This window comes from Populus trichocarpa, chromosome 3 (assembly GCF_000002775.5).
Source record: "Populus trichocarpa isolate Nisqually-1 chromosome 3, P.trichocarpa_v4.1, whole genome shotgun sequence".
Lineage (NCBI taxonomy): Eukaryota > Viridiplantae > Streptophyta > Magnoliopsida > Malpighiales > Salicaceae > Populus > Populus trichocarpa.
This window is the reverse complement of record NC_037287.2, coordinates 3,499,562-3,615,213: the sequence shown is the minus strand read 5'-3', so window position 1 is coordinate 3,615,213 and position 115,652 is coordinate 3,499,562. Positions and strand designations below refer to the sequence as shown.

The window sequence follows — 115,652 nt, the reverse complement described above, 5'->3', positions numbered from 1 at the left end:
AATACCGGTCATTGACTCGAATGGGTTCGATAAGCTTAGGTAATTTAATAATATGATTATAAAAAAAGCAAAAGAAAAAAAATTGACAATGAATAAATAAAAAAAATGAACGCTTGCTCATATTATGAAAAGATATGCTCTAAATATTCATAAAAGATCTCAACGATCTTGATAACAAAGAAAAATTAAATGAGAACGATATCACCTCATAAAAAGAAAAATCAATGAAATTTGAAGCTCAATTATCAGCAAAGAAAATGTTGAAAGATAAACTGTAGAAAATCAATTTTAAAAAGGATAAAAAAAAACTTGACTTGAGTGAGCATGCCAAATTCACGGCTTGGTCATGAGACCGGGAAAGCTTGCACATAAAACAATGGAGGTCAACTCTCAAGCAAACTAAATAATGAAATATGAAACTGAAAACAAAATCAATTTAAAAAAATATCAAGAAAAAAAACTCAAGTCAGCCCGAAATAATTTTTTCATAACCCAATTTCAGGTTCCTTTGAAATTATCCTTTTCTTTTAAACAATAATAATAAAAAAAGGACAAGTGATATAGTTAGCAAGAACAAGCCGAAGAGAGATTTAAATGTATAAACGAAAGATGAAAGAACCAAACTAGAATCTTAGACAAAATTGGAAATTTAATTGTAACCTCAAAGGACCTAAAAATAAAGAACAATGCAAATTCAAGGTTAACTTGAGTGAATATCGGATGAATTTGCATAAAAATTAAGCCTGGAGACTTAATTATATTTTTAATAGGCTGATTTGATTTAATCATGGACATAATTAAAGATTTAATTAAGTTTAAGAATTAATTTGGGTCAAAATTAAAATAATTAATTAAGCGCAATGACTTAATTAGATTTTTAATCGATCAAACTAATTTTATTAAGGACATAATTGGTGAAAAAATAAATTTGAAAGCCTAATTTGAGTTTAATTAATAAGATTGAAATTTTGGATGACCAAATTTAATTTTTACAAACCCAATCGAATGAAATCAATTGTGATGTTGCAAAAAAATCAAAGTTTGAGGGTTAATTAAATACCTAATTGAAGGAATTCAGGACTAAGGATCAAGATGCGAAAGGAGCAAGAAATATAGGGATCGAAATTGAATAAAACAGGGGCTGAATTGAAAGAATTAGGAGTTGTAAGGGTCAATTAAGGATGAAATCGAAAATATCCAAGACTAGGGATCATGTTGAAAAACATGCTAAAATTAAATGGGCCTTTTGAAATTTCACATAGGTAAAATTGAATTGATTCATAAAATCAGGATCAATCGAGGGTTTAATTGAACAAATTTAAAAGATTGAGAGCTCAAATCAAAAAGGAAAATTAAAACCCTAATTAACATCGAGTTATCAAAACGATGTCATTTCATTTAAATAAAATGGTGCGTCTTGATCAAAGTGGTTTGTTTTGTTTCAAAATGATGATGTTTTGTTTAATCCTGGACAAAAAAATATAAAAAGGGGTCAGACGACTTGATGTCTGGCCACTGTTGATCTTCTTCCTCAAAAAGTCCTGAAAAAAGCTTGGTTCTGTTGCGACCTTGCAGTGCCTATTTCTTCCTCATTTCTTCCCCCAAACAAGACAAGAAACATACTCCCTCACACCCTGCTTTTTATACTTTTACCCAGACAAAACAAAGGCTTTTTCATAGCCTTGGAGGCGCTGCTACAAGAGGCTAAAATTCACACCCCAACAGCCATGTCTGCTAGAAAATAACAAAAACTAGCCAATGTACTCTCATTGTCAGCTTTCAAACGCTGCAAAGGCTAATCCTAAGCCTCAATGGATGGTTGAGATTTGTTCTTAAACATTAAAGGGTGAGGATTGTCCAGCTCATGGCCTCTGGATGATCCTCATTACCCTTTTAAAACCTATGTCACAAGCCATGACAGAAGAAACGTGGAAAACACATACCCTTACACTGCCACACCTGAAAATCCTTAGCCAAACCATTAACCAACCAAGACAAACAACAGAAAACCTTTAGTAAGCCACCATTACAAGTCCAAAGTCTTTTTAGAAATCCCTAATTAAAAGGCATTGTTGTTAGACAAGGTATGTTTCCAACTTTAATGGGGGGTAAAGCTAAATGAGCACACCTCCTCCCCTTTCATTCTGTTTATTAAATGTTTGCATTTGATGCTTATTATGCATTCCCTTTTAAGCTATTTGTTACTTTCGATGCAATAAGTTCTTTATTTGATCTTTTTTAGTTGCTTAGTTATGATTTGATTTATTATGTATATGCATGTTTAAGTTTTGTTTGGGGCTTAGTTTGATGTTTAGGATTGTTATTGAAGTGATAAATGGCAATTTGAGAAACATTTTAGCATGTCTTAATGTTCCAAGATGTTTAATAAAGGCATAATGTGTTAAAAAGGTGGGTTTTTTTTTGTTAGGTCATTATTAGTGGTTGACTGAGTTTGTTTAAGCTAAATACATGTGGTTTATTGTTAAGAATATAAAATATAGCCAATGGAACAATGTTGAAATGTGTTTTTGGTTTGTTGTGGATAATATAGACTTTGCTTACTATTTTGCTTTTGCTATTTTGTTTCTTATTATCTTGATAGTTCAAACAAGTTATGGTTGTTAGGTTTAGGCTATTTTCTGGGTTCTTAATGCTTGTTTCTAGGTTGAACACTTGATGGGCATTTCTGAGTTTAGTGTTCATACATTGAAAATTGCCTAAGGTCCTTTTATTGGTTCTTGCATGTGTGCATGCTTGTTGATCATTAATTGAGGGCCTTAATGGCTTAAAAACACCAAAATCATGACATTTAATCTTTGGCTCTTTTGTTTTATTCTTTGTATAAAATCAATTAATTGTGATAATTAGGTGTTCATTGTGATGATCCAACCTCATATACTTGTTTAAATAATGTTTTTACATGTCTATGTGCCTTCAATTTGATGTAATCTAGTCTAAATTAAAATTCACATTTCTAGGTTTTTTATGTTGTTCTTTACTGTTCTTGATGAGATTCAAGCAAAAAAACCTTATTTGATTTTCAATTTTTCATTTCTAATTCTAGATGGTGTTTTTGGGTTTGGGATCTGGGCCAAAAAGCCTAGTCCACATGGTTGGGCTAAGTTCATTAGCTTAAAATTGTGTTTGACATGTTCAATTTTTATCAAAGAAAAAAAAAATATTTTGTCCTTAAGGTGTGTTTTTCAAACATGGCCTTAAAGTATTTTTTAAGCCTCTGATTTTTAGTTAAGGGTGTGTTTGATAAATACACCCTACTGATTTTCCAGCAATATTTTTTTTTATGTGCTTTTGCAAAACAGACCTCAAATAATTTCTGAAAAATTTAAAAAAATTCAAAGACCATTTTAAATTTATTTATGAATACCTCATGCGTTTTCCAACCTTTTCATTTAATATTTGGCTGTAAACTTATATTATATGATACTGGCCTGATATTAAATATATCTTTTTTTCTTCAAGATTTCAGAAAATTTTAAAACAAAAAATTATCTAAAAAATACAAAAATATATTTTTATTTGTGTGCATACGATCAAATTCTAAAAAAATCTCATGCATTTTTTTTATAAAACAAAAAAAATGTATTTTTATCATATTTTAAAAAATTCAAAAGTCAATTAATTTGTATCATAACAAATTTGTAATTATCCATTAGGATTTGAAAAAAAATCTTAAAAACACCACAAAAATCAATATGTTTATTTATTTATTTTAGGATATGAATTTTACTTTTTTTTGGGATCTAGAACGGTTAGATTTTAGCTTAATAAGAAAAGGATCTCCTTCCTAAAAAAAACCTTTCTTGAACTTTAGACAGAACAACAAATAAAAACATGACCTTAGAAAAAAAATAAAAAAAAATCAATAATGTGGTTTACCTTAGGTAGGGTGTACTGGGTGTGATGCATATTTCTTATACACAACTAGTCTCCTTAGCCAGATTTTCGCAGACCATTAGGTTTTTTTATAGTGACCATAATACTAGGTAGCGACTCCAGAACCCTTCAAAACATAATTTTTTTATGATTTATTCCAACACATCCAAAACCCCTCTCAATTCAAGAGCCAGATATGTCATTTAACGTCGTGCATGCCACGACAAACTCGACTAACATGTGACTCATGATATAAGATTAGAATAACCACGTAATAAAGAAAGCAAAAGAAAAAATCATGAAAATCAAGTCTCAATAACATAATATTGAAGTATACCTAAAATACAAGATCAAAGTTAAACTAGGTTAATTTTCAAAACTTATGACCTAGATCATGAAATCGGGATTACCTCGTAAAAGACAAATATAAAAAAATCATAAAGCGGAATTTCTAATCATCTAAAATTAAAAAACAAAACAGAATTTTTAGAGTTTGAGCTTGAAATCCCGAGCTAAAAATTTAAAGCTCACCGTCAAATTATATTGTTGAGATATTATAGATATTTACAGCAAAACATTGATTTGTAGCATTATTGCAACAACCAACACCATAATTACTCTTTTTTATACATCTTTCAATGTATTTCTAGTATTTATATTTGTGCAGTGTTGCTATTCCATGTGACTCTGTATATCCTATTTGTCTTTTTTTGCCTAAAGAAGAAAGCAAACAAAAAATCTAACCGATTGAGTCAATCTCCTCTACATAATCAATCCGATTGAAAAGACAGAGGCTTTCATGCCAACCTGGATTGATTGGTTGCCGAGAAAGAAAAATGGATCTGGAATTGAAATTGAAATGATCTGATTTTGGAAAATAGAAATCATGATTGATTTTATAGATACAGTGATCGTCAGGATTTTTATTGTTGCTGGGTTAAGGGATTGATGGGTATGTTTTGTTTTTTTTATTTATTTATTAATGTAGATGTTCGGATCAGCTTGCGTGTATCTTAATTAATCCCACGGGTAATGAAATTAATAACCATGTAAGGAAGGGTGGAGGCATGTTAAAGGCTTGGGTGGGCTATAACCAAGTTCAAGATTTTATCAATATTCTTTTACTAGCGTTATGTAAAAAAAATTCATAATTCTCGATTGAGTTTTCAAAAACTTCTAAACATTTGCATGAGTCTTCTGATATGATGTTTTAGCTTGGGTTAAAATTTTAGAATTTTTGGAGAAATTTAGAAATTTGATGAAAAATTTCAATTTGACCAGTTTTACGTTATTGGGCGTAATTTTCAATCCGACCATCAGATTGAGCTGAAATTTTACGAGAGATCTTAAAATATATTGAATAAAATCTGGTTAAAATTTTAGGATGAACGGAGCTTGGTAGTGCTAAGAAAAAAAAGAAGAATAGTCAAATAAAAGCAAAACAACTCATTAAGGGTAAAATGGTTATTTGACATTAAAAAATAAAACAAATCAGCTCTTCCTTCCTTTTATATGTTGCCGACTGGCCAGAAGCAGAATAGAAAAAGAAAGAAAAGAAAAGGCGAGAGAGAAATAGAGAAAAGTAAGGGAAAAACATAAAAAATATCTAAGAAAAAAAATAAGAAAAGTGAGAGAATAACCTTGTAAACTTAAAAAGTCCAACTTATAAAACTAATCTAAGGAAGAATCAAGTGAAGGAAGGAGAAATTGAGAGAGGGAAAAATTTAATTACTTTGTTTTACGGTCGACATGAGATTGTTATTTGATCCCGGTTGAGAGGTTGTTACAATATCGAATGATGTAACTTCAATAACGGGTTTATTTTTACTTTCACTTCAATTTTATGTACTTTCAAATTTATTTTTTAATATTTTATGTAGTGTATTTGAATTAAAACTTTACTGTTAACTTTAAAAATTCATATACATGAGTTAATAATTGATCTTAAAAAATATTTATACATTTATTTAATAGCCCAGAGCAGGAAAAATTCCTGGCTCTGCCCTTGCATGTAAGCCTTCAGTGACTCTGAGGGGATTTGAACTCGTGATTATTAGAAAACAAATCCAAAACCTGACCAGTTTAGTTATCATTCAGGGTTCGCTATGTTTTGTTTTATTCAACTATAAAGTTGTAATATTTAATGTAAGGCTTTATAAACATTAAATGAAATATAATGATAATTTTGTTATTTATTATTGATTTATTTTGAAATATCAACTCGAGGATGTAAACTATGACTAATGAATTAAATTTCAAGATATAAATTGTAAATTTTCAAAGTATAACGTTTACACATCATCAAACTATATTAGGATTTTTATAATTATTCCGGTTTCCTAACTCTTTTTTAAGTGCTGTGTGGTTTTTCATGGCCACATAGACTAAAATCTAGCTTGATAAATAATAGTTTTAGAATGAATTGCTTGATATACTTTTATTCTTCGTTTTATATTTTCAAAAAAGAAAATGGAACGTTTATAAATAAATTAATAGTATTATTGAAAGAAAATGGAACGTTTATAAATAAATTAATAGTATTATTATTTTTACGGGACACACAACTTTTCAATTATAACCTTAAAAAAGTGGGGCTCTTCTACAAGAAGAGTTTGGAAACACGGTTATAATCGTGTTTCTAAAAACATTTTAAAAAAATTATTAAAAATTATTTTTTTATATATATTTTAAATTGTTTTGATATGCTGATCTTAAAAATAATTTTTAAAAATAAAAAAATATATATTATTTTAATGTATTTTAATACAAAAAACACTTTAATTTAAAAAATAACCATAACTATAATTCCAAACAGTAATAACATCGACGACCATACAATAAGTTACGAACTGAATTGTCATGGTAAGCTTGTCTGTAATTTGCAATTAACGGCTTTAATACCTACTTTGTCAACTACCCCAATCACCGTCTTTACAGGTCACAACAAGCTAACGAACGCGTAACATGTTTTTTAATTAAAATATCAGCATATTAAAATTATTAATTTAAATTTTTATTAAAAAATAAGCAAATAAACTATCCATCACTCTCTCTAAAACCTTATAAGGGATGCATTTATCGTGTTATAAATAATATTAATTATTTTTAATATTAGTATATCAAAATGATATAAAAATATTAAAAAAATTAATTTAAAATTAAAAAATATAATTTCTTTAAAAAATGTTTTTGAAATAAAAAACAAACAAGTTATTAAGCACACATTTGGCTTTTTTTTTGTTTTTTTTTTTGTTTTTTGAAGGAATGTTGCCAGCCAGCACGGATGAAATGTACAGAATATATTTCTGCAGAAAAATTGAGAGAAATAATGACATGTATTTATGTGTAAGTCTCAACCTCCATGTCAATACTATAATATGCTTCGGGTATGTATCTTTTTTTATTTAGTGATTCTCGAGTCATTTTATACGTTAAATGAGACTACGTTTCTGTTCTTAATGATTTTTTTTTTAAAAAAAGGGATTTTTTACGTTAATTTAATGTTCTTGAAACAATTAATAAATTTTCTTAAATATCAATTTCAATATATAAATCTAAAAAGTGAAATAAATAATCGTATCTCTTTTCGAATTGACATGCGGCGTCGTCGTCGTCGTATTCATATAAAAAATTTTATTATAGTCCTTGAACAGCGAATTGTCATGGAAGAGGTCCCACAAGTGAGTGATTTGAATATTGAAAACAGCCCATAAGAAAGAAAGACAAAGACCCTTCCTTAGCTCGCACTCTTTCTCTGCTAACCAAAACCCGTAACTCCATAAGAAATTTGAAGAAGAAATAATATTCTGCGCTGAGTGTTGCATCATCACGTTAGAGGGGGTGTGGAGAGAGAAGATAGAGTGAAATAAATAGAAAGAAGAGGTGGGTTTTTGTTGGTGAAGGTGGATATGGCCTTTGCTTCTATGTTTTGTTGTGTAAAGAATTCCGATCGGTAGGTTTTTCGTCAACTGTTCATAAATAAAATTTTACTTTTTTTTATTTCTTGATTGCTATTTTCTTTCCATTTTAGTTCATTTGAGTTTTTTTTGTTATTGCTATACTTCTGCTTGTTTTGATAAAACAAAAAAAAAAAAAAGGGAAATTACATGGGTTTTGAATCTTGGATATTGGAGTTGGTCATAATGGTATATATAATTTGTTTGTCTTTATTTTTAATGTTGAGAATGGTGTTTTGTTTGCTTCATGGTTTTGAAATACAGGACTAGAAATTAAAAGTCGAGGGAATTGGGTGGCAAATGAGAATTCATTGACTTAGATTTAAGGGTTTAGATGCTGTAATCAATTTCTAGTGTTTTCTTGGGATACTACTATTTCATTGGGTTTTAAATAGGGAGGTGTGTTGTAGATGTTTTGTTGTTCACAGAAATCTCTGTTGGGATTTTTGTCCACTTGCTGAAATGAGGTGAATAATAATAAAAATGATTTATTAATGTGAGTTTGTGATCGGTTTTATAGGAAAGAGCGAGGAAAGAAGCAACCAACATGGCGGATTTTCTCCTTGAAGGAATTACACTCAGCAACTAACAACTTCAATTATGATAACAAGCTGGGAGAAGGGGGATTTGGCAGTGTTTATTGGGGTCAGCTTTGGGATGGATCACAGGTGACGGTTTGATTTTCAGCTTCCATGTTCTGGCCCTCCATTTTTGTTTAGGCATTTTGTTCTCATGTTAATGGTTGGAGGGTATATAGTAGTTTTTCACATGCAATAAGTCTTTGTAGCAATTTCATTGAGCTCGTTTGTTAATTTTTATTGATGTCCATTTAGAGCAAAAGAAAAAAAAAGGATGCAAACTAAAGATGCTGTCATTTTTTTATTTGCTCAAGATTGTTTAGTTTCAGTTCTTTGGACTATATGCGATTGTTTGATTCTATATATTTTAGCTTTATTCTCTTGTCTTATTTTGATATTGGATCCAAATCAAATCTTTTTATGAAGACTGCATGAGCAGGTCTGATTGTTGAGCCTCTGTGAGTGGACCTTCGTGCTAGTGTAGACAGTATCCAGATTCATGACATTAGAGGACAAGACTACAAAATCATAACTGATTGAAATAACAAAATCTCAGATATTTAAGCTTTGGATGCTAGCAATTAAGAACTTTTTTTCCATTAAATTTTTTTGGGAACTAATTCCTTTTTAGGAATTGTGCTAATAAAGAGCAATATCAGATGGGTTGGGATAGAGGGGGGGCAGAGTGAGTGTTCAAAATTGTCTTCTGTGTATCACGACAAGTAGGATTTTCATTTGATTATTGAACTGTTACTGAACTAGTGTTGCTAATACTATTCCTGCTAGGAGAAAAGGGGTCTTGTATCAAGTTTGTTTCTTACTCTGTCATTAGCAAGTAGGTCATATTAGCATGTGGTTGAAGTTATCTGATGGTTTTTTTCCCCCACTTCATGGCAATATGTTGTCCTTCAATTACTTTGCTTGGCACATTATACTGAGAAAGTGTTCCTTGAATCATTTTACTAAGTGCATTTCTTTTAGTACAACAATAGTGGTGATGAAGCTAAAACGATGTGGACAGGATGATTCTTTTGAGCCGAGGCATGTCGTGTACAAATAAAAATTGAGTATCTTAATGAGGGCAACACACATCACAGTTTTTTATCAGAATGTGGATATCCTTTGTTAGGTGAATGTGATGGTAGGACTTCCTTAAAAGGGAATGAAAGAGGAGAATAGAAAGAGAAACTGTGAAGCTGGGAAGTATGCGCTTGAGAAATGAGGGAATAGTTGCAGGATAAGTGTGAGGGTTGTATATAGTGAGAGGGGGGAGTGGGCATAGTTGGCCAATGAAATGTGTGCCATTTGTCCATTATTATATGGTTAAGGGCTACAGATCGCATTTATACCTGTTAAGTGTTATTAAGAGAGATTAAGGTGGGTCAAGCCCTCTCTGGTGAGCCCTGCTTCATGCCCACTAAGCCAAATCTCTCAATTTCATCTATTATTTAGGATTTATTTATGGATCTTGCTGAAAACTGAGGCACCAGAGTGAGTTTTAGATGTGTTTTCTGCATGATGCATAGTGTGGAATCAGTCTTTATGTCTGATTTCCAGTCATATTCCAATCTTCCATTAAACCATGCAGAACTCACTTGATGACTAAGGAAATGGAATTGTCAATGAGATGTTTAGTGCTCTTTTAATTCTTTCCCCACTCGTTTATTGTGCGGTAGTAGATAAACAATGACTTTCACCTGATAGAATTGATGCTTCTGGACAGATGGGAAAATTTATGTAGCGGTCAGTAATGCAGAAGTGCAACAAAAAGTACTTGCGCTTTTCTTGCTATTTAGTAATCGGAAGTGAGTGTTTGTACATGTAATAGATGACGCTTAAAGAATGCAAGCTTAGGCAATTCTTTTGTTAAAGATGCAGGGGTGAATTTTTAGTGGTGGTAACATGTAGTCTCTGGCTCTCAGCTCACCATTGGGTTTATTTTGGGGGCAATGACAAATTCATCTCGATTGTTTTTGGTCAATGACAATTATATAACTGATTTAAATCCAGCTACATCCTCAGGGTAAACCAACAGATGTATTTGGGTAATTTGTTTGGCTGTTTGTTTGTTTGATTGTTTTCTTGAACTTATCCAAAGCACATAAAAAGCAACTCAGAATTTGGAACCTTGAGTAATTTATAGTAATTCCAACAAGTTTCCAAAGAATTGATGTTCTATTACAGAAATGTGAGCTTTATGGTTAAATTTCTTCATTTCTTTTAATTAGACAACGAAGAATAGTTTTTGTTCTTGTAGCAAGAATGCTAACAGGTGCCATTACTTGCGGCAACACTAAGTCTTCAACTTGCCACTGCTATGACGCATATTTAACCATTGAGAGTAGTCACTTCATGCCAAACATCAAAAGATAGGACTATCTCTAAATTTTCCCTCCCAAGACCCCATTTAACAATTTTAGAATATATCTTTAAGTTGTTGAAACTTCCTTGGATTAAAGTGGTTATACATGCTCTTTCAAAGGACTACTTATCAAGGAAATTTTTGTGAAGTGGATTGGTGTTATGTTTAAATGCAATATAATCTGCTTTTCTGATATATTTCTTAGGTTTGGTGTTGCATTTCGTAAATAGATTGAGTTTGATTATCAAGCTATGATCTTGTTGAGCTTCTTATTGTAACTGTCCATTAACTAGTAATTCACATGCGTTTTGGAAAAGCAATTGACTTGTGCTCATGGAATCACTTAAAAAGTGAGAAAATTGAAATTTGCAGTCTTCATTAGTTTTATTGTGCCAAAGTGTCTGGCATAAGCTGTCATTAAAAGAGTTGGAGGCTCATATGTTTCTTGCTTGATCTTTATGTTATCCTATGCAAAGCAATGGATTATTGTAATGCTTTATTTTCTATACAATGACAGGAATGTTTTTAGACCCACTAGCTTTGGGGGTGTAGCAGAGACTAGGTGTTCCCCATCCCCTATTTAGGCCTTTTCCATAAATTAGATCCAAATTCTGAAAAAGATATTTATGCAGATTGCAGTTAAAAGGTTAAAGGTCTGGAGCGACAAGGCAGATATGGAATTTGCTGTTGAGGTGGAGATATTAGCACGTGTTAGGCACAAGAATCTGCTGAGTTTACGTGGATATTGCGCTGAAGGGCAAGAGCGTCTGATTGTATATGACTACATGCCAAATTTGAGCCTGCTCTCTCACCTTCATGGGCAGCACTCTTCAGAATGTCTTCTCGACTGGAAGAGGCGGATGAATATTGCGATAGGTTCTGCTGAGGGAATTGCGTAAGTATATCATACTCAACTACTTCCTATCTCATCCTGCTGCCACATAGCTTATTTCATCGTTTGATTATTCCAGTTATCTTCACCACCATGCGACCCCTCATATCATCCACAGAGACGTCAAAGCTAGCAATGTGTTACTAGATTCAGATTTCCAGGCTCAGGTTGCTGATTTTGGATTTGCAAAGTTAATCCCTGATGGTGCAACACATGTAACCACTAGAGTTAAAGGTACCCTTGGCTACCTTGCCCCCGAATATGCTATGCTTGGGAAAGCATCAGAGAGCTGTGATGTGTACAGCTTTGGCATTCTTTTGCTAGAGCTTGCAACTGGCAAGAAACCACTTGAGAAGCTGAGTGCCACAGTTAAAAGAATAATTACAGAGTGGGCTCAGCCGTTGGCTTGTGAGAGGAAATTCAGTGAACTGGCAGATCCCAAGCTGAATGGGAAGTACGACGAGGAAGAGCTGAAAAGGGTTGTCCTTGTCTCTCTCGTATGTACTCAGAATCAACCAGAGAGAAGACCCACAATGCTTGATGTGGTAGAGCTACTGAAGGGAGAGTCAAAGGAGAGATTATCTGAACTGGAAAATGATGAATTGTTCAAGCCCCCCCAGGCAGTTGATTATAATGATGGAATATCAGTTGCCGAGGACAGCTCGGACTTCATCTCGGAGGAGAAGGATGCGAACCGGGAAGTGAAAGAGATTGTACAAGAAAATACTCACGATAGCTGAAAGTGTTTGCGCATGTAAAAATCAGGTTTGGATTGAGTTTCTAGTTGAACACGGTAGCACTGGCAAATCCATTTATCAGAGTTGTCAGGAATGATGCTGCTGCTAACAGCATCGTTTTGTGGCTGCAAAAGTGTTTGTGCTTGTAATTATTGAGTATACCAGGTGGCCTTGGTATCTGTCTAGTATTAAGTGTGTCCAGATTTTTGGTTTGAAAGAAAATTAGAAATGGTGAAGATGAATGCTTTCCTTTCGTTTTGTATTTTATTCAAATGTTAATTTAAATTGAGATTCTTGAACTGGGATGAATCAATGAAAGGGTATGTTGTTCAAGCCAATCTGATTTTTATTACATTTATTCTAGATACAGTATGACTCAAATGATCATTTATCCCTTCCTTTAAACATTAAAGTAGAATATTTTTTTCCTAAAGGAGGCACTTGGCATCGAGCAGGCAAATAGATTTGCAGAATACTAAAAAACCATAAATTAATATGGCTTCAGAGCAAACCACTTCATAATCCGGCACCGGTCAACCGATTTGGGCAGCACAAAATGCAGAAAATAGAGCCAAAGCTCATTCACCAATTCCAACTTCTAGCAAATATTTACAGCTTATAAAGAGCGCTGTCGCAGACTTAACAGAGATCTGGGTAAGGTAACCTCATCAGGAAAATACAATACTGATACAACAAAAAAACAACAACAAAGGTTTGACATGATTTTATCCTCAGCCATGCCGTTGGCAAACTACTTCAGTTTCAAAAGGCACCATCATCCAACGACAACGGAAATAGTATTATTATACTTCAAGTGAATGTATCCTCTCTATCGCCTTCAGCGGTCTCACCCTCCTCCAGGTTGCTGAACTCCAGGAAATGTGTTGGCCTATGGTCCTCATGGTAATACTCTCGAGGTGTCCCCAGCTTGATTCCATATTTCATGCTCACTGTATGCTTCACTCCCATAAAATTGTAATTCCATGGCCCGTTATCAGGAATCTATGTAAACAAAAGAGAAATACCAAGCCAGTTAGTCCCCAAAATCAAACAAAGAGTTGCTCGTTCCAAATCATAAACAACCGTCCATTTTTTAGACATGGGATTAAATAAGTCTTAACCATTCTGGACTTGTAACTCACCATGTAGAAACCAAGGAAGCGGTCGCTCAGGAGCATCTGAACCTTCTCGTAATGAGTTGGCAGGTAGCCATGAGGATTGCTTCCCGTGTCCTTGTTGACACGTCCCCACTCATAACCACTAGGAGTAAGCTTATATGCAGTTAACGAGCATGATCCTGGAGTGAAACTACATGTCAGGATGATGCACTTTTCTCCATCCCATTGCTTGTTGTTCTCCAAAACCCGAGCATGAGCCGTGAGATCCTACACAAAACAAATAGTTCAGGTAAGAAAGCAGATCAGAGACATGCTATTGTACTCCCTTCATTAGAGAGTGGGAAAAAGAGTGGTAGCACTCGATTATGGATTAAAAGAAAATAGTCAGACCTGTGGTGATAACTGAGGAAGCTCATTTGGTTGTGTGTGCATCCATCCCAAAGGCTCCAGATCATTGAGGAAATCATGCTCAGGAAGAGCTGATGGAAGATGAACCTGTTGATGAGTCCCCCACTGTGGGGGCATAGCAATACAACGGATTTCCTTGACCTGAGGATTGTCCGGGGGGCTTATACCATACAAATACCCAGAAATTTGAGTTCGCAGATCAGCTATACAGATAAACTTCTTCAAGATATTCTTCGGCATGATATATGTGTATCCAGTTTCCTGCAACATCATGTGTAGAGCATCAAAAAACAGTGGAAATATTTTCATGTAATCGATCAGGAAAATAAAAAAAATATAGCACAAATTTGTACCTTGATATCCTCAGAATTCACATAGATATGATTGACTCGAAGATAGAGATTTGTAGCAGATATAGCTCTGACACGCCAATCTGTTTTAGAACCAAACGCAGCTTGCTCATATGGACTAGTGGTTGTGACAATGAGTTCATCACCATGCACATTTGTGGTCCTTGTGGTGACCGCTGTCAGTTGACTCGCTTCTTTGGCCTGAAAAGTCCAACAGAACAGAATTTTTATGACAAGCAAGGAGTAAAGAGCAAAAAAAACATAAATGAAGTTGGAGGGCGCATTACCTGTTTCTCAATCTCTGCTATCTGCTGCCTTTGTTGAGAAGGAGGAGTGATCTCAGCTCCAAGAATAATATCACGTATCTCAGATTGTGTCAGTGCTGAGGTGTTCACATTGTTCTTCTTGGCATAGTCAGAGAGTATGAGATCCCTTAAAGCAACCTCAACTTTCATCCACTGATCATCAGTAAGTGAAGGCCAGATGTGGTGTGGCTCAGTAACGATAGTCTTGTCAGGCTTGAGTAGCATCTTTGCCTTCTCATTATTAACATGAAGTGCACGGAGAATCAGAATGAGCCGAGAGAACGCAGTGTAAGATGATATACTCTTCAGCCAATCATCATAAATATTGAACAAAACCATTTGTGGTTCCGTTGCCTTCAAAATCAAATCACCAAATTTCTCTATCTTTAAGCATGACTGGAATGGGAGCTGCAACTCACTTCCCTTGATAACTATGTTGGGGAAATCAAGCAAGTGAACCTCCAATGGATCAAGCATCCCTTTGCGAGTCACAATAATTTGTTTTGGTTGTTCTTCCACAGGCAGAGACCGCACAAGAGCTGCAACTTCTTCAGCAGTTTTCCACTTGGCAAGCTGGCCCAGACGTTTCTGTCCTGCCCATACACTAGTGTGGATAACCTGCAGAGATCATGTTTAAAACTTCAGAACATCTAACAGAGGAAACAAGATAGTTTCAAAAACAACATTCAAAGCAAACCTTCAAAAATAGCTGCCCAGTTCTCGGATTGAATATGAAGATTGCACCATTTATGGGTTTTGTTGTGAGATTCCCTTCAAATGTCTTGTGGATTGTGACACGGTAGACATTAGTATCATCAACAAACCATATTATCTGATTGCTAAAGATCTCCCCATAATTCTGTGATGATAAATATGGTTCTGTAGGCTCTGAAGAATACAACTGCAAACCTTTTCTTATGCGCTCCCTCAAGACATACAAAGCTGGGTTTGACTGCACCAAAATAAACCGTTAGAACAAGCGATTGACAGCTATATCATAAATCAATCAACTCAATACCAAAGAACTATTGTATCAAGCATGAAAAGTGCACCTTCATTATTTTGTTCATAGCTTGAGCTAGCAGTGGTTTAGACCCCGGAAACCAGTTGCCAAATGCAGAGTGCAAATTGTACGCTAGATCAAGCCCAATCATAACCCCTGAACAAAAACAAATAAAAGCATGATTTAACTTATAACAGAATAACATATGAAAGCTAGAAACGGGAACCCAGCAGGAAAACATACCAGTTGGAGATGGATATATAGACATGTTGTCTGTTGTGTAATCCATAAATTTGGCCCTAGTATAGCGCTCAATATCATGAGAATCATAGTCTCCCCATCTCAGCTGTACATCTATCCAGTATTTATTGCTTGCTTTCTGGTCAAACACATCTTTTGACTCAGCCACAAGACTAGGCTTTGACATGGGCCATCTATGGGCAGCAAAAAGGAGAACGTCTGCACAGGAGCTGTTCATTTTATAACTTTTCCTTGGATGGATTGTTTCTTTCTGCACAGTCTCAATTTCCAAAGCATCCAGTTCCTGATCCAAGACCTGACAGAGGTCCATAACAACACTCTCATGAATCTTCTGCCACAAGTGAGCACGGAATATCTGAATCAGCGAAATCTTCAAGGTCGGGATCTTCCCGTGCATGAAGATGCCGGTTAGATCTAACTGCACTTGAAAACCCACATAAACATTTGCCCTGTTTATTGTGGGGGACCACCAAAGTGTAAATCTACGGTTAGGAATTTGGTTCAGACCAGATCTCTGTGCATTAGTAAGCTTCTTATACTTCATGGACTCCTCAAAGCCAGATGCCTTTTCCCAAAAGAGACCTTCCCAAGTTGGGAAACTGAAATATCAAGGCAGGGAAAGTAGTTACAGAAGTGTTGATGACAAAAAAACAGCTTCTCCCCCAAGTCAAAAACATGTAACGTAATCATTAGGTGTGAAATTAACCCCACCAATTCCAGTATATTGAAAGAAAAAGAATGTGTCATAAACCGAAATAATCTGCTAGAGTTGAGGAAAATTATGTGCCAGAACAGAATGTGTCACAAAGGCAATGCAATTTAATGAATTTCTAGCTATGCTAATGCTAAAAATATGGCGACAAAAATTGCAGTACTTATGTGCCAGAACAGAAGTACTTACTATGTTCCTTTGAACAAGGTATGCTCAAGAATTCCTTCAACACCACCAAGAGCTTGAATGACATCAGTTCGATAATTGTTCAAGTTCCACAATTTTCCATCATGTCTCTGGTGCGTCCACCAGAAAGGATTTTGTTTTAAAACTTGGTATTGCTTGAAGTCTGTGCGCACTCTCCACCCTTTGTCATATGCTAAAGTGTGACGATCTTTCTGAAAAAGAGTATTAATGCGTGGAATTCCCCTGTCCCATGAATCCTGTCAATGCAATTAGACAGCATTTAGAAAAAACAATCTTCAGTAAGAACTTCACAAAGACCACATAAAATAAGTCCAAATTCAAGGCAACACATGAGGAGGCTCCAAATTGGACTTAAGGAAAAACTTACTTCCAAATCTTCAAGTGTTAGACGCCTATTTTGCGCCTGCGCTTCCTGCCTCTTCAATGCATACTCTGCCCAAACCCGCTGCGAGTCAATGAACTCACTCTCCCATGGCTGTCAACAAAACAGTATGAAGCTCAGAACAGTCAAGCAAATACTCCAAAATCATGGTACCCAACACCCATGATTTATTTCAGCTTACCTGAATGTACCGATAAAGATTTGGAATCAGCTGGTCCTCCTCATGACTCATTCCGCTCCTGAAATGGGTTACACCAACATCTGTTTGCTGACTATATCGAAGATCACTTTGAGGGATCAATATGTGACCCATGGATAACATGCCAAGTCCTCCAATTTCTTTTGGTGTATAGAAGATAACAGGAGGAAATCTGAAACAGAAGTTAAATTCAGAACAAAATTTCAAGCTAAACACCAGCAGCTAAAACATGGAGTTAACTCTCATGAGTACAATTACATACCTGCTTGGCATTTTTGAGTTTAGCCCAATCTTGATACGGGTTTGAATTTTATTTTCACATTTTACAAGCAAATCTAACAGCTCTTGAGTATGCACAGTTGCTTCACGGAAATATGTCATCAATCCTACAAATAGAAACGGAAAAAATCAAAACAAAATTTCAGCGAATAAAATATAAGCACAAAGGAGAAAGTGATTAGCAAAAGGCGGTAATTACCAATCAAGGCTGTATTCCATTTGTTAACAATCTTTGTGAAAGTAGTTGACCCTGAGGACATCAGAATCTGCCTCACACGATTCTCAAACACTTTCATGTGCTCATCATCAACCCGTAGAAAAGCAACTGCGGTCCGTTCCTTGGTCTGCTCATTCTGCAAATTCCAAACACCATCTCTTGTATTGCTGAATGCTTCTTGAGTCATTCTTATTTTAGGAAGTATCCGAACTTCAAACCCACACCTGCAAATTGGCAGTACCGGTTATTTTAGCAAGGAAATCAATGCCTCACAATTTTTGTTTTCCAAAGATACAAGCTCTTGCAACAATAATATAAAGAAAAACCATCCACTTAGAAATTTTGTTTGGAACCCTTAGAAACATGTTAAGGTTCAAGCCCTGTGCACTTAATGTTGGGGAAAAAAGTAACTAATAAAGGCATATGTTACTAAAAAATACCTGGCCAAATTAAAGTGTCACTTCCCCACCCTCCCCAAAACAAGGAATATACCCAGATGCTATTTCAAGATTAGAAAGACATCTTTGCACATTAAAAAGGTGAGGCATAACTAAATCGACATAAGCAAACAAAAAGGCACACCAAGAACAAATTACCAGAATTTTAAAGGATGGTATGTTATCGTGTTAGAACCAAATTGTTAAGGTAATATATGCAGGAGTAACTAGGTTTTGGATACATAAATACACCGACATCAAAGTTCCAACCAATATCACTAATAGAAACTTAAAAATTAAATAATCGGAATGACTTCAAGCATGTGCATACACGAGTAAAATTTCAGTGCAAGAGTGAGAATACTTACATGCTGAAAAGCAGGTTTGGGTTGTCCTTGCTGTAAACAGAAACAAAGCTGTTCTCCCACTCTAAAGTTGTGATGCTTCGAGGGAGACGATTCTTCATGTCCCAGAAAACACTCCTCCCAAGATTGACTGGAGAGATTCACAAAAAAGCATTTACTTTTTTAAGCAAAATAAAGAATCCCAACAAAAATTAATTTAACTTGGAAGTTACAGATTACATACCATCATGTTTCATAAGCCTCATCCTTGCATCTCTAGGCCAGCATTTCTTGTTCTGATACCCAACCATATTTTCATTGTTGGGATCAGGATGCTCAGTGAGATATCGTTGTATTAGATCTCGGGCCTCTTCATGAGTAAACCGAAACAATATATGCACCCTGTCTATGTACCTGGAATAAAGACGAATTGGATGTCGTGTCTCAACCTTTGTATCCCAGTAGGTGATAAATTCATTTGGCATTTGTGGCGGACCAGCGATCTCACTGGCCCGGGTCAATCCAAGAAGCAGGAGATCCAGCACAAGTCCATAATACTGCACCACAAAAGAAGCAAACTGAAGGCCACGTATCAAACCATACGAGTTCGTGTGACTCATGTCCTTGTAGGAAAGGACAACATTGTTCTTGGCAGTCACATAATCAGCAATATTGTGGTCAAGGACCAACCGAAGAAGCCTGAAAAAAGTGGAAGACATATAAATGAATAAACATTGGAAACTTTCTCTAACATAACATAAGCAGGGGAGCTGAGGAATATTAACCTATTTAACATTGTCAAGTCGATCTTTTCAAAGAACTTCTCAAACTTGGTCTGAAGCATCACCACACACTGCCCCTCACTTGTGTCCCAGATACCTTGCAAATTGTTTATGCCTTGACACCATTTATAGACAAGCAGTGGTGGTGGCTCGGAATCTGCAGGTTTAATCCAGTTTGGAAAGAGGTGGCGCTTATCACCTTCATACCACAGATATTGGTCCAAATAAGCATCTGTTATTTTTTCAAGAGGCTCAATTTCATAAACCGGAATCAGAGAACTGTACAAATCCATGAACTCTATGCCCACCTGAAAAAGGAAAAAGAACAGCTCAATTTCAATCCAAATATCTATAATAAGACACTGCATAGAACAAAGTCAAAGCTAATACAGGCTCAATTGTCAACTCACTTCTTTGAAAGCACGCTGAGTGAGCAGGTGACGCTTGATCCGTGATAAAGCCTCATGGGGGTTGTCATAAGCTTGTTCAATAAGACCTAGTTCTTCCCTCTGCAGTTGGTTTAATCTCACAGCCACACTGTATGACTCTTTCAACCTTTCCAAAGCAAGGATAAGCAGCTTAGTGTCATGCTTGTATGACAAGGGAGGGAATGGAATTGGTGAAAACTTTCTGGACTCCAACCAATGGACAGTAGTTGTGTAAATCGCAACAGCTTCTTCTGGAGTGACATATGGGCCATCCTTCAAATAGTTGTGTTGACGTTCCTAGAAGGTAATGAAAATAGAAAGAATTACTACAGGATGCTCTGGTGAGGCCACACAGGTATAGGACAAGCGATAAGCCATGGAGTCCACTTATTTATAGCATGTAGTAGCAGAGACATCACAGGAATATATTTTAGAAAAAGAAATATCAAAACGCCTTAAATTACCTGTTCTGCCTTTAACCACAACCGAGTCAGTCTTCCAAGATTCTTTCTGCATACTGTCTTGTCAACAGTCGCACCCCTTCTGATACGCTCACGATTATAGTGAGCAACATTCGTCCACCAGTCTGCTTTTGACTTAACATACCGAAGTATCATGTTTTCAATGGGAACTGGTAAACCAGGAACCTTCCATGGAATGTTTGCTTTCCAGCAGCGCCAAGCCTCACTAAGGTGCTGCAGTATCGTTCTAGCCTTATTTTGCTTAATGCCCTCTGCAAATTGATATCGCACAATTAGACAAACATTACAAATAGATAGAATGCAGAAAGATACAAAGAAGAAATGAACATCAAAGGGAAAAACTAACAAAGATGACAACCTGGCATGGCATCAAGAACATCATGCATAACAGCGGCACGGAGTTCCAAGTCAAAGTGGCTCTCGACACGCTGCTTTGTAACAGTCTTGGCAGTTCCTTTTGAATGGCGCCCTTCAAACTGTCTTGCAAGAAGATTACCCAACCACCGTTCAAGAAGAGGCACTATGCCACGTAGGAAAAATAGCCATACCCTCCACATTGGTGCCCAAAATCCACAACCAGGTCCCTTACCCACTGGGCCAGTATTGAAGCGGTAATATATCAAATGCTTAAGATCTTTGCACATTCTTATCTGGCGCATCAGCCTATACTTGTATCTGTACATTCCCGTCAACTGACCAACATGGGAAAATGTATACTGAAGACCGTCAGCCAATTGGAAAGCATCCACATTACCTAACCTGAATTGTATATTGGCATCAACCACAAGCTTTGTCAAACGCAAGATCTCACGACAAAGATGAAAAGCATTGCCAAACCGTGACTTCTTGCGTTCCTTTGTCGTAAGGGTCTTCACAGGCTTCAAGTTAAAATTATAATCAAGGTGGAGGTAATTTAAATTTTTCCGGTGTATCAATAGATTCAGCATGTTGTACCCCTGCTTACAAACTTGGAGACCTGCTTCAGCCCAATCTAGCTCTGTGGTTTGGAAGAATTTAGTTGCTGCTAATGACCGGAACAAGTGCTTCTTCTTCTGAGCTTTTGGCGGTCTATGATGCAGTTCATTCAAAACAAAACATTTCAACAATTTCTGATAGCTAACTCGAACTTTGACAGGATATGATGGAGGACTGGAAAACACAACAACAAAAAAAAGTTTTTCATGCACAACACAAAAAGGCTATACATGTGAACAGCACAAAAGAAATTAGAATCTTACCAGTGCTCCTTATACCACTCCGACACAAGGGGTATATCTTCTGCCCGTCGCATCCGTCCAGATCTCATGTTAAAAGGTCGGTTAGCAAATAACAAGGAAATGCCAGCAGCTGTGGTGTCAGTATAAAGCTGTGTATCCTCCAAAAAAGGTTCCACCCCTTCTGGCATAACAAAATCCTCATCATCATCATCGTCATCATGAGTCTTTTTTTCACGGCGTTCCTTGTTAGAGGAGGTTATTGGGTGTATCAAAGGATCATAATAGAAAGCAGGTAAATCAGGATCCTCAGCTTTAATGTACATGATCATGGGAGTGTGATACACACAAAGTTTTACTTTCCGGGGCCTATTATTGTAAAGATGAGGAAATGCAATTCTATACTCTGTCCGCAAAGGTGACCGAATAATGAGTTTGTTGATGTCATTGAATTCGTTCCAGTCCTCATCACCTTTCTCCATGTCACGATACAAAGGTTCAAACTTAGGCCCGCCTACAAGAGAACAAAAATAGTTTGAAATCAATCGAACCGACCACATAGAAATATATTAGGCATCCAGGACAATTCATAAGGATAATTTGATCAGTAGCAGTCACAAAACCCAAAAGTGCGCAAACTACAATTGAAAAATTGATTTAGGACTGTGCAAGCTTAATTTGATTTAGGACTCAGTCAGGAGCAAACAACATCCTGTGCAAGCTTCATTTCAAACCAATATGCTGCTCTATTTAGTTAATTTGTAGAGTTATCGGCCAGTGATTTTTAAATTAAACAGCTTACAAGCATCTCTAACCCAGAAGAGTCTAGGGTATTGTTGATTGAAACACCAGCACAACAGATGAGCCAATATCTGCAACCTATGTTGAGTCTAGCATCGACAATCATATGCTAAATCAAAGTAACTATTGTAGTTACACAGCACAATTATCTCCAATATTTCACTTTTCATTACTTTAGTGATCACAACTTGTCAGACAGACAGTGATTCTACAGCCTCTACCCAGTAGGTTATCGAAAGTTAGAACAACTTCATTTTCATCCTATCAGAGAATGCACTTCTAAGAATGCAAAATAAATACAAATTTATGCAAGGTATGTACACAGATGCATACACAGCATATTAGAGCAGAATTTATACCAGGTATGCACATGTTCAATGCTTTGGCTGTAAAGAATGACTCCATGTCGAACAAGTAAAAATAGTTGCGGTCAATTAGATCAGAAAGAAGCTGTCCTGCCAGACGGTGAAGAGTCGCCATTATTGGAAGAGAGAGATGCCACTTCCTGTAACTAGGACCATTGATAAGCTTCGTTTTAACAAGAGGCTTATGGTCATAAAACCAAGTATAGACAGCAGAATCTTCTTCTTCGTCCAACTCTAATTGAATAGGCTCTAGAGGATCAACATCTAACAAATTATCAGCATAGTCTAAAGGAGGTTCCTCATCATCAAAAGGCGGAAACCTCATTCTCTTGAAATGCCGCCGATCCCTCTTTTCTCTTCGCATCATGATCCACATTGTCCCCCACTGTGAAAATATATGAGAAAGTTGGTCAGTTATCATAAACAAAATCTAAGAAGTATCAATTGCAAAACAAAATATGTCCCGCATCTACATCTTTGCCATTGAGAGCGAATCAGCATACCTGAGCTAAGTAAATAGGTTCAACAACCCATGGAATTTCATTCACAAAAGTGATCGCTCCTGTAATATGGTATAGAACCTTCACATCACGAACCTGCTCCCAGGGCATTGGCATATTCTCAAGAAGCTTGTATACTGCATGTGGAATGAATTTAAGGGCTCCAAGATACACACGTTTATCATGGCGATATTTCTTCGAGGACATATCACCATGGTCCCTGTTTAAGAATCAAATTTAACGATTCAAGATCAACCAAAATACTCAAGGCAATAACAAAAATAATGCAACCCACTCATCTATACTTCAAGACCATCTCTCCTCGCAATCAAAATAGCGATTAGGCGTAAAAAAACACAAAAACACCGAATACTACATGTCAAATTTCCTGCCATGACCAAAATTTCGATGCTAAAAGATACAAACGACGTCTTAAACTTCAATAAAATCCGAAAAATGGATTAAAACGCCAATTTTAAACATACAAAAAAAACAGGAATGCCAAAATCCAATTCAAAAACAGCTGAAAAAAGAACGAACAAACCATAAAAAAAGCAAAAAAAAAACTTTTCACAAAAGAATCAAAAAAGGAAGAAACTAGCCACTACTGTTCAAAGCTGAGAAAACAGAAAGGACACCTAAACACCACCGCACCAAAAAAAAATACACAAAGCGCTAAACCAGAGCCGCAACTCTACAAACCAAATCCCCTCAAACCCGGACAGACCCAGAAATAAAAATCGACACTCACCTTATAATCTTCCTCACGTGTTCCGGCGGCATATCCTCCTTTTGCGTCTCGACGAAACCAAACTTCCGCTTATCACTGTACCTCTTCGTGTTAAGTTGCTGCCATTTCCTGGCCTTCTCCTCCAGCTTCGCCTCCGCATCCGCTGGATTCGACACCGTTTGCGACGGCGCCAGTACGGTGTAAGAAGGCTGCGACGGTGGAGGCGGTGGGATCGACGGCCCAGCCGTCCCCGGAGGCGCTATATGCTGCTCTCCGGTGTCGTTCCACATGATTCGATTTACTTTCTAGGGTTTTGAGATTTTAGTAGTGTGCGTTTCTAAAATAGGTTTTGAAGAAAGAAAGGCAGAGTGACTAAACTGATTTTAGTGAGTGGTGTTTGATGTTATATGCTAGTCACGTGTCCGCGCTCTGCTGGCAGACGGAAAAAAGATTTTTTTTACAATACAGAAATAAAAAATGTAAACATGAGGTCGTTAGCGACGCATTTTTAACTATTAAGAAAACAATTTATTTCATGCCAAAACAAATTACAGTGTGTTTAATAAAATAAATTAAATATTATATATATTAATATATATTAAAAATGTTTTTAATGCTAGGAATGGAAAGAGTCAGTAAATTGGAATAAAAATATATGTTAAGCATATGCTCGTGCTAAGAGCTTTTAAAAAAAATTTCATTTAATAATATGATGATGATAAATTTTTTTAAGAGAAATAATAATTTTAACTCTATTAAAAAAATATTTTTTTGGGATAAATCCTATTCTTTTATCAATTTATTTTTTCAAGAAAACAAAATTTATTTTTTCCTTGATTCTAATAAGAATAGAAAGTAATGAGAATCAGAAAAAAAAATTAAATGATTTTAGATAAAAATAAAAAAAATGTATCTTCAATTAAAACCTTGTATCTTATTAATTTGTTTAATTTACTTTGCCACATTTTTTAATAAATGGTTGTGGGGATAAAAATAAAGGGTTTTTTTTTAATTTAACTCATTTGAAATAAGTAGAGAAAATGTATCCATCTAATCTAAATCTCATTCATTTATTAACACATATTGATTGTTTGAGCAAAATATGTTTTTTAAATACAAGCAATGTTTTAAACCGTTATGATATTAAAAACAAACCAAAACTATAACAAAAAAAAAATATTAAAACAAAGTTCAAGTATCATTTATGTGGAACAAAAAGATGAAATTATGTTAAAAATCTATTAAAAATTTTAAAAAAAAACCATGAATGAATATTTGTGAACTTATTTTTTCATATTAGGCACATAATAATGGAAACAAAATGCTAACTTCGTCGTGAAAACCTAGAAACTCATTAGAGAACCATGAAAAAATTAAATAATAATTGAAATATCAAGTTAATTTTTTGTAGTTTATTTAAATTTAAATCCAGTAAAAAATGTAAAAAAAAAAAAGGTCATGCCCTCATTTGATTAAATAGTCAAATAGAAAAGGGGGCTTGACATGCGTAGGCATATGAGGACTTCTATTTTATAAAAATATATATAAATAAATATAAAACAATCTGTCGTCTGATTTTTCAGATTCCATACACCTCCAAGGCAGCTGAAAAATCGAAGTTTGGTTAGTCATAAATCCATTTTTCAAGCTATTTTGATAATAAAAAAATGGTCACACGTATTTTTTATGTTATACACTTTGATCCTTGTTTTCTGGTATTTATTTCATAGAACAATTTATAATAAATTAGTTATTAATTTGGCCACAAAAGATCTAATCAAGGAGAAAAATAATTGATAACCAAAATAAAAATATATATATTATAATAGTAGAGTAGATGTTGCATCGGTACATTTTTATAATTATTTATAACAGTGGTTTGATTAGATATATTAAAACTACCCCTATAATCACAAAAAACTAACATTGTTCAACAATGGTGTTTTGGTATTTTTCTTTTTAATTATACAATGCAATTACATAGTTGTCCTTGAGGTGAAAAAAATAGTTCGTGTGTACAGGGGTATTAACATCTTTTCCTAAAGTCTTTTTTTGTAATTAAAGGGGTTCATCATGGTGTAATTTAACACTGAATTAATATTTTTCAATTTAAAAATTTATAGGTGCGTGCTTTTAACGCGCTAACACGTAGGTGGCACCCCATACTTTGAGTGACATGTGCGACGCCCCCTGATGGTGAAAAATTATTATCCACTGTCTCATTTTGTTATCTATTGTGTCCCCTTCATTTATAGTCAGTGCATGTCATATAAAAATGATCAATTTATCGTTAGTGACCATTTCTTTTCTTGCCCCCTTCATTTCTCTCTCCTGCAATGAGAAATACACCATGATCCTTATTTTTATTGCTTTTTTTTATGATTGTTTATTTTTGTCCTTTTTCCTTTTGTTACAATTTTATTATTTTTCAATTTAATCCTTCAATTATAATCTTTTTTTTATATATATATATAATATTTTTTTATTCGGCCCTTCTATTTTTGATTTCTTATTTTGTTAATTTTCCTTTTGTTCAAAGTTTTTATGCTTTCAATTTTATCCTTGAAGTCAAGTTTATGATTTTTATTTTTTTAATAATAATAAAAAAAAAATTTGGTCTTTCTTCCTTTGATTTCTTGGTTTTTTTTTCTTGATTATTTTGTCAATGTTTTTATGGTTTTTAATTTTATCATTCAAATTAAATTTAAGGCTTTTGTTTTTCCAACAACAACAATAATAATAATAGTGACAGCAGTGGTAGCAGCAACAACAATGATAATGATACTAGTAATAATAGTAACAATGCTACTAATAATAATAGTAGTAATGATAATGTTACTAATAGTGATAATAGTAGTAATGATAATAATTTAATATGATCGTAATAGTCCTAATTATAGTAACGATTGTGATGATAATATTAATAATCATAATAATAAGAATATCAATGATAAAAATTATAGTAATGATAATAGAAATAATGCTACAAATAGTAATAGTGATAATAATAAAAATAATAATAAATAGTTTTACATTTCAGAACAAGTAATGATACCAACAATAATGATAATTATAGCACTAGTTGGAGCAATAATAATGATAATAACAATAATAGTGATGGTGGTAATCGTAAAAGCAATCATATTAATAATAATAATTATTATGATTACAATGAATAGTGATTAAAATATTAATAATGAAAAGAATATGGATTAAAATTAAAAAAAAATGGTTGTTTTAAAATTTTTTACCGTTTAAGAGACGTCTCTTTCTACTCTTTGGTTTTTTTTCTTCAAAGTTTGCATTTCAGTCATTCAACTTTATTTCTTATAAGGAACAAGGATAGCAATGGTAACTAAAATTGAAAGATTAAATATTTATTTTTATGTGTTTTTACGTTTAGTATATTGAAAAATTATAACCTTGCCATGGATAATTAGCAGCTCGTTCTATGCTTTGAAAATATTTATTTTAAGACTTTCACTATTCTATTAAGAAAACTTGCTTGGCAATTGTTTTAGGGCACACATGTATTTTTTTAAGAATTTTTAATATTGTAAAACTTTTTTTGTTTGTTGTTGTTGATATTATATTCTTACATTTTTTTATAGATATTTGATTATTCAAAACCATGTTAAATTTAATTGTTTACTTAAAGACTCTGTTTGTTTTATAATTTTTATTTTATTTTATTTTATATTTTAGTGAAAAATAAATACTAAAGAATAAGTCAATTTTTTTAAAAAAGAAAAAATAATTTTAACCTCGTTAGGAAGAGGAAAATTTATTCTATACATAAGCACCATAATTATCACTAATCTATCACTGCCATGATTATTATCTTTATCTATGTAATCATCATATATCATCATCATATTATTAATATATAAATTATTTTATCATCATCTTACAATAATCCTTTAATACTATTATAATTATAATTATTGTCATAATTATGATTTTATTATTAAAATAATCATTATTTTATTATTATTATTTTTATCACCGTTACCACAACAATTAACATCCTATATAATTACCACTATTATCACCAATATTACTAGTATCACAAATAATAATATTATTGTAACTATTGTTAACGCTATCATTATAATTATTATTACCACTGCTATTTTTATCATAAATATTATAAATTTTCTCATTCTATTACCTTTTATACAAAAAAAAAATGAATGAAAATTAATTTATTTCATGGAAATATTTTCTTTGATGCATCCAAATAATGAAAGATAAGTGATTTTCTAGAAAAATATTTTTCATAAAATAAATGAACCCTCGCACTCTTTTGAAAATAAAACCAGTTATTAATTGTTATTGGTCATAACCAATTATTAGAGGTGATCATCTTCGATTCGGTTTGGTTTTTATAAAAAAAGTAATAAAATTGATTTTTTTTTAAAAAACCGAAACCGGTTCAAACCGACCGGTTTCGGTTCGTTTTTTAGGACAAAAACCGGTTTGACTCGGGTTTTTTCCGTTCTGTTTTTTCAGTTTCAGGTTTATAAAACCGAATCGGTCGGTTTTTTTTAAATTTTAATCAGTTTAATCGGTTTTTTTTACAGTTTGATTTTTTAAATTATTTTTTCCTAGTTTTCTTGGTTTAATTGATTTTTTGGTTTTTTTACTTATCCCTACCAATTATCATGATTGACGTCGTCTAAAATTCATAAATGCTGATTAATTATATTATTTCATGAGTAACTATAAAGGCAACGGGAGACAAAGTTAAAAAAATTTATTTACGAGTCTAAATAAAAATATTTACATCAATTTTGTTGAGATTTATTTTAATTCTGCCTCATCTCATGTTAGTTTCTCTTTTAAAAAATACTATGAATTAAGAGTTCGCATGATTAATGAAAAGTAAATTTTGACTACGAGCCATAATCAATTTTTTTCATAAATTATTTATAAGAAAAATTTAATTCAGAAGTTTGTTATGCAAAAAAATGACTTAAACAAATTTTTTCAAAGAGGGGAGATAATATAAATTTGAAAGTAAAAAAAATTAACTTTTCATTAAATTTAAAAAAACTTTTAATTTAAGTCAAAGGTTATTTCTAACTCAATATATTTTATACTTATGAGTTAAAAAGTTTTTTTTATTTTAAATTTAAATCAAATAATAACTTAAATTTCAATACTTACTAAGTGTTATAAAATTTAATCATAGTTTTAAATTTTAAGTAGAAAGTAATTCATTTTATGATATCATATATATATATATATATATATATATATATATATATATATAAAGTCTCTTTTTCACAATCTTAATGACGAACGCATCCCTGTTTATCTCAAAAGGAATTTGAACATTGAAAAACACCATTGGTTCAATTCATTAAATTTATAAAAGATGTTTTCAAAGTGATTTTTATATTATTTTTCATCTAAAAACTTATTAAATTTATATTTACTTTAAGTGCTTTGATGATATTGACATATTGATATAAAAAAAATCATTGCAATGCATTTTTAATTGAAAATTACTTCTGAAAATAATTGTATATCAAAATAAAAAAATCATTACAACGTATTTTTAATTAAAAAATATTTTTGAAAATAACTGTGCATCACATTATCAAACACATAAACACACAATTATGTATGGTAATTTAATATAATGTTATTTTCAAAAGTATTTTTTAATTAAAAATACATCATAATAATTTTTTGAGATTTTTTTTATTGTTAACATTGACACATCAAAACTATCCAAAAATATTTAAAAAAACATTAATTTGAAGTTTGTTAGAGATAAAAAACAATTTAAAAAAAACTTTAACGAGAACTCTTGGAATTAAATTCAATTCCAAGAGTTAAATTAATTTCTTATTTTTGAATTTTTAAGGATATTAAATCGAATTTCATTTAGAATTCAATTACTTAAAAATAAACAAAAGTAAATTACAAGAGAGACCCTCTAATTTACCAAGTAATTCATCTTTAAATTGACATTAAAAATAGTATTCCAAAAACACCTCTAACAACAACATTAGTTCTTTAGAGTTTTTAAATTTTTCATTAAAAAACTATCTCATCTAAAAGCTTAAAATAAAATTTTAAAATATGAGTAATAAGTATACTATCCTCTTAAATAAAAACTTTATAATATCTAGGCTTGCATTATTTTATTTTATTAATTAATTTAAATTAAAAAATATAAAAATTAAACTCAACAATAATTTATAATATTACGAAGCATATTTTCTCAACAAGCTGAGGAAGACAACAAAAATCCAGCGTCGTTTCCCAGCACCAAACACTACATTACACACTGTATTTCCAGTTCTATTAATGGACATAACTTGTACAAGTATGTCTCAACGTGGTAGCAAACGGTGTGATGATATTGTGGTCAGTGCCACTTAAGCTAGCTAGCACGGGAAAGCAACACAAACGGACCTCAATCCACATCTGCGATATCATTAGAATAATTATTTTAAAATGATTATTTTCAGTTCAATTTAATTTTTTTTAAAATAATAATTAAATTAATTATTTAAAAAGATTTTAAAATTAAATTGAAATTGGTTCAAACTGACCGGTTTCGGTTCGGTTCAATTTAATTATTCTAGAACAAAACTAGTTTAAATTGGTTTGACTCGATTTTTTCAGTTTTGCTCTGTTTTTTTTAGATTTAACTTTTTTTTTTTAGTTTTTTTTTTGAGTTTTGTTTAATTTTTTAATTTTAAATTTATTAAATCAAAACAAACAAGTTTGTTTTTTTAAAATTCTAATAGTTTTAATTAATTTTTTTTTTTTTTTTTTTAATTTCCTCGATTTGATCAATTTTCTCCCACCACCTCCCTCTCCACTCATCCATCCTCACCATACAATATCACAACAAAATCATGGCCATGGGGAGCAAGCCCAGAAACCTGTCCTAAACCCATCTCCTTGCTACTTCTCTTCAATGGCCATCACTGCCACTGTGACAACAGCAACCCTCTCCCTCCGCCCCTCGCTAACCTTCTCTTCACCATCACTGCCATCTTCTTCTTCTTCTTCTTTCTTTACAGGTAAGAAGTTTGCTTCTCCATCCATATTAACTGTGAGGTTCAGCAAGACCAAGACAAAGGCCTATACCAATGGTCCTGGGCCTTTCGTCTACGCTTCTGGGGATTACTATGCTACTCTCGGGGTCCCCAAATCTGCTACCAGTAAAGAAATTAAAGCTGCTTATCGAAGGTTAGCTCGTCAGGTAACCACCTAACAATCTTGGGCCTTCTTGAGAAAAATGATTTCATTTTATTCTTGGCTTTCTGGGAAATGTGAACGAATAGCAGCAACAAGTTCTTGATGGGGATTGAATTTACAAAGTTGTTAACTTTTACTGATTTGAAAAGATTATAAATTCTGGAATTGGAAGATTCTGGTTCTTTTCAAGGTTCTTCAGATACCAACATGAATAAAAAATGGGTTCTTGATTGTTATTTGGTTGTTCTTTTGGATTTGTGGGCTGAGGATTAATGTGAGTGGAAGCTTTGAATTGTTGTTGGTTATTGAGTTTTGGATAATTCGTCTTTGAATAGTACGGTAATCCTTCATGCTTTTTTCTTTGAACTGCAGCCTCGTCCTATGTACATGGTAGTGTGTTAAAGCTATGCTTTTTGGTACAATTCAAAGCATGCATTTTTAGAAATTCATGATACTCAGGCCTTTATGAAATCCGCTTTATAGGGATCTGTGATCGTCCTAATGAAGAAGCACCGTGGTTATATTTCCTTGGTCCATTTTATTTTATGGTTTTCAGAAATGCTATATCAGGATATTATGTTTTCTCTTATGAGATTTAGCAGGACTTGGAAAGACTGAGAATGTTATCCGTAACTTCACAGTCTTAAAATTTGAGTGCTCGTAGGCTCTTAAAATAATTTCTTAAAAGTTTATTGGTCAGAAGGAGAGCAATATAGATGGATCTTTCAGACCTCCACATGCAATCTTCAGTCCAAGGAGGCGGATTTACCCTCAAGGAACTTGTTTTGGTTAAAGTTGTCGATTGGCATCCTGAATGTCCCAATGCGGGAGTGCCTGTCATCTATGAGTCCTCACGTAAAAATATCTCAAGAAAATGATATCCAAGGGCATCCTCTCTTATGTTCCGAGCATTTATCAGCCACTTACGAGTGCCTGTAGATGGCCAATTGTCAGCTATAAGGCAAATGATAGAGATAATCCTACCATTGCAAATTAGAATGCACATCTTGCTTCCATTTGTTATCTTATATACAATGTGCTTTAACTTCACTAACATCTATTTTGTCAAGGATTACTTTAACTTTTACAATAATTTCAGTACCACCCTGATGTCAACAAGGAACCAGGAGCAACTGAAAAGTTTAAGGAGATTAGTTCTGCGTATGAGGTATGTATAAGAAATCAAATCCAAAATTTGCCCCTGAATTTTCAAGATAGCATATTGACTAAATTGTTGTGGTGTAGTATCCTAATTGACGAGCTTTATGTCTGGGCAGGTTTTCATTATCGATAATGCTCTTAATAAACCATGTCATGAATCTTGCTACATTTCTTGACTTGTTTGGGTGGGGTACTGGATGGGTTACTGTATTTCTACATTTCTCACTTATTTATTATTCATGGATCTGATGCCAAGCCGGGTTGATCATTCTACTAAACGCTAAAAGGAGTGGGGGATGACTCACCTCCCAGTTAAGGAGCCCCCCCCCCTTTTTTGTTAAAGTAATGAAATCTTGTGGAGTTCATGACCCAGGTCATGAGTTTGGCTGTTAAGCTGCAAAGCTCAAGTCGATCCAATATGTCCCTGTCTCAATATCAAAAGAAATATCTTCTTTTTTTTTTTTTTTAAGTCAAACCATGTTTTTTACCTGTCATCATAGTTGTTTTTGGACCTACCAAGTTGACTGAATTACATCGAGGCAATTCTAACACGATTTAATTTTAAACCTGTGCTAGACAAGGAAGCGGGTTGCTTGATTGCTTTTGGACCTGCAAAGTCGACTAGGTCATGTTAGGGCAACACGGTTTAATTTTAAACTCGAGTCGGTAGGTTTCAAGGTTGACCTGCTGGGAATGCCAAATAGTTCCCTTGGCTTGGACATTTTTTTTTTTATGTTTCAAAAGTTTTTTATCTAACACGTAGCATAGCACGGCCCAATAAACTAGTAAGTCCTAATCAATCTTTTCTTTGGTAGATATGTGCTCATTATCTGATATCTTGATTTTTTTCTGAACATATAACATCTGGTTTTTACCTTCTGATATTAAATGTTGAAAGTCTATCCAGAGTTAGTGTAATTTGTTGCATTATAGTTTTTGTTCATCATCATTCTTACCTATTACAACACCCTTTTCCATAATCTCACTAATCATATAAAAACCCTCTGGCCTATATCAATCATTTTCATTTTACTTTTGTTGGTCCAATTTTTCTTCTTCCGTTGTTGCTTGCTTGAAGTGCATTTTTCTTTTGAAGCTTTTGCATTTATCATGTTTTCTTTTGAATTCTGAAGTATAATATTGTCAGGTGCTATCAGATGATAAAAAGAGGTCTCTGTATGATCAGTACGGTGAAGCTGGAGTTAAGAGTACAGTAGGGGGACCCTCAAGTGCTTATACGGTATTACATCAATTTTTGTTCTTTAGTTCTTTCTCCATTTCTTTTTTTTTCCCATTTTTTTCCTGATAATAACCTGGAGAAAAGTTGGCATATATCAGTAATTAACTAGGTTTCCTGTCCAGCACCTTTTGGAGTGTCATGCAGCACCCATGATTACTCTTCTATTGTGGGATCAATTATAGAAGGGCTTCCTAGCTCTGATGTTCTCCACTATGCCAGCTAGTTTTGCCTCAATGACCTTACGCATGGCATGCCAATTTTTGTCCATATACATGCAAACATTTAAACCAGGAAACTTTTGCCTATATATATGCCAACATTTAAAGTAGCAAACGACAATGGATCCCACCTTACACATGTTTATGCTACTAAACTAGGTTACACCCATCTTCTACACTGCTATAAAGTTCAATGCATCTTACAAAATTACTTTTCCTTCTACAGACTAATCCTTTTGACCTATTTGAGACATTCTTTGGGGCGAGCATGGGTGGTTTTCCTGGCATGGAACAAACTGGGTTCAAGACACGTCGTCGTAGTACTGTTACTAAGGGCGAAGACATACGGTAAGTTAATATTTGTGTACATCTTTTCTTTTCCTTTCCTTTTCTTTTTTCGCTATGCTGGCTGATGGTTCTGTCATTTGTTTCATTTGATGTAGCCTGGATGTATAGTAGGATACCACTAGTGTGGTCCAGTTCGGTTACAATAAAAGACTTATCTTTTAACACATCTAAACCTGCGCTTGTTAATTGTAGCCCTGTTTCATTGATATCTCTACTCAGTTTAACACGACATGTACCTCCCAGTGATAGAAAGAAAAAAGATATCAGGGAAAAATAAACGAAGAAAATCACGGATAGAGACTCTCACACAGTGCACTTGTATAAAAGCTCTACCAGCTAATTGGCTCGATTTTTCCCCGTATTTAAGGCTATGTTTGTTTCCCGGAATTCACTTTCCGGGAAATCACTTTCCAAACTTTCCTGTGTTTGTTTGCCATTAGGAAAGTTGGTCAACGGAAAACACTTTCCAGTCAAAGGAAAATTTGGCTTGGTTTCGGCCCCGTTTGTTTGCTGGAAAGTAGTTTCCTTTTGGAAAGTGAATTCCGGGGAAAGTGAATTCCAGGAAAGTGAATTCTGGGAAAGTATTTTCCGATGTTTGGTAGTGTAATGGAAAGTAAGTTGGAAAACACTTTCCAGTGTTTGGTTATGTCATGGAAAATGAGCTGGAAAATAACTTATTAATGTTTTATTTTTCTCAAGTTTATTAAAATAATGAGGAATAAATCTTACAAATTAAAAAATTGAATGAGAATGAAATTGAAAAAAAATATAATTTCATAAATTATCTCAAATAAAATAAATAATAATCAAAATAATAGAGATCAAATCTAAAAAATTAAAAAAAAAAGGTGAAGAAATTAAAATAATAATAATTAACATTTCATAAATTATTTCAAATAAAATAAGTAACAATCAAAAGAATGAGGACCAAATTTGATAGATAAAAAATTTCAATAAAAAATGATAAGGAAAAAGCAAATAGCAATTATAAAAATAAGGACCAAAATTAATATAAAAATTAAATTTTAAGAGATGGAATTGAAAAATAAATATTCAAAACAAATTATATATAGCAATCAAAAGTTTGAGGATCAAATTTGATATAATCAGCAAATAATGACATTTCTAAATTTTTCACAACTTCTGGAAAGTGTTTTCCGCCCAAATTTTTCAGGAAAACACTTTCCTGAAAACCAAGCCAAATTTTCCTTTGACTGGAAAGTGTTTTCCGTTGACCAACTTTTCTAATGGCAAACAAACACAGGAAAGTTTGGAAAGTGGTTTCCCGGAAATCACTTTCCGGAAAACAAACACAGCCAAAAGAGAAAACACTTTCCTGAAAACCAAACCAAATTCGAAAAGTGTTTTCGTTGACTGGAAAGTGTTTTCCGTTGACCGAAAAGTGTTTCCGTTGACTGGAAAGTGTTTTCCGTTGACCGGAAAGTGTTTTCCGTTGACCAACTTTCCTAATGGCAAACAAACACAGGAAAGTTTGGAAAGTGGTTTCCCGGAAAGTGAATTCCGGGAAACAAACATGGCCTTCCAGGAAAGTGTTTTCCTGGAAAATTTGGGCGGAAAACACTTTCCGGAAGTTGTGAAAAATTTAGAAATGTCATATTATTTGCTGATTATATCAAATTTGGTCCTCAAACTTTTGATTGCTATATATATATATTGTTTTGAATATTTATTTTTCAATTTCATCTCTTAAAATTTAATTTTTATATTAACTTTGGTCCTCATTTTTATAATTGTTATTTGCTTTTCCCTTATCATTTTTTTATTGGAATTTTTTATGTATCAAATTTGGTCCTTATTCTTTTGATTGTTACTTATTTTATTTGAAATAATTTATGAAATGTTAATTATTATTATTTTAATTTCTTCATTTTTTTTTTAGATTTAATCTCTATTATTTTGATTATTATTTATTTTATTTGAGATAATTTATGAAATTATATTTTTTTTCAATTTCATTCTCATTCAACTTTTTAATTTGTAAGATTTGTTCCTCATTATTTTAATAAACTTGAGAAAAATAAAACATTAATAAATTATTTTACAACTCATTTTCCATGATATAACCAAACACTGGAAAGTGTTTTCCAACTTATTTTCCATTACACTGCCAAACATCAGAAAATAATTCACTTTCCTGAAATTCACTTTCCCGGAATTCACTTTCCAAAAGGAAACTACTTTCCAGCAAACAAATGAGGCCTAAGGCCATGTTTGTTTTCCGGAATTCACTTTCCGGGAAACCACTTTCCAAACTTTCCTGTGTTTGTTTGCCATTAGGAAAGTTGGTCAACGGAAAACACTTTCCGGTCAACGGAAAACACTTTCCAGTCAACGGAAATACTTTCCGGTCAACGGAAAACATTTTTCAGTCAAAGAAAAATTTGGTTTGGTTTCCAGGAAAATGTTTTCCCTTTTGGCTGTGTTTGTTTTCCGGAAAGTGGTTTCCGGGAAACCACTTTCCAAACTTTCCTGTGTTTGTTTGCCATTAGAAAAGTTGGTCAACGGAAAACACTTTCCAGTCAAAGGAAAATTTGACTTGGTTTTCAGGAAAGTGTTTTCCTGGAAAATTTGGGCGGAAAACACTTTCCGGAAGTTGTGAAAAATTTAGAAATGTCATTATTTGCTGATTATATCAAATTTGATCCTCAAACTTTTGATTGCTATATATAATTTGTTTTGAATATTTATTTTTCAATTTCATCTCTTAAAATTTAATTTTTATATTAATTTTGGTCTTTATTTTTATAATTGCTATTTGCTTTTTTCTTATCATTTTTTTATTGAAATTTTTTATCTATCGAATTTGGTCCTCATTTTTTTGATTGTTACTTATTTTATTTGAAATAATTTATGAAATGTTAATTATTATTATTTTAATTTATTCACCTTTCATTTTTTTTTTAATTTTTTAGACTTGATCTCTATTATTTTGATTATTATTTATTTTATTTGAGATAATTTATGAAATTATATTTTTTTTCAATTTCATTCTCATTCAACTTTTTAATTTGTAAGATTTGTTCCTCATTATTTTAATAAACTTGAGAAAAATAAAACATTAATAAGTTATTTTCCAGCTCATTTTCCATGACATAACCAAACACTGGAAAGTGTTTTCCAACTTATTTTCCATTACACTACCAAACATCAGAAAATACTTTCCCGGAATTCACTTTCCCGGAATTCACTTTCCAAAAGAAAACTACTTTCCAGCAAACAAATGAGGCCTACTAACTGGTTTTATCGCAAAACAGAACTTGGTGATTAAAGAACAAGCATCGGAGTATATTAGTGCTCAAGTTACCTCTTATTTTGGGATTAAGGTTTTTCTTCGAATAAATTTGACCTATAGAAGGTGACTTGAAGATAAATTTGCTTGATAATATCTAGCTGGATGCCATTTAAATTGATTTAGCTTGCCTTTTAATTCCCCATCCTTCTTCTCTCTATCCTTTTGTTTTGTTTTGTTTGTTTGTTTCTCTCATTGTCTGTAACTGTTTTATATTTGAGCTAATATGAAAGTGATATCCATTTCTTAAATTGTGGTTGTCTGGTTATGTGAGTTAATTCCACATTGGGTAAGTTAATTAACATCAGCATAAAGTGGGGAAGTGAGAGCCAAATACACAAGGATTTCAGCCTGTGATTTCCAACCTGTAAACTAGAGTCATTTGGGCTCTGTGCTAGTTTTACCCAAAGCCAAAGGTTATCCCCCTGTGCACAATGAATGATGTTATAGCTGAAGAGTCATGGTTGGGTGAGTGGTTGATGCAATAATGCAGCAACTCCTGCGGTTGTTTTTCTTTCCTGTGTTCCAGTGATTCAAAAGCATGTGTGACTCATATTGAGCAAGATGGAGTAATTAGTAGTCAGCTATCTCATGGTCGAGAGTTGACTCCTATGCTTGCAAGCTCTTGGATCTGCTGTGACACTTGGACCATCAAAAGTTTTCATTTGAAAGAGAATCCTGCTTTATGTGGATGGGACTTGCATGTGAATGGAGATTGTTGTGGTATCATATGTGTGTTAATTCTACTTCAGCTAGAAATAGACCAAGTGAGGGACTGACATGTTGAAAGCACCCATAAATCACACTGAATGACTCTAGCTTTTTTGGTCAATTGTGGGGTCTACTTGTTTGTTAGTCCTATTTCAGCTCAGTGCAGGTTTTTCCAAACACACTTCTCAAGCATTATTACAACAACTCTCTCCCTCTCCTTTAAATCTTCCAATCCTATTCAACTTCTAACTAGCGTTCAGAATGTTTTGGCCAGCTTTCTGGGAGCTGACATCAAAGTAACAGATTTCTAAACTCTAGCCAAATGATAGCTGAACCAAACCAACACAGTGTGCCTTTTAGAATTTCTAGCATTTTCCTTACTGGAATTTTGATTGTATAATGTCCCGTTCCATGAAAACCTTGTTGTTTTCTGATTATTTCTTGAATTGTGGAAACAAACAAAGCAGATCTGCATAAGTGGCTTTAATGATGTAGGTTCATACATTGATTTGAAATGACACGTGATTCCTGTAATAGCACCTTGTTAAGGCTACTGTTTGTAAATTAATATTTACTGGTATTTGATAGTCCTCAAGTTTATACTGGAATTGCTGTTGATTGCTAACAGCTAAATTTATTGTTTCAGCTATGACATTAGTTTAGAATTCTCTGAGGCCATATTCGGGGCAGAAAAGGAGTTTGAGCTTTCTCATTTGGAGACATGTGAAGTTTGTGCTGGTACTGGAGCAAAAATGGGTTCCAAGATGAGGATATGCTCAACCTGTGGTGGCAGGGGTCAAGTTATGAGAACTGAGCAAACTCCCTTTGGTTTGTTCTCACAGGTAACAGGGCATACTTCTTTTGAGCTTTCTGGACTGTTCATCATTGCTATTCTCACATGGTGTGAAATTTGTATATAAAAATGAAATTCCAAAAGTCTAATCAAATCTTTTCTTGAAATGGAGCTTTCTCAACATTTCCATAGCTTACTTCCACAAGGTTTGAGCATCATTATGATGCTCTGGATAGTTGTAAAAACTGCAAATAATTGCCTGCTATCAAAATGAATGGAAGGTACTTTATTGGTGCTGTGATTTTACAACCAATTCAATTGGGGGGGGGGGGGGGGGGGGGGGCGCTGCTTTTCAACAAAATAGCTGCCTAAATCCACAATTTCTCAAAATATTTTTTTTCCTCAAACAATATGATTGTGAATCCATACGAACTATCATCTTTAGTGCTAGGAAATAAACAGAGTTCATGGAAATGTGCTCTATTCCCGGCAAGCTATATTAATAGGCTCCGAGGAAAGCAGAATAAGTTCTTGCTAGTTTCTTTTTTCAGAAATCAGGAAAAAAGGAGGACATTTAATAAATGGGTGGAGGGGATGGTGCACAAATGAATTCTCGTGTGATAAAGGTAGCAGCAACAGCAGCAGTGAGCAGGTTATATGGCTTGGCAATATGCTAAAAATTAGAGGGGCACCTTGCTGAAGTGATTTTATTTGGTTCAAGAACTTTTCTGTAGCAAAACTATAGTAGAAAATATCACATGAACATAATATGGAATGAGTTATGACTTCATGCATTGCATAAGAAGAAGTCTAAGAAAAAAATTGAATTCCAGATTAGATCATAGAAACTTGACAAGTTAATAAATTTTGTGATTTGTTTTTTTTTTCTTGTATTTTGCTTACAACAATTTTTATGAAGGGTTTATCATGCGTTATTCTTTGTAAGATCCATCTTTCTTTTCCCTCCTCAGTGACTTGCAATATCCATCTTTTTGTGTATTAGGTTTCTGTCTGTCCCAATTGTGGTGGGGATGGCGAGGTCATTTCTGAATACTGTCGAAAATGCTCTGGTGAGGGGCGTATTCGTGTTAAGAAAAATATCAAAGTCAAGGTCCCTCCAGGAGTTGGTGCAGGCAGTATTCTAAGAGTAGCCGGAGAGGGTGATGCTGGACCAAGAGGGTATGTCAATTAAACCTGTCTTTTTGTATCTTCAATCTTCATCTTGTTCTTTAGCAAATCATTGCAAGGAATTTGTTTTATTTTGTCTGTGCAAGATACGTTTGCTTTTGATTAATGCTTCTCAAATATATACATGACTTGATTATAAATGGCTACAGTGAACAAATGGGTGATAACTAATTGCTAAGAGGAATCAAGAATTAAACTCGCAAGCCAAATAGCACATTATACTGTGTCCTAATGCATTATATGTCAGACGTAAAATGAAACAGCGAACTGCTTGTTGATGTGGTAGCTGATATTCTAATTGATATGAATCAACTTGAAAATGGTTCATCATTCAAATCTATGTGCTAAATTTGAAATCAATTTTTTTTGCTTTTCTTTTCTGAAATATGTGCTTAAATACTAGTAAATGCTATTCTGGTGTGTTTTTAGATTGATTTGTTGGCGTCCTGCTAATTTCATGAGTTGCAGTTGTTCTGATTGTCTGCATTGCAGTGAGTTCACTAATAGGTGCTGTTATAAAGTGGTCTTGTGAATGTGATGTAGGCTTCAAGGTTCTTTTGATTTAATTGTTCTACTTGTCACTGGAACAGAAGATTCATGTGATACTGATCAAGAGTTCCAACTCATCATCTATGTTTTCTTATGCCTTTTCCTCATGATGATGTAGAATTTATGGAGGAAATTGAGCAAAAAGATTGAAAACCTTGAATCCGAAGATTCATTCACCAAATCATCTCCAAAATACATAGAACATGTGTATTTATGCAATATACAAGCACATAAGGACGCTAAAGAGTCTTAATTAAATTAGGAAATAGACTAACGCTCCTAATCAATAATTACTGGATGAAATAAACTTTTTTCCTGAGTAACGGTAGAAAATTCCTAAATATAAAATTATGAATAAATTCATAAAATGTATTCTCCTTGCATTCATCAGCTCACTTTTTTTCTTTCCTTTATGTTTATCACTGCATTTTTTTCTTAAGCGTCACAACTGATCACCTAATGTTTACATGTATATCTTCCAAAGGTTTCACACTGAACATGATTCTAAATCAGTAATTGATTTTGATTTTTGCAGTGGCCCTCTAGGGGATCTTTATGTGTATCTTGATGTTGAAGAGATAAGAGGAATCCAAAGAGATGGCATTAATCTCACCTCAACAATATCTATCAGTTATGCTGATGCAATACTGGGGACTGTTGTTAAGGTCATATTTTTATCATCTCAGTTAGATCTATGCATGCCTTAATTTTTTACTTTTGTTCATCTAAACTAGTGATAGTAATTAAGTTTATGAAACATTAAGCACATAAAATATTCAGTTTGTGCACCACTGCAAAAAGATAACACATTAGAAAATCTCGCTTTTGCGTAGGAGTGGAACTATGATACTGAATTGCAGAGTGTGACCCTTTTCACTGTCACATTCTGGACCATTTTAAAGATACTCTTTTATTGGTCAAAATCACCTCAATTACCAGATTCCAGAGGAGTTGTAAAATTACAGAGACCAGCAGATGGGGCTTTTTTTTTTTTTATGGTTTCACAGTAAAACTTATGCTGATTGATTATTGAAGTGGTCTGTAAATGTTGAGCCCGAGTAGTTGATGGTCTCTTTCAGATAATGTTTGAGCTCAAGTCAAATTTCTTCTTGGAAAAGTTTTACATGCATAAGAAGAGAAACTTCTATTGTTCTTTTTTGATAAAAAGTTGAAACTATTCGAGGATGGTCCAATGGAGCCGGAATCCCTATTTGTGCATAAATGTATGCAAATGAGATTAAGTTGCTACAAGACCTTTCCAACTTCATCCATTTTTTTGTTTCCTGAAAATCTCTAGAGAGCAATAATCGTCCAAGCGGATTGGTGTAATAAACACATTGATCCATGCCTGGAACAATTCTAGGGTAGAGTGGAGACCTTTATGCTAGAAGACCCCAATTTTAACATGTCATCTTTTGATTCTTTCCTTTGCAATGACATTTTTTTAATTTGGTCCTTTAACTCTCTGCATATTTAGCTTGTCAGCATCCAATGTTCAGAAGGCTGAATAATACAAAATCTCTGTGCACACTGAATTGTGATTTCTGCATTTAAAACAGGTGAAAACAGTTGAAGGAATGAGTGAGCTTCAGATTCCACCTGGTACACAGCCAGGGGATGTGTTAGTGCTGGCTAAGAAAGGTGCACCTAAACTGAATAAACCATCCATCCGCGGTGATCACTTATTTACTATTAAAGTTACAATACCAAAGCGTGTAAGGTATGTACTTATTTTCTTTTTGTCACGTGGTCGATATCACAATAATAACTTTTATTGTTATGTTTTACTTCTTATTCTCTGATGCCATATTTTTTGTAGTTTTCACTTTGGCTTTTGTTTTGCTGTTTGATCTTTATTAGCCCTTTTCAGTTTCATTTTTTTAACCATTAAAATGGTGTTTTAGGTTTCTGCTTGTTTGAAGCTCACAATAATCTGTTTCTTGATAAGATAGGCTATATGATGGTTGATAGGAAACTGATAATGGCTGATTCGGTGTAGTTTAAGTTTGATATATGCAATATTCTTTTTAATGTACATTGCGAGCTTTGGGCTAAAATGGTGATTTAGGTTCTTATCTTGTTTGACAATGGTAAGATGGGCTCCATATGTTCAGTATAAAACTAATAATTTCTGTTTCATTGTAATTATTAACATAGTAATGGGTAATTTTCATTGTATTTATTTTATCTTTTATCTTTTTGTTTATTATTACTAAGCTTGACTGATGATTATTGCTTAACATAGTGCTTAATTGCAGCTCTGTTGTTATAAACTCCTCTTCTCATTTATTTTGATGCTTCTCGTGATCATATTTTGGTGTTAAGAATTTGCATCTTTACATACCATCAAACACATAATTAACATCTTTACTTGAGCTTAACTCCAAAGTGTTGCTTATGTTTATCAGTGCCAAAGAACGTGAATTGCTTGAAGAACTTGCTTCACTGAGTGATAAAAATATCTCTCGATCACGAACTCAGCCTGCCAGTAAGCAATTGTTTGCTATTTGTAGATGATATCATTCTATCCAATTCACAAAGTGCCAAGTGTTTGATATTTGTAATTTGCTTAATATATGTTTCTCTCTCTCTCTTGAAATAATGACAAAAATAACATATTCCTTGGGTAGGATTTGACTATCTGAAATATACATGAACATGACGAGTTTTTTTATTTTGTTTGTGAATGGAATAGACAAATATTCCTATATTTTATTTTAATTTTATTAATGTGTATTGTCTGGTGTAATGCAAGATGAGTATGCCATTTGTTTTGTTTCTGCAGCCAGAGATCAGGAACGCGAGGTGGAAACTGTTTCCGAGACAACTGAAGAATCAAGAGATCAAAATGACCCATGGCAGAAGTTGAAAGATTTTGCGGGGTAATATTGTTATTCATATCCTTTAACTGCATTTGTCTGTTGGTTTGCTTGCCCATCACTGCATGCTGCTTCGTATTTTTTTAGGAGCCATTCTTTCTTAAAACCTGGGCAGTTGTCACCTGCCGTTTGTGACCTATTCTTTCAATTCTTAAAGCATCAGGAGACCAAAATGACCTGTGCAAATTAAAACTCTTGACTAGATTATGCGAGCATCCATGCTCAAGAAGTTCTGCCTTATCTATAAATATTTGAATGAATTCCTATCGCAAGGCTTTATATTTTCAAAAGGAAATCATTATCTGCACTGCCATACAAAGCCTTGCTAATTGAATTAGTTATTTCTGTGACGTTGATTTCCTTCGGTATTTATTTCGACAGTTTTCTTTTCATCATTTATTTGCTTGTCCCCGCTGGACACAAATTGGCGCGCATGCGCGCCCACACACACACACACACACAAACATTAATCCATATAAGCAGTGACATTTACAGGTCTCTCACAAACGGTGCTCTGAAATGGCTGAAGGACAACCTCTAAGTTGGTGGTGACATCCGAAGTCACCATGGTAGCAGCCTTTGAGCTTTACATTAGCCGTAGATTTTTTGTACCATTTAGCTTGAAGGACTAAGCATTCATTTACTCTGATTGCTTAAAGAGACATCTCTCGGCATTGTGTTGAAGAAAAATTCAATAGCAACCTGGTGGAGAATCTTTCATTTCTTTCTTCTTCTTCTTTTTTCCCTTGTAAATTCAACTCTAGACAAATTGATATAGATTAGCATCTTCAAGTGTAAAATTGCATTCTATGAGCTGGTTAGAGCTGCTGCCAGCAAATACAATAATTTCTATGATATCACCAAACAGAAAAATTCTATGAGCAGGCTAAAGCAGCAAGGGCCAGGAAATATGACGAGTATTTGAGCAAACTATCGAACATACAATTTGATGTCATGAAAATGGCTCAATGAGATCTCCCTGCCTTTTTAAGTAAATATAACTGCTGCCATTGTTATAAGATCAGGCCCAAGGTTTTGTTGCAGGTTGGTGGGTCAATCTAAGGGTTTTTTTTTTTTTTTTTACAAAAAGATTGTTTTGCTTATTTAAAAAAAAAACAATATTATTTTGGTTAAAAAAGTAATCTGGTTTGGCATAAAACCTGATCCGGGCAGGCAACTTAGACTTTTGGCTAGGTTTTATGGGTAAAAATGATTAAGGTAGTTTTTAATATTATGGTAGAATTGTTCTTTAAAGTATTTTTTTTATATTAAAATAATTTAAAAATAAAAAAAACATTTTAAATTTTAAAAAAACACTGTCATGCTGTAATAAAATAATAAAAAAAACCACTCCCCGAACAATGAACCCCACGTCCTGAAGCTGGCTGGGCTGAAGATCGGATCCAAAATCCAAACCAAAAACTCAGCAAGGGGCAAAATCCCGTGAAAGAAATTAACGCTCAAAATTCCCACTCCCCTCTTTATCGTGAACCCTTAATTAGCCTTTTCTCTACGCCCCAACCTGTCTTTTTGCCACTACAGTGCTGTTTGACATTGTGATTGGAATGGTTTTTTTTTTTTTTTTTTCAGAGTGATTTTAATTTTTTTTATGTGTTGATATTAAAAATAAATTTTAAAAAATAATAATAAAATATTATTTTAATATATTTCTAAATAAAAAATATTTTAAAAATAATCTCTACCATGCTTTTGTACATGTCATATATCTCTCATACTACTTTCTCCATAACATACTTCCTGCCAAAATGGGATCATTTTTCTTTTTATAGCCACACTACTGCTAACGATATTTATTAACGGAAAATCTAAAGGATGCAGAGAAATTACTATTCATCCACAGTTATTGTATTATATATTATAATAATAATCTACAACGTATTGTTTTTTTTTATATAAATTTTTAAAATTATTAATAACATATATTACAATGTGAATTACAATAGTAATCTATAATGTATTATTTTTTTTTAAAATTTTAGTTATTATTTTTTTTTAAAATTTGTTTTTGTTTATTTTATCTTTTAATATTGAAGTGATTAAAAATTGATTTTTTTTTATCTTACCTTTTTATAGGGTTAAAGTGGTTCGCGAGTTTGGTAAGGTATTTTTTTTTAATGGAACTTAACTTTATTGTTATCTATTTTTATGTTATTAAATTAAACAGCTCCTGTTTCTTACAGCTGTTTGTAAAAGAACCTATTTCTTCCATACTTTATTACAGCTGCACCAGCAAAAGAACCAGCTCCTAGTTTCAATAAATATTTCCAATCCTCCTGTTTGTAAAATTAAACAAAATTCGCAGCATTAAAAACCGATTCATTTAGTCTTCGAACTTATTGGTATTTGCATACAATCTTTTCATGCTGGATGCCATGAATGACTGATATCCAAGTCCAATGAACTGTTGCAGAGACTGCATTTACAATGAACTGGGATATTGGGGGCTATTTATGATATCGTAACCAGGATTCGCTGCAACATTAGCCTGTTAAGTCTCTGGTTTCAGGACATATGCCAGAAGAGTAGCTAGCATCTTCATCTCTGACTAAGACCCTCTACAATCATAACAAGCATTGAGCAATCTGCATCCAAATTCATAATAACTTGCTACTTTGTCGGTGATTGCTGGGAAAGGACTTGCATTATACAAAACCTTTCTCATTGCTCAACCAATTACCAGTAAGTTCATTTACAATTTAATAGGAATGAATACAACTAACCAAATCAGACATGTTGCTCGATTTTGCTGTTCAAAGCATTAAGAAAATATTAGTTTGAGGCAGGAAAGGATGCATATCAGAAAATCTCTGCATGACTGGTAGTACTGGTATAAAAATGGCTGAGAAAATCTAATTAGATTGGATGTGTATCGACACAGCTTCAAAATCTCTTGCTCCATATCCCCATTTGCTTTTATTTGAATTAATGATAACGTAATAAACCTGATGAAATGATTTCTAGGTTATGAAATGCATGGTCTTCTCTAATCTTGTCTCATGAAGCTAAACCATATCTCTACTGTTACTGCTTCATGATGGAAGACTCCAAGTCTAAAATAATAATAAACTTGTGCTATCTTTGTTTTCTAAAAGTGGTTTTTAAAATACCATTTTCTAAACTTTTATGTGTTTGTTTGTCATTAAAAAAGTTGGTCAACGAAAAACAGTTTTCAGTCAAAGGAAAATTTGGCTTGGTTTCCAGGAAAGTGTTTTCCTGGAAAATTTGGGCAGAAAATACTTTCCGGAAGTTGTGAAAAATTTAGAAATGTCATATTATTTGCTGATTATATCAAATTTGGTCCTCAAACTTTTCATTACTATATATATTTTGTTTTGAATATTTATTTTTCAATTTTATCGCTTAAAATTTAATTTTTATATTAACTTTGGTCCTCATTTTTATAATTTTTATTTGCTTTTCCCTTATCATTTTTTTATTGAAATTTTTTATCTATCAAATTTGATCCTCATTCTTTTGATTGTTACTTATTTTATTTGAAATAATTTATGAAATGTTAATTATTATTATTTTAATTTCTTCATCTTTCATTTTTTTTTATTTTTTAGATTTGATCTGTATTATTTTGATTATTATTTATTTTATTTGAGATAATTTATGAAATCATATTTTTTTTTTCAATTTCATTCTCATTCAACCTTTTAATTTGTAAGATTTGTTCCTCATTATTTTAATAAACTTGAGAAAAATAAAACATTAATAAGTTATTTTCCAACTCATTTTCCATGACATAACCAAACACTGGAAAGTGTTTTTCAACTTATTTTCCATTACACTACCAAACATAAGAAAATAATTCACTTTCCTTGAATTCACTTTTCAAAAAAAAACTATTTTCCAGCAAACAAACGGGGCCTTGATAAAAGCCAGCGCCTGTGCTCAGTTATAATTCTTGGTGATATCAATTCTTTTCAATACAAAAAAAATATTTAGACAATACCATCATTATTATAAAACACAAGAAAAATTCATGACCTAAGTTTTTTTACAAGTTCACTTTATTTAATTTTATAATGAAAAAACACAATCATAGTAAATTAACTGAATTAAAAAATGAGCAGTTGCTGATATTTTGAAAATATTTCTATAATTTTACCTGAGAAATGAAATATAATAAAATAATATCTAAAATATATTTTTAATTAGATAGAATAAGAGAATATACCTAATATATTTTAAATTATTGAATTTTTAAGAAATTACATCAAAATTATTAAAAAAAAAGAAAAAAATAGGTTAAATGTGTAAGCCTACAAGCACATTGTCCATTTTTTTTAGAAAAAAAAAACAAATGAGACAACACATCATACTAGGTGGTAAACAATATGTCCCTTTCTAGTATGATCAACAACCACCTCAGTTGGTCAAAAAATTGAGTTCTGACCTATTTAACAATAAAAAAAAAACCCGCTTTCCAACCCTTCTCTCACCTTAAACATTAGTGACTAAAAAAGAGTGGAAGGCTAAAAAAAAAATATTATGTGTAACTATTGTAATCCATAATGGATTGTGTTATCTTCCTGCATTGCATTTTCATTGGTTGTTTTTAACATTCTCCCACCTCGAATCTCTTGCATGTTCATGATTTTAAATACCATTTCAAGGTTTATCAAACATTAATTTTGTGAAAATAAACTATAATTATTGCTAAAAATAACAATAAAAAAATAAGGATAAAATTTGACATCATAAAAAATTGACAGCCCATTTGCTATTTTAGAGAGAGTTAGATATTGAAACCTAGGATAGGAAAGAGAAAAGAGAGGAAAAAAAGGTTGTTAGAGCCAAATTAGAGTTCTTCCACCAATATGCATCATCAATTAAGGTATATCTCGCTGAGACGACTCCAGCTGTATCAAGAAAGGTCGCCATTTAAGCTCACAATGCACCATATATGCTGCCACTTCTTGGGTAACTTTCTTGTTGTTGCGTGTGTTATACACGCCAAACAATTTCTCCCTTTTCATTCACTTCACTCCCTGATTCAATGAAAAAAAGTGCTTAAAATTTATTTAAGTTTCATGTTCAATCCCAAGAGCTTTAATTGTTTTAGTTGGATAAGAATGAATTTTATTTTTTCAAATCTGATTATAAACCGAGCTACAAAATCATTCCCTAATATCGCATCAACCTAATACCAAGCCAACCAAATCAAATCATCAAGCCCAAACTCAAAACAACTAAATGTAAAAGGTTTAAATTAAAAAAAAGTCCAAGGATGAAAAAAAGAAGAAAATATATTTTGGAGCGCTATTACGATCCACATTGGATTGTGTTTTGCTCCATATTAATTTCACTACCTCTTTTACAACATGTTTAGAATCAAATCACATGCTAAATTGAATTTAATTCATAAGCAAATTTGAATTCAATTAATAACATATTAAATTTTTTATCTCTGGAATAAAATATTAAACCATATAATTAAATTCAATTATACTATTTGGAATACTCGTCGACAATCTTGACTATTTTACCTTTTATTTAGAAATTATTTTTTTTACAAAAATCATTTCATTTTACTACAAGGACCTTTATATTTATTTAAAATGATATGAAATATAGGCATTTTAAAGAATATAAAAATAGACCTATCTCATATTAATAGTTTATTTTATATATATATATATATATATATATATATATATATATATATTAAAAAAGCTTCTCGATTAAAATCTTTTCATTGGAATGTTGAGCAAAAATAATTCTAGAAATATTCCAATAAAAATTCTTGATTTTTTTCTCAAATTAAACTTAAATAAAATAAATATCAAACCAACACAAATCACATTGCCAAATAAACAGGTCAATGACTAACATAATTTTGACAATGTTAATAATTAAAAAAGATACCACAATTCTTAGTTCTAATATTTCAGAACATATCACCATACAAATCATGCAATAAGAAGTTTTAACTTTAAAAATAAGCTTTAGACAATTTCATAAATAAATTTGTGGCAATTGCATAGATATTAGTTCTAATTTTTATGCATAACTTGAATGCTTCAATAACATATTACAAACCTATCTTTTTTTTTTCCAACCATTCAAAGAATAGCTCTTTCGAATATCCAAAAGATATTCTAATAGTATTAGGATGATTTATGAGCTATTGAATTGCTTCAAAAAGATTTGATGCCTCCAATCCCAATTTTCTCATTGCTTCAATTATCTTGGTCGGCTTCCAAACTTGATGGTTTGTGTTGATAATAGCTTATGCAATATTATTCATTGCATAAGTCATCTTTTTAAATTATAAGGAATAATAACTTGTCATTGGTGCTTTTCATTCTGTATATTTCAAAGATGAAGTTACAGACAATGATGGAGTAAATGATAATGGACCTTGTGTTCTTGGTATTGATGAAGCACTTTCACAATTATAGGGATGCATTTTCTTTAAATAAATCTCATTACTTCCTTGCATGCTCATCAATGTCATCAATATCCATCTCCCTTTTCTTTTCCCCGATCTTCACATTTTTTTTCTAGCACTCTTGACTTAAGCTCTAGTTGTTATATCTTTCTCATATATCTCTCTAAGAATGTCTAAGTGATGAAGAGGCTTTCCTCAAATAAGCTTTAGCTAAGGATTGACCTTGTAACAATTAATAAATAAATAAAACAAACAAATAAGTTAAGATAATTATAATTATTAAATACATAATATAAATCATATCTTGAAACCTTACTTAACAACTTAAGCTTTTAGATTGAGATGGATCCTTGACACAATATCAAAGCCTTGATGACCAAAGAATCACAAGTTTGAATCTGTCTACCACCATTCTATTTAATAAAATTAAGCACAAGTTAGTATGAACATGTGCAAGTTTCAAGTTTAAATGACTTTCACTTAAGGGAGGTATGTTAAAGAGTGATATAAATCATATCTTGGGGTCTCACCTAATAGCATAAACTTTTGTGTTGAGATGACTTTTTGATAATGATGTTGATGATGATGATGACAACTAAATCATAATATTCAGTTAAGTTATGTTATTAGAAAAAAAAAGATTTTTTTTTTGTATTTTACCTTCTCTTGCTAAGAAAGTACTTCTGTTTATTTCAAAATACTTCAATTAGTACACAGTTAGCACCCTGTTAAGAAAGAAGAAGGGTGATTTTACATAAAATTGATGCCCTAATGAAAAGACCTCTAGCTTTAGAATATTTGGTTACCAATTTTTTTTATAGGCTTCAACTGATGATTTCACTACCCCTTTTGTCTCGAACAATCTTGTTTTACTGGCTCATTTATGATACTATTTTCCTCATCAAACAATAATTTCTTTGAAAAGATGAAAACCCTTTTTCTTTCCAGTAGGGCCTGCTCTCTCCTTTCTAAACTAAGCTTTCTGGACGGTAGCATTGCTAATGTTTTTCAAGCCTTCTTCATTGCCATGGTCACACCCTTCTTTTAATAAAAACATGCAACTTTCACTCAAAAACCTTATTTTGGAAGTGAAATGCTTCTGCGTGACAACTTGCTTACCCTACCCTCAATTAAGATAACTCATACAACAAGTAAATGGGATGGCTTGTAAACTTTCACATTGTATATAGCTGAAAAAGCTCATTAACCCTTTTTAAGAAAGAGAGATTTGACAATTATCAATTTTTTTATTTTTAGGAAAAAAAAGAGAAAAATCAAACATGCTTAAAAACTCTTGGTTTTTTTGTTCAAACTAGATATTTTTTTTGTTTGGAAATTGGGTTCCCAATAAAACATCAAAAGATCCCGAACATTTTCTAAGAAAATTGCAAAAAAATAAAAATAAAAAAATTCCCAATAGATTCATAATTTTGTAACCTTTTAATTTGAATTTTTAAGACCAGTATATATGAATTGATGGACCAAGATTTATCAATATTTTTTAAACAACTTTTTATCAGCCCAAACCCATTTTAAAGACGGTCTGAGCCCCAGAAGGCCTGAAAACAAGTTTGGCCTAGGCATCAGATGCTTGTCCTGATGCCCCTCGGATCGTATTGGGCGACCCGAGCATAATCTTTTGAGTCTAGATTTATGGCCTAGACCCAACGCTTGACCCCCTGGGATTTTTTATTGGCTTGCTTTTTAGCCTGGATTCTACTTCATTTTACACCCCTAGGTGTACAAAAGTCTCTTATGGCCTACCACATTTTTATCTTATTAACACAAGTGTAAGAGATTTTTCTCCCTCATTAATATTTATGTCAGGTGTATTTTTCTCTCATTAATATTCGTGTAAATGATATTTATCCCTCATAAATGCATATGTAAATGATATTTATTCCTTAATCTTGCCAGGGTGAAATGACTTGACAACCCCCTTATTCAAACAAAAGAACAAGGTTCAAAAAGTATAAACACCTCACGAACCACTAAGGTAAAAGATTCATAATTGTTTTATTCTTAACATATACACATAACACCATTTTCTCACATAGCATTAGTTTCATATCATAACAAGAACAAACAACATTGTTCTTAGGATTTAATGCTTTTTTGCATATTTATTGCACACTCTTTCCACAAAGATATTGACCAAAACATTTAATTGTCCCTAAATCCACCAAAAAAAGACTGTTTTGCAGGTATCAAGATTCCTACATCAAGCTACCACCTTCCTTAGTTATGAAGAATAAATCAAATAGCAAGAACACTTGATTAAGCCCATTATCGAGCCACCAAAAAATCCTATCCTGAGCATCTTGAAACGTCATTAAGAATATATTTTCTTTAAATATATCATGCATATATGAGATTTGTGTGTATATTTGTAAACTAGTCCAAGAACTAACTACATAAAAAGTTTGGGTCATTGGATTATTCGATTAATACCTGAGTCACCAAGTTAATTAGAGTAAATTATCTTACTTAAAATGGCAACACTTTGTTTTTTTTTTAATTCCTTAGAGTTGACCAAGTCGGATTTGGATCGGGTTAACCAGGTTACTAAAAACTTAATCGGGTCGGTATAGTTTCTCCATGTCCATGTCATTTTTTATTTAACTTAAAATTGGCCAAAAGCAAACTTCAAGTCATGAATTTATCAAATCATCCTACCAAGTTAGGCCAAACTGTATCCTTAAATAATTTAGTACAACAATAAATTTAGTTTTCATTAAAATTTAAACTTGTTGGTCTAATGTGCAATAAAAAAAGTAGATCCAATAATAAGCCAACTTTATTCAATTTTTTAAACTTAGAACAATTAAAAAATATGGTAAAATAACTAGCTCAAAAAATATTTAGGGAAATAATACAGTTTCACGAGTCTCTATCGTCATCTACGACTCATATGTTGCATTCAACATCTGTGACTCTTGATTTGCAGATGATAATAGGGACTCGTCCAAAATATATGTATAAGATAGTTTTTTCCAACTCTCTAATTCCCTATCCAAAAAAAAAAAAAACCAACTTCACAATTCACAACCCAACTTTAAAATTCAGAAACACAATTTATAATTCATCATCTCACCAACATAATTGAAAGATCAACAAACATCACAATGCATTAGAACTAACAATTAACAATTAAAAACAATGGTTCACATAACATTTTATTAAATTTAAACTAAATGTATAATTCTTATAACATTAAATCATATAATCTAACTACATCTAAAAATCATCTCATCTAGTGGATGAGCCTAGAGCGCTTTAGCATATTCCTCCTATTAATGCTTGCAAATCCAAACATTGAATTTACATTTTCATTATTATAGATGGGTACACCGACATAACGAGTTGGACTAACCTCATTTTGTGTCACCCTCTAAGTAAATTCAACTTTAATTTCAAACATATTCCAGCCAAGTCAATCATATAACATTGTAGATAGTTTGTTAAGAGACATATTTAATGTAGCACTTAAGAACTTAGTACCTTTTCCATTGGAAATGATACTATTGTTGTTATTGATAATAGTACCAATATATAAGCATAGTTTTCCAATATTACCAAATATTCTGTCAAACAAGACAACAAATCCCAAGCCATAATTTATATTATTGGGGTTAATCAATGTACATGATTTATCAACAAAACCTAATTGATAACCTAACCAAAGAAAACCCATGAATAACAAAACTATCAACCCAATTGATGTATTTCATAGCCAAATAACATATTTATACCTAATTCAACTAAATCCTTAATTTAACCTAAAAAACACGAACTCTAACCCTAATTCATAATCAACAACAACAACAACAACAACAACAACAACAACAACAACATAAAATCATCAATTTTCTTTAAAAATAACAAAATTAACAATTCAAATCAATGTATTTTATAGCTAAGTAGCCTAATTAAAACAACTCTGGTTTTTTTTAAATCACTAATTTTAAACCCTAACATTTTCAAAATTAATAATTAACACAAATTATATCAAATTTATAGAGGGGAAGTGTGTAATATACCTCGAAGTGTTAAATGTGGATGATAGTGACCAATGGTGGCAGTAACGACTGAATATTTAGTGAGAGACGTGCGGGTAGAGAGAGAGAGAGATTACATTGTAGTGGAGAGAGAGAGGGTGTAGTCTCACGGTGAAAGTGAGAGTGTTTTGAGGTGAGGGAGAGAGAGAAATGATTGTCGGTGATGGTGGGGACATGGAAGGGGTGGTGGTTGTGGGGAGAAAAGAGAAATAAAAAGATAAAGGAGAAAAAAATAGATTTGAGAGTTTAAAATAGTTTGAAGTCACTATTGGTATTGTGTTTAAAAAGTCACTATTATTGAATGTAACACATGAGTCATATATGATAATATCAACTCGTGAAATTATTCTTTTAGATATTTTTTGCTGTTTTGTTTTTTTTTTTTTTTTTTTTTTGTTGTGATAAAAAAACTCAACTTTATTCCATAGAATCCGAATTTTCAACTAGACTGGAACGTAGTCTAGCCCTTGTACAGATCCCATTTGCCTTTAGAAAAAAATCAGCGGTCAAGATTAGATAGGTGTTAGGTGGGCTATATGTGAATTATTTTGATAACTTCATTTTTTCTTTTTATTTATTTTCCTTACAAATTTGTCCCTTTCTCTCTTTTATTTAGTTAAAATAATGGAATGAATTATGACTGGATCCCTGATTTTTTAATGAAATATTTATTAAATCCCTTTATTTTAAAAAATAAATATCAAGCTCCTAATTTTCTTATTTGATTGTAACCTAGCTTTATTTGGGAAGTTATGATTTTAAAGAAAGAGGACTAACATTAAAAATAATGAAAAATATAGGGACTAAATTATTATCTACTCTGTAATAATAATAATAATAATAATAATAAGTAGAAGAGGCCCTCGGCAGAGCAGACTCGAAATCTGTTTAGGCCATAGCCTACCCCCTTGTGAAGAAGGTCCAATTTAGGGTTTTGTTTGGTTCTTCTATTTCTTCCTTTTCTTTTCTAATTTCAAAGCTCCAAACTTTCAAAAGAAAGCTCTAAACTTTAGCTTTGCAGCTCATCAAGTAAGCCTCAAAGCCCATCATCATCATCTTCTTCTTCCTCCGTAATTTTTCTTTTTTGGATTTTTTATTTTTAAAATCAACTAATTTTAAAAAAAAATCAAGAAATTTAATTTTGTTTTTCTTTTTCTTCTTGCAGGGTGGTAGTTTCTTTTCCTGAATTGTCTACCTTCAGTTCAGATCTGTCAGTCAAGGTAAGAAGAAGTTGCTGTTGTTTCTTAGTAGTTTCTGCTTGTTTTCTTTGACCTGTTATGGGTTTTGGTTGGTGGGGTTGTCTTAAAAAACTGTCTTACTGTTTGTTTCAGTGTGGTGGGTTAAGGTTGTTCTGCTTGTTGGGTTTGATTCATAGTCCTGCCTCTGCTGTTTCTTTCTTCGTTTACTGTCAGTGATATGTAGCTCAGTTCATCAGTTCTTTTTTGGCTAGGGTCAGGGTTAGGGCTTTTTCGTGGTTGTATAGTTATGATATAGCTCATTTGGTGTAATTCTTTTGAGTAAATTCCTAGGAGCTTTCACTCTATACTGGTTGTTGGTTGTCCTAAAAAGATATGTCAAACTGTGACAAATGCAATCCTCACCAATTTTTCGAACCATTGCCTGTGAACATGTCTATTTCAACGTTCCCGTATGTTTGGTGTTTCTTGCTGGCGTAGACATTTTAGTTTACCAGTCAGGCATCTGTTATTTGAAAGTCTGTCATATGGGATATTATTGAACTTTCTTTAATGCACTTGAACGCTCTTATTCTGCATGTGTATATTGGACTGGATGCTAAATAGCTAGTTCTAAGAGCTCCATGATCGGTGTTGTCAAGACGCGCTGAGGTGCTCGCGAGCGCCTGGTCAATATATCTGTTATTTTTCCCTGTTTTGCCCTATTTGCCCACATTCTTTGTATCCACCACCAAAAATAATTCAAGGGTATAGTTGTATAGGAGATGATAATCATGAACTGCATATGGGGGCCTCGAGTGAAGGAGATGAAAGCATGGATGATAATGTGTTGGAAGATGATATTTAAGCTTAACTATTTTAATCTATTTGCTCTTCTAAGTTGTCTTATTTTGTTTTTAAGGGTGAATAGTATAACTTTTTGTGACCATGTTCAAATATTTTGAGTTTCAGTTTGATTTTCTAATCTTAATTTTTAACATATATATTTGTGATTTATATATTATAATATTATACATATATTTTAATTGAATTTATAGCATAGCGCCTTGTTTTATTGAGGCGAGCGCTTAGGCAAGTGCATGGCGCTTTGGGTGTTTGACAACCTTGATGCCTTAGGATGCCTTTTGCTTTTGACAACACTTTCCATGATTAGTGTTTATAATTGAAGGTTATCAATTGATTCAGATTTGAACTTTTTACCATTATTGATGTTCCTTTTTGCTCAAAGTTTGTAAAAATCCATTGATTGTATGGGAGCTTACTTGGGGTATTGCGAGCTTATTTTCTGTGCCAACATCTTTTGTTTGATATCTTTCTGAAGTTTTGAGAGGAATCCTCTTTACTTTGCTTCTTCTTAACTTGTAAGGTGCCTATAAATCAAAAAATATATATGTATAATATTTTATTATATTATATAAATCTAAAATATAGATCTTTCCAATTAAGATTAGATCATTAGAAAATCAAAAGAAAATATAAAATACAATAACATAGTCATATAAAGTTATATTTTTCACACTTAAAACAAAAAAGATAATTTAAATAGTAAATAGACAAATAGATTAAAAAGCAAACTTAAATATCATCATCATCATCGGTCATTAATTTTCAAAAACATCTTGATCCATGCATTCCTGTTCTGTACTTGTGTTATTGTTCTCTGACTTCTATTCAATGCAAAATGTGTTTGGTGTTTCTCTTCAAGTGTCCTTCCTTAATTGCATGTCTCCCACTTTAATGATTTTTTTTATTCTTTTTTACCCTAATCTTTGTTTTTTACAAAAATACCCCTAAGTTGTTTCTTGTGGTAAATTAAAAAATGGACAAATAGGTCAAATTATAAATTAGTTAAAATAAAAAGAAAAATTCAACAAAAAAAATTAGTATTTCAGTCAGGCGCTTGCTTTAACGCCTGGTGCCCACTCATGAGGCGCCTGCCTAGGGCAGCACTTCATTAAAATTCATTGCTAGAGGCTAATAAAGGCGCTGTGGCCTTGCCTCGTCTGGGCGAGCGCATCAGTGCCTTTTGACAACACTGGTACACATTCCTCGCACACTATTTAAATGCTATTTTTAAAATTTTTTTATTGTTGAGTTTGAAATTTGTTAGGACTATTCTGCATAAAAATGAAATTTATAGTTCTCCATCGTTGTCTCATTTGTTTTTTCATGCCATCTAATTCCTGCAATTTATGCTACTGCAGGATCGAGCCTTATCATGGAAGTAGAAGACCCCATGAGTCCCACTATGGCGATTATCCCTGTGACGCCAACAAATAACAATGGGCCACCCACTTCTGAGGAACAGCCTAATAAACGGAGGAGAAAGAAGTCTATTGTCTGGGAACACTTCACAATTGAAACTGTTGGAGCTGGTTGTATGAGAGCATGCTGTAAACAGTGCAAGAAATCATTTGCATATATTACTGGTACAAAGCTTGCAGGAACCAGCCACCTCAAACGACACATTGCCCTGGGGATCTGCCCTGTAAGCCGTCAGAAAAATGAATCATCACCATATACACCAGGCTTGAAAACAGGCCCTCCTAAGAAACGTTTCCGAGCATCTCCTGGATTCTCCGCCATTCCCTTGGATCAGGACCGCTGCAACCATGAGATAGCTAAGATGATCATACAGCATGATTATCCACTCCACATAGTGGAACATCCTGCTTTCATTGATTTTGTCCGAACTCTTCAACCTCATTACAATATGATGAATCTTAACACCATTCAAGGTGAATGTGTGGCTGTGTACCTGAGGGAGAAGCAAAGCCTTTTGAACCTTATCGGTGGAATTCCTGGACGAGTCAATCTCACATTGTATTTGGGGACTTCAAATCTAGATATCGGATATGCTTTCTTAACAGGTCACTTCGTTGATGGTGATTGGAATTTACAGCAACGGATCCTTAATGTTGTGACATTACCTTTCTATGATTCTGATTATGCCTTCAATGAAGCAATTGTGTCTTGCCTATCTGATTGGCAATTGGAGAGCAAGTTATTTACTCTTACCCTTGATCAATCCTTCTCAAATGAGACCATAATTGGAAATCTAAGAGGACTTCTTTCTGTCAAGAACCCATTTGTGCTCCACGGTCAATTACTGAAAGGGAATTGCTATGCTCGTGTTTTAAGTCGTCTTGCACAAGATGCACTCAGTGCTACAGGGGATATTGTCATGAGAATCCGTGAAAGTGTGAAGTATGTGAAAACTTCAGAAGCTCATGACGAGAAGTTCACTGAACTAAGGCAACAACTTCAAGTCCCTAGCACAAAAGACCTTATTATTGATGATCAAACTAAATGGAATACAACTTACCAAATGCTGGTGGCTGCCTGTGAATTGAAAGAAGTATTTGCTTGCTTAGATACTTCTGACCCTGTTTACAAGATAAACCCATCAATCGATGATTGGCAGAAGGCGGATATTCTCTGCACATACTTGAAGCTTTTATATGATGCAGCTAACATTTTGACAGGCCCATCATACCCTCCTGCCCATGTATTTTACCATGAAGTGTACAAAATCCAGTTAGAGCTGACAAATGCAGCCATGAGCCATGACCCCTTTGTCAGAAACTTGACCAAACCCTTGAAAGAAAAGTTTGATCAATATTGGAAGGATTGCTTCCTTATTTTGGCAATTGCAGTAGTCATGGATCCAAGGTTTAAGATGAAGCTTCTTGAATTTAGCTTCCCGAAGGTCTTTGGTGAGGATGCTGGTATGTGGATCAAGAGTGTTGATGATGGTATTCATGAACTCTTGGTAGGATATCTTACACCCAATTTTCATCTACCGGCAACAGATGTGGAAGAAGGGCTTGTCAGCATTCCTCAATCAGACAATCTACAAGAAATTGAAGTAGCACCTGCTCCGGATGAACACTTTCAAAGACTACCTGCCCAAGAAGTGCACCCTCAAGAAGTACCTCATCAAGTGGTACACCCGGACAAAGGAACTCCTCAAGAAGTGCCTCTTCAAGATGGGCACCACCAAGAGGTATTTCTTCATGAGTCGCTCCTTCAAGAAGTGCCCTCACAGGTAGTGACCCCTCAAGAGATGCATGCCGAAGAAGTGCCTTCCCAAGAAGTATCATCTCATGAGATATACACTGAAGTGCCCTCCCAGGAACCACCCTCTGATGAAATGCATCCTCAAGAAGCAACACCTCATGAGTCGCACACTGAACAAGTGCCTTCTCAAGAGATGCAAAGTGAAGAAGTTCCCTCCCAAGAAGTACGCTCTCAAGAGATGAACAATGAAGAAATACACCCTCAAGACATTCACACTGAAGAAGTCCTCTCCCAAGAAGTATCTGCTCAAGAGATTTTCTCTGAAGAATTTCCCTCCCAAGAAGTATCCATTCAAGCGATGCAGACAGAAGAAGCGCCAGTATCCATTCAAGCGATGCAGACAGAAGAAGTGCCGCCGCAAGAGATGCAACTCCAAGTAATCTGTCAAGGGATGCAGCCTCAAGAATTACACACTCAAGATCTACCTATGCTTTCTATTGGAGATGGGCTTTCAGATTTTGATATATACATCTCTGAGATTACAAGTGGGCAACATTTCAAGTCAGAATTGGATCAGTATCTAGAGGAGTCGCTTCTGCCTCGTGTGCATGAGTTTGATGTGTTAGGTTGGTGGAAACTAAACAGGCTGAAGTATCCAACACTTTCCAAGATGGCTGTTGATATTTTATCGATACCAGTGTCTACTGTTACTCCTGATTCTGTGTTTGACACTGAAAACAAAAGGATAGATAGCTACAGGAGTTCACTGCGTCCTGTGACACTTGAAGCCCTTATATGCGCCAAGGATTGGCTCCAGCATGGATCATCATTGTTGTCATCACCATCACTGTAGGTTTCTAACGCACCTGTGAAGAAAGAATTTTAGGTATCATGTAGGAACCTGTTTTGCCCTTCAACAGTGTAGGTTTAGGCTTATGCTATTGCTCTTCTTTTTCTTTTTTCCCCCCTGCCATATAAGATGTTTGATTAGGATTTGTTCTGCTTCTTGGTTTTCAGTGATTACTTCGGATTAGTGCCTTTTGTCATTCATGTGGCCTTGTGCTAAGCTTTGATAGCACATGCTAATATCAATATGCAGGCTTCAGTTTCCTTTCTTGTTGTGCTCTCTTCAATTCATCATGTATTTTAAAAATGAAAAAGAATCAAAATTAGCATTTTATTCTCTTCTTTATTGTGGCTTTGATTCGATGATATAAACCTGTCCCACTGAATTATGGTGTAAAGCCTGCAAATATCACCGCGTGGTTCCTTGAATAGCTGTTTTGTCTGCAATATCTTCTAATGGCTTGCAGAGATGATGTAGGGAGCGCTAGCTAGTTTTTTTAACACTGTATTTATTCATTTTTTTTTCCTTCTCATTTTCAGTTTACAAGGTCAAAACTATTCTATCTAATTATTCTTGTAGGTAATTTTTTTAAGTAGCTCTCCTAAATAAAATAAAAGTTAAAAAAAATAATTCTATGAATTTTTAAAATTAAAAAATGTTATATAACAAAAAGAACCTCTCTTAATTTAAATAAATAAAAAAACACCGAGATAAAATTAGTATATGTGAGAATCTTTTAAATCACTTCATTACTTGATTTGGACCGTTTATGAAACAACAAACCATATTATAATCTCCCCATGCCATCAAAATATAAACACTATTTTCTAGTTCAATTAAAAAAAAAAAATTCCTTTATCAGATTATAATAATTCCAACTATAAATTAATAATAAAATGATTATTTATTTATTTATTTATTTTTCTTATCTGTAAGACCAATGGATGGAAACTAGAATTGGATGCAAGTTGTATTTTTGCTACTACTATGAGAAAATTGATCAACATATTGGAGTAGTCTCCATTAGGGTATTTGGTAAACAGAAATCAAGTTAACAGAATGGTGAAGTCTCCATTGTATTATTTTATTAGGTAGTTTTTAATTACTATTTTAGAATAGAAAAAATAAAAATAAAAAAGACATGTTTCGTTGTATTTTCTATTTTAAAAATATATAAATTTATTAGAAAACTGTTTTAAAAATAAATTTATTATATGTATTTTTATTCATGTTTCTCCAACCAAACATGTTACTAATTAATTTTTTTTAATTTTTATTCATGTAGCTTTACTTAAATTTTTTTCTTAAATTTTTTTCAATTGTTTTTCTCTACATGTTTTTTTTTTATTATCATTTTATAACATTGGTTTTAAGAAATAAAGTTATTAAATACAATTGAGTCTCTAACTTGTGTTTCGAGATCAAATATCTACATTGACATTCATATCTATCTCTCAACTTTTTAATTTAGTTTTTGGTTAAATATCATTTAGTTTTTACTTGGTTCTCACATAAAATGATAATATTCTTTTTTCAAATACGTGGAACCTTGTATAATATTTTTCCCTTTGATTTTATTCAATCGCTTTTGTGTGTACATCTATTTCTATTATCGTTTGATTTAATAAAATTTAATTCTAATGAACAAAGTAATTAAATACAACTGAGTACATGACATGTATTGCGAAATCAAATATCTTAATTTACATCTATCTCTCGATTTTTTTCTAATTTAGTCTGTTATCGTTATTGGTTTTTCTTTTATTTTGTTACAAACGATTCTTGATTTATTTAATTAAATGTATGTAGAAGCTTTTTAATTTATGATTAGGATTTTTATGTCAATAACACATTGGAAAAGCTTGTATATATATTGTTTTTTGCTGAAAACATTTAATGGCGCCCTGTGATGAAGCGCAAATCAAAAAGCTAGTTAAATATGATTCTAGTAATTTTGTATCAATTAATTATTATTATTAACAAAAACTAAAAGAGGTGGTGTTTTTACTGTGATCCACATCACAAAACACTATTCATTGTAATAGTTTTTTTTTGACCTCTGGTTTTTAAATTTGTTTTTTTTAAAAAAACTTTTATCCTTTGACATTTGGTTTCATTAGAGATCAAGCTTCTTGATTTGTTGTAGTTTGATTTCTTTGTGGTTATCCTAGTCTCATGACCTAAATCGCGAGTTTAATAGCTTAACCCGATTGACTTGAGTTTTTTTTTTTTTTTCATTTTCATCCTTCAACATTAGGTTGATTAGTAATTAGACTTCATGATTTGTTTGTGTTTATTTTTTATTAGATTATCCTGATCTCATGACCCAAATCACGAGTTTTACAAGTTAACCTAGGTTGACATTAGTTGTTTTATTGTGTTTTTTTTTAGATTATGTTTTTTATTTTTTATTTTTCAACAATGGGTTGAATAGAAATTCAGCTTCATAATTTATATTGATTTATTTTATATGTAGTTATCTAATTTTATGACCCGAGTTGTAAGTTTGGTAAGGTAATCCTGATTGATCCCAATCATTTTTTCTTATTTGATTTTTATGAGGTTATCCTAGTTCATGACCTGGATTATGGGTTTGACAGGTTAACTCGGGTTATTTTTTTTGTGTCCTTTTTTAATTGATTTTTTTTTAAAATTTTATCCCTCAACACTAGGTTGATTGAGAGTTGAACTTCATATTTTATTTTGATTTGCTTTTTATTGGGTTATTATAGCCTCATAACTCAGGTCGTGGATTTGACAAGTTAACTCGGGTTGCTTGGGTCATTTTTTAATTGATTTTTTTTAATTTCATCATTCAATATTGGGTTGATTGAAAATTAAGTTTCATAAATTATTTCATTTACTTTGTATGTGTCATAACCCAATTTTAGATCCCTAAAATTGTTTAATGAAAAAAAAATGCATATTGTTTCTTTTTAATTTAAAACATACAAAAAGAATCAGAAATTCAAAATCTAAAAATATTTTTGGAACATAAAAAGATAAGTCTTTGAGCTGCAACATACCAAAATTCCAAAAGAATAGCTAAATTAGGATATTTTAATAAGATAGGATGAAGAGCCAAATTAGGATATTTTAATAAGATGGGATGAAGAAAGACTTAATAGAAAGAAAATTGAGGCTGAAATCTAAACTTGACCAAAATTAAAAGAATTAATTAAGTTTAAGGACTTACTTATAATAGGGATTAATTGATTTATTTAAGGACTTAATTGGAGAAAAATTAAGTTTGAAAGTCAATTTAGCAAAAATTAGAAGAATTAAGTAAGTTTAAGGACTTAATTAAACTTCTAATGAGTTTTATTGGTTCAATCAAGGACCCAATCGTTGAAAAATCAAGTTTGTAGACCTAATTCAGGTTAATCTGCAATAATTGAATGAAATTGGACTCAATTGAAACTTTGAAGAGCCAAATTGGTGCATTCAAGGGTTAAATTGAAAGAAATTTAAAGATTGGAGGTTCATTGAGGGTCAAATTAAAGAATTTTATAACCAAGGACCAAATGGCGCGTGAGTTCATGAACTAAAATTAATCAAATAAGGGATCAATTTGAAAGAAATTAAAAGTTTGATGGTTGATAGTGGCCAAATTACATAATCTAGAAACCAAGAACTAATTTGTAAAAGATGTTCAAATTAAATGATTTAAATTAAGGTTTTCAGGGGTGTAATTGTAAAAAATGAGAAGTTTTAAAGGTCAATTGCAAAAATCAAGTTTTCTAGCATATATGCTGAAATTGAAAAGACATGGACCAAAATGAAAATTTCAAAATTCCCAATTAAAAACCATAATTTCTAGGGTTTAAACAGACAACATGTCACTCATTTTATTGAAGAAACTGAATGACACGTCGTACCATCCTTGTTTATAATCTTCTTTAGCAGACACAAGTTGATCGAGATGCCATTTTCAGGTGAATGAATGTGGCATCTTCGACGACCTTAGAGGCTCTATTTGACTAAGAAACATCTCATCTATAATGATCAATTACTCCTATCAAACGTTTACATTCCATTTATTTCAATGATGTTGACAACATCTTATCCCCAGTTATCCTCCCCTGCGTTGACATATATAGGTTGATTGGGGACCAATCTTAAAAATGAATGAGGAGTTCTAAACCTCTAAATCAAATGAGGTTTGTTCCTAGTGGTAGATATACATCCCCTCTACATGATTCATGTATTCCTATGACACATTTATATCCATTTGTGATGATGATGTATTTAGTCAGCCATGATTGAAGAAGAAAATTTCATGTTTGAGCAAACTTCATGGCTGCCTTCTTTTTATAGGTTTGAGCTCACAAAAGGACAAAATAAGCCTTTCTAGGGAGGTTATAGGAGAAGATGAGGAAGACTCTTCCATAACCACTTATGTTGTGCAAAACCACCATGGTTTTGCAACCTCCTGGTTTTGGGGCTTACCTATAAAAGAAAGTTGTTTCAGAGGTGATATAAACTTCTTAATCATGTGGTAAAACAACCCCTAACAAAGTAGATAACAACTTAGAAAGTTGAAAATTAGGTTTGATAGAACCTTGACCTAGATATAACCCTGTACCTAAGAAACAAAAGTATTAAAAAAAGACTTGGACCTAGAGTTAACCTTGTATCTAAGAACCCTAAGTATGCAAATAACGCGAAGAAGCTAGTTAATTTTTGATAAGTCAATGTATAATTTTTATCCCTGCAAAGAAAGATTGTTTTGCCACATACAAACAAAAGAAAAAATCATGTTTATTCTTTAACTTGCTATTGAAATTTGCAGCTAAAAAAATATAATATAGTCTCATCTAACTAACCTTAATGAATCCCTTTTGGATCGCAAGCTAATGAGCCTAAACTAGCAATCAACTAACATAAGTCCAATTATAAAATAAACCCTTAAACAATATCTAATGGGCCAGAACAAACCAAAATTAAAAATAATTATTCAAAATCAAATAAATAAATAAAAACAAAGTTTTGAAGCTGAAATTCTTCCATGTAGCATGGATCTTCAATTTTCAGACATTCTTGGTAGATTTTCAATCTTGACTTCAAACACGTTATCTCACGTCTGGATGAATTATTAGACTTACTATAAATGGTTGGAAAGCTAGAGATGTCTAGTTTCCAGAACAACTTGAATCGTAGCAACACCTATAGCTCCAAATATATCCCAAACAACACACAAATATCTAGTTTGAGAGATATGACAAGATTTTTCTAGTAACTTTGACCATTTGAAATAATATGTTCCCGAACTCCATTTGACTTGAAAAGTTACTGAAATATAATTCCATGCGTCTAGTAACTCCTTGTAAAATTTAGCTTGTTCTAATATAAGGTTTGATAGATATGTTTGATCTTGCAAAACTTGTTAACAAACATTTTAATGTCAAATTTGGACCTGACTTGGTCCATACCATCCTCCCCTTCTTTAAAAAGATTCTTCCTCAAATCTATATCATGGAAAACATCTTCTAAGGTCAACCAATCAGTACCAAGCCAAAGAATAACATTATTATCAAAACCAAGAAGAACCTTGTTAGCAAAGAAGGTCCTCTTAATATACAAGCTCTTCTTTTCAACCATATTCTCCTTCTTCAATTTCAATTGCTTTTCATATATTTATTTAGGTGTTAAAGATATATGAGTTATAGGTCTTTCATTCATTTCAAAGAAATACCTATTTCTCACTCCATCATAAATAACTCTCCCATCATATTGCCATGGTTTACCAAGCAACAAGTGACTAGCTTGAATTGACACGACATCATATAACACCTCATCACAATATTTACCAATAAAAAAAGTAACAAAAACCTACTTATTCACTTTCACTTCACCACCATTATTCAACCACTGTAATTTATAAGGTACATGATATTTGGTAGTGTGCAAGTTCAACTTTCTCACCAATTTAGTATTAGCTACATTAGTGCAACTACACCCTTCTATGATATTATTGTTGCCCACTTTTCATATTAAGAACCTAATTAAAATGGCTTCATATCAAGGATGAGCCACCGTAATAGTGTATTATGTTCATGAAAGCATAGCTTTACTTATTTCTCACTTTGAAATTTACATGCCATGCGCAACAACCTCCCTTTCTCTGTTTCAGCAGTTTGGTACCAGTTAGTTCTTGGTGATGATATTTCGGTTGTCATTTGCAAGGTATCTAGCTATGAAAAAATGTCTGAGCTTTTTGAAAAGGCTGCATATGCGCTGGTTTATTTTTTGGGACAGTTGTGAAGCATCTCTTCCTTCTGCGACATTCCACCTCCAAACAGTCTATTTGTGTTAACTACATGTATACTTAACTTTTCTGTTATGTTTTGAATTGATTACATACATATATCTTGCCAAGATTTTCATGCGGGTAGAGAGCATAGATTTCGATATTAAAATGATGTTGGGAGATGGAAACTCATTACTCTCTATTTACAGGATATGACATTTGTACTTTTTTTTTTATTAACGTGGGTATCCGAGCCAGCTTGCGCGCACCTCGACTAATCCAACGGGCCCTAAAGTTAACGACCATGTAAGCCTCTAGTGGCTTAAGAGGACTTGAACTTGTGATCATTAGGGAACAAACTCAAGGCCTGATAAGTTAAGTTACCCCTCAAAGTTCATTTGTTCCTTTCTTAGTCATACTTGTTGTGCTATAGACTCAGACATGTCTAGACTTGCTGTCTTCTGTCCTGAAGAAACTTTAAATAAATTTCATTTTTTGTTACCATTAATAATAATTTAAGCTGCTTAAATTAATCTTATGGTATGTTTTGTAATACCACTTTGATGATACTTGCCCTAAACTCAAAATCTTTATATTCCTTTAGGTTTATTTGTTTGGATAGTATAACACAAACTGAATTAGCCAAAGACCAAGATTGTCTAGATCCAATAGTTTAGTGAAAATAATGCTTTTTCACTTTTGTTGAACTATTTGAGATTTGCTAATGATTAATTTAACCTTTCATTACGAGGACAATTGCTCAGAATCTTTATATTTCATCCCCAACTCTAGAAAAACATCTTGATTTCAATTTTTCTTTACCATATATATATATATATAATCAGTAATAATTCCTGAGATATTATTACTCCAGAAATATTCATTGATCTTATGCCCCTTCATTTGTTATATATATGCAGACTCTGGTGGAGGAAAGTATTTGACCAATGCTTGTCAAAGAAAGTTTGCCTTTAGGTGGTATTGAGTTGCTTTCTAATTTTTTTTTTTGGGGGGTTTGCCTTGTAAGACGAGTGTTTGAAGTATGTACCATACTCATTTTATATATTAGGTTCAGATGTATAGATGCATACATAAAATGATTTTGCCGATACTTAACTAAATTATTCAGATCCTTATAGTAACAAGGAGTTCACAAGTATTTGTTACTCTTTACTTGCTAATAGTTGCCGAGACTTCACCTCTCACCCAAAAGTTAGGCTTAAGTACTCTTTCTATTCATCATGCCACTTTTTGCACTGAGTTGCTCAAACAATATCTATATTAGATTGATGTCTCTTTACATTTTACAGTTTGATTTTTATATGAGATTTGAAACAGTTTAAAGAAGTTTTTTTGCTTGTTACTTGTATGTTGCTTGAAAGCCAAATCATATACCTTTTAATGCTACCAGCTATATGCCTAGAAAGTCCTTTCCTCCTAATTATCCCACAATTAAAAGCAATGCGCGTTTTCAAAACTAGCCCGCTGCAATGAGCGGGTAACCTATCTAGTATATAACTAAAACTCAGATCCCATTATACCATGTCTGAAATATATACCAAAACCACAAATTCACACTTTTCCTACTATGATGTGATGTCACATTATTAGAAAGAAAGTAAAACGGTAGGTTTTTCACTATAGTTTTTTTTTCTTACAATTTTCTTTAAGTTTTGGATTAATTTAAAATTGGGCTTCATAACTTATTTTGATTTACTTTATATGAGGTCCCTATTATGATTTTATGACCCAGATTGTGAATTCGACAGGTTAATCTATATTGACACGAATCATCCAATAGTTGTCATTTTAATATATATATTTTTAAAAAGGATACCATCTTGAATTTGTCTTGAATTTATTTTGAGTAAAATTATTTTTTTACATGTCATCCAGGTTGCTTTTAAACCCGTTAAGTTGATCGAGTCAACCCCTCATTATTTAAATTTTTTTATTAGAAAAAATATTACCAACATTTGAATATTTTCTTTATACATAAAAAAAAATAATTCGAACAATATCATAATATGTACCAATGTTCTTATAATTTACCTAAAAATGTTTATTCCCTAGTATCATTATTGTACGACTTCCCAGGGGGGAAAAAAGAAGAGCACACTAAATCTTTGCTTCTTAACTAGTTTCCAATCATCACTTTCGCTTGGGAATCATTATAACTTCAATGCCTAAATACTCTAATATGCTATTAGCCAATTTACCATATGATACTATGATAGATTGTGCCCCATTAATGTTTTTTTTTTTTAATATTTTATTGGTTTTCAAAACAAATCTTATTACAATTGAATGAGCATAAAAAAAGAATATAATAGAATAATTAAGTAAAAAAATTATTAACTAATGAATTTCCAAGATGAACAAATATAATCGACAATAATAATAGATGAAAAAACTTTTTTAAATATATTATAGAGTTATAAAAAAAAATTAAATATATATATTTTTTTATAGCTATATGTCAACTAATAATTATTAAATAGGCATGTATGATGATATTCACTAAACTATTACCTAAGAAAAGAGATTAATTCCATAAATAAAAATTTTAGAGTTCATGACAATTTTTTAAAGAAAATGTCACAAAATGTAGATTGAAGCTAAGTTTTAGGAAACTAAATACAAGCATAAAATAAAAGATAAATAACAAAATTCCTCCAAATAAATGAAATGTAAGGATATATATAAACAAAAACTCACATCCAATTATACCATACCGCAAATATATACCAAAACCATAAATTCACACTCTTGCAACCATGATGTGATGCCACATTACTAGAAAGAAACTAAAATGCATGGTTTTTAACTAGAGCAACTCCATAGTGAACTTTTTTTTTACAATTTAGTCCTTAAAGTTTTGTTAACACTGATTTTAGTGTTAATGAATTCCATTCGATGATGAAAGTGTAGTCTAAGTGTTCTTTGCCATTAAAATTGCCAAGTAGATCTAAGCTTATGAAGTTTTTTTTTTCGAGTTGATTTTGGGTTTTTAATTTGTTTGAAGTTATGGATAGGTTAGTTAAGGTGTATATGGTGAAAAACAAATTAAAAATCAAGTTTTGTTTTGGCAGAATAAACCTTGTCTTGAGTTTTCAGTGACCTTCTAGTCATTTGTTGTTTTGGTTATTTTTTTGGTGATTTTATCTTTTGTTGGATATTTTTTTTTCAATCTTAATATTTTTTTTTTATAATTTTTATGATGTGTTTTTTAATAGAATAGAATAGAATATGATTTGAGTTTTACTTAGTTTACGGATGAAATTTCATCATTATTTTCGTAGGTTAGGGGACATTCTTTCTTTGTAGCCCTACTTAATTGTTTTCCCTTAAATTTTATTCAATCGCTTCCCAATATGTTTTTCTATTATTGTTTTATTGAATAAAACATTGATTCCAAAAATATTAAACACAATGGCCCGTGTTTTGAGCTTACATGTCTACAACAACATCTATCTCTTAGCTTTCCAATTTAATCTTTGGTTAAATATCGCTTATTTTTTAACTTGGTTTTCAAGTAAAAATTATAATATTTTTTTGAATATATGCAACATTGCTTAACATTTTTTTCTTTGATTTTATTTAATCTCTTTCATACATATGTCTATTTCTATCATCATTTGATTAAATAAAAATTTTATTCTAAGAAACAAAATTATTAAACACAATTATGTATATGACCGGTGTTGTGAGATCAAATATCTTAAACAATATCCATCTCTTGATTTTTCCAGTTTAGTCTTTATTTATCGTTAACGACTTTTTTATGTTTTACAGGCACGGATAATCATTTTATTAAATAAAGAATTTATTCCAAAAAACAAAGTTATTAAATATAACTTGGTACATGACCCATGTTGTGAGTTCAAATATCCTTATCTACACATATCTCTTGATTTTTCTAGTTTAATTTTTAGTTATCGTCAATGACTTTTTTTTACATTTATTAGCACAAATAATTTTTGGTTTACTTAATTAGTTACATGCATAAACATTTCGATATATGATTGAAAATTGTTTTTGTCCAAAAATGCATTGGAAAAGCCTGCATATTAATTTCTTTTGTTGAAAAATGAATTATTTGACTCGTGATGAAGCATGAGTCAAATAACCAATACTAAAAACTAAAAGAGGTGAGGTGCTAGATTCATTTTTCATATGAACAATGAATCTAGCACCTCACATTAGCTGATTTTTTTTTCTATTTTTTTTCTTTTCAATCAAGCTTTTGATAACCTAATTAGAAGACACTAGGCTTGAAATTATAGTGAAAGTACAATATTTAGAGATAAGGAACTAAAATGTAAAAACATGAAATTTTTTTATAGCTAACCCCATACTAATGATAATTTTCATTTTGTTCCAAAAGTCTATTTTATAGTTTATGAATTAGAGAGAGGAGAGATAAACTCACCTAAAAATGAAAAGAATAGAGAAAATAGTTGGTTGACACTGATTTTGACCACGAAAAGGGTTGATCAAGGTTTTAAAAGGTTCCATTCATTAAGAGAAATTCCATTATGGTGTTCTTTGACCTTCACCTTGCATGAAATGGTAGATCTAAGCTCGAGAAGTTTTATCAATTCGGGTTGAGTTTTGTTTTCAACCTATTTTTGGGTTATTTGATGCATAAATAGGTTTATTTAGGTCTTTAAGGTGTTTTTAGGTGTTTTCAGATCAATAATGGTTGAAAAAATAGATTTTTTGATCAAAAAACCATCTTCTCTGATTGTTTTGCCACCTCTATGGTAGCTAGATTATGTCATCTTTGTTTTTTGAAAAAAAAATAAATGGATACCATATAGGCTTTATTTATAAAAAGATAAAAAAGGCATCGGGGCGACCTTCAACTTTGTTTATAATCAATTTATCAATTTATTTTTAATATATTAAACTAACCTGATATTATTTCTCTGTCTTTTATAGAACTGAGATACCTCAATTATTTTTGTTGATTACCTAAACAAACAAAACATTCAGGGTTAGATTCTTCTTGTTTTTTTTAATTCAATTCAGTCTCTCTCTAGCCTAATAGGATGAAATTAGCTTTAAGATTATGATAGACCTATAAAATTAAAAGGAAAATGATTGAAATGTAAGATATGGAGATAACATATGCCTAATCCTAAATTCTTGTAATTTTTATTTTGGTTTTAAAGTTTATTTTTATTAATTTTCAGTCCATGGATAAAAATAGAAGTTACTGAAAATGAAGAGAGAAAGTATTGAATTGTCACGATTCCACCAACCTAAATGGTCAAGTTTGGTGTCAAATAGTTCCATTCAATAACAAGTATATGATGATGGTGGTTTTTGGTCTTCATCTTACTGAAAGAAATAGATCGAGGCTTGAAAACAATTTTGAGGTTAGTTTGAATTTTTTTTATATTTTTAATGAGTTTTTTGCTACTTTAAGAGCACAAATAGATTTATTGAGGTTTGTTGGATGTTTCTAAGGTGTTTTCAGGTGAAAAATTGGTTAAAAATAAATTGATTGGTAAAAAAACCAAAGTTGCTTTTCTGTCTTTTTTTTTCTTTCCCTCCCCTTTTTTTCTTTGGTTTTTTTTGGCAATCACAAAAAAAATATTTATCATATTCAATTAGTTTTAATATGGTACTTAAATAATATTATAAATTTGTTTTTTCAAATATTATGTATCTTACATGAAAATAATAATTCTAACAAAAATTTATTGATGAAAATTTGATTAAAATAGTTTTTTTATCTTAAAAATTTTAAATAAATTTTGATCATAATTTTATTATATTTATGATCTTTTAAACTTTCAATCACATATAAATTATGGATATACTATTTTGATATTTTTATTTAACAAGCTTTAATAATTATAAAATATTTTTTTAACAGAATCACTGATTCAAGTTAAAAAAACTTTACATTTGCTAAGATAAAAAAAATACATTAATAAAACAAATTAATCTTGATAATTTTTTTTTTCAAAATAATTATATTTTTAAATCTAATAACATTACTAAAAACTTACCCGAGATATCAATATTTTTTTTTACATTTAAAATATTCGCATTCATACTAGTAATTCTAGATCGAAGGAGCAAATCACAGCAATGTTTTCCTATTTTTTCCAATATATTAAATTTGAAAATAGAATTTTAATATTGATTAAAGCTTAAATAGATTTGAGAATACAGCTTGTTAAACCAAACACACACTGTACACACACACACACACACACACACACACACACACAGCGGCTGGTTGCTTCCGAGCGGAAAATATCATATAGTTAATTCTTGTTTGTTATATGCCATTTTCACTTGGCTTCGAAATACATCTTCCCTCCACAAAACACCATCTCCATTCTTCATTTCTCAAGAAAATGATTTCCATGGCATGTAGTCAATCATCCCCAGTAACTGAAAACCCTCCACTTTCCCTCTTTGAAACCTGCAAATCCATGTACCATCTCAAGCAAATCCATTCCCGAACAATCAAAACAGGCATTATATGCAACCCCATTATACAAAACAAGATACTTTCTTTCTGCTGCTCCCGTGAATTTGGTGACATGTGTTATGCACGCCAACTGTTTGATACAATTCCTGAACCATCCGTGTTCAGTTGGAACATAATGTTTAAAGGGTATTCTAGGATTGCTTGTCCAAAATTAGGCGTTTCTTTGTATCTTGAAATGTTGGAGAGGAATGTTAAGCCGGATTGTTACACGTATCCATTCTTGTTCAAGGGTTTTACACGTAGTGTTGCCTTACAATTAGGGAGGGAGCTGCATTGTCATGTAGTGAAATATGGGCTTGATTCCAATGTCTTTGCTCACAATGCTTTGATAAATATGTATTCTTTGTGTGGATTAATTGATATGGCTCGTGGGATATTTGATATGAGTTGTAAGAGTGATGTTGTCACTTGGAATGCAATGATTTCTGGATATAACAGAATAAAGAAGTATGATGAAGCTAGAAAACTTTTTGACATGATGGAGGAGAAAGGAATTTTACCCACTTCGGTTACTTGTGTTTCAGTATTATCAGCGTGCTCTAAGTTGAAGGATTTAGAATGTGGCAAGCGGGTGCAGAAGTACATAAGAAATGGTGTAGTCGAGGTTAATTTGAAAGTAGAAAATGCTTTGATTGATATGTATGCATCATGTGGCGAAATGAATGTCGCACTTGGGATTTTCGAGAATATGAAGAATAGGGACGTGATTTCTTGGACTGCTATTGTTACGGGATTTGTGAATACAGGGCAAGTTGATGCAGCGAGAAAGTATTTTCATAAAATGCCTGAAAGAGACCATGTCTCGTGGACTGCCATGATAGATGGATATCTTCGACTTAATTGCTACAAAGAGGCTTTGATGCTTTTCCGTGAGATGCAAACTTCTAAAATAAAACCAGATGAGTTCACCATGGTTAGCGTACTTACAGCTTGTGCACAACTTGGGGCGCTAGAGCTAGGAGAATGGATAAGGACTTACATTGATAAAAACAAGGTCAAGAATGATACTTTTGTGGGGAATGCTTTGATAGACATGTACTTCAAATGTGGAAATGTTGAAATGGCATTAAGCATATTCAATACATTGCCTCAGCGGGACAAATTTACATGGACAGCCATGGTTGTTGGCCTAGCAATTAATGGATGTGGTGAAGAAGCTCTCAATATGTTTTCCCAAATGCTGAAAGCTTCTGTAACACCAGACGAGGTAACTTATGTTGGTGTTCTCTCTGCTTGTACTCATACTGGCATGGTAGATGAAGGAAAAAAGTTTTTTGCCAGCATGACTGCTCGGCATGGAATTGAACCGAATATAGCACATTATGGGTGCATGGTTGATCTTCTTGGCAAAGCTGGGCATCTAAAAGAAGCTCATGAAATTATTAAGAACATGCCAATGAAACCTAATTCAATTGTCTGGGGAGCTCTTCTGGGTGCCTGTAGAATTCATAAAGATGCAGAAATGGCTGAAAGGGCCATAGAGCAGATTCTTGAGTTAGAACCCAATAATGGAGCTGTTTATGTTCTGCAGTGTAATATATATGCAGCTTGCAATAAATGGGATAAATTGCGTGAATTGCGACAAGTGATGATGGATAGAGGAATCAAGAAAACCCCAGGTTGCAGCTTGATTGAGATGAATGGTATTGTCCATGAATTTGTTGCTGGTGACCAGTCACATCCTCAAACAAAAGAAATATATGGGAAGTTAAACAAAATGACAAGTGACTTGAAAATTGCGGGGTACTCACCTAATACTTCAGAGGTTTTCCTTGATATAGCAGAGGAGGATAAAGAGAATGCAGTTTACCGGCACAGCGAGAAGTTGGCTATTGCATTTGGGCTCATCAACTCAGGTCCTGGGGTCACGATCAGAATTGTGAAGAATCTCAGAATGTGTATAGATTGTCACCATGTGGCAAAGTTGGTGTCAAAAGTGTATGATAGGGAAGTTATTGTCAGGGATAGAACTCGTTTTCATCATTTCAGGCATGGCTCCTGTTCATGTAAAGATTATTGGTGAGTTAATAAGTGGTAGATTGTTAGTTACTTTGGTGAGTTAATAAGTGGTAGATTGTTAGTTACTTTGGTGAGTTAATAAGTGGTAGATTGTTAGTTACTCTCTCTCTCTGTCTCTCAAAAGCATCTAATACCAGAGATCAAACTGGATTTTGTTTTTGGTTGCCGAAAGCAATTTTTGTCGGTTACATAACCTCATACTGTTGTAAGCACTTTCACTCGGCTTAGACTTGAAATAAACAAGAGCTTGCTAGTATTGGCTGCTATGGAAGAGTTCAAATCCACTGACCAAAACCCAGTTTCGATCCTTCAGCTAATGTCATTCTGAAACAAATATTGTTTCTTCTAAAAAAAGAATTGAAATTGGCCTATCTACTAGAAATAACCGTGATCTGAATACGAGCAAATTAAATCCCAGCCAACTAAGTCTGTACACCCTGTCCATTAAAAAGCTCAAAGAGAAGAATTATGCCTGATCTTACAAAAGTTCATAACCTGTACGAAGAAGTTTTGTAAGAGCACATAGCACTGCTGTCTCTACTTCTCATTGTCAATTATCAGGATACAAAAAAGTGTAGTGTTACTGATGGAATAGATCATATGTTTGAGAGACTTTGAAAAGAAAAGGAGAGGAGAAAGAATCTTGAGGAACTGACTGTCTCATTTGATTGTTTAAAATGAGCGTTTACAGCACATAGAAGGATTCAGTAGCAGTTACACATGAAAGATTCAGCCAAAATGTAAACCTAATTTGTCAACAACCACTAATTAACAGCTTCTTTTTTAATTCTGCTAACTCATGTTAATTCTCGTCAAAACATCAGCCGTTCTGCTTGTCATCAAGATCAACTGCTCTAGAATCATGCTCTAGAATCAAAGGAAACTTACTTGTGACGTGAGAATTTGTTTTCTTGTTTCTGGATCAATTACTTTAGTGATATTTCAATTACTAAAACTAAAAAATATTTCACAGTACGAATATCTTTATAAATCTTGTCAAGTTAATATAGAGAGTTCAAGATGAGAGAAGAAAAGGAAAGAACTATATTCTTTCAATCATAAAACTCTTTTTTTCATACGGGTTATATCCATATATATATAGAGGAAGCAGTTACTTTTCTTAGTAACTCCTCTAAATACTTGGACGAGACTCATCCTTCATAAGGAGACTAGACCTAAACCAATAATCAACAATTGTCATTCATCCCTTTTACTTGACTTGAGATTGACCTGCAAGATAAAATGATTCAAATCAAATGCATGATGGAAGTAAACTAATTTGTCATTTTTGCATTAACAAAGCAAACGTAGTTGAAATCCAATGAACTATTTCTAGAATAGGATTATTTATGCCGATCTAACTCCTCAATAAAAAAAAAAAAAAAAACTTAATCATCCTACTCCAAATCCATAAACATACAAAGATATGAAGTAACCTTTAGCTTGAACAAGGGTCAAGCATAGGGAAACCTGCAATGTAGACTGATAGATTTTTCAAGCAAGCACCCTATGGAGCAATCCCATAGAAAGCACAATCTAGCTTGGCTAAGCGAGATAGACACCGGAGACTCTTAAAAAAACACCTCACACTCACCTAAACCATAGTCCAAGGTAAATCCTAGGTTGCTATAGTTTGTAATTCAAAAAACATGAGAGCCCTAGGCAAAGACAGGCTATGAGATAGACCTATAACACTTTCAAACATATTGGATATAAATTTCCATTTAACAGAAAGACTAATTTTGATTGTTAATCTGGTTTAGATGCTACTAGTTCGTTAGCTCACGCTACACTGCGGGTTGGATTAATTTAAAAAAAAAACATACAAAAGAAACACCCAAGCATTGCTAACATTTTTCAAGTAAAAAAAATTAAAACCATGTAGAGGTTAATCCAATGTGACCTAATGATGTAAATCTTTTCATCACATGGTTAAACAACCCTCAACGAAGTATACAACAACCTGGAAAACCTAAATTAGGTTTGATAGAACCTTGATCCAAAGGTAACCATTTACCTAAGAACTAAATATATTGGAAAAAGACTTAGACCCAGAGATAACCTTGTATCTAAGAACTCTAAGTATGTGAATAACTTCACAAAACCAGTTAATCTTTGATAAATCAGTGTACAATATTTGTCCATGCAAAGAAATGTTGTTTTGCCACAAACAAACAAAAGAAAGACTCACATTTATTGTTCAAGTTGTTGTCGAGATTCGCAGCTCAAAAAAACATAAAATAATGTCCTCTAACTAACCCTAATGGATCCCTTTTGGGTTGCAAGCTAATGAGCATAAACTAGTAATCAACTAACATAAGTTTAATATAAAATAAATCCCTATACAATGTTTAATGGGCCAGAACAAACCCGAATTTAAAAATAATTATACAACATGAAATAAATAAATAGGATAATAAAAACAAAGTCTTCGTGCTAAAATTCTTTCATGTAGCCCGAATCTTCAATTTCTGCACATTCTTGGCAGATTTCAATCATGACTTCAAACATGTTGTTCTCTCGTCTAAATGAATTATTGGGCCTACTATATATGGTGTCTAGTTTCCATCCCAAATTGAATAGCAGAAGCATTCCACTTGTAACTCCATATATGTCCCAAATAGTACACAAAGGTCTAGTCTTGCAGATTTTACTAGACTTGTCTAGTAACTTCGACCCTTTGAACTAATATGTTCCTCTTGAACTCCATTTGACCTGGAAAGTTACCACAATATATTTCCATATGTCTAGTATCTCACTGTAAAATCTCAGCTTAATTCGATGTATGTTTTAAGAGGTATTTCTAATCTTGCAAAATTAGTTAGTAGACCTTTTAAGACCAAATTCGGACTTGGATTGTTCGTATCATCCTCCTCTTCTTTAAAAATATTTGACATAGAATCTGTGTCAAGTAAAACATATTTTAAGATCAACAAATCAATACCAAATAGAAAATAACATCATCATCAAAACCAAGAAGAACCTTGTTAGTAAAAAAGGTCTATCTTATATACAAACTCTCTTTTTCAACCATCTTCTCCTTCTTTAATTTCAAGTGCTCCTCTTATATTTGTTTAGGTGTCAAAGATATAAGAGTTATAGATCTTCCATTCATCTCAAAGGAATACTTATTTGTCACTCCATCATGCATAACTCTTCTATCATACTGTTATAGTCTACCAAACAACAAGTGATTAGGTTACATTGGCAGAACATCACATAACACCTCATCATAATATTTACCAATAAAAAAAGCAACCAAAACCTGGTTATTCACTTTCACTTTCACTTCACCATCATCATTGAACCACTATAATTTATAAGGTATGAGATGTATGGTAGTGTGCAAGTTTAAGTTTCTCACCAATTTAGTACTAGCTATGTTAGTGTAACTACCACTATTTATAACTAAGCTACAATAGGTCCCTCTAATATACAAGCTCTCCTTTTCAACCGTCCTAACATTAAATTATCTTCGCTCAGGTTTATTTTGAACCCTACCATGATCATTAGCATGTTTCCTCTCCAATCTTTCAAACCTATCTCCGAATTCATTGGCCATCTGATCCATTCGCTAATTCATAACGTGTACCTGAATTACTATTTCATTGTCTCCTCTCTATAGTGTCATGTTGTTACTTGCCTATGATATCTTCGAATATGAGAATTGGTTAGGTGACAAGAAATATATAAATTTCTCACCCACTCTCTCACAAGTTTACACTCCTCTTGTGTTTCACTTAAATATAGACTTTTCACTTAAATACGCTCGCTATGTCTTTTTCCTCTCGTCTCACCTTTCTTCGGATCCTGCGGAACTGATTCCAACACCAAATATAATAGCTTTAACAGCATATTCAAATACATGTATATGCATTAAGAACTAAGAAAAATATGAAAACAAGCAAAGACAAAACTACAATTATAATTTCACGAGTAATGAGCGAATTTGTACAAAAAGTGGATGTTTTTGAAGACGTGAAAGAAAAAAGATGCAAAGGTTATAAAAAAAAATTAAATGACACGTAAGTATTTCAATTATGATGTTATGATACTTTCATAATTGAAAAATAACATAAGCGAAACAAGTTTGAATTACTAACGTGAATTAGACCCATTACGATAAGTTCCAATCCTGAATTTAGCTCCTATAGCAAAAGAACTCCAAATGATCTCAAATTTGATGGGTGTCATTAGAACCTTAAAACCTAGTATATAAAATTTTATAATGCTCTAAATTTATTGGACCTGAAATTCCTTTCTGATATGAATCTGACCTGTTACAACAAGTTTTAATGCCGACCTTGGTTACTATAGCAAATGATCTCCTAATGAGCTTAATTTTTATATGGCATGTGATTAGTACTCCTAGAACCAGTATATAATATTTTAGATTTTGATTAATTGGTTTTGTCCAAATTCAAATTCTCTCTTTGTGTACTATGGTAGATTCGACTAAAGTGACTTTTGAACGTTCTTTTTCTTCTTCTTTTTTTACTCTTTATTCTACTTACATATTCTAAGACAACAACAAACTAAAATCATACATTTTTTTAACTAACCTAGGCACAAAAATACTAAGCTTTAGACGAGAAATAATAAAAAACTGAATTAAAGACAACTAAAGCTAAGGAAGCTGAAACTAACAAGAAGAAAATAAAGGATATAACCTGATTTTGGAACCTAGTTTTGATATCAATTGATGCAGAGCTCTTGATCAAGTGGTCAAGCAACCCCTAACAAAGTAGATAACAACTTGAAAAACTAAAAATCAGGTTTTATAGAACTCTGACCTAGAGGTAACCCTATACCTAATAACCAAAGGTATTGAAAAAAAGCTTGGACCTAGAGATGACTGTATATCTAAGAACCTCAAGTATGTAAATGATACCACGAAGCTAGTTAATCTTCGATAAGTCAGTATACGATCTTTTTCCTAGCAAAGAAAGGTTATTTTTCCACAAAAAAAAACTCATGTTTATTCTTTAATTTACTATAAAAATTTACAGTTCAAAAAAACATAATATAATATCCTCTAACTAACACTAATGGACCCCTTTTGGGTTGCAAGATAATGTGCCTGAACTAGTAATAACTAGTTTAAATAAGATAATAAAAAATTTCTTCATACTAAAATTCCTCCAAGTAGACCGATTCTTCAATTTTCGCACATTCTTGGCAAATTTCAGTCCTGACTTCAATCACATCGTTCTCTCTCATCAGGATGAATTACTGGGCCTACCATATATGGTTTGAAAGCTTGAGATGTTTAGTTCTATTCTAATATGAATCATAAAAAAAAAATTCATCTATAGCTCTAGATATGTCCCAAACAGTACATAAAGGTCTAGTCTAGAAGATTTGACAAGATTTGTCTAGTAACTTTTACCCTCTGAAATAATATGTTCCCAAATTCTATTTAACCTGAAATTTACCACAATATAGTTCCATGTTTATAGTATCTCCCTTTAAAATTACAGCTTAATCTGATAAACGGTTTGAGAGATATTCCTAACTTTGAAAAATTAGTCGTGACATTGTAAGGTCAAATTTGGACCTAACTTAGTTCGTAACAGCTGATACATTTAATGGTTCCAAAGGCAACATGGATGAATAGTAAAAAAGTAGTTTGATTAATAAAAATTTATGATAACTTTTTTAAAAATTTAATATTCAAACAGAAACATATTGGATTGATCTGAGCCAACCCAGGTTAACCTCTTAAATTTGTGACCTGGATTATGAGACCATGATAACTTCATATAAAAAAAATTAAAAAAATATTATGAAGCTCAATTCCCAATCAACTCAATATTGAAGAATGGAAATGAAAAAAAATTATTAATAAAATGACCTGACTTAACCTGCCAAACTTGTAACATGGATCATGAAATTGGGATAACCTTATAAAAAATAAACAAAAATTAATTTGGATCAACCCGTGTTAACTTGCCAAACCCACGATCAATGTCATGAGACTGTGATAACCACATATAAACCAAATCAAAACAAATTATGAAGCCCAATTATTGAAAACTCATTGTTAAAGGTTGAAATTGAAAAAAAAATCTAAAAACAGAACACAATAAACGACCTGAGTCTACCCAGGTTAACCTGTAAAACACATGACTCGAGTCATATGATTAGGATAACCTCATAGAAAACAAATCAAAATATATCATGAAGCCTAATTCATAATTAACTCCATGTTGAAGGATGAAATTGAAAAAAAAAATATCAATTAAAAAAGACAAAAAAAAACACGAGTCAACTAGGTTAACCCGCCAAACTCATGACTCAAGTCATAAGACTACGATAACCTCATAAAAAGCAAACCAGAATAAATTATGAAGTCTAATTCCCAATCAACCTAATGTTGAAGGATGAAATTGAAAAAAAAATGTCAATTAAAAAAGATAAAAAAAAACTCGAGTCAACTCGCCAAACACGTGATACGGGTTATGAGACCGAGCTAACCATATATAAAGCAAACCATAATAAATTATGAAGACCAATATCCAATAAATAAAATGTTAAAGTATAAAATTAGAAAAAGAAATACATATTTAAAGAAAACAAAACCAAAGGCAAAGGCAAAGGCAAAGGAAAAAAAAAAACAATATTGAAATGAATAGTATTATGTGAGGTGATGCACAACAAAAGCACTACCTCTTTTAGTTTATACTATAATTTAGATTGAATAATTTTTTTAAGTACCTATTGCACTTTGACCGATACAATATATGCCTTGGTATATTTTACCCTTTATGTACATTTCAGCTACAAGGTTTTCATATGCTTACAACCTTACACACAGGCACACATATACAGAGAAGCAATAAAATTATACATAATTTTTTGTTTAAAAAACATTGCATTATTGGTTAGTCCTCTATAGGATTGAACAATCAAATTCAGATTTTAGTTTAATGTTTTTTACTGTCCAATTTTGCGCTAACAAACATAACTCTTAATCTGACCGTTTGATTGAATTGAAATTTTACTAGAAGTTTCAATAGGTATTTTTATATATTGATTGAAAATTTCAGGTCAATCATATTTTGAAAAGGCTTTAATTAACTACAAGATCTTTTTCTTAAAGGCATTGTAGGTATGAATGTTATGTCTTGCAATGCCAACGTGGTACTCATAAGTGAGGTCTAGCTTATACCAGTTAGGAAATGGTGGCTGCAAAGGCACGAGTGGTACCAAAGCTACCTATATGATACTTAATAGCTTTTGGTACATCGATCATGGGTAATGGTAACAGGGGTAGTTGTTCTTGGATTCTTTGGTAATTTTTCTTTGTTATGTGCTCAATTTGATTATTGACTTGGTTGGTTTAAGTCTTAGGTTTCTTGGTGGGAAATAGAGAGTTAAAATTGATATGCTGGCAATCTGGGATAAAGAGGATAGAGTGTTATAGTTCTAGAAGTGGTTTGGTTTACCTCTGTAGCCACATTTGATATGATCGACTCTTTTTTTGCTTCCCTTGAAAGATTTTTTTTCTCAGTAGGCATGGAAATTCTTCCACTCTTTATCCCTTACTCTATACGCTTAGCCACGACCACAACATTAATGAATTGTTGTGTTAAACTACCCATCATGTGCTTGTAGTATAATGCTTTGAGCGTATTTACGAATAAGGTAACCATCTCTTTATTTAAAAGTGAAGGATGTACCTATGTAGCCAAATCCCTCCATTTTTTAGCATACTCTCCCATGTATTTTTTGTCCCTTTTCTCTAGATGAAAAAAACTGGTTCTACTAGGGGAAATATCCATATTGTACTTATATTGCTTGATGAAAATGTCAATCAGATCTTTTCATCTTTAAATCTTTGTGTTATCTAGTCTTATGTATTAGCTTAGCGCTGCTCCACTTAAATTGTCCTAAAAAAATGCATTAGTAGGTTTTCATCGTACACTACTTCTCTTATTTTGTTACAATAAGACTTGAGATAGGTGATAGGGCATTAGGTTCCGGTGTATTTGATGAAATTAGAAGCATGGAACTTCTTTAGTGCAACCACGTTCGGGACCAAATAAATTTACATGACTTAAATGGGATCATACAAATATACTTCCTCAGTAGCCCTTATTCTGGCTTCCAATGCTTCCATCTTATCCTGATTAATATCTTCATATGATTTTTTCTTATGAGATTCACTAATGAGTGTATCTACAACTATAGGGGCCAGTGTTGGCATTGTTGTCTACACAAATGCTGCATTATACTAAGGTTTTTAACCTTGTTCGCCAATCCTTTCCTAGGGTTGATTTGTTGCTTGATTCTAAATAAAAGTGGCAAACCAATTGGATGGGCTCACCAGAAGTATTTCTAAGTGTTTGCTCGAGCATGCGAACCATGACCTTCAGGGAACCCAACTCTTCTTAGAAGTGGGCATCATGGTAAGTGCGTTCTTCGTCTTCCATATTTCTTGTTAAAGTCGAGTGTTGTAAACTCTACGGATTTGAGCTTTTTTAAGGACCTGTATTTCAACCTGGAATGCACTCATTTAAACTCTAAGATATGAAAGTATGCATGCTTATGAATGCAAATATATGTACACATGTATCGGATATAGATTAACTTGTTCGAAGAGCTAATCCATGACTTTCTTATTAAGTACGAGCGAAATCCATAGTCTGATAGATTTGAAGAGATCTTTCCTAAGTCCTCGAATTGGTTGAACTCCATACATATTAGAAGGTACTATAAAATAGTGGGTTTAAACCCTTTTCATTCATAAAAAACAGGTAGTTCATACAAGGAGTTTACATTATGGAATAAGACTTTTATACATCTCTACTCATTCCCAAATGACACCCCTATATTGGCTACATTTTTTTAAAAAAGCTAAAACCTCACTCAAATACCCTTCATAGTTGCCAATATTATTACAGATCATGGAGGCCTTCACTCACAGCTCATTTTCCTTCAGAGCCACCATACCAATCAACTTGTTTATCTGCTCATTCTTGTAGTGGAACAAAGTGTTGTCTTGAAGCAATGCATTGTTGCTTGTAGCTAGTGACTCGTTGTTCTTATCCAATATTTGAATTATCCTATCTAGTTATTGAATTTGGTTCCTAGCCCTCTAAAGTTCTTCTTATTCAATGTTGAGCTCAGTTATCTTCATGTTTAGTTGTACATCGGAGTGACTGATGTGATCATACCAATCTTTGAATTTTTATCTCAACTCTTCTTCAGATTTTAGGTTTTGTTCTTTCAGTTTCTTCAACTCCTCCTCTTAAAACTCTAGCTTAGACTGGACTATAGAGACCCAATCTCTCAAAACATTTGCTCTATTTTGATATTCTCTTATGTTTGACTCGGCTACCTTTCTTGCTTCTCTCTCATCATCAGCTTGGGTCTTGTATTGAGCTCTTAAGCTTCTTTCTTCCTCAATACTGAGATTAGCCAATCTATTCTTTTCCTTTTCAGTCTCCAACCTCATTCTTTTGTGATCCATTTCTTTTTTCAAAAAAGTTATCAATCCTTTGTCAGATTGTCTCCTGTCCTCATAACCCTTTTATACAATTACTAGTTCCTTTTTCAACATCACATGCTTGTTTACTAGATTATCATACTTGGTCACTCTTTTCTTCAATTGCTCTTGGATCTCATGCATAATTTTCTCAAACTTCATGGCCATCTCTTGATCGTTATTTTCCCATTTTAATTTTTGCATTAATATAGCTATTCGTTCATCCTTCTCTCTTAACTACTAGTTTAAGAAGGCCTTCATCTTTTCTTCTTCAAACAACTGGTTTTCTAAGAATTTTTGCTGACTCATGTTATTACTTAGCTCAATTCTCAGCTTATCCAACTTATCTTGCAGCTTTTGTTCGTTGTTGACCCTTTTTCTCACCCTTTTTCTCTTGGGTTTTCTAGTGACAAATGATCTTGTTTTTTTTAACTACCATTTGGCTTTGCATTCCTGTGCTTCTAAGTACCTCGAATAATCCATCGCTTCTCCATACTAAGTAATTAGGGTTGACTAAGGATTCCCCTTCCTGTATGACTGAAAATGAGAGTTTGTATGTGAAGGAGAAGTTTATTTAGAATATTTTCTTTGCTAACAAGACTATACAGGGTTCTGATGGTGATCATTTGTTTTGGGTTGAAGGTGATTTATTGCCTTTAGAGGGTGTTCTTCATGTTACAGATTCAAGGATGAATCCTCTTATATTTAGAGGGATGATACGATCTATGCAAGAGTTGAACAATCATATTTGGATTTTAGAATAATGTTTTCTATTGTCTAGTTTTGAACTAACAAGCATACATCAAAATTTGATTGTTGAATCGAGTTGAAATTTTATCAAAAGTTTCAAGAGGTATTGTTCTATACTAAATTAAAATTTCAAGCCTATCAGATTTAAGAAAGACATCACGATATAGGTCATAATGTGTTGTATGAATTTTTTTATGTGTTGCCTTTTGACTTGTGGATTTCTTATTTGAAAATGATTTTTTTCCTAATAATACAAAGATATTTAGCATTTTATTTTTGGAAGTTTTCTAATTCTACAAGGATCTTTAATGAACAACAATATAGTTTTTAAATGTGGCAAATATTCTTTATTTATCCTAGCTACTTAAGGAAATGAGAGCTGGAGTACTTTGTTTGTTTTAGACTATTTAAGCTTGTTTCATGAAGAACTATATTTATTATTAGGGTTTTGTATCATGTTCATTGTTGTGGACTTGTTTGACTTTACCTTTAATTTGGGTTCATGACAACCCATTAGTCATTACTTAGGGTTTATTAAGTGTTTTGAGCTTTATTTTTTTTGGATTTTGTTTTGGGCCTCAGATCAATTATCCATTAGGGTTATTTAGAAGGACTATATATGTTTTTCATGGTTGTCAAATTTTGACAGCCTTTTGTTATTGAATAATTCAGGTTTTTGCCAAGTGCAAAACATGCTTTTTGTTTAGTCAGAGATCAACAACTAACCTATCATTGTATAACTGACATTGTGGCGTCTTTGTATACTTTGGGTTCATGTTTTGTTATAAATAACGGGTTCAAGTTTTTTTCAAATACCTTGAATTCTTAGATACATGGCTATTTTTAGGTCCATGTTTCTTTTCAAACCTTAATTTTGAATTTCTTGGATTGTTTATCAATTTTGTTGTGGATTTCTGAATATTTATATCCCACGGTTTCGCATCAATAGCTTCCTTCGTAACATTAATCTTGTGATTTCCTTCCTTCCGCTACAACCTGCACATAGCATCTGTACAAATGGTCGTACCTGTGAATTGGACTATTAGTATCAATACCACGGCAGTTGTGATCAAGAACATAAGAACGCTTCATATCTTTTCTCCATCGTGTGAGAATATATCGCGGCGGGATCTCCTCCAAGCCATTTTGGTTAAGAACATTTAATGCATGCCTACATAAATAAACAATCCACAAGCACAAAGAACATCCCTAGTCTCCCGCTTGCTTTCTTCAATTTCAACTTGTTCTTTGACAATATATGTCATCACCTGCCCATCAACATAAGCTTGTCTTGTTCTAAAACAGGAGAACATGCCCTCCACCTCCCTTACGAATCTCCTCAAGATTTTGTTTGTGTACAATTTTGACAGCTGCAGCTCCAAGTAACATCTTGGTTTTAGCATAAAACTTGAATTCCTCAAATCCATATCAGCCAAGGATTCAAGCCGATGATTTTCCTGCAGAGCTTTGATCATAATTGTCCCAAATTACTTTGAGAGAAGCATGGCTATCCAGATGTCCTTCAAGAAATTAAAGATGGCAGTCTCATTTTAGTGCAGCAGTAACATTCCTGCCAGTGTCTTTCGAATAAGCTGGAACCCCTTTTTTCCTGTCTTCGTGTAATGCTTGGATCCATCTATGATCCCTAATTCCATGACGCTGTGTCATCTCTTCCCAAGCAGCTTCAAATTCCTCAGGCTCGAGGAAGTAGTGAACTACTCTATTCAATGATACTTGAGTTGCTTCAAAATAAAACAATTCTCCCATAGTATCTGGAATTCCTTGCCTGATACGTGACAAAATAAAACAATGAGAAGCTCTGGGGAAACATCAGCAATAGCAGTTTGCGAGGTTCTACATTGGTCAGTGATGATAGCTTGCGGAGGACGTCCTAACATGCAAGTAAGCCATGCCCTCTACAGCCATGCATATGATTCAGTGGTTTCACCGGCAAGCAAACCGAAGCCCAAGTGGATGGCATGGTGGTTTTCTCCAATAAATGCAACCAGTGGTGCTTCAAATTTGTATGTCAAGCACACAGTGTCACTTGCAATTACATCACAGAAATAAGCAGATGCAACCCTAGACCTTGCATCAGTCCAAAACAAATTTCTCATGTATCCTTTCTCGTTAAGATCTACCACGTAAAAGAAGTTGGGATCTGTAACTGGAACAGAGGTTTGAAGAGTAGAGGAGTTCTTATTAAAATAAATCATTATTTCTTATGTATGTATGTATGTATGTATGTATGTATGGTAGTGAAATTAAAATAAAATAAATGAGGGGCCAATATGAAAATATTGTAAGGAGCAATTTAAGGTTGAAATAAAGAGAACCCTAATTCAGTCCCTAACTTGTATACACATTCTCAATTACATTCTAAACTCTTACATTCTTATCACTTAGGCCCCACATATCTCTTGTATTTCTCAATTGAGTCCTTTTGTTCGTTTCTATTAATATTTTCAAACTAATGGGATTTTTTTTTAACTACATCTAATGTACATATTCTATGCAATAGAACGGCATCATTTTAAATAAAGATTGATAGGAAAATTAATGAATATTAATAGGACTTGCTTGAGAGTTTTCTATAACAATTGGTACCAAATTGGTAAACATGATACATTTGTGATCCAATTTAGACGAGTACATAGGATGGGGACTAAATTGAGGTATTTCTACAATAAACCAAATAGAGTTACAACTAAAATACGTGAAAATACAATGCCAAATTCACTTAAAATTAAATCAATAAAAAAGAGATTATGCATATAGTTCATTGTTTTAGATGTTGAATTAGTAAATGCATGAACGAAAATCTAAAGAAGTAGGAAAAGGGAAGAAAAAATAAAGTATAAAACATTAAGGAAAAAAATAAATGAGATTTCTTTGTTTAGTTTAGGTATTTTCCTCAAAAAAATAAAATAAAAAAGTGAAGGGAAAGTTTCCATTACTTGAGAATATATAGTATATAGATTGAAAAAAAAAACTAATTAAATCTCACTATTTTGCAACCATGCATAAGTCACATATAAATAAAATGTTATTTAGCTTATGATGTAAATACCTTACAGGTTGCTAGAGACTTTACTAGTTAGGTTGAAGCAAAGATGGGAGATGAAGAAATTGTGTATTTTACACTCTACAAAATAACAGGTACAAGCCAACCCTCAGCAAAATGGAGAGGGAGGAAAATCATAGAAGACTGAAATTATTTAATCAGCCATCACCTAGCTACCCTATGGTTCCAATGCAGTAAGGTAATGGCAACAAGAATTTGGAGACTCTGCTCCTCTTATTGTTTTTGTATAAAGAGATGCTCACCCAACTCAGAATCCCTAGTCTTGCAATTGCAAGACCAACAGTTCAATCTTGCCACCCTACCACAGCCCTACAAGACTGCAATTATATTTACAGAGAATTTGCAGCAGCTTCCTATGGCGGGATTATGCTTGCTTTTCTTCTACCTCACGAACCCTATTTTGCGACTCTTCAAAAGCTTCTAGTGCGACACTGTAATGTTCAAGAGAAATCACCCCTTCCTCCACAACTTGTAAAGCACTTCTATACAATTGATTAAACCATTGCATATGATCGGTAGAATCAACATCATTGGAACTATGGTCTGGAATATACAAGCGCTTGTAATCCTTTTTCCATCGTGGCAGTATATACTTACATGGGATCTCCTCTACTCCATTGAAGTTAAGCACACACAATGCATGGCGGCATAAGTACCCATAGAAGTTGAAGCAACTGCAGATGCAACGAACCTCTCCTGCACTTCTGTTGTATAAAACCTCAAAGTCTCTAATTTCCCTCCTATTACTCTCACCCAGAACACGCTCTTTGACCAAAAATATAATGATTGGCCCGTCAACGTGTATCTGTGTGGTGCTAAAACACGAATACATTTCTTCCACCTCAAATTGGAACTTCTTGAATATTTCCTTGCTGTACAACTTCGACAGCTGCAACTCAAATGAACATCTGGTTTTCAAAGCGGGGCCTACGCTTCTGGACTCAATATCTGCAATAGTTTCTTCCTTGTGCTTTTTTTGTAATGCTAATTCATACTTGTCCAGAAATTCTTTTAAAGGAGTTTGTTTATGCACGTATCTCTCAAAAAATGGATTTAGGATCTCACCTGACCGTGAAGCGGACATTCCAGCAAAAACTGTGTCTTTTAAATAAACAGGAGCCCACCGAACACGATCTTCATATAATGACTGAAGCCATTCATGATCACCAACTCCAAATCGCTGGACCATAAATCCCCATGCTACTTCAAATTCAATCACTTTCAAAGTTTCATAAACTGCTTTCATAAACGCTTTTTTTATAGCATCATAGTGGCGCAATCCTCCCAGTTTTTCTGGTACTCTTTTCATGATATGCGACAATCCAAAACAATGATGAGCTCTTGGAAACGCCTCTGCTATTGCGGTTTGCAAAGTTCTACACCTGTCTGTAATAATAGTTTGTGGACTGCAACCTGACATACATGTAATCCATGCCTTGAACAACCAAATATAAGATTCAGTTGTCTCGCCTGCAAGTAGGCCGCAGCCCAGCAAAACAGACTGGCTATGGTGATTCGTTCCAACAAATGCCACCAGTGGGATCTCAAATTTACTTGACAAATACGTGTTGTCAATATAAACAACATCACCAAAGTAACCACAAGAAGCCCTTGACCTAGCATCAACCCAAAACACATTTCTCAGATGCCCCTCATCATTGAGATCCATCAAATAAAAGAAGTTTGGATTCGTCAACTGCATCCGACAAAAGTAGTTATAAATAGCCTGTGCATCACCCCTTTTAAGGTTCAGTTGATCAGGAAGTTCAGAAAAATTCATAACATCTCTTGCATTCAGACTTGAGTTCCCATTACCTTCTGAATCTATGACAAGTGCTCGATACAACTTAATGGTACGTCCCTCAGCATCTGAATTACTTGAAAGGGACTTCCTTTTGTTTCCAGTACTCACCTTCTTAACAGGTCTGTATATCTTAGCCCCTAACGAGTGGTTGTGTTCAAGCATGACCTCTAACACCCTCCACCTCTTGGAGTCCGCCAACCTCATCCTTACCATTGCAGGACAACCAGTTCTTGTTTCCTTTCTTAAACGATTGACATCTTTAATTCTTTTAAAACCCTGACTACTGCAACAAAGCACTGCACCATATTTCTCCCGACTATTCCGCTTGAACCACGAGTTCTTCACCCTAACACGAAATCCCACTTCCTTGGCATAACAGTTGTAATAATTGTAAGCATCATCATAAGACTCAAACTCCATCCCAACCGCAGGAGCAACAAATTCCTTCTTTTCTTCAGTCCCATCATCCAATTCTTTTTCCTTCTCATTCAATTCACCATTAGTCAATCGCTCATTACTACACCCTGCTTCAGCCATCTATTATATCACCAAAAATAACATGATGAAATATTTAGGCTCCAATCAATTACTTGTGGGAAAGTTTAAAATTTTTCCAAGAAACAGAAAACTAAAGAAAATGCATTTACTAACTAAAAATGAAAATGCATGTTTCTTGAAAATTCTCCATTTTTTTAGAAAATTGAAAAACACCATCCCTTGCTTCCTCTAATATTTTATGCTAAAGAGTCCCTTGTTTTTTTTTTAATTTAATAAAAATGTTTCCTTAGTTTTTACAAAAAAAAAGAAATTCTGAGGGTAAACACGACCTAAATCATCGAATTTGTTAAATTTTGGTAAAATCCTAGGAACCGAAAGACTCAACCTAATCAAAAGTGAATTTCACCGAAACAAAGGAAATCTGTTTTTTTATTTGTTTAGAATATTTTTCTTTTGTGTGTGTGGATATATATCACACTTCCGGAACCGAAACAAAAGGGATCGGATATATTAAAACAAACCCTAATAGATGAAAGAATAAGCATAAATTGAAAGCAAAAGAGCTGGGGAATTATGAAAGCACTTACCGGCTGGGAACACGGGCTGATAATCCGGTGACCTGAGAAAATCGCAGAGGCGACTGTGACTGTGACTGTGATATGTAAAGGTTTTTGGTTGGTGAAAGCGAGAGAGCTGGACGGGTGACTTTAGAATTTCCGTATGTTAGATCGTTTCCGGCTGGTTTCTTCCGGGTGTTATCAAGTCAGCCGCTGCGGTTGCGCCACATCTCTGATAGCAAATAGGGAAGACGTCCCTTCTACCACACTATTGTTGACAGAAGACTTTTTTTTAATTATTATTATTATTATTATTATACAAGCTAGTCGGCCGCTGTGGTGTGCAGGATAAATTTATTAAATTTAATGACTTTACCTTTTAAAATCTTAGTAAATTTAGTCATTTTACATAAATTATATATAAAGCTAAAAAGCATTGTACTTTTATGATTACTGTACATTTTCTTTTAATTTATGGTGGATTGCAGCAATGTATTTTTAAAAGAAATTTACTTTAATTTTTTAATTTTTATTTTGTATGATTTAACCTTTTGGAGCTCACATTACCCTGGATTATATATTTTTTTAGAGGAGAGGATTGAATTGAAAGTTAAGGGATTGAAGTGAAAATCTCGGATAATATGGAGGGTGGGTTGAAAGTTTCGTTGAAACATTTATTTTAATCCCCTATATTTTTAGGTATAAGACGATCAGTCCCTTGAATTTCAAGACAATATATTTTGGTACCTAAATTTATTTTCCTCTTTTATTGGTCCTTTTTTTTTTGGAGGAGAGGTAGGGAGTCGTTGGATTTCGGTCTAGAGAGAGAAAGTGGTCGTTGGAGAAGATTTCGGCTATCAAAATGGTTGATTTTTATGTTAAAAGGTTCCATATTATAGGAGGTTACGTTTATGTGTTTTTTTTTACCTTGAAAACACCTAAAACAACATATCTAAGCTTAGGAAGAATTTTTATTCCGGGTAGATTTCGGGTTTTGGGGGGGTTTAGCTTTTTTGTGGCCATGGATTGGTTTAACAAGATCTCTATGGTGTTTTCTAGGTGTTTTTGGTCAAAATGGATTGAAAATGGGATTTTTGGGTGAAAAATGACTTACCTCATTTTTCCGGCCACCATAATGGCCGGATTCTGGGTTGAAGCAGGCGACGCATCGTTTTTTTTTAATATTTAGGGTGGATGACGAGCAATGCATTTTTTTTAAAATTTTCACTTTTGTCGCACGTATGCGGCGTCGCGGCGATCAATCAACTCTTAAGTATTGTGTCTATCTGACACATATGAGGAGACAAGGAATTCTTGTCTCTTATCAGTGGGAAAGGAAATAAAAGTCAACACCTAGTATTTTGGTCACTAAGAACTCTAACCGGTCTCAAAGAGCGGGTACGGGGACTGGTTGTGTAAAGAAAATGTATTAGCACCCCAAATACATCCTACCTAAGGTAAGCTGCATTGTTTAATTGTCTGATAGAAATCTAAGGTCTTGTTTGTATTTTCAATTGCTGGTCCATCTACAGTTTAAGAAAAGTTCTCTTCGGTAAGGAGATTCTTATCTTACTGGGTAAAACTTAACCGTTCTAAAGTCTATATATAAAAGAACTATATTTTTAATATCATGAATATGTCTTACGTGTAAGTTTGAAATCTTTAATATTAAAAGAAAATGAAATATATTTTTAAATTTTTGAAATATTGATCAAGTTGTCGTGACTTTAATAAACTAGTTATTAAAGTCAAAATGCATGCTAAAACATGTTTTTGAATTGTCTTTTTTTTTATGAAAATATGATATAAAAAAAATTTCTTTTGAAAGACTTGGCCGTATGCATGAAAACAAGATTTTTTTTAATTTTTTTTTGTTTTAACATTTCGAAGAAAACTATATATTTTAATACCAGATTTGTATCTTTACGATATAAAATTACAAACCAGTATTATGCAAAATTGATAAAAATGCGAAAAATCATAAATTTTTTTAAAAGATTTTTGGAATTTTGAATTTGTTTTTTTTGTCAACATCGGCCCGATGAACAGTGGAGAGTGAATTAATTCACTCCACTATTCATGCAGAACAGTCAAGCAGCCAGGGATTGAAGAAGAAGAAGAAAAAGAAGAAAGGGAAAGGGATGAGGGCTGACCTGCGGTTGCTAGCGGTGCTGCAGATGGCGGTGGAGACGATCGGGCGTTGGTTCCAAGCAACGATGAAGCAACCAATCATTGTTGCTGTTTTTTCTTTTTGTGCAGAGGCATTGTTTTCTTCTTTATTCTTCAAGATTGTTGCAGCGCAACCAGCAAGGGGAAGAAGATGGCGAGAGGCGGATAATGAAGTTGTTGATGGTGCCTTGAGATGGCGGTGTTGCATCCAACGACGGAGAGAGAGACCAAAAGAGAAGGAGGTTATTGTTCTTCTCTTCTCCTCTGTTTTCTTGTTTTTCTGTTCTTTTCCTATGCTCAAATCTTCCCTTCTCTATTCTTTTCCTCTGCTCAGATATTCCTTTCTCTATTCTTTTTTGTTTTCAGCTCCTTTGGTTTCAAACAGACGTCCCCCTCTGTTTTTTTTTCCAACCGTGAAAATGCCCTTTGGTTCCCTCTGTTTTTTTTCCTCAACCTTTACTCTATTTTTCTTCTGTTTTCCGTTCTTTTCTCTCTTATTTTCCTCTATTTTGCCCCCACCAATTCCTCTCTTTCTATCGTATTTATAGGGAAAAAGTGGGGAGAGAGATCTATTATCCCTGTCCAATCATGGCACAAGGGTAAGAGGTGGCCGGGCGGCCACTAGGAAGCCGCCTCAAGGCCACTTGCAGGGCTTATCCCCTCTGCATTTTTGTTTGGTGGCAGGTGAGGGGCATGGGTTTTGTCAGGGTTTGGGCAAGTGAGGAGAAAGAAAGAAAGCGAGAAAAAATACAGGGTAGCAAAGCTATTCTTCCCTTGCCTCTGCGTATACAGGGGAAGAAGGAGAACAGTGCCGTTCAAAATGGCACTATTGTAGTTTTTTTTTTAAGAAAAAGAAATTAATATGGGAATAACCCAAAAAAATGGGTTATGACAACTTTAATCCTCAAACTTTTATTTTGTGTGAGTTGACTCTTTGAAGCTCAAATTATCCCCTAATTGCATATTTTTTTAGAGGAGATGATTAAATTGAAAGCTAAGAGACTGAAGTGAAAATCTCAAGTAACACGGGAGGCAGGTTGAAAGTTTTGTTGAAACATTCATTTTAATCCCCCATATTTTTTAGGTATAAGACGACCGGTCCCTTGAATTTCAAGACAATATATTTTGGTACCTAACTTCATTTTTCTCTTTTTTCAGCCCTTTTCTGTTAGGAGGAGAGAGAGGGAGTCGTTGGATTCCAGCCTAGAGCGAGAAAGTTAGCATTAGGGAAAATTCTGGCCACCAAAACAATTGATTTTTGTGTCAAAAGGTTTAATATTATGAGGGGGATTACATTTAAGTGTTTTTTTTTTTTTTTACCTTGAAAACACCTAAAACAACATATCTAAGCTTGAAAAGAATTTTTGTTCCGGTGGATTTCAGGGTTTTGGGCGGTTTTTTGGCTTTTTGATGGCCATGGATTGGTTTAACAAGATCTCTATAGTGTTTTCTGGGTATTTTGGGTCAAAAAAAGTTGAAAATGAGATTTTTGGGTGAAAAACGACGGACCCCGTTTTTCTAGCCACCACAGTGGCCGAATTCTGAGTTGAAACAGGCGACGCGTCATTTTTTTATATATTTGGGGCGGACAAAAACATTAAAAAAAAGCTTGTGCATGAGCCTGACGTTGCAAGCCCGAGCACAGGCCGTTGCTTCATTGTGCCAAGCGTTAGGCGTGGTAAGCTGGGCTTGGCTTACCAGGCCCACAAGCGTCTAGCCTGTTTTTTTTTCAGTTTTTAAAAAATAATGCATTATTTGTGTATATTTCTTCAAATAAATTTTTGGTTTATGTTTTCATTAGATTTTGATTATTTTTAAATGATATTAGGTGTGTGTAGTTTTAAGAGAGGTGAGTATGATTCATCTATAGTTTTTTCATAATTTTATAAAGACTATTTTTTTTAATATTGATTTTTTTATAAGATTTTTCATGTGTGCAATCTTGCATTTTTTTTTTTAAAGTATTGTTTAATAAATTTTATGTGTTATGTGCAGCCTTGCATTGTTTTTTTTTTATAATTACTCATCAATAAATTTTATGTGTGTGTCGGTTTCTATTATAAATTTTGTATTTTTTTTCTATTACAAATTTATTTTGATAGAGAAATTTATTAAACATGACTAGGTAAATTACTCGTGTTGCGTTGTAAGATATCTTGATCTTCATTTTTCACTTGGTTTTCTCAATTTCATTATTGTTTATTGTTGATGAATTTATTTTTTTCATTACTTTACACAAAGGTTATTGGGTTGTTTAATTAGATGCATGCATAAGTTTTTTGATTTACATCTAGAAGTTATATATATATGCAGAATCAGGTGGAGGAAACTATTTGGCCAATGCTTTGTTTTTTTTTAACTATTATTTACTTAATGATATGATAACAAAAATAAAAATTCATAAAATTTAGCATCAATCAAATACTAGGACTTTTGTTTAAGACTGAGATAACTTCATAAAAAGTAAATTGAAACAAATTATAAAGACCAATTCAAAATCAACCAAGTATTAAATGATGAAATCGAAAGATATAAAGGCAAAAAGAATTCACTCAAAAAAAAAATTGATATATGGAATTTAAAAACAAATGAACTATTTGGCTTTGTTATTAAACTCCAATCTAGAGGGTCAAACTTGAAATCTTTCAACCTGACTTCTTGCCTGACTCGGGTTTAAAATTAACTCGTATAGGAGTTGCCACTATGTGATCAGGTTGACTTAGTGTGTCCAAAAGCAACCTAAATGATCAATAAAAGCTTGGTTTGGCTTTAAAAAAATTTCAATATGATGTCATTTTTTTTTAATATTGAAATGGCAACATATTTGATTAACTCAGGTTTCGTGGTTTAATTCGTCAAACCCGCAACCCGGATTATGGACTCCACTGGGTTTAAATACTTTATTTTTTATTTAATGATATGATAAAAAAAAGAGACGCTTATAAAATTGAGCATCAACCAAATGTCGAGATGTTTGTTTGAGGATGTAATGACTTCATAGAAAGCAAATTGAAAGAAAAATTATGATGACCAATTAAAAACCAACAAAATATTGAAGGATGAATTTGAAAGAAGAGGAAAAAACATTCACTTGAAAGAAGAAAAATTGGAAGATAATTTTTTATATGAAAAAAGAAGAAAGAAAGAAAGAGGGTCCACCTTTTATGAAAAATGAAGTAGATGGAGCGAACCTTGATTTTTTTAGTGTAGTAATTAACAACTTTTTTAATATAGCAATTAATTTATAATTAAATTAAAAACTTTATCTCATACAATTAGGTCCAAAAATAATCAAATCAAAATGGGGAAAAGTATAATGACCAATTTGTAAAAAGAAAAATGAAAAAAGAGAGAGAGAAAATACCAAATCAACAAGAGAAAATAAATCTAAGAACTAATTTATAAAAAAACAAAATAAAAGAAAGAAATGAGGTGTAAACAATGAAGCAGCATCGTATAATCTAAGTTTTTTAAAGGGTGTTTGGTTTTGTGTGTGCAACTGAGGTTGGGTTGGAACATAGATTTTTTATGTTTGGATAGGGTTAAAGCACACTTTTATAATTGTGGGACCGATTAGAGACCGAGGTTCAACCTCAGTTTCTTATAAGCTATCCAGACTTGCTTTTTGTGGTCTATCTCACCTCTGCACCAATAAAAAAAAATTACCAGCAGTGTTGAGATTTCTCTAGCCCTCATCCCCTCACTTCTCTTCTCTCCTTTCAAAATCTCTTTTGCTTGCACTCATTTTATTACTTTAAGATTTCCAGAAAAGATCATTGTATTTGTTGTAAATGAGGTAAGATTCAATGATCTTCTAGCTCATTCATCAAAGAATAAGCTCTGAAATGGTTTTCTTTTCATTTTGTTTTTCAATTTCTAATATCATGCCCCTCACATCTTCCTCAAATCAAATGATATTTTACTTAGATTTGCCTATGATGTTTTCTGACAATGCTTCCATTTTTTTTCATAAATAAACCGCAAATATATGTGGTTTAACTGAAAAGACAACAAGTAAGGGTTTGAGAAACATAGATGGTTTCAACATAGACCATGAGTTTCTTCATGTCCATCCAAAAATTTGTTTTAATTAACTACATATTTCAATTTATGTAATGCTTGATTAATTATTTTTCTTCTGATTAATTATCGTTACTGATAATTTATGTTTGTTTGGTCATGTTTGTTTTCCTTAAATAAATTATATTAGAAGCATGCAACTGAAACATATTGTTCAAGTTACATCATTAGTTTAATTAATTTTTCGATTGAAATCTATTCTTGAAGGTAGTTACTTTTTTCTTTTGAAATTTTAATCTTTTTTGCATTAACTTATATGTGATGGAGTTTTGTTTGTTTGATTAGTTTAGGTTACTTAGGTTCTGCTTCTTGTAAAATGGTTTTGCATTTTTTATTTGGGTTAATGTTTGGATTTAGTTGCTACTTTTGCATTAACTTATGTGTGAAGGCAATTATGAATGCTGAAAAAGCTATTTCTTATAAACTGCTTTTGTATTGAGAATTGCAGTCTATTTTAGGTGTTTATAATTGAACTTAGATTTTATTTTATTTAGTTTATTTCAAAGGAATCAGTCGTTTTTTTTTAAATGTTATGTCTTTAACAAATGAGTTACAAGAGCTCTAATTACACTTGCATAAACATTGAATTGCACCTAAAATTCAAAATTTTAGCTAAAGCAAGCACTCAATAACCCTTGTTAATAATTTTATTACTTCTTCTTGTAACACTTTAATAATCTCAAAAAGGCAAGATATTGATATAAATTAGGAGAGCAAAATAGCAAGAAGAACATGTCACTCTTACAAGTATCTTGAAGTTACTAGAAAGGAAAGAAGGGGTACATAAGACCATTTTTTGTCCACAACACAAAGTAAGTATACAACATCACAATACATGACTAGAAACTTGATGAACCTATTTAGGATACAATATTTCGTATTTATTTTATTGAATTTTTCCATATGAACCTCCCTTCAAACATATAAAAAAAACAACCATTATACAAAAAAATACAGCTTATAAGCAAAAACCCAAAAAAATATGAAACCACAAAAGAAGATAAGGAGAAATAAAAAATTCGACTACCTATCAATCAAAACTAGTCACAACAACAAGGGCAACGTATTAGTCCATTCTCAATGCAAATTTACTAAGAAAATAGTGGAAATAGTAATTTAATGTCAGTTTTTAATTACTATTTTGATTTTCAATAATTGATTTCTGTGAATTTTTAATATGTTTGGCGACTGGTTGTATAGGTTCTATAGGTAATGTGTTATTTTTTTTAAAAGCAGTTGCTTGTTGATAACACATTTCTTGGATTGATTACAATGGTAATCAATGCATAACCTTAGTTAATTTCAAATTATTATTTTTTTACTTATGATCCTTCCCATAAACATTACATAATTAAGGTAGTATCATCGTCTCGTTGTTGATATTACATGCTGGTTTTGTTAACCTCTTTGAATTATATTATCAAACTTTGATGAATGTTTTAAAATATAGAATGAAAGGTACTGAATCTATAGATAAAGCTGCTTGGACAAAGAAAATATTGTATACATTTTGTGACCTATACAATAAGTCCATTAACATGAGAATAAGACCTAATACTTATTTTGATAAAACAAGTTAGAAATTTCTTAAAATATCATTCAAAGAACAAACCGACCATGTATTCACCAAAACACAACTGAAAAACAAATGGGATGGATACAAAAAGGATTGAAGGATATGGACAAATCTTATTTCTGAAACTAGTGTGGGATGAAGTAGCAAATTAGGAACAATCTCGGCTAGTGATGAGTTGTGGAAAGAAAAAATTCAGGTTAATTTTCATGATATTAACTATTTCATTTGTTGTTGTCCTGTTTCTTAAATTGATTTATTGTATGATGTTGCATTAATTACATATATTTCTTTTATGTAGGAAATTAGAGGAGCCAAAAAATTCAAACATGCTGGTATTGAACCATCTTTGAAGTTCAATTTTGATGGAATGTATTCCAAAATTTTTGCTACTAGAAAGTATGTGTGGACACTATCGTTAAGAGTGCTTGGTGGCAATGATAGTGTTGATCCTGGCACTAGCAATGTCAACATTGTTGAAGCTGATTTGGAAGAAGAAAGTGGTGATTCGGAGGAGGATGGGTTTTCAAATTTCAGAATGACATTTCTTGAATGATTGGTGAGGTGAATATGTTGAGCAGCAACAACACAAGGAAAGCGGAAAAAGAAAAGAAAGAGATTTTTCTAAGGTTCGAGCTAGAAAAAAAAAAGACGTCTAAAATTGGCTCACAGCTAATGTCAATGTGAGATCAACTACTTAAGAGCATGTCGACTAGGAGTAATTCCACTTCTTTGCATATAGATTGGCAAGGCTGTAGTTTTCTTGAGATTATCGTTGAGCTCCCCTCAATTCCTTAAGTCTCAATTAATGATGATTTTTATGACTTCACTATAGAGTATCTGAGTTTAAAAAGAAAGAGAGAAATATGGTTTAGTATGGGAGGTCTTGAAGAGAAATTGAAATGGCTGAAGAGAATGTATATGCGAGGTGGACATGCTTAGCTGACATGATATGCCTCTCTTTCCTAAAGCATTAATTTATTTATTGTTTTGAAATGTTAGCTAAATTTAAGGTGTCTTGTTATTTAACATGCTTAATAATTTATTTATACATGTTTACACTTGCAAAACAATGAGTTGACAGTTTTGAAAAGATTAGTTTTCATTTGATGCATCCTTAAAGTTGGTTTTCATTCATTTATTATTCAACATTTGAAGCTGTCAGATATGGGCGTAACCATTTCAGTTGTTTTTAACTGCTTTATTTCTTTATTTAAATGTTGTTGTAGTTATGAACTTCTTAAGTGAGTTATTGGATTGTTAGGTTGTCTGTTTGTTTTTATTTGGATTGTAATTTAAGAGATTAGCTGTTAGTTTAGAGCAAATTTTCTTTTACGGATGTTGTATTAATGCATTGTTAGCAGAACTTTGTTTAATTTACCGTAAACATGTAATATTTTAGTTAGTATAACTATTTACTGTAAACATATAATATTTTTATTTTTATGAATGTTTGTTTAAATAACTCAATATGTATTTTTGTTGTGAATATTGGCGGAAATAATTAAGATAAAGTGCAACATTTTGGATGGGCAATTTTTCAAGTATCCTTGTTGCGGTGTATGACTTTGCTAAAATACTAGCACAAACAAAAAAAAAGTTGGAAAAGTAGCCTTGTATAATAGCATATTTATTACCCAAAAAAGACCAAAAAAAATTACATTGCAAAGCAATGGTTCACAAGAAGATGGAGGCTAACAAAATAAAAATTGAAATAAGGGAATGAGCAAAAAATAAAGACAATCAACCAAAACAAGAAAAGTAGGGAAAGAAAAAATAAATGGTACAGATAAAAAGATGATAAAGGCTACTAATGAATGCCTTTTCTATAGAAAGCAATAAAAATATTGATGTCTTGGGGACTCACAAGTGTAAAGTTCAAATCTTGGGAAGGTAATCAACCATGCAAGCAATAATATTCAAAAAATATACGGACATGGAATCTTGAATAATAGAGAAAGAACAATAAATTTTCAGAAACCATGTGAAAAAAAAATGATGTTTGATATGACAGGACATCCATATTTAGTTTTTCCAGCTCATACATATCAGAACTTGTGCAGACAATTATACGTAACGCAAAATCTATACAAAAGATACGTAGATAATAATTTAGCAATGTCAGCAAACAAAGTCAGATATTTTATGCAAGGCATCATTTACTTCTTTCAATATAAGGGAGAATGTTTCTATTATGCATTCCGATAAAATAACTATCTTCAGAACGAATATCTCAATTGAATTTGTTACCAACAAGTGAAACACCTTTGTGGTCTTGACAGGTTTGTAGTAAAGTTATTATTTCCAAGTCTTTCATTGTTTTTTTTCGCTACTAAATATTATTTATTTTAATTTATGGTATTTTATTAAAAACCTATTAATTTTTTTATTTACATGTAATTGAAGATATGGATGATCCACAGTTTAATGTTATATTTAACAAAGAGTTTGATGATGATTACAAAAATATAATGAACCGCGTTGTAGACCACATTAATTATTATGGTTATGAAGGTAGTGGTGCCTCGATAAGGAATGGTGCTACTGGATATGACGATGACGATGATGACAGTAATAATGACGACGATGACAGTGACAATGAAAGTGATGAGGATGATGATATTTTTTTTAAGGAGACAGTTTGATATGTAAAAATTAATTACATGCACAGCTGGAGCTATAAACATGAATTATATTAATTATATGCATAAAGAACCATATATGGTTTCATACAATACAGGGATGTGTTGGTTAAACAAAGTTTTAAGAGGTCATTGGAAACGATGTGTTAACATGTTTAGGATGGACACAACCACTTTATTGAGTTTATCTAATGATTTAGAAACATATTATTGCTTAAAACCTTCAAGAATGATGAGCGTTATTGAAAATGTGGCAATGTTTCTATATATAATAACATTAGGGCATCAAATAGGGAAGTGCAAGAGAGATTTCAGCATTAAGGTGAAACTGTTAGTAGATGCATAAAATAAGTCTTTAGAGTAGTATGTTTGTTTGCTGTAGAAGTCATAAAACCAATAGATCCTGAATTTACCAACACCCCAAGAGAAATTACAATAAATCCAAGATATATACCACATTTCAAGGTAAGAAGTAATTTTTTTAATGTTGTTAAAATGAATACTACTTTTTTATTAATGTTTGTAATTAATTAGAATGTAAATTTTTTTTATATAGAATTGTGTCAATGCAATTGATGGCACACATGTTCGTACCTACATATTATCTAATAATCAAATTTCATTTATTAGAAGAAAAGGTGTACCAATACAAAATATTATGGTTTATTGTAGTTTTGACATGCAGTTTACGTTTATATGGGCAAGATAGAAAGGCAGTGCACATGATACATGTATTTTTCTTGAGGCTATTGACAATAGCAGTATAAAATTTCCAAAACCATCGGAAGGTTATGATTTGATATAAATTGAAGAGCATCTAGTATAAGTTTAATAATATGCTTCTTTAGTTATTGATTTAATGAAAAAATTAGCATGTTGTTCTTAATTGCAGGCAAATACTATTTGGTTGATGTTGGATATCCTAATGAGTATGGATATTTAGATCCTTATAAAGGTGGTCAGGAAAAGGTGTTTAATTGTGTGGACTCATCATTATATAATGTGATAAAACATTCTTTTGAAGTATGGAAATAGAGAAGAAGAACTTTACAAAACATGCTCACTTATCCATACAAAATACAAGTTCATATTATAGTTAAATCAATGACACTACATAACTATATTAGAAAGATGTTACAAGATGATGTGGTTTTTGCAAAATATGATTGCAATTCTAATTTTGTTTTCGATAATTTTTTACTAGACGTTGTTGTTCGCTCAGATCGCAGAAGCCTTCACAAATAGATTTTGTACGCAAATGGAATTGCAAATAGTTTGATGGGACAATAAAAAAAAAATGTACTGTAAAGGAATTGTTTATTTTATTATGTAATAATAATAACAATAATAAAAATAATAATAATTAAATTTATAATATTTTAATTGAAAACAAACTATATATGTGTGTGTACATGCGCATGTACTTTTATGTAATTTCACATTCAAACATCAATATGAAAAGCATATTAACTAAACATATGAAATTGTTTTTTGTTCAACCTCAAACTCAACCATAATTTTAACCAAACACTTTAATTTATTAAACGAACCTCAATTAAAAGTGATTTTTATGGAACTATTTTTCTCAAATCACAACCACAATATCAAATACACACTTAATTTGTTTATAGGTAATGAAAAAGAAAAATGTAATTAACGCCTATTCACATATAATTTTTTATCAAATATAATCTTTATTGTCTTCAATTTTTTTTATTATTTATGTATTGATTGATTCATTTTACTTTATATTTTGTTTAATATTGGTTTGTCCATCCGTCGTAACATTACTAATTTAATTTAACTAAATGTTTAATATTGGTTTGTTTAACATAACAATTTTTTTTTTTCATTTCACAATTGAATAATTGAACTCTTATTTTTTATAGATAATATTTTTATCTTTTAAAATAGCACAGTCAAATGCAAAAATAGATGTAAAAAATAGCACAGTCCAACAATTTTTTTTTATTTTTGGGTGATTTAGATTTTGTAAGTAAAAATATGTTTTTTTTTCGTTACCAGTATATTTTGAAGGGTTTAAATTGCAGTTTGCTAGTTGCATCTATAATTGCCCTGGTCCTAAAATAACCTTTAATTGTGAGGTCTTTAGCATTTTCACTGCATCAATTCTACTGTACAAACTTTGTGCATTCTCTCACATTTCACATTTCACATTTCACATTTCAGGATAAATTAAAGCAATATTGTTTTTTTTTCTCATGTTTTATTGTGGATTATAGCAGTATTATTTTTTTTTTACTTTGGTGAATAATATTTTTTTCTCTGTAGTTGCATCTTTTTATAGCCAAATTAATAATCAATTTCTTGTAATTTGCTATAGAAAAAAAAATTACAAAACATATAGTCAAAATGCAAAACAAGGAGAAACCAAGTGGCCGATTAGAATTTGGCATGAAAAAGTTCACTTTGATCCACCTACTTTCATTTGAATTTCTTTTCAGTCTACTTGGTTTTTGAGATTTGACTTCTCATCCAAAACTCTATTTTGTTTATTTTTTTAGTTTCTGAATTTTAAAAAAAATATAAAGTCATTGAAAAATAAAAGAATAGAAAAAGGTTATTAGTTAACTCAATTTCGACAACAAAAAAAGTTGGTTTTGATGTCAATGGATTCTTTTCAATGAGAGAAGTCCTCTTAAGAATTTTATTTTATTTTTTACCTTTATCTTGCTAAAAAAAGTAAGTTGTGGCTCAGAAAGTTTTTTGAATTCTAGTTGATTTTTTTTTTGTTTTTAACCATTTTTTGCTAATTTAATTTTTTTAACCATTTTTTACTAATTTAAAGCTATTAATAGATTTATTCAAATCTCTAAGGTGATTATTAGGTATTTTGAGGTAAAAAGATAGTTGAAAATGAGTTTTTTTATTCAAAAAATTGGAACTCGACTTTGGTGATTGTAGGTGAACAAGAAGTGATGCATCATCTGATAATCTTTTATAAAAAAAGTTAATTGTTCGCCCAACTTAACAAAAAATAATTATGGGCTAAGGTAGGCCAGCATGTGTTTGCCCATCTTTTTTGGGCCAAATATGGGCCCACTAGTCTTGGGCTATTTTTCAAGACATTTTTTTTCTTTTATATTTTGATTAAAAATCATTTAAATGAAATAACTTAAATTATTTTTATAAAAATATTTCATTAAATATCATCTAATTTTAAATTTGTTTTCAAATAAGATTATGATATTAGTAGATGTTCCTTTTGTATAGTTCTTTGTGATATTTTTGTCCTTAAAATTTAATAAAAATTTAATTATAATTGAATAAATAAAATTATATTTGCGATATTATTAATCAGGTTTTAACTAGAAAAAATCGTTTTTTTCCTTTATTTCAAATCATTTAGATTTTTTATTGATTCTAATTGCTTATGGTTTTTATTAGATTAAGAACCTAGGATATATATATATATATATATATATATATATATATATATATATATATATATATATATATAAGAAATGGATAAATTATACTAGGAAATTATTATTTTTAATGGAATTGAAATAATTACTTTTCTTACAATAAATAATTTCATTACTATATTTGAAGAGCTACCTATGTTACACAATCTAATATCTTAATATGCTCTTTACCGACTCCATCTTTAATTAGCATTATAATTTTTTTTTTACATTTATCAATACATAATTCTTGGTTATTAATTACAAGCATAATCTTTTCAATTTGCAATTAAAATCTTTCTTAACAAAATAAAAAATTAGTCTGATCCACAGCAAAATAAAGGCACGTGACTAGTCTAATCTATTTCTTACATAGTCTGTTTAAGAACATGAAGAGGTATTTTATAAAATTTGATCTTCTTAAGATTTAACTAAAAGAAAGAAAAACATCAAAGAAGGATATTCCATTGTCCAATTGTTCCTTGCTTCATTAATGTCAAAGCATTTGCCTTACTAAAGGCATTTTCCTATTTTTTTTACTGGAATTTCTGCCGCAGCATATGCTCTAACTAGGGGAAAATACTATCTGCATGCACTGCCAAAGCACACATCTAAGAGCATGCCACAGCAGAAGTGAGGAAACACCACAAAGATTATACATTATAAATGCTTCTCGGCTACAAGACGGACCTTATTCAGTGATTCTTTAAATGCTTGCCATGCAACCATATATCGATCTTGAGAAATCATACCTTCTTCAACAACTTGCATTGCTCGTCTGTACAAATGATCAAACCACTGAACTGGGTTAGCAATATCTACGTTATTGGATCCACCATCCGGTACATAAAAGCGCTTCAAATCCTTCCTCCACCGTGCCAAGATATACAGCGGAGGGATCTCCTCCACCCCATTGTAATTCAGAATGCACAATGCATGCCGGCACAAGTAACCTTTGAAGTTGAAGCAACTACAGATACAACGAACTTCTGCTCCCCTTTTATCATACATAACCTCGAAGTTCTTAATATCCCTTGAATTTTCTTCACCCTGGCGTTCTTTGATCACGTAAGTAACAAGAGGCCCACTGGTATGACCTTGAGTTATGCCAAAACAAGAGGACATCATCACAACCTCATCTTGAAATCTCCTGAATATTTCGTTTGTATACACTCTGGAAAGCTGTAACTCATAAAAGCTACCTGTCCTCAAAATGGGGCTGGAATTCCTCGACTCAAAATCATCAAGAGCTTCTTTCTGGTACTTCTTTTGTAGAACTAGTTCATTCATGTCAAAAAACTCTTTCAACGTAGTTTGTTGACTCACATAACCATTGAAGAATTGGGTGGACTCATCTTTTAGAAAAGTAGATATTCCAGCAAAACTAGTATCTTTGGAGTAAACCGGGACCCATCTCTCTCGATCTTCATAGCATGTTCGAAGCCACTCATTATCTGCAATTCCAAAACGCTGGATCATATCTTCCCAAGCCATTTCAAATTCATCTACCTTAAGAGAGTCATGGATAGTCACGTTCAGCGTCCTCTGAAACCCTTCATAGTCCTGCAGCATGCCCAAATTATCAAGAATCTTGTGCGCAACACGTGACAAACAAAAACGATGGTGAGCACGTGGGAAAACCTCTGCAATTGCACCTTGCATGGCCTTGCATTGGTCAGTAATGATAGTTTGTGGAGGGCGACCCAACATGCATGTAAGCCATACTCTAAACAGCCATATATATGTTTCAAATGTCTCATCCACAAGCAAACCACAACCAAGTAGAATAGACTGCCCATGCTGATTTACCCCAACAAATGCAAAGAGTGGAATTTCATATTTGTTCAATAAGCATGTTGTGTCAAATATAACTACGTCACTGAAATAACCATATGCAGCCCTAGACCTATAATGTATCCAAAACACATTCCTCAAAAACCCCTCATCATTGAGATCCATCAAGTAGAAAAAGTTGGGATTTGTTAGCTGAACCTGACAAAAATAATTATGAATGATCTGTGCATCTCCTTTTTTAAGCTTCAAGCGCTTTGACCTGTCAACATGCTGGCTACTTTCTCCTTCATTTGAGTTAGTGCTTCCATAGCCCAGTGGGTCTACAGCAGCTGTTCGATACAATTTGATCGTCCGTACTTCTACATCAACAGTGGGCTCCACCTTTCTTTTAGCCCCTGCATCCATCTTTTTGTGGGACTTCGAATTTTGTGCTCTCTCAGGATCAAATAAATGGTTGTGCTCAAGCTTGACTTCATCCACCCTCCACCTATTAGATTCCACTAGCCTCAACCTTAGCATGGCTAGACAACCAGTTCTCGTTTCCTTTCTACGACTGTGCACTTCTTTACTAGTCTTAAAACCCTCACAGTTGCAGCAGAGCACCGCACCACGTTTCTCCTTGCTGTTACGTTTTGTCCATGAGGACTTGACCCTGATAGCAAATCCCAAATCTTTAGCATAGCAATTATAATAATTATAGGCATCATCATATGATTCAAACTGCATCCCCACAAAAGGTGGTGGATAATCCTTCCCTAGGAAGTCACCATTTCGAACATCTTCTACTGTAGCATCGTCTCTGTTGTTTTCAAGGACATGGTATTCAATATCAAACAGTTGTTCACAATTGTCCTCCAGGTCATTGCCTTCAGGCAGGTCATGTCCTTCATTCTCAAGGTTTTTGTCTTCTAGTTCAAGGTTGTTGTCTTCTATCCCAAGGTCATTGTCATCTATCCCAGGGTCATCGCCCTCAATTTCGAGGTCGTTGCTATCAAATTCAAGATCATCGCCTTCTTCCTCAAGTATCTGCTCGCTGTTCTGGGAACCTTCTTCTATCTGCAATGTTAAATGAACAACCAATATCAGTAACTTTAGCACAAGCAAGCAACAAATAGCAAAGTCCTTTGCAGTTGTCATTGAAAGAAATTGAATGATTTTGTACCAAAATCATCAATTGGTAGTTAGTTGGGTAATGTTCAATCTGGAACTCAAATCAAACTTGCAATGACATCTTTGCACGCTAAGAGTTCAAACTTCTTTACAACATAACAAAAAAGCTTTGCTGAACAAATGGAGACAAGCGGGTGACCAGTCTGTCAAAATGATCAGGATTGACATGAACTAGAACAGCTTATTTCTATAGCATTATTTAATTAGAACACGGTGCTGGTCTGTGAAAGGCAATTCAGGTGCACACCAAATGAATCAATCCGGAAGAACTAGAACAATTTTGACCAAGCAAAAACCACCCAAAGGCTTGTCAGGGTGGAAAAAAGAGATTCAGATTTCCATGTCTTTTGGTGTAGAGTAAAAGTGTCTATTGGTAGATGCCTTGGTTTAACGTTTAAAATTTTTAAGTTATGGTTGATTTTGGGAACAGTGGCAGAAATGTAATTCATGGAGACCCCAGTTTAATGCAGGAGTCCTAGCAAAATGAAGGTCTTTAACTAGTATTTAGATCCACCTCTAATTTGAATTTCAGCTTCTAGTCTTTATTAAATCGTTATCAATCAGCTCTTTTTCCCTAAGCAGTGTAATTAATTAAATTAGTCTGCACGGAAGTCCAAGCCCTAGTATATACAGTCTTAGTCATCAGTAAAAATACAGATGCAATGCCTTGCATTATGAGAGCAGTCTAAAATTAAGAGATTTGGCAACATATTTTGGTGCTGGTACCAAGTTTACTTCTTGCTCTTTTACCTCATTTTCTAACTTAATCTTCTACTTTCTCCTCCAACCGTTCAGATCTCAATTCACACACTCCTCAAATCAGACTTTTCATCACTAATTCCAAGTATTCACAATTATGCCCACACCAAATCCTAACTCTAATTCCCAGTTCCGCCACCATGAATTGAGTTTTTAATTCTCTATCCTACATCACCGTAAATTAATTTCAAGCACTCCACTAATCCCGGACTCCTAGAGGCTGTAGCATTAAAAAGAGCAACTCTCACCTAAGGTCATATTCGAAGATGATGTTAAGGGAATCATTAATGTAGCGGATTTATTCATGTTAAACAAGCTTGTGACTGGATTCCAAAACGCTCGTAACTGATAACCACAATCCTGTTCTTGTGTATTGGCTTTGAATTAGTTAGTTGCAAGAGGCCATTCTTAAACTTTCTCGTATCAACGGAGAATTCCATCTTTTCAAAAAATCAAGACTTAATTTTCAATTATTATCATAAGAACTCACTACATCACTTTCTCCAATCACCAAGCGCATTAGGGGAAAAAAATGAAAGAAGACTAAAACATAATCTCAAAATTCTCCAAAACTGGAAAATCCCATCATTGTTTGTAGCTAAATACAGTTAATTATGTGATGAATTGTAGACAAGCAGGCCCAAGAGAACAAAAAAATAAGAAAAAACGTTGCATAAGACTATATACGAAGAAAAAAACAGACTTTGAACCCATCAAATTAAAAGAAGAAGAGAGACCGACCTCAATCATTGCCACACCACTTTCTACAGCATAACCATACCCATTTGATCAGATTCAGCAGCGAAACCCTACCACCCTTTTCTTGTAGAGATGATGGAATCTGGTAAAATACAAGCCAGTCTTCTCCAATTCTTGGTTGAGTTGAAAGGGATTTTGTTTGTTTTTACTTTCACCTCGTTTGAGTTTGAGGGGATGACAACGAGTTAACTACAAAATTAGTAGCTATAGTTTAGTGAGGCAAGCAAATTAATCCCTAAAGTATTATATATAATATTTGTTTCACGTTCCTTGTGTTTTTGAGCTAGAAAGTCAACTAAACACATGACATGCTTTGAAGACAATTAATTTTTTTCTTGCCAATAATAAATTATTTATAATGACGTCTTCTTAATATAATTATTTATAATTAGTGATAATCTACTATAGAGGTGTATACATTAAGTATTATTTCACATAAAAATATTATATTGCGGTGCCTAACCCTGCCTGCCTAGTATGCTTTTGCTGGTTAACACCCAGCATAATCATAATTTTTTCCTAGGTAATTAATACAGATTTGTTTTTACACAGCTGATATAAAAAATAAATTTAAAAAAATATTATTTTAATATATTTTTAAATTAAAAATATTTAAAAAACAATCCTTCCAAGCATAGTTTTGAAATTCCAAGCATAGTTTTGAAACTCAGCCCGGCCCGGTGGATCGACCCGAGACCCGAACGACCCGGGACTGAAACTGAACTGAATTTATGAAAAATAAAAAAAATCATGACCCAGTATAACTTGCAGACTCAACAAGTTGACCCGGCAAAACCCATTAACTTTTGTTTTTTTTGTTATTAAAATGAATGATGCCGTTTTGAATTTTTTTTAAAATAAAAATTGACCTGACCAACCCGGTTAAAACCCGGAACTTGAACAAGACCGGGTTTAAAAACTATAACTATAAGTAACTGCGTTGTGGTGGTTGCTAAATTTGTCTCTTTTTCTTCTTTTTTGTTCTTTTTTTTAAGAGCAGGCATTTCTTAAAATCACAAATTTGTTTGCTAATTTAAAAATTCTTTCATTTAATCCATTCAAATAAGATTTACATCTTCCAGAGGCAGAGAGCCCTGGTTGTACGATTAATAGAAGCCGCTGGCATTAGCAGAAAGACTACCTTGAACAAGACAGACAAATTCATTTCACTGTCAATACAAGCAAAAACTAGATGCCCTACCACCTTTCCATACTTCCAAAATTAGGGCTCAGGCTTCGGTAGCACCATGTGATATCTCACAACAGCAATCTACTTCACTTTCTTCCTTGGTTTGTTAGTATTTTGATTGTTAACCAATTTCTTGGGTGCTTTACCTACCATGACTTGTTTTCTGCTGGTCACTCTTCTAGGTTTTTTCTTTTGATCGTCGTCGGCGGCGGCGGCGGTGGCAGCACCCTCATCTTCTTCACTGTCAGTATCACTTGCTTTGGATTTTCTTTTAGCTGAAGGCTTTTTCCCAGGACCTTTAGGCCTCAACTCTCTCTTTGATTTGGCCTTTCTTGCAATTTTTTCATCCTCGGAAGTTGGTTCACTGCCACCATCTTCATTGTTGTCATTGTCATCATCATCCCCATCTCTTTTTTTCTTTGAAGTTCTTGCTTTTGGTTTTCCCACTGCTTTCCCAGCTTGGTTTCCATTTAGCTTCTGTAACCCCGGTACATAGGCCGTTGTCTAAAACCCAGAATACAAGCCCATAAAAATCAGCTACGTATTTTTTCAATGGTTAAAGTGCGCATACACATGATAATATGGACACTCAAATTCATCTGCTTAGTAGAGCAAATAAAGAAATATCATAAGCTCGCTTTTAAAAGACATACCCTACCACCAGCAACAATAAAATCAATCTCCTTCCCTGCCACAATGAAGAAGTTTTATCAATGTTCGTGTGAAGGAAACTAAAACAACTTAAGAAAAGGATAGGCAGGCCTTTGAGAATCAAAACAAAAGGGACTGGAAGTCAGGATGTCAGATCTAAAAGTTATTTTAACTCTTCAACCAAGTCACTTCTATCTTTCATATCTTCGGCACGCACTAACAGCAGGTAGTGATATGTGTATGGTAGGATAGAGAAAAAGAAGCCACAGTTAGAAGGGGGGCAACAATCAACTAAATGTCATGCTACAAGAAATAATGTGGAGGGTAGGGAAGCAAACCATCAATGAAAGTCTTCTTAGACTTCTTTTCCCTAGAATGAAAAATCCAATTGTTTGGGAACTGACTACTATCTGCCCCAACTTCTACTGCTTTTTCAATCACCTGTAAAAAGAATTTTCTTTTTATCAAAAGGATTACTATATATCAAAAGTATCTTACCATTAACTTTTCCAGGTTTCTTTCCCCATCGAAAATGAAACAACCATTCAAGAGGAAAGCGGTCGCAATCAGCGTCAACTTCAACCGCATACTGAACAACCTACACATGTTTTTCTCTACTTCTCCATGAAAATTGCATGTTTAACAAATCAGGTTTAAGTGGTTGCTAACATGAGTTGCAAATCAAAACAGATTTCCTACCTCCTTGATGCACTTGTGTAAAGTTGCAGAACTTTCTCTGGATAAGCTGGAAGCAATCTGCAGTGGATGAATTCTAGCCTGTGCATGAAAAATAACAATCATCAAAGTCCACATCAGGCAGGAGATACAAGGAAAGTCAGCCAGGTCATCAGATGAAGATATTGTTGAATGTCAAGTAAATACAGTAACTACAGATCCCAAGAAACAAATATGGCCAGCAGAAGAAGCCTAATATTCTCTATTATAATATAGGCCATTGTGTTCTTTCTGTCCATTTTACACTACATTTAACTTGAGCCAAGCACTCCTAAGCTAGATTGTGAGTCGGTCTTCAGCAACAAAAATAAACCATTTTAAGCAGGCCCTCAATTGCTGTCCCTCTACTTCTTAAGAACGAATACATTATACTTACATTTTAGCTGTATGCACTCATCCAATTAAACAATCATCAGTTTGCAAAAATTCATCTTTTGAAGAACCCACAATTCCAAAATTCTTTTGATTCATGAAAACGAGAACACTTTATTAATTTTCTGAATAATATGACAAATAAAAGCTAAAAAAGCAACACTATGAATTCTCTGAGCCTAGGGTTTGTCATCATCAAATTAAGAAAAAACAATCATGCATGTATCCAAGTTAAAAGCTTGATAATTGATTACGATATGGTGCTTCAATCAAAACACAATTGAATGAAACTGTAATTTGGTACCCATGTTAAAGTGAGGTACACTAACTTGGTATAGCACTTCATCTGCAATCCAGTTACCAATTCCAGATACAAAACTCTGCAAAAATTAAACACAGTTAGATTGATTATTTAACAAAGAATTTTAAAACAAACGTTTCATTTTGTGTTGAAATGTACATTTGAAAGAACAGTCATATGCAGAAATACTATAACCATGTCAGCAGTTTAGAGCTAAAAATAATCATTTAAAAAAAAACTTGTAAAGGCACTCTGTTACAACAAATCATCATATTGACCATTTCATGACCATTTACATCTCCAAAACTATAACAAGTAATGATGGGAGGAGACTTTAAAACCTCTTTGGGGTAAAAGAACTTGTCAATCATTCTAGGCATGTGATTAATCCTAGCAGTTATTAAACAATTATTATTGAGCACTACTTTGCCAACCATATTGTTTTCTAGCGATTAAGTGTTCCTTAAACTGTAGGAGGAACAATAGCACAGGATCAGGATGTTTTGATTTCCTAGTCTTTTAGCTTATGAAACCTGGGCATATCCTTTAAGAATTTAGCACGAGGCCAGGAGCTGCGATAATTACCATTTGCAAGAGGCCAGGAGCTGAGATAACTACCATCCACCATAATGTCAGCATAAAACCATATCCAATCTTATTGGCATTGGCTACACCAATCAGATTATGACTGCCACTTTTGATGGCCTAAATGTGGTTGAAAAGCCTTTCTCTTCACTAATATTGCTTCTTATTAATCTTGAGCCATCTTTCACTTAAATGGTCACACCGATCTTTTGAATATCATTAAGTAAAACATACCATGAGTACTACTTGTCTTTGTTACTCATTATTTTCAAAAATAAAAATGAAAGGGGATTGTCAACCATGCATTTTGAAACATTTGACCAATAGTTACCCCTAAATCACTCTCCATGCCCCACTTGCTTATTTACACCTTTATGTCTCTTACGCTATCTTAGAAATAATACAGCAAATCAACATAAATTTTAACCTGATCAAGTAATAGAGCCTTAATTGCAACTTTCTTCTTGCTTAGGGATCCATGAAGTTCATCAACTGTCATCGGCTCCAGTAATGCATCGGGGCCCAACTCAGATATCGGGGGCTTAGAAGCTGGCTGCACCAAGGAAAAGAAAAGAATATTGTTATGAACAATTACAAAATACCTACCAAAGTACATAAATTTGAAAAGTTCATCCAGAATAACAAATGGTATTTGTGTACATCTTCAAGCAAGCGGACTTTAGCAAATCGCCTCTTGTCAGTGAAAGAAAGCTCCAGACCATCATCTAGCTGCAGAAAGAGTATTGCATGTTGATTAACTGGTAGAAAAAGTACTCAATGCGGGAGCCCTCATCACAGATACAAAAATTTCTAAGTGTCATAAAAACCTCTTGTAACTTTGTAAGTTTCTAAACAATACGCATACTTTCATAATTTTATAGAACTTCCATGTTCTAACTTGAAACCCTAACTCTTCATTCCAAAAGTTCAAATTAGAAATCTTTTGGATTTTTCTTGCCCTGTTAGTGAATAAATTGAGAGACTTGTTTGCAATTCCACGGTCAATAGAACTCCAAAACTAATAACCAAATGGATCATGCCTGAATTATGAATTATTTATTCAATAAAACACTTGCATGGAAATGGAAACTATATTAAAACATATAGCGTAGTGATTCATACTTGGACAAAAAACTTTGAATATTTGGAAGGCCACTCATCAGAGTCATTTACTGCAGACCTGCACGCAATTCTCTAATATAATCAACACCGAAAGATCATTTGTACAAGACGAAAACAAAAGGATAGAAATAAGTTATCTCAGCTAGCTAGGAGTGTTGCATGTGCATATTACAGAACACAACTCGCCTTTTATATTTGGTAACCGCAACTCCTTTAATATATACAGCCCCAGCCATCCCTGAAATGTGATCCTTTATGTTTAGTAAGCAAAGCAATGGGATTACGAAAAACAAAGAAATAGTAATCATAATCTTTTTACTTGAAATTGTTATGGTTTTCAAGGAATGAGAACATATAAACAAAAACATATCTTTGCATCGTTTACACACATAAATATCAAATAAAAACTTTGTTAAAATAACTAAAAAATAAAATAAACCCACTTTCCTAAAACCCTAAGAGACAGCAAGTAAAGAAAACTCATGTCACAAAAGCTCTCAAGAAATCAGCTTTAAAGTGCATGAAATCAGAAACCCAGTAAAAAGAACGTAGTATATTACCGAACTGAAAGGAAGGGAAGGGAGGGGAGTCGAGTTGGAGCCACAAGTTCTTTCCCTTTCTAAGAGCAGAGACAATAGTTTTGCCAACAAGTGCTGCCACAAAATCAGAAGGAGAGACTCCATCGATGACTTTACTGTCGTCGGCAATGATGGCCTTCTTTATCTTCTTCCCTATGCAATGTTCCTCTATCGCCCTTCTCGCCGCCTCTACCTCCGGTAGCTCTGGCATTCTTCTCTTCGCTCAGTCTTTTCGATGCTGGATGAGAATCGAGAAGAGGGCTTTTACTCCTTTTTCTTCTTCGTTTTTGGGATTCTATTTACTGTGTATTTAACTTCTTCTTTTTTTAGTGGACAGACTTTTTCTCGGATTATAGATGGATGAAAATTTATTAGGTATTATTGGAGCACAACTCCCTCCCTCATGAAAAAACAATGGATTAATTACATGGAGCTATTATAATTTGATTTTAAAAAAAAAATTACACTCTATATTTCATAAATTAGATAAAATAACTAAAAAAAATTATAATAAATTCGCTCTTTTTCAATTTTTTTCCCTTCTCTCCCTTCCTTTCTCTCTTTTCATCTTTTTTTTTTTTTCAATCAAAACCCTCGAATTTTATCGATTAAATCAAAAATTCTTCCCCTCTTCACCTCGTTGTTTTTCTTAGACCCAATTTTTTTTTTAGT

At 32.8% G+C, this 115,652-nt stretch overlaps 8 protein-coding genes across 13 annotated transcripts; 4 read left to right on the top strand and 4 right to left on the bottom strand.

The window, feature by feature from the left end:
- The first annotated feature begins 7,598 nt into the window (after positions 1-7,598).
- On the top strand, positions 7,599-12,757 carry LOC7475672 (PTI1-like tyrosine-protein kinase At3g15890). The gene is made up of 4 exons (XM_002303190.4): positions 7,599-7,846; positions 8,371-8,518; positions 11,423-11,685; positions 11,762-12,757. The coding sequence occupies exons 1-4, from the start codon at positions 7,803-7,805 to the stop codon at positions 12,420-12,422; spliced, it is 1,116 nt and encodes a 371-aa protein (XP_002303226.4). The 5' UTR covers positions 7,599-7,802; the 3' UTR covers positions 12,423-12,757.
- A 219-nt stretch (positions 12,758-12,976) lies between these two features.
- LOC18096703 (pre-mRNA-processing-splicing factor 8A) lies at positions 12,977-24,317 on the bottom strand. The gene is made up of 23 exons (XM_024596412.2): positions 23,965-24,317; positions 23,217-23,433; positions 22,708-23,098; positions 21,572-22,061; positions 20,692-21,482; positions 20,316-20,584; positions 19,834-20,148; positions 19,427-19,731; positions 18,886-19,340; positions 18,666-18,792; positions 17,843-18,084; positions 17,627-17,750; positions 17,347-17,536; positions 17,151-17,258; positions 16,766-17,019; positions 15,847-16,463; positions 15,653-15,759; positions 15,298-15,552; positions 14,583-15,218; positions 14,299-14,496; positions 13,928-14,206; positions 13,562-13,804; positions 12,977-13,421 (listed from the first exon to the last, which is right to left on the bottom strand). The coding sequence occupies exons 1-23, from the start codon at positions 24,231-24,233 to the stop codon at positions 13,230-13,232; spliced, it is 7,074 nt and encodes a 2,357-aa protein (XP_024452180.1). The 5' UTR covers positions 24,234-24,317; the 3' UTR covers positions 12,977-13,229.
- Positions 24,318-30,764: 6,447 nt separating this feature from the next.
- On the top strand, positions 30,765-44,494 carry LOC18096701 (uncharacterized). Of its 2 annotated transcripts, none has more exons than XM_006385241.3 (11): positions 30,765-31,171; positions 32,267-32,335; positions 33,476-33,568; positions 34,013-34,134; positions 38,802-38,997; positions 39,952-40,127; positions 41,221-41,350; positions 42,245-42,405; positions 43,094-43,173; positions 43,471-43,567; positions 44,048-44,494. In XM_006385241.3, exons 1-11 carry the CDS (start codon positions 30,884-30,886, stop codon positions 44,103-44,105), a joined length of 1,470 nt encoding a protein of 489 aa, XP_006385303.2. In that variant the 5' UTR covers positions 30,765-30,883; the 3' UTR covers positions 44,106-44,494. The 2 variants fall into 2 exon arrangements, with proteins under 2 accessions (XP_006385303.2, XP_024454075.2); XM_024598307.2 differs by having other exon boundaries at positions 30,767-31,171; positions 44,060-44,494.
- A 10,421-nt stretch (positions 44,495-54,915) lies between these two features.
- Positions 54,916-60,375, top strand: LOC18096700 (zinc finger BED domain-containing protein DAYSLEEPER). 3 transcript variants are annotated; one of them, XM_052451559.1, is made up of 3 exons: positions 54,916-55,072; positions 55,209-55,263; positions 57,444-60,375. In XM_052451559.1, exon 3 carries the CDS (start codon positions 57,458-57,460, stop codon positions 60,110-60,112), a length of 2,655 nt encoding a protein of 884 aa, XP_052307519.1. In that variant the 5' UTR covers positions 54,916-55,072; positions 55,209-55,263; positions 57,444-57,457; the 3' UTR covers positions 60,113-60,375. The 3 variants fall into 3 exon arrangements, with proteins under 3 accessions (XP_052307519.1, XP_052307520.1, XP_024453625.1); XM_052451560.1 differs by having other exon boundaries at positions 54,916-55,074; positions 55,212-55,263; XM_024597857.2 differs by having other exon boundaries at positions 54,916-55,113.
- A 12,068-nt stretch (positions 60,376-72,443) lies between these two features.
- LOC18096699 (putative pentatricopeptide repeat-containing protein At3g15930) lies at positions 72,444-74,919 on the top strand. Its single transcript, XM_006385238.3, has one exon. It carries the CDS (start codon positions 72,659-72,661, stop codon positions 74,891-74,893), a length of 2,235 nt encoding a protein of 744 aa, XP_006385300.2. The 5' UTR covers positions 72,444-72,658; the 3' UTR covers positions 74,894-74,919.
- Positions 74,920-88,153: 13,234 nt separating this feature from the next.
- LOC18096697 (protein FAR1-RELATED SEQUENCE 6) lies at positions 88,154-91,370 on the bottom strand. Its single transcript, XM_006385236.3, has 2 exons — positions 91,104-91,370; positions 88,154-90,555 (listed from the first exon to the last, which is right to left on the bottom strand). Exon 2 carries the CDS (start codon positions 90,553-90,555, stop codon positions 88,579-88,581), a length of 1,977 nt encoding a protein of 658 aa, XP_006385298.1. The 5' UTR covers positions 91,104-91,370; the 3' UTR covers positions 88,154-88,578.
- A 13,995-nt stretch (positions 91,371-105,365) lies between these two features.
- Positions 105,366-109,663, bottom strand: LOC18096695 (protein FAR1-RELATED SEQUENCE 8). Its single transcript, XM_006385234.3, has 2 exons — positions 109,430-109,663; positions 105,366-107,815 (listed from the first exon to the last, which is right to left on the bottom strand). The coding sequence occupies exons 1-2, from the start codon at positions 109,436-109,438 to the stop codon at positions 105,626-105,628; spliced, it is 2,199 nt and encodes a 732-aa protein (XP_006385296.2). The 5' UTR covers positions 109,439-109,663; the 3' UTR covers positions 105,366-105,625.
- An 804-nt stretch (positions 109,664-110,467) lies between these two features.
- Positions 110,468-115,364, bottom strand: LOC18096694 (formamidopyrimidine-DNA glycosylase). Of its 3 annotated transcripts, XM_024598304.2 has the most exons (11): positions 114,963-115,364; positions 114,589-114,640; positions 114,403-114,460; positions 113,941-114,009; positions 113,708-113,833; positions 112,724-112,774; positions 111,987-112,064; positions 111,786-111,885; positions 111,626-111,712; positions 111,290-111,324; positions 110,468-111,140 (listed from the first exon to the last, which is right to left on the bottom strand). In XM_024598304.2, the coding sequence occupies exons 1-11, from the start codon at positions 115,189-115,191 to the stop codon at positions 110,718-110,720; spliced, it is 1,308 nt and encodes a 435-aa protein (XP_024454072.1). In that variant the 5' UTR covers positions 115,192-115,364; the 3' UTR covers positions 110,468-110,717. The 3 variants fall into 3 exon arrangements, with proteins under 3 accessions (XP_024454072.1, XP_024454071.1, XP_006385295.1); XM_024598303.2 differs by lacking the exon at positions 111,626-111,712 and having other exon boundaries at positions 114,963-115,361; XM_006385233.3 differs by lacking the exon at positions 111,786-111,885 and having other exon boundaries at positions 111,626-111,728; positions 114,963-115,359.
- Between the last annotated feature and the right edge of the window lie 288 nt (positions 115,365-115,652).

What these genes read in the sequence shown, in the direction of transcription:
- LOC18096700 (XM_052451559.1), top strand. Translation starts at nt 57,458, where the DNA reads ATGGAAGTAGAAGACCCCATGAGTCCCACTATGGCGATTATCCCTGTG.
- LOC18096699 (XM_006385238.3), top strand. Translation starts at nt 72,659, where the DNA reads ATGCCATTTTCACTTGGCTTCGAAATACATCTTCCCTCCACAAAACAC.
- LOC18096701 (XM_006385241.3), top strand. Translation starts at nt 30,884, where the DNA reads ATGGCCATCACTGCCACTGTGACAACAGCAACCCTCTCCCTCCGCCCC. An exon ending in ATCACGAACTCAGCCTGCCA is followed by an intron (nt 43,174 to 43,470) that starts GTAAGCAATTGT and finishes TTGTTTCTGCAG; the next exon opens with CCAGAGATCAGGAACGCGAG. An exon ending in AAGTTGAAAGATTTTGCGGG is followed by an intron (nt 43,568 to 44,047) that starts GTAATATTGTTA and finishes CCATATAAGCAG; the next exon opens with TGACATTTACAGGTCTCTCA.
- LOC18096697 (XM_006385236.3), bottom strand. Translation starts at nt 90,555, where the DNA reads ATGGCTGAAGCAGGGTGTAGTAATGAGCGATTGACTAATGGTGAATTG.
- LOC7475672 (XM_002303190.4), top strand. Translation starts at nt 7,803, where the DNA reads ATGGCCTTTGCTTCTATGTTTTGTTGTGTAAAGAATTCCGATCG. An exon ending in TGTGTAAAGAATTCCGATCG is followed by an intron (nt 7,847 to 8,370) that starts GTAGGTTTTTCG and finishes TCGGTTTTATAG; the next exon opens with GAAAGAGCGAGGAAAGAAGC. An exon ending in GGTTCTGCTGAGGGAATTGC is followed by an intron (nt 11,686 to 11,761) that starts GTAAGTATATCA and finishes TGATTATTCCAG; the next exon opens with TTATCTTCACCACCATGCGA.
- LOC18096694 (XM_024598304.2), bottom strand. Translation starts at nt 115,191, where the DNA reads ATGCCAGAGCTACCGGAGGTAGAGGCGGCGAGAAGGGCGATAGAGGAA. An exon ending in CTTCCCTTCCTTTCAGTTCG is followed by an intron (nt 114,641 to 114,962) that starts GTAATATACTAC and finishes ATCACATTTCAG; the next exon opens with GGATGGCTGGGGCTGTATAT. An exon ending in TAAGAAGACTTTCATTGATG is followed by an intron (nt 111,325 to 111,625) that starts GTTTGCTTCCCT and finishes TCATTGTGGCAG; the next exon opens with GGAAGGAGATTGATTTTATT.
- LOC18096703 (XM_024596412.2), bottom strand. Translation starts at nt 24,233, where the DNA reads ATGTGGAACGACACCGGAGAGCAGCATATAGCGCCTCCGGGGACGGCT. An exon ending in CACGTGAGGAAGATTATAAG is followed by an intron (nt 23,434 to 23,964) that starts GTGAGTGTCGAT and finishes ATTCTTAAACAG; the next exon opens with GGACCATGGTGATATGTCCT. An exon ending in TTCCTCAGTTATCACCACAG is followed by an intron (nt 13,805 to 13,927) that starts GTCTGACTATTT and finishes TGTTTTGTGTAG; the next exon opens with GATCTCACGGCTCATGCTCG.